This window comes from Rhamphochromis longiceps, linkage group LG15, assembly GCF_057381845.1.
Source record: "Rhamphochromis longiceps isolate RC_006_pf linkage group LG15, R_longiceps_female_GT1.1, whole genome shotgun sequence".
Lineage (NCBI taxonomy): Eukaryota > Metazoa > Chordata > Actinopteri > Cichliformes > Cichlidae > Rhamphochromis > Rhamphochromis longiceps.
In genome coordinates this window covers 31,712,316-31,852,053 of record NC_140571.1, presented here as the reverse complement: position 1 = coordinate 31,852,053, position 139,738 = coordinate 31,712,316, and the positions used below count along the sequence as shown (strand labels likewise).

Genomic DNA, 139,738 nt, shown 5'->3' with positions numbered 1-139,738 from the left:
GATAAGATGCTTTATGCTGAATTAGATTTTTCCTGGCTACCATCACAGACTTCTCACATTTTCAGTTTGAGTAATTTGTATATGAAACACAGTCTTCATTGTTATTTATTTGCTTGCTGTTTGTTTTTTTTTGACTGATTATTTGTAGCTGAGCCAAATTTTGACAGTTTTCTTTTCTAGTATTTCACTATCTTCAATGCCACTGTGGGCTGTAGTGGGAGATACATTGCACTCAGGAGAAACTTTATCAGCCTTACAAATTCGGAACCATATTGCATTTTTCTACTTGCATTGAGATGAATGAGATGTTTTACCAGCAGATGGAGCCAATTCTGTTCCTACTGGGGGCAAAGGCAGATTTTACATATCTCAGTATTTCAAAATCTCCACTTTTCTTTGATAACTGATAGTATTTATTCTTTATTTTTTTTAAGACAAGGACACATACCATCATTACTCTGAACCCTTCTGTGAAGGTACAGTGAGTTGAAAACTCATGTATTATATATTTTCAAATGAAGAAGTATTTCTGAATGCAGCTATTTTGTACAGAAAAGCTAAGCCACAGGAATACACCATCTCTTTTTTTTTTGTTTCCTCTGCAGTCTGTTCACTATTTAAAGGAAAAAGGAGACTGCTGGACAAAGAAGACAATATTGAGGAAGGAGTGAAACAACTGGATGAGTGCAAAACCTTTCATTAATGGTGCCCTGGTCAGAGAATAAAACCTTTACCATTGCATTGAAAAAAATGAATAATTCTAATGAGTAAATGCTTTCAATAAAAGCAAACAGTTTATAACAGCTGACATGATTGACTGATTGATTCAATTTATTTATACAGCACCAAATCACAACAACAGTCACCTCAAGGTGCTTTTTATTGTAAGGTAGACCCTACAATAATACATACAGAGAAAAACCCAACAATCCTATGAGCCCCCATGAGCAAGCACTTTGGCAGCAGTGGGAAGGAAAAACTCCCTTTTTACAGGAAGAAACCTCCGGCAAAAGCAGGCTCAGGGAGGGGCGGCCATCTGCCACGACTGGTAGGGGTAAGAGGAGGAAGACAGGATAAAAGACATGCTGTGGAAGAGAGCCAGAGATTAATAACAAGTATGATTCAGTGCAGAGAGGTCTATTAACACATAGTGAGTGAGAAAGGTGACTGAAGAAGAAATACTCAATGTATCATGGCCATTATTACAGTATAACTAAGGAAGGATACAGGGTCACCTGATCCAGCCCTAACTATATGCTTTATCAAAAAGAAAATTTTTAAGCCAATATAAGAGAAATATGCTCTTTCTTTCTAGTCCCTGTCAGTACTCTTGCTGCAGCATTTTGGATTAACTGAAGGCTTTTCAGCGAGTTTTTAGGACATCCTGATAATAATGAATTACAGTAGTCCAGCCGAGAAGTAATAAACGCATGAACTAGTTTTTCAGCATCACTCTGAGACAGGATATTTCTAATTTTAGAGATATTGAGCAAGTGTAAGAAAGGAGTCCTACATTGTTTAATATGTGCACTGAAGGACATATCCTGGACAAAAATGACTCCAAGGTTCCTCACAGTGTTACTGGAGGCCAAAGCAATGCCATTCAGAGTAAGAATGTAGCTGGTCTAGCACCTGATCTAGCACTTAACACTCACTGACTGCTTTGTTAGATGCACTTTACTGTCAGGTTTGGCACAAGCAGGACCCAAATGCATGACTTTCTGTATGAACACAATGCATTTACAGCTAAAATTACAACAAAGGTGCCAGTAATCCACAGTGCACATGTTTCTCTGTGTGTCAGTTCCCAATTCCTGTGCAGTGATTTTCCTCTGTGGTGAATGTTCCGCCTCCTTCAGTGTCTATGTACATTAGTGCCCAGCTCCCTCCACACGTTTCCGCAATCCTCCTGGAAACAAGAGACGCTACAGTAAGTACATTCCCAAGACAACCACCCGACAAACACTTTCACCTCACGAGCAGGAGACCTGACTGTGTTCATCATACAAGGACATGTAAATGGAGAGTCCTCTTCACACACCAAGGTCAGTTATGCTGTTCCACAGGGTTTGGTGCTAGGACCAATTCTGTTTACATTATACATGTTTCCCCAAGGCAGTATCATTAGAAGACATAGCATACATTTTCACTGCTATGCAGATGACACCCAGCTCTATCTATCCATGAATCCAGATAACACACACAAATTAGTTAAACTGCAGGAATGTCTTAAAGACATAAAGACCTGGATGGCCGCTAACTTTCTGCTTCTTAATTCAGATAAAACTGAGGTTATTGTACTCGGCCCTGAAAATCTTAGAAATATGGTATCTAACCAGATTCTTAATCTGGATGGCATCACCTTGGCCTCCAGTAACGCTGTGAGGAACCTTGGAGTCATTTTTGACCAGGATATTGTTATGTTTACATACACTGCTAAGATGGTGAAGGGTTGCTTTACAAGGGGGACTGAATATGAACATATACTCAGTTACCAGTAGGGGGCTCTGTGACTAATAGTGATAGAAGGATAGAAGAAGAGAAGTGTATTGTGATATGTTTTGGATGGCTAACTACTGCTGAATACACATTCCATTATAAACCAAGTCGTCTCCGTTCTTCTGTCGAAACACCACAAATTGGCGACGAGGATGAGTATTGCAGTATTGCACTATTGCAGGCCAGGTGGAAGCAGCAGTCAAAAACGCTACTCTACTCTCCACACCCGGCTCGTTTCCGACCGCGCCTGTTCAGACAGTCAATGTGGCAAATTCCCACTCTCACCAGAGGAGAGGACCTCGCCCTGCTAAAGGCTGCACTCCAGACCAACGCAAACGGGGAGGTTCAAAGCAGCAGCAGCGGAAGTGCTTCAGGTGTGGTTCTCACAAGCACTTAGCTAATGATAAAAACTGCCCGGCTGCTTCTTCAAAATGCAACAACTGCGGGAAAAAGGGACATTTTGCCAAGGTATGTAAGTCGTCAGTCAGTGAAGTGAGAGAAGTAGTGGTTCCAGAATTGGCAGTACTGTGCGTACAAGATGCTAAAATGATGGCAGCTATTCAAGATAAGCTTACCTGCACTGTCGACATTGAAACTGTACAAGGTGGTTCTAAGACGGTAGAGCTGATAGTAGACACTGGAGCTTCTGTGTCTATTCTGCCAGAAACTATCTACAGACAGTATTTTGCAGACTGTTCACTGGTGCGACCTAAAGTCAAACTAGTTACTTATGCTAAAGATGAGTTAGCTGTGATGGGTTGTCTGCCTGCATCAGTTGCACTGCATGCACAGAATGAAAAAGTTCCTGCTTCCTTCTACATTGTCAAAGCTGGTTCCCCGCTATTAGGCCTCGATCTCATTAGAGCACTGAACGTCTGCATCGTCGGAGGCAAAGTGGACCGCATTCAGGATGAAACTGCAGATGAGCCGGATTCTACTAACCGGAAGTCTGCTGTATACAATGTTGATCCTATTCCACCAGCTCAGCTTGGGTGTGTTAAAGGGTTCATCCATAAAGTACAGGTAAACAACAATGTGCAGCCTGTACGTCAAAAGCTGAGACACCTGCCATTAAGTGTACGTACAGAGGTATCAGCAGAACTCTCTCGCTTACTCAAAGCTGGCATAATTGAAAGGATTGATGCAGCTGAGTGGGTGAGTCCTCTGGTCGTGGCCCGGAAGCGCAAAAGGGAGTTGAGACTGTGTGTTGACCTTCGTGAACCCAATAAAAGCATCATTACTGACTGCCATCCTCTTCCTCACATGGAGGATCTGTTTTCTGAGTTGGCGGGTGCCACTCACTACAGCCAGATTGACCTGAGCTCAGCATACCACCAATTACCTTTGCATCCGGAGAGCCGCAAGCTGATTGCTTTCATCACTCATGAGGGACTGTTCCAGTTCACACGTGTTCCATTTGGCCTAGCATCAGCACCTTCGGCTTTCCAGAAAATGATGCAAACGGTCCTGAAAGATCTGCCTGGTGTTCGCAACTACTTGGATGACATCATCGTCTACAGAACATCAAAGGAGGTGCATGATACACGCCTGCAAGCTGTTCTCCAACGTCTCAGAGACGTCGGCCTGCAGATTAATACTGGGAAAAGTTCCTTCTGCCAGTCACACATCACATTCCTGGGCCATGTAATCTCAAAGGAAGGCCTACGTCCAAGCCAACATCACCTTACTGCTATTGCTGAGGCTTCTACTCCAAAGGATATGGCTGCATTGCGCTCATTCCTGGGTTTGTCATCCTGGTTCCGTAAATTTATTCCAGATTATGCTACACTGGTGGAGCCACTGCGACAGTTGCTGAAAACAGACATGAAAGTTGAACTCCAGTGGAACGAGGCAGCACATGAGAGCTTCAGTAACCTGAAAAAACTCCGTCTGGAAAGTCCCGCACTTGCCGTCTATGACCCTGACTTACCTGCTTTTATCACCACAGACGCATCAGACTACGGGCTAGGCGCTGTGTTGACACAGTTACATCCAGATTAAGTGGAGCGGGTTGTGGCGTTCGCCTCCCGAACACTGTCTCCTGCTGAATGAAAGTACTCCACTACAGAAAAGGAGGTGTTAGTCTGTGTCTGGGCGGTGGAAAGATGGCGTACATATGTATGGGGCCGCAGATTCACGCTTCGCACTCACCACCAAGCTCTTACTACCCTTCTCAGCACCAAAGGTATGAACAGAGCTGGCATGAGAATCGCACGATGGTCTGCAAGGTTGATGTGTTTTCAGTACGATGTGCAGTACCGTCCTGGGGCCCGTTCTTCGTACGTCGCTTACTACATCCAAGCTCAAATAACACATCCAAGACCAAATCATCGCGCTAAACGTGAGCTCGCTAATCTGGTTCTCCGAACACACCTGCTGTTGACGATTAGTACAGCTGGATGAAGTAATGTGAGATCACTGGGTGTCGTAAAAAGGGCTACGCATCGATAGTAGAAACATTGATCGGCAACCCTCTGATTGGTCTGCGAAAATGTCGAAGGAGAGCGCTCAGTATTTTTCGGCAGCAGAGCAAGAACTCTTGAGTGAGGGATTTCAGGAGTTTCAGAGTTTAATCAGAACGCAAGGGAACACTGCAAAGGCTGCAAAAGCAAGGAGAGAGGGCTGGCAGAAAGTTGCTGACAATAAATGCGAGGTCCCTGCGAGAAAAGGTAATATGCCTCGCACACGAAGGTCACCAGGGCATAGTTCGCACAAAGCAGCGGCTCAGAGAGCTTTACTGGTGGCCATGCATGGATACTCAAGTCCATGCGATTATGTCATCGTGCTCTGTCTGTCAATCGTGTGACAAAACGGCCAAAACTGCTCCTGCTCCCCTACAGCCGGTTCAGTTTCCAGATGGTCCCTTTCAGCATGTGGCCGTTGACATTGTTGGACCTTTTGACCGTGGGTCGCAGGACTGCAGGTTTGCTATCACACTGGTCGATTACTTCAGCAAATGGCCAGAAGTAGCCTTTACTTCATCAGCTACTACAGACACTGTTATTAGGTTCTTGTCTTCAGTTTTTGCACGGGAGGGAAACCCTTGTGAGCTTACGACAGATAATGGACAACAATTCACTTCATCTGCTTTTGCTGATTTCCTGAAGGAAAGGGGCATCAAGCACATTAGAACAAGTGTGTATCACCCTCAAGCAAACGGGTGTGTTGAAAGATTCAACAGAGTACTGAAGGACTGTGTTCAGGCTGCACAGGTGTCCCAGAAGCCGTGGAAGCCCGCCGTAACAGAATGCTACAGCTCATGCAACAACTGGAGCAGCTCCGTTTCAGTATCTCAGAGGGAGACCAATGAGAACAAAGCTAAATGTCCTGCCATTTCCCAAAGACACAGGACAGTATGACCAATGCAGGGCCAGAGTCTTTCACCAGCAATGTAAGAGTAAACGCTACACTGATGCTAAGAGGGGGGCAAAACCTCCCCAGCTTGTGGTCGGTGACAGGGTGCGGATACGTAAGCCTTTCCGAGTGGGGAAGGGAGAGAGACAGTTCACTGATCCACTGTCAGTGCAGCAACAGACTGGACTGAGCACCTTCATCTTGAGTGATGGAAAGAGATGGAATGCAGCCGGTCTCTCACTCTGCCGAGCAGAGAATGCTGAGCCGTTGCAGGCTGGTGAAGAGGTTGAAAACAACACAAGAGAAACTCCTAATGTTCCTAACAGACCGAGACAGTTACCAGCTTGGACCAAGGATTACGTAATGAAATGAGTTTAAAAAAAAAGTGGGAAATAACACGCTTGAGCTGTTGGATGCTAATGTTAAGTTCCATACTGCTAGTTCTGAGGTCCAAGTATAATAGATGATTGATTTACTGTGATTTATTTGTGAAGTTTTGTGACTTAAGGTTGTTACGTTACTACAGTAACCTTAACTGTACAAGTATTCATTATAAAGGACGATTTAGGCACCATAACAAGATGGGTATAGACCACAGGTATAGTTCAAACACCCAGTAATGTTATAAGTGAAATAGGTTCAGCAAGCAGTATTGAAAATGCTGTCTGGTTGCAAAGTTTACTACTGATAATGTTATGTGCAAATAGTAATGTTACCATGCTAAGTAAGTAATACTGAGGTAGTAGAATTCTGTGAGAATGAGGAGAGATGTTATGTTTACATACACTGCTAAGATGGTGAAGGGTTGCTTTACAAGGGGGACTGAATATGAACATATACTCAGTTACCAGTAGGGGGCTCTGTGACTAATAGTGATAGAAGGATAGAAGAAGAGAAGGGTATTGTGATATGTTTTGGATGGCTAACTACTGCTGAATACACATTCCATTATAAACCAAGTCTTCTCCGTTCTTCTGTCGAAACACCACAGATATGTCCTTCAACTCACATATTAAACAAATACGTAAGACTGCTTTCTTCCATTTGCGCAACATCTCTAAAGTTAGAAATATCCTGTCTCAGAGTGACGCTGAAAAACTAGTTCATGCATTTATTCCTTCCAGGCTGGACTACTGCAATTCATTATTATCAGGATGTCCAAAAAACTCGCTGAAAAGCCTTTAGTTAATCCAAAATGCTGCAGCAAGAGTATTGACAGGGACTAGAAAGAGAGAGCATATTTCTCCTGTTTTGGCTTCCCTTCACTGGCTTCCTGTTAAATCCAGAATTGAATTCAAAATCCTGCTCCTCACATACAAGGTCTTAAATAATCAGGCCCCATCTTATCTTAATGACCTTGTAGTACCAAATCACCCTATTAGAGCACTTTGCTCTCGCACTGCAGGCCTACTTGTTGATCCTAGGGCAGGGGTCGGCAACCTGCGGCTCTTTAGTCCTTATAGTGGTTTGGGAAAATAAATTAGAAGTATTTAGCTGAAGTGTATTTTATTTATGTTAGTTCTTTTTTAAAAAACAAACCAAACTTGTAGTTCTAAATTGGAAGATTGTGATATTGAAATATAAAAATAAAATTATATTTTATTATTTTTTCATTGCTCAAAATAAGCGTCACGCACGTGGAAGCTGGTATACCCGCCGAAACGCCGTGCATTTATTGAGTCTTTCAACCCCAGGTAGGCCAATTATGGATCTTCGGAGCCACATTATGTCCGCAGGTATTCTCCAACATGAACTATGTTAAAAACAAACACCGCTCACGCCTCACAGATGACAGCTTACAGTCCTGCATTAAGATGAAAGTGACTTCGTACAGCCCCGATTTGCAGACGATGTGTGCACATCGAGGTTCAGGAGCAGAAGTCCCATTGTAAACATATCACGGCAGACCCTACGATGTTTGCATGAACATGCTTTTCAGCATCTCTTTATTGACCACTTTTCACACACGGTTGCTGTACGCATGCAGCCGGCTGTAGCTTTTCAGCTCACAGCCAGACATATACCAACAACAGCATAGATAGCACAGACGTTAAGGCGGGGAGGCGTGATTGCGGGTGCCACTCAGGTGCGTCCGCCTCACCTGCAGCGTCACTGCAGACGACGCCCCGCTACACACATTAACCTGGTATAATACATATTTAGGCAGAATTTTGCAAATATCTGTTTTTCATTTTTTAGCAGCATAGTGCTTTTTTCCCCAATTATTTTTAAAAGTCAGGTCAAGGCTCCAAAAGCCCAAAGGCGATATAAGGGTGGCGTTTCTGTTTGCTACATGGATCATTTTAGTTCAGGTTGGTGTCTGTCCTTTTGTTATATTTCTTTAAGAGTTCAAAATGTGTTAATTACATAAATAAAATGTAATTTTCTCTGTAGCACTTCATGGATTTTATAAGCAACACACCTTAGTTGTTCACACAAAGCATAAAGGTAAAAAACAATATATACAGTGTTATCTTCATTTTAGATGTCAAAAAGGATTTGCAGCTCCCAGTGTTTTCTTTTGCATGGAAACCAGGTCCAAATGGCTCTTTGGGTCTTAAAGGTTGCTGACCCCTGTCTTGGGGTATTTAAAAGTAGAATGGGAGGGAGAGCCTTCAGTTTTCTGTGGAACGAGCTTCCTGTTTGGATTCGGGAGACAGACACTATCTCTACTTTCAATATTAGGCTTAAAACTTTCCTTTTTGCTAAAGCATATAGTTAGGGCTGGACCAGATGACCCTGGATCCTCCCTTAGTTATGCTGCACTAGACGTAGGCTGCCGGGGATTCCCATGACGCATTGAGTTTTTCCTTTCCAATCACCTTTCTCACTCACTATGAGTTAATAGACCTCTCTGCATTGAATCATATCTGTTATTAATCTCTGTCTCTCTTCCACACCATGTCTTTCATCCTGTTTTCCTTCTCTCACCCCAACCGGTCGCAGCAGATGGCCGCCCTTCCCTGAGGCTGGTTCAGCTGGAGGTTTCTTCCTGTTAAAAGGGATTTTTTCCATCCCACTGTCGCCAAAGTGCTTGCTCATGGGGGTCATATGATTGTTGGGTTTTTCTCTGTATCTACTGTACAATATAAAGCGCATTGAGGCGACTTTTGTTGTGATTTGGCGCTATATAAATAAAATTGAACTGAATTGAATATTCTGGAGAAATATTTTGGACCTGGCATGTAAGTAGGCTGAGGTGTTTAAATGCTACACTTCCACCAGTAGCCTTAAGTAATGATAAGGCAGAATGGATCCACACTTTTGTATTGTTTACACCAAATCTGACTCCTTAGTTCAGAGGAGTGTCACCCAGTGTGGTCTTCTGTTGCTGTACAGATGATAAATGATCTTATTCTTATATAGCGCTTTTCTACTCTCCCAGAATACTCAAAGCACTGTATACAACATGCCTCATTCACCCATCTACGTCTAAACACAAGTGCAAACTAACACTTCATACACATTCACACTCCGATGAACGCGTGGGTTAGTATGTTGCTCAAGGATATTTGACATGCAGACCGGGGAAGCCAAGGATCGAACCACCAACCTTCCAATTAGTAGGTGATCTGTAGGTGATCGGATGACCACCTGAGCCACAGATGTTCTTCTTGATGTAATCAGATTAGAAAATGGTCAAAACATCTTCCCAAAGGGCACATCCATGTTTCTTTCTCTTTTTACTCTCATAAGTGTTGTGAAAATTTGGACTGATTCCCCAGCTACTCCAGTCTTTTTAATGGAAGTATCTTTGAACAACACAATAAACCATGAGTTTTGCTCAATGACTCCACAATAGTATGAGTGTCTGTGTAAATGTTAGACAACACACAGATACAGAAAAAAGTGCTAAATGTATGTGTGGTTGGGTGAATAGGGCTTCAAAGGATAGAGCCTTTCTGAGTACTAGTCCATTTACCATATAAAAATAATCTGTAAACACAGAAATTTGAATTTTTATATTTAACAATTCAGAGTTCAATTCATATTAATAATAACGTATACTTTATTAATCCCGTAGGAAATGAGCCCTCTGCATTTAACCCATTCACTCAGTGAAGCAGTGGGCAGCCACCAATCCAGCGCTAGGGGAGCAGTGTGCAGAGACTGTAGCTTGTCCAAGGGTACCTCAACAATTTGGCTTTTTTTAAAAATATGTTTACACATTCAAGGAGTTTTTCCATATTTATTATATATAACAAATAATGTTTTTAGAACAACAGCAATAATATAAAAAATAGAAGCCACTGAGTCATTATGAAACACAAAACTCTATATGCTCTTTGAATAGATTTGACCACACAGTAGTTAATTATTTTATCTATTTGAGTTATTTACAAATATTGTTTCCCAAAACAATTAACAAAAAAAACATAATATTATGTGTATTCGAAATAACTTTAATTAAAAATGAAACACTGATATAATATAATATCATCAAATCAGTAATACACAAATGATAATATAAATATTGTGTAATTGTTCTTTTTGTATGCTTTTGTAATGTCCACCCACTTTCTCGCTACCTCCATGCACTTGTATTTTTAGTTAATTATTAGACAAAAGGAAAACATAGAAAAATAGTTATAGATACATATAGACTGATATAAATGGGGTGTTTTGTATATGTTTTTAGATACTAGAATATAAAAGTGATTACATAGCTCATTAATCGGGAAATTTGTCAGCATTATTGACCTACTTGCAGTTTCGCTTAGCCCAAAGAGGCTCTTTGTCTCTGCCTTAGCTCATTGTAATTCATTTTAAATGATCAGCTTTATATTCATTTAAGCCAGTTCAATACCATTCAAGTCTCTCCTTTAATAATATATGGTCACAGCAATAACCAGGACCGAGGCACCCTATGCTGGCTATATGCTGGCTATTTCACTGATCTGAACAGACCAATGTTGTGATAATGATTTAATCAATTTGCCCCAAGGCCCCTCAGGCCAGCAGAATAAAGCAGAATTACTGTTTCAATATCACACACCCTGCTGCTGGTACATCTTCTGTATATCTTAGATGATATGTAAGCAGCTTTTTTTAAATTTATTTTTAAACTTTTGTGCTACTTTCTATGAACCAACCTTTCTTCACACAGTAAGCTATCCGGTTGTTCAGTCAGACGTCACGGATGACGTTGCAGGTATTTCCGGGTCTAAGTGCTCCTCAAGAAACAACGATGGCGGAGCCAGTGACTTTGTTCACGATTACCTCCTTCTTTAGCGAAGTACCAATTAGGGTTAAAAAGGGTCTTAATTCCTTCAACTCTAGTAAAGTGGTCAGTGTAACCGTTCTCCCAGGCGGAATTATAAAGGGAAGTGTCCAGGCATCCATGAAAAAGAAGATTTACAATGTTGAGGTGAGCTAGGAGTAAGCTAGCTAGCCGACGATTAAACATGAGATATTCTGTATTCTGATGTATTTCATAAAGCACACACACGTACAGCAATGCTATAACAGTGGAAGTAAACGAAGATGAAAATCTACATAACATGGAGGTTTTGGAGAGTTAGTAATGTTAGCCTAGTACCAGTTATATTAGCCTAGTTAACCTAGTACCAGTACACAGAGCAGCGCTGCAAGTGTTTGTTAGAATGTTTAGGGTAAGCATTAACTTTCTTTCAATGTAGGTGCATGTTGAGGGTCAGTCAGTCAGGTTCAGCTCCTGTGAGTGCCCGATTGGCAATGATAAGTGCCTTCATATGGCGGCATTGTTGATTTGGGTGGAGAAGAATGTGTCTCGCACTGACGTGGAATGTGTGTGGAAGAGGGTAAAATCATGCAAAGCAGAAGAAATTACTGCCAAGAGAGTGTCTGTGATGACACCCTCAACAACACAAGGTCAGTTATTTATTTAAAATTTGTCCTTTGAATTAATTATAATAATTATTTTCTTAACTTTTTAAAAAGCATTATGTTTTATATGCTAAAATTATTATTTATACAGATTACTAAAAGTTTTTTTTTTTCAGCTGGAATCGAAAGACCTGTCTCCCAGGAGGACAAGGAATGGGCAGTGGCATCCCTATCGAAATTGCAACGTTTTACTGGGATGGGTTGGATTTTGAGTCCTGAATGCTCTCAGGTACTTTGATATTTACTTTAACATGTGGTATAAATTGTACATGTATGTAAACTCTTGTAAACTACATACAGCAGACTGTTTGCTTCCACTGTCCCCACTTTATTTTTTACATGTATTTTATATACTCTGTACCTGACTTTGTCTATTCTGTGGTCAAAATTTCTTGGTTCCATTAAAACCTTTAAAATCCTTTTGCTTTAAATCTAGGCTAAACCAGCCAAGACATTTGATGAAGTGCTGAGGAACCTGGGATTTCCCCAAGCAGAAGACAAGGCTCGTTATCTCTTGGCATCACTGGCTGTGTCTGACGAAGAGAAGAAACAGATTGAGGAAGCAACAGTTGGGCAAACGAAGAATGCATTGTGGTAAGAAAGTGCTTTGAAATTTATTCTGTTAAGTGTTAAGTAGGAAATTTTAGTTAACTGTGTCTCTTAATTTGTGTTTCTTTATAAAAGGTCAGCATATCGCAAGAAGAGAATCACAGCCAGCAACTTCGGTTTGGTCCTGAGTGCAGTCCAGCGGCGCTCATACCCCCCTTCCTTATTTAAGACTCTGCTTGGACAGTACAACCTGACAGAAGGATCTAAAGTAAGTTGTTAGTAAAAAGGGTCTGTGCATCTAAGAATTCCTTTATGACTAAGTTGTATTTTCATCCCCAAAGGCATGTGATTGGGGGATCCTTCATGAGCCAAAGGCCAAGCAGTTGTACACTGACTGTACTGGTGCAGCTATCAAGGAGAGGGGACTGTTTTTATCTAACAGTGGCCTGCTTGGTGGTTCTCCAGATGGGACTGTCTCTAATGAGTGCATCATTGAGGTGAAATGCCCATGGTCAGCCAGAGCCAAAACTGTATTGGAGGCTGCAGAAAGTAAGGACTTTTTCCTACAGCTGGATGAGGCAAGTGGTTCCCTGGTATTAAAAAAGAATCACAACTACTGGCATCAGATCCAGGGCAACCTCTATCTCACAGGGGCGAAAAGCTGTCACTTTATTGTTTGGACTCCATGTGACTTTTTCATCTTGCATGTGGATAGAGAACAAACTTGGGCTGTTAACATTGAAGCGTTGGAAACGTTCTACCGGGAAGTTTTTTTTACCCCATATTTTATCGCAGCTTTGAATTCATATCAGCATGAGTAATTTATCAGTCCAAATGTTTATAGTTAATTTTAAAACTATTTGGAAATTGTACATTTTTTGTCATTGTAACTTTGTAAATATATTCAGATAAATTCTTAAATTATATTAATTTTTGATTTGAAAAAATAAAATGTTTTGGACAAACTGTTCCTGAAAATAAAGAGTAACACATGTATCTGGTATTCTTCATTTTAATTGAAAATGCATAGCAAGAAAACTAGGCAGTAATCAGGAAGCTGGAATGGAATGAAAAATGTAACAAGCCATTGATAAAAACAGAGTAAAACATTATACGAATCACAAATGAGACCATTCTCAATTTGAAACTATGCAACTAAGTTGTTTTTATGTTGTAACATCCTGAGTATACACACAAAACAATCCAGAACACTTAGGAGTTATAAATAATAAAAGTAAACTTATTCAACAGTTGTATTTTCTGGTCCACAAGTAGTTAGAAAATGACACAATGTACTTTTACCTCTGAACTCGCACAGGTATAATTTATTCAATTTCACGGAGAATAGGTGTTTGTAAATTTGTAAGACACACACATGCTTTCAAGATCTTATTAATATTTTTTTTTAACTGATGTGGGATGTGATGCAAAATTGAGAAAAGTTTCAGTCTTTGAATGGAACGCTCTACATGTATTCTTGCACAGGAAATCTTCCTGTTGTTGTTCACTTCCTCCTGTGTGAATTGTCCGTTGGTGAGGAAGGACGGAATGTTCAGTGAGACCCCTTCTGGTAGGATGTCCCGAATTGTGAAGCCCTTATCTGCAATGACCATGTCACCTGGTTGTAGATGTTGCAGTACTCCACAGTCAGCTGTTATGGCCTTATCTGAGGCACTTCCACCGTACAAGTTGCTTACAAAGGTTATTACACCATTAGGAGCCACACCAATTAGAGCCTTTAGTGTGGTCCGTCCTTTGTACTGGCTGTACAAATGACTTTGTGTGTCAAGTCTCTCTGTGTTACAAACAGAAACTTCCGTGCAGTCAAGCACAATCCTGCAGTTAGGAAATGGTTGGAAGCAATCTGGCAGCGATGTTTGATTCTTGGCTCTCGAGGGAATGTTGTTTTCCAGCATGCCAACATACAAAATGTCATACAGTGCACTAACAATTGTTGTAAAAATATTAGTTACTGTGCCTCTGCTGCAGTTAAACCTTATTGAAAGGTCTTCATGACCAAAATTAAGTTTGAGCTTGATCAGGGTTAGAAATAACTGGTCAATTAGGGGCATCATTTGGACAGTCCAATCAGAATGATATTTAAGATCAAATCTGGAAAGAAGCGCTTCTAAAAACAGGACAGAAGCAGCATCGGGCAATCCAGTATAGTACTGGACCCTTTCAGGATTGTCAGATATTTGACTGAATGAGAAAGTCTGCTTCTGCTTCTCTACTTGTTTTTTAAGTTTTTCATTCTCTATTCTTAGCATGTCATTCTGAATCTCTAGCACCAGAAGACTTTGGGAAGAACTTGTGGAACTTGCAGTATCTGTCTGTGTAGCTGCATTGTTGGAATGATGTGGCTCATCTGATATTTCACTTTGATTTTCACCAATAGCTGGGACCTGCTCTTTTTTCTTCTTTTTTCTAACAGGGTTGTGGTCATCTGGGAACTGAAAAGACTTCCCGTCGTTCCATGCAAATCTTGTTGGCCCCGCAGCTTTTCCTTGAGGGAAGTGCCAACTGCAGACTCTTGAGTTGCAGTTTGGGGTGAAGTTTTCACGTCTGTGGAAGTGTTTAAAAAGACAGAGAGAAATTTCAGATCATACGCTAGCCCTCCATTAGTCATGATTAATACAAAAAAAAAAAAATAGAGATAAATAATAGAGAGAAGCTTCTTTCATCCAGATGAGAGAAGCTTCAAGAAACTTAAAACTTAAAGAAGTCCAGATGCTTTTCTTACACATCGTTGTACTAATTTGCTTTTAAGCTTACCAGAAAGATAAGTACTGGCAACCTTTGCTAGCTATTTGTTGGTTAGGTCTTTATTTTGGTAATTAACTGGCACATAGGCTGGGGATTGTAATGTATTTTCTTACATAGACATCGCTTTTTGGACGTAATTTTTATTCCTCTGAGCGTCGAAAGCTAACTAAGGTTCATATATATAGCGAAGTGACCCTTAGCTCTCAATCTTTGCTTGGAGAAATAAAAATGACTTCAAAAATGCAACAACGTCTTTGTATTAAAAAAAAACACAATAAAATCCATTGTCTATATAAGTACAATTACTGGTAAAAGCCAGTTTGTCTTTTAGTAGCGGGTTTTAATTGTTCATCACTAGCTATATTAGCTAACTAAAGTAAGAGCCCACTAGCTCTTATCTTACAAATTTATTCATTCACTTACGAGTTGTAACATACCTTATCAACTTCAGCCACTTCCTCTTCTCTCTCTTTTCACAAGGAAACCGGTAAAATGACAGATTAGACTGTTGTTTTGAGCCAGATTGGTTAAAACAACCAGGAACACAGCATTGTGTCATATTGAACACAGGAGCGTTTAGACCCGGAAGTAGGATTCGTCGGATTCGTCGCGTCATCACTGAACAACCGGATGATTGTGGATACCTGCTAATGAAGGAGTCTGATTACCACCAGAGGGGTGAACTGTTGTGCACACTACAGTTAAATACAGTTCAACCACAGACTGCATATAAGGTGCAAGGATAAGTGTCCGAGTGCGAAATGCGACCAAACCAAAGACATGTCCACCGTTGCCAAATGGAGAAAAAACCCCCACAAAGAGCAAGAAACAGAAAATACCCTGGCCATGACAGATACCTTGTGTACTGTTAGGGTTGAAAATGTTTGATTTCTCTTACTAAAATAAGTGGTTATAATCATTTTCATACATTTACTGCAAATGTGCTCATAATGAGTTGGCACTCAGTCTTCTGAAGGTTATAAGCTTCGTTCAGCGTGACTGTCCGGACTGATATATTGTAAGAAATGACTTAGAGTGCAGAGGGGTAATTGCAAACACGCTTACACACATAGATAATAATTAGAATAAGTCTCTGGGTCAGAGAGTTCCGAATATGATATTCTAAACCAACTTTGAATCACTAGAAGAACAATGGATAATAACATAAGATTATCAAGGCTAGGCAGAGGGGAGTTTTGCTTTTCTGTCTCTTACAGAGGAGGGAGCGAATACCAGATGAGGTCATGGAGATAGGAGGATCCTTCGGAGCAGACACCAAGACTGCCACGTCTGTGCGGGAAGAAGATAGCTGTTATAATCTGTTTTTCTCTCACTATATAATGTTGTACAGCCCACTTGAGGGTCATCCTTTTTGTGAAACATGCTGCAGGTTCACATAGAGGTCCACAGCGCTGTGTAAACTTGTAATTTCAACTGCCAAAAGCAAATACATTTTTAAAAGACAAACCTGTCTTCTGAGATTCCTTCCAAAAATTCTGAACATAACAGTATCCACAGACTCTCACAGCACTGTAAACCCAAAGAAGTTAGCAAAAGTTTGAAAAAATTTATGCAGCCAAGATCCTTAAGTTTTTGAAGTTGATGAACTTAAAAGCTAAAACCTATAAGAACGTCAATATTTTGATTAGATTACAATTTGATTACAAAGACTGGGCACGTTGAGTCACACGTCCTAGCCTCCTGGCCTTAACACAAACTATGTGAAAGTGATATGTTTTTTTTTTTATTTATTATTAGTTTTATTTGATTTTTTAAAAGTTTTTTTAAATAAAAATCTAGAAATGGGGAAAACAAATAGAAACGCACAATGTATCGCCAACTGCTGCCTCAACTTGACCGGTAAGAGTCAAAACAAAGCAAACACACTTAAACACCCAAAACACACACAAAAAATACAGATACTGTTGTAAAGACCCACCTTTTAGCACATCCCAGCACACCCACTCACTTCACCAGATGCACCTTGTTTAGTTCTCTCACCTTTGATTGGGTGTGGTGCTTGTCCTTAATTGCACTCACCTGTCACACATTATATAAGGACTGCATTCACTTTTGGCTCACTCTTTCTTCACTCCCACACGGGGCGGCAGCAGAGGTGAGGTTCTTTTTTGGTTTTTTTATTTTATGTATTGTTTAAGGTAATGAGTAACTTAAATCTCTGTTTTCTTTCAGCATTGGCAGTCCATGTGTGTCTTTCCTTCCTTTCTTCTTTGCTTTATTGATTTGAGAATAAAGGGAGAACCCTGTGAATGATTAGATGACTGCTTATTCTTATTCTAATCGGATGAGCCCATGATGCTGATTACTTAAACCCTGAGCCTTCCTTCCTTCATAACAGATACAAAAATCAACAATCTTCCTATAGTGTATGTGGATGGCTATTAACATCTTTGTGGTGACCAAAAATTTGAATTTACTATAGTTGTGGAGACCAGCAGCCCTTGTGGGGACCAAAATCCTGGTCCCCACGAGTTTGAAGGCATTTTTGAGTCTCAAAATGTGGTTTTAGTGTCGGGGTTGCAATCTGGTTATGGTTAGGATTAAGGTAAGGGTCAGGGTTAGGCACAAAGAGAACCAGGACAACCATGCCGTCTGCAGCTTCTATGAGTACTAAAGACGTGAGGCCACACATCTCAGTGACATGTGCGTGCCCATGCCAGCAGGACAAGAAGGGAGCCCTCATATGGGTGACCCTTTGTGTGAGTAAGGTGTTGTATGAGGGAGAGGGCAGGGACCGGTAAGACCGGAAGGTAGAGGACTACCCCCAGAAGGACAGATCCGGCCAACGACTGGCTCAGGAGCATCCCCATTCCTCACACCCTGCCATGGGGCACTCATGATACTCATGACAGATTCCCCCCTCAAGGGTTGCCTCTTGGCGACAGATCACACTGACCTGTGAGGAGATTAGCCAAGGGTCAGGAATGAAGGATTGTACACTCATCCCCCCTCCCCCTCCAAACGCCTTCTATGCTTATTCCTCTCCGATGCTGACGGTGGATCAAGGAGACCAGCGCTTATGCTGCAGGCCCGGATGCACCCTTTACCCGTCCCTGTTGCTTGTCATGTGTTTCTTTGGTGTATTAAGAGTTTTTTCATGTGCTATGTGCAGAGGTGTTTTTTTCTGTTCTTAAACTGATCTCCCTGGGGGGGAGGAGTTATTTTTTTCTCCTTATCTTTGCTCATGTTGTGATTTTTCCATGTTATACCCCTCTGACCTGTCTTTCCCATGTGATGTTTGTGTAATGAATGTATGGTCGGAAGGGTAAGACAGCGCTGGCACAGCTGGCAGCCTTAACCCAATTTCCCTCGGGATGAATAAAGTATGATCAATCAATCAACTATATGAGACTGCTGTTTGTTGATTACAATACAACGTTTAACACAATAGTGTTGAAACTTCTGCAATCCGGCAGAAGGTTCCGCACCATCCAGGCAAGGACAGAGAGACTCAAGAGGGGCTTCTATCCCCAAGCCATCCGCATGGGTGCTGGAACACGCTGGTGGGGAACGCCGGTGGGGGTTCCCCACCAGCGTGTTCCAGTGTCGGCTGGGACCAAATCTGAGTTTCCAGATTCTCAATCACCTGCATCCTGCGCTCGATCTGGTTTCTGTGCTACCTCTGTGTGACCAGCTCGGCCACCATTTGGGCCAGCTCCTTCCCTGGCTGGTCCCGTCATGGTTCCGCCATTGTGCCTCTGGGGTTTCGGCACCAATGTGGCAGTAAGGATGGAACAGACCACAATTCAATGCTTTTTAACATCTTTATTCCAGGTTGCTTGTTCGAACACTCCTGGCTGCAGCTTTCCAGCTTGCAGCCACATGTACACAACAACAACAACAACAACATTCAGGATCTTGGGTCCGTTCTTCGTACCTCGCTAAGTAAGTTAGCTGGATTTGATTGACGATTTCGCGTGATCTTGGATCGTTCGGTTCTCCGAAGCTCATCCGGGACTTGCTGTCATAGCAACAGATCCGTAAGCGTAAACCTGCTTGGGAGCAGGCTTACTTTATGTAAACAGGATTAGATCGCGGCCACTCTGGTATGTCCGCTTCATTTATACGAAAGCAACAGCGATATTCTTCCACTGTTTTTCCATAAATAAATATTATCAATGTAACTAAAGATAATGCAGTACTTGATCCTTTTATTGATTTCATACAGATACATACAGGTCATTTCCTAAAAAAAGGGAAATGTACTATTAATCATTCTATTTCATGTATTTGATTATTTCAGATGTAATTCATATTTTAGAGTAGTAATAGTAAATTACTTCATGTAATCAAGATGAGAGACCACGGCTATAAAAGCGAAGGTGGATTTTGGGAAGTCTGTCGCAGCCATGTCCTGTCCGTATACGCGAGCCACCCATTGCGGAAGGTGCAAGATTGATAAGGAGAGTTTTCAGAATTCAGCGTATATTGCGGGATAGACAGGATCCTTTAGCTCAGCGCAACAGTGTGCTCATAGAGAGATATCGATTTTCCCGTGAGGGTATTATTTACTTAACCAACTTGTTGACGAGGGGGTGCAGGACCACCACCTGTCTTTTTTTGCTCTGCCCTTTTCTTGGTTGCTGTTATAAACAAACAGATTATTTCAGGGTCTCTTTTCAAGAGACTAAAAGCAATATAAGTGATAAATATTACCATTCTGTAGAATATTCTTATATTTCACTTTTACTTGTTCCCATGTTCTAGTGGGTCCTGTTGTGGTTCTAATGTGAAAGAGGATATAATATAATATAATGTAATATAATAAATTTACCCTACCGCCTACTGGTGATGGCCAGTGGGGCCGATGGCAGCCTGGCTTCTGTCAGTCTGCCCCAGGGCAGCTGTGGCTACAACTGTAGCTGCCTCCACCAGTGTGTGAATGTGAGAGTGAATGAATAGTGGCATTGTAAAGCGCTTTGGGTGCCTTGAGAAGCGTTATATGCCAGCCCTCTCTCCTTGCTTTTGCAGCCTTTGCAGTGTTCCCTTGCGTTTTAATTAAACTCTGAAACTCCTGAAATCCCTCAATCAAGAGTTCTTGCTCTGCTGCCGTAAAATACTGAGCGCTCTCCTTCGACATTTTCGCCGACCAATCAAAGGGTTGCCGATCAATGTTTCTACTATCGATGCGTAGCCCCTGTTAAGCCACCCAGTGATCTCACATTACTTCATCCAGCTATACTAATCGTCAACAACAGGTGTGTTCGGAGAACCGGAATAGCGAGCTCAAAGTTAGCGCGATGATTTGATCTTGGATGTGTCATTTGATCTTGGAGGTACGAGGAACGGACCCCTTGTTTGCTCTCATAGGCAGGGAAGGCGTCACGAGCTGATGCAGCTCAGGAGTGTCAGCCGTCCCCGCAGCTGCACCACGAACCATGCCCGCCACACCCGTCTACCATGATATTTGCGGTTTTTCAAAACTGGTATGCAGAATGGTTTGCTCTGTATCGCTGATTTCTCAAAGGTAATCTTTTGAGGTTCTTGTCTGGGCATCACTTTGTTCTTAATAAATGTCAGAACATCAAATGTCTTTCATTGTCATTTTCTATGAAAATGTCAACAGGTGGACAAAGAATACACAAGACTCGTTTGAGTTTTGGACGAAATGCATTCTGGGATATTTGCCTGGGTTTGGCTACAGTAGCTAGTGAGCTGATTGGAGGCCAAAACAGCCAATCAGAATTTTTACATCCAAGTCTGTGATTGGTTGGTTTTGTGGCACAAATATTACGCTGTACAGAGAGTTGTCTGTGAAGGTTCTCAGTCATCCAGGTCATCGTAGTCAAAGGAGCTTGCAAAGAAAAGCGTCTGGACTTCTTTAAGTTGCTTGAAGACGTTTCTCCTCTCATCCGAGAAGCTTCTTCAGTTCTAAGGTCAAATGGTGGAGCCACCTCCACAGGACAAGACTCAGCAGTCCATCTGCATCTTAAGGATAAAGGACACTCTTTCGAGGATGCCAATGTTCACATTTTGGACAGAGAGGACAGATGGTTTGAAAGAGGAGTGAAAGAAGCCATCTATGTCCACTGTGAGCGACCATCTTTGAACAGAGGCGGGGGTTTACGACACCAACTCTCTGCCATCTATAATCCAGTTTTGAGATCCCTTCCCAGACGCCTTAACGCCCACTCACATCCTGGGCCATCTGACCTCAGGAATTCGCATGATAAGGTGGGGCCAGGTTTCACAATGAACACACCCGAAACTCTGGCTGATTGGGACCCACACCCAGTTTCACACCTTGGCTCAGGCGATTAGAGGATCATCAGGGGGTCCTTTTGTCCCTCTGTGGGGGGTTTCTCCCACTAGGTTTATATCTGGGACTCTCCACCATTTGACCTTAGAACTGAAGAAGCTTCTCGGATGAGAGGTGAAACGTCTTCAAGCAACTTAAAGAAGTCCAGACACTTTTCTTTGCAAGCTCCTTTGACTGTACAGAGAGTTGAACGCGCAGGGGCCGAGATGTTGAGAGCGCGAGCAACACATTGTGAGCAGGTCCGCAGAGATCTGAGCATGAGCAAATGCAAAAACTGAGCGAGAGGCGCTGTTATTTTGTGTGTATATGGATAATATCAAACACTGAAATACATTTTTTGCATGCAGCAGTGAATTTTGTTCACTCAAATTTAGCTTCTCTTCGCTCAAAATAAATTTCTCCTCAAAATGCAACACTTGTACTTGCAAATCTTTTTATGTGCGCTCAAATTTTTTTTTTTTTACGTGTGCTCAGAAAAGTGGCACAAAAATAACAACATACATTTGAAGAAGTTCACCAACAGTTTTAATACTTGGAATTCAGGTGACCCTGAATGCTCCCTTAGTTATGCTGCAATAGGCATAGGCTGCTGGGGGATTCCCATGATGCATTGAGTTTTTCCTTTTCAGTCACCTTTCTCACTATGACCTATAGACCTCTCTGCATTGAATCGTACTTGTTATTAATCTCTGTCTCTCTTCCACAGCATGTCTTCTATCTACCAAAGTGCTTGCTCATAGGGGGTCATTTGATTGTTGGGTTTTACTTTGTATGTATTATTGTAGGGTCTATCTTACAATATAAAGCAGCTTGAGGCAACTGTTGTTGTGATTTGGTTTCTGTCACAAACCAGAAAATGGGACATATATTTTTTATATTTTTAGTCACCCATTAGCAACAGCAGGAAGACACACATTAAATGCTTGCAAATATCAAACAAATCCAAGGATTTGTATATAATTAGAGAGGGACACCAGATCAGAGGTAATCAAGTAGAGAGCCCAGGCTTTCTCAATAAGCCAAAATTCAAACACCTTGTTGCTCATCCTTTCATAGCACACCAGTGGAAATGCGAGGAAATCCAGCTGGATATTATACGTACTAATGTTGATTTCAGTGGCTTTCCAGGATCTGACACCAATTTTTGATAATATGTGATTATTCTGAGAGGGTCAATATTAAGCTGTTTAGCTTGAAAAAGAAAAAGTTTTTTTTTCATCATGAGTGTTATTATTACCCTGAAAAAAAGCCTATGTGCCACCTTTTTGGACTCAAAGAAATAGACTGCATAAATATGATTTGCATATGACCTTTTAAGTGTAAAAATCACCCACGAGAGGGTTAGACAAGGAAAAAAATCAAAGAGTAGGATCTAGGTTTTTAAAACAGGTAGTGGATGGAGGAGAAAGCTTAAACATCAGCTGAAGAAACTTTACATGGAAGAATGCATTTTAGCAGGAAGTCCACACTTACAGTATATGGGCAAGAATTTTACCCCTACATATGGCTATTGTTCCAATGCAAGAACTATTATCACAAATAATAGCATTTGTGGCCTAATGGTGGATATAAAAAGTGGTATTCACTATGAGGAAATTGATATGCAAATTATAGTGTTGTGTAGCAAATCAGCTTGCTGTCATGTTTCGGCTGTGTACAGGCAGGAGAAGGACCCAAACACAAAACTCACGACAACAAAATTAAACTCAAAAAGCTGCTTTATTGCAGAATGGCATGGAAAACTGAACTAAACTGGGACATGGATAAACTGACACGCAAGGAAACACAGCCATGAGGGAGACTACAACACTGATAAAGAGAAACACAGGGCTTGTGGAGGAACGCCCTCCCGGATCTGAACCCGAGCGGTGTTTTGTTATTGGACTTCTGCTGTGCAAACCATAGTTTGGCCAAAACGAACACCATGGTTGAACATAAGAGTGTCCATAAGTGCACGTGGCACCAGGACATTCTAGGCCACAGGTCGATGATTGATTTTGTAATCGTATCACCAGACCTGAGGCCATATGTTTTGGACACTCAGGTAAAGAGAGGGGCTGAGCTGTCAACTGAACACCACCTGGTGTTGAGTTGGATCAGGTGGTGAGGGAGGATACTGGACAGACCTGGCGCACCCAAACGTACAGTGAGGGTGTGCTGGGAACATCTAGCAGAGGCCCCGGTCTGCGAGATCTTCAACGCACATCTCCGGCAGAGCTTCAACAGCATTCCGAGGGAGACTGAGGACACTGAGTCCAAAACGACCATGATCAGAAATTGCCGAAGCCACTGCACAGAGCTGCGGCCGCACGGTAGTTGGTGCCTGTCGTGGTGGTAACCCTCGAACCAAATGGTGACTCCCGAGGCAGCTAATAGGTACCGTCAGGCCAAGCGGAATGCGGCGCAAACTCGGGTGTGGGAGGAGTAGGGATGGGTATCGTTTAGGTTTTATCCGATACCGGTGCCAAATTGGTACTTTTGAAACGGTGCTGGTGCTCAAACGGTGCTCAAACCGGTGCTTAAAGAATGGAGAACACAAAATTGGTCCAAAAACCTCTCATGTTCAGCTGTTTTTTTGTAAAAAGATAACAATGTTAGCCTTTTCTGCAGCTATGGGGCATATATGGTATCACTCTTGGCTAGAAGCAGTGCTTAAACAATGGAAAAAACACAAACTTTGTCCAAAAACCTCTCATGTTTAACTGTTTTCCACTTTTTCTTTGGTCATTTTAGCCTTTTTGGCCAGGGTGAAGGGAGTATCTGCCATCAAACAAGAAGACAGCCGCATGTAGCTATGATGATGTTTGCTAGTTCACCTTACATGCATTAATGTAATAACGTGGTTAGCCTACTCAACGTAAATCACACAAGAACAACATTAAGCTACTCACGCAGAGAAGAACGGCTGCTGCTGCCATCAAATACGGCGCATTTCTCGGCTTTTAAAAAAACGCTATGCGTCGCCAGGTGTTTCATGAGATTCGAGGTGTTACCTCCTTTGACAGTATCACAGTATCAGCTTAAAGCACTTGTTGCAGGCTGCTGAGTTTGCATATTTTGCTGTGAAGTACAGCCAGACTTTTAACCGCTTGGCCTTGGACATTTTTAATCTGTAGCTCTGCGCTAACAGAACGTATGTACCTGGCCCCGCCTACTATCCTCGGAAATGTAAAACGATTGGCTAAAAGTGTATCACAGCTCAGGAAAAAAAAGCACCGAAATAAAGCACCGAAATGTGCGCTGCTTTTCGGTCTGGTTACTACCGTTTATGTCAGAACCGGTGCCATCATGGCACCGGACACCGGTACCCATCCCTAGGGAGGAGTTCGGAGAGGCCATGGAAAAAGACTTTCGGACTGCTTCGAAGAGATTCTGGCAAACCGTCAGGTGACTCAGGAGGGGAAAGCAGTGTTCTACCTGCACTGTTTATAGTGCGGGTGGAGTGTTGCTGACTTCGACTGAGAAAATCGTCAGGCGGTGGAAGGAATACTTCGAGGACCTCCTCAATCCCACTGTCACGTCTTCCGTGGCGGAAGCAGAGTCTGGGGATTGTAACTCAGCGAACAGATTAATTTGGAAAGCCCAATATGCACATTTGGTATTTATAATACAACAGGCTGTGCTTACCTTTTTATATTTGGACCGGTCCTCTGTTCGCCTCGCCTCGTGATCTCACCGCAGGCCAAATCTGCCCCTCCTCAGCACACCAAAGATCCCGGTCACGGCACCAAGTTGTTGAAATCTCCCAATTCTTTTAATCTTTGGGCTGAAGGAAGGACAATGTATAAATGCTCAATCAACAATCATTTATTTCCATACAATTCAACACTTAAGAGCATTAGAACGTCCGGACGGGAGAGATGCTGACAGAGGGTTAGCCGCATTTCTCAACATGGTGGAGGGTTACTCAAGCTTTTATAGCCTTTAGTGGCCCCCACCTAGTAATAAAAGCCTAAACATTCACATTCTTTTTCTGTCACGGCGCCTAAGTTATGACCTCGGCTCCCTGTCTTTCTGCTCTCTGTAAAGGTGGGGGTATGGAATGTGGTCTGTCTCCCCTGTCCTAGACACAGAGTCTCCTGCATACAACCTTTCTTTTCATGATTCAGCCGTAAAACATGTCAAGAACACAGTGTGAGACATTCACAGCAGATCAAGGATACAGAGTGATGCACGCTTATCTAATGAACTACAAAATGAATATGTTCTTTTAACCCAAAAGTATAATGAGAACTAAGCTACATACATCGCACACAATCTAGACTAAAGGAAATTATATGTCCTACAGCTGTTATCATAATTCAACTACTTTAACTACAGATATAAGATAACATATGATAACAGAATAATCTCACAGGATGAAGGGGATGATCTGCCAATCTCTGGGGGCGAGGTCACAGATGCAGTAAAACAACACCTTGGTGGCAGAGCCCCTGGGGTGGATGAGGTCCGCCCCGTGTTCCTGAAGGCTCCGGATGTTGTAGGGCTGTCTTGGTTGACACTCTGCAATGTTGCTTGGAGATCAGGGACAGTACCCCTGGACTGGCAGACCGGGGTGGTGGTCCCCATCTTTAAGAAAGGGGACCGAAGGGTGTGTTTCAACTACAGGGAAATCACACTCCTCAGCCTCCCTGGGAAAGTCTATGCCAGGGTTCTGGAGAGGAGAGTTCGTCCATTAGTCGAACCTCAGATACAGGAGGAACAATCCGGTTTTCGTCCTGGTAGTGGAACCCTGGACCAGCTCTTTATCCTCTCAAGGATACTCGAGGGCGCATGGGAGTTTGCCCAACCAGTCTACGTGTGTTTTGTGGACTCGGAGAAGACATTCAACCGTGTCCCTCGGAGGGTCCTGTGGGAGGTGCTCTGGGAGTATGGGGTGTCTGGCCCATTGCTACGGGCCATTCAGTCCTTATACGACCGTTGCAAGAGTTTGGTCTGCATAGCCGGCAGTAAGTCAGACTCATTCCTGGTGGGTGATGGGCTGCCCTTTGTCACCGATTCTGTTCATAATTTTTATGGACAGAATTGCTAGGCATAGCCAAGTGCCAGAATGCTTTCACTTCGGTGGTCTCAGGATCTCATCTCATTTCGCAGATGATGTGGTCCTGTTGGCTTCATCCGGTGATCGCCTCCAGCTTGCCTTGGAACGGTTTGCAGCCGAGTGTGAAGCGGTGGGATTGAGAATCAGCACCTCCAAATTTGAGGCCATAGTCCTCAACCGGAAAAGGGTTGAGTGCCCACTCCGGGTCAGGGACAAGACCCTGCCCCAAGTGGAGGAGTTTGGGGGTCTTGTTCACGAGTGATGGGAGAAGGGAGCGGGAGATCGACAGACGGATTGGTGCAGCAGCTGCAGTGATGCGGATGCTGTACCAGTCTGTTGTGGTGAAGAGAGAGCGGAGTGTAAAAGCGAAGCTCTGAATTTACTGGTCAATCTACGTCCCTACCCTCACCTATGGCCAGGAGCTGTGGGTAGTGACCGAAAGAACGAGATCGTGAATACAAGCGGTGGAAATGGGTTTCCTCCAAAGGGTAGCTGGCCTCTCCCTTAGAGGTAGGGTGAGAAGCTCGGCCTTTCTGGAGGGGCTCAGTGTAGAGCCAGTTGAGGTGGTTTGAGCATCTGACAAGCATGCCCCCTGGGCGCCTCCTGGGCGAGGTTTTCCGGGCATGTTCCACCGGGAGGAGGCCCCGGGCAGACCCAGGACCTGCTGGAGAGATATCTCTCCAGCAGGTGCCTTGGTGTTCCCCCGGATAAGCTGGAGGAGGTGGCTGGGGAGAGGAGGTCTGGGCTTCTCTGCTTGGGCTGCTGCCCCCGCGAACCGTGCCCGGATAAGCGGGGAAGAAGAAAATGGATGGATAGATGGATGGATAGTCAGTGATTAGTCATAAAAGGTGATTATATACCAGCCAAAAATTTGGACACACCTTTTCATTAAGTATACAGGATCCTGAGGTCACAATGTGAGACGTCCCCTAGGGTGGTCGAGAATGACCGAGCTAAGATCCTGTGAGACTTCCAGATACAGATGGACAAAATGGTGATGGCTAACAAACAAGTAGAGGAATCGACAAGCAGAGGAAGGCGGCCGTAGTGACAGATGTAGCTATACTGAGTGACAGTAACATCAGGAAGAAGGAACACGAGCGGGAGAAGAAGAACTCGAGAAGATGTGGAGGGGCACTCTGTGCAATGACCCCCAAGCTAAAGGCATATATAGACAAGTGGCTTCAGCAGATCCCAGGAACAACATCCAACATCTCTGGCCAGAACAGTGCGGTCCTAGGAACAGCAAAGATACTGCGCAGGACCCTCAAGCTCCTAGGCCTCTGGTAGAGGACCTGAGCTTGAAGGATAAATGGAGGAGAGGTCAGAGATCAAATGTGACATGATATTTAAATCTTTATACAGTTATTTCTATATGTTGACAGTACACACACACTCGAATCATACTTTTAACTTATAAGGCTTTTTGTCAATTTTAAACCAATAAATCACTAATTTCTCTTTGAGGACCTTAAACTAAATTTTAATGCATTGTTAACATGATTCCATAGGGCTGGGTCATCACATCATAGAGTTAACATGCTAATGATAAGTTTCAGAGTAGGGTTATCCTGACACCCACCTCTTTATGCAAAGTCTGGACCCATGGGTAAAGCTAAATTGAAATTTTGATCAATATAATGGTCAAATTAACATAAGAGACTTGGTGGGAGAAAAAGTTAAAATATATCATCATTTCTAAAAAAAGAAAAAAAGACATTTTCCTGTGATTTCTTTCAGTGGGGCTCCCTCTTGATACCGGTTCTGTTTAAATCAGGAAGAATCCGGAAGCAGCTATTTATACAGTTTTATCCTAAAGACAAATTTGTGCCTAGCTGTCCAACGAAGCAAATGTTCATTATTGCTTTCAACCTTTTTCCCCAGGTTAATTTTCATCCTCACCACCAGATGGCAGTCTTTAATTTCTTTGCTTTCACAGTTGATGGATTTATCATAACATTTTTTATCTTATCAAGCTTCCTGTCAGCTATGTCCTGTGGGAACTGTCCAGCATACAAGATATAGAGACAACCTGCCAGTTGATACTAAAGATGCAGATACAGATAGTGGATAATATAATGTACTCCTGCTAGAGGCATGTATTGCAGAAAAGCCTATGAAGGATTCCACACTGCTCTGTGTTAAAGATGAATCACTGATCAAAAGAATGTCGTTTGAGCCTGGAGTTGTTCATCCTCTTTGGCTCTTTGTCTGCAAGCAGAAACTGTGGGGCTGTGACATCTGACACCCAAGATGGACTTTTGTGTTTTTTTCCCTTTCAGTTTATTCATTACTTTGCCTTTTTGGGAAAGAAATAAGCTTAGAAGCTAAAAAAAAAAAAAAAAAGAGATATTTAGAGAGGGAAAGCACGTTGTGCAAGACAACGTACCTTCAGTGTAATTTATATAAACACAGTAATATTTTATTTTAACTGGCCCACTGTTTTCATGTGAAAACCAATTATTGCCCAGTTAGGTGGTTGTGATTAATTAAAATTTAATTTAGTACTAATTACACAGAAAACTGACACAATCATGAGTCAAAAACATCCATCAGCTACATCTCCACTGAACCAGTAGAGTCAATTCTGCATGGAATCCCCTGCAGCCTCCTTTATGGTTGAATTCTCAGTCTCTCTGTATGCACAGCCACAGAGTTATGCAAACAGACATCAATTCAGGATGAAAGTGCACTTACTTGGGCAGTACAGCTGCAGACTAAAGTCCATTGGATGAATGACTGTAGAGACAGGCAAAGGAGACACACTCATAGACATGTATAGATTCAAGATGTCTTGAGTCTGGAGTGTTGACATTACCAAGTATTTGTGTGGATCTGCTTCTCCCCTGTGCAAACAATGTGTTAAGATGGTTCGTGTTTTTTGCCAGACTTTAATGAGCACTCAAATAAATGCAGACCTCACAATTATTGTAACACAAAGCATCAGCATGCACTTAACTATCTAAGTTAAGGGAGGTGCAACAACAAAAATGGCAACACTAGGTTTTGTGTTGGAGCCATCGCTGGTAATGATTCAGACCTCAGAGGGTTAAAAAGTTCATAAATATTTCTTATGGGACAATAAAAAGAAATTTGCCAGAGTGAGTCGAACCTGCAGATGTATATCCACATGTCCCCTAACGCTACAACATCCTGTTTTTGTACCGGGTAATTCCTGTGGTTTTACTAGTGGCATCTCTGTATCGCTTCTGTATCACCTGCAGCATTGCTGTTTGTATACAATGTGACAGACTATAGAGAACCCGATTAGGGACCTGGCAAACAGAAAGCAATGATCTTGTGAAGCATCACCTGAGTGAGCAAGCAAGCCTTGCTGCAAAGTCACAGCAATGCTCCCTCCAGCAGAGAGAAATATGCAGAGACGGGCGTTGTAATTTTTTGCACTTGACCGAATATCTGTCAGTGTGGCTTTATTTGTTCAGAGTGTGTTTCTCAATGAGTGTTGACTGCAATGTTTCTGAGCCTTTGGGATTGTAGCAGCAAAGAAAAGATGTACCAGAGTGTCTTTCTCAGTGTGGCAGTTAGCATCAGGGCAAATCTGTGCAGGGCAGAGCCTTGCTGCATCAGCAGTTTGCTCAAAGAAGACACAGAGAGAAAACTCTACTGAGGTTATGTGTCTCCAGAGTAGCCATTTACAGTTACAATTACTCTCTTGTCCCCTCGATATTCTGCTCTAATTGTGCCACATCTGCTTCCAAACCTTTCACATCCCCCATGCTTACCTGTATTATTCATTATCTCAGAGTTTCCTGTCATGACATCAGAAACCTCTTACTGCCACCAAAAAAGAGAAGAAAGGCACTGAATGTAAGGTCCACTTTAGAGCAGCTTGTAATCTCTCCGAGAGTTCACCTTGATGTAAATATGCACCTAATCAATAAACGGCATTAAAGCAGTAACAATAGGCTTGGCATCCTGCCCCCTTAAAGGCACACTGGGGAATTTGGTTCATTTATTTAAGTGGTCTTTGCAGCCAGTCCTTTTTTTTAGCGAAGTACTTTTAAAAAAAGCTTATATTGTCTTTTCCTTTCCAAGTATCTTTTGCTGTTTGTCCCCCCAGCCCACCTCACCACCCCCCACCACTGCTATCCCACAGCACACAGCCTGTTTCTGACTAATTTGTTCAGGCCAGTATCTTTTCTGTAGGCGAGGGCCACTGGTGCATGTTTGACTTTGACTCACCTTTCTAATTCAACTCAGTTTCTTTGTGAAGTGCTGTCAGGGTTGTTTATTCTGCTTCTGAGACTGCAACACTGAGCTAAAGGGCAAAAGGACACCAGCCACTCAGGACCTATCTTGCTAATAAAGACAGATTAGTCAAGCAACAGTGTTCACACATAAAACACGAAAACACACAGTGTCATGGTCCATGTGCCTCCCCGGCCAGCCCAGTGTGGCCACAAGTGTTTGTTGTTTTGCTCTCTCTGCTCTCCTTGCCTTGCTCTCTCTCTCTTGCCTGTCTGCCTGGGCCAGGGGTCAGCGACCTTTAAGACCCAAAGAGCCATTTGGACCTGGTTTCCATGCAAAAGAAAACACTGGCAGCTGCAAATCCGCAGGTTGCCAACCCCTGGCCTGGGCGGAGCTCAGATTGGGCTCCCGCCTTTGGCCTACGCACCTGCAGCTGATCACCGGTGATTTGCAGTTGATCGCTGGCTGTGCTTAAGGCAGGGGCTCTGAGCTACTCGTTGCTGGAATATTAAGTAACTCTTGTTAGTACTGCCTGGCTCTATAACGATTCTGTTGTTCCCGTGCTTGCCTCGGATTAATCCTCGTCTCTGTAAATAGGTTTATCTGGATCTACCCTCTTTGTGACCCCTGGACCCCGTGAGTGAGAGTGGATCTGCTTGTGTGGAGATTGTTTGGACGAGGAGCGGAGCGAGTATGAAGGCGTGTGTTTCCCCAACTTGTTGAACCCCGAGACCCTGATGTTTCCCCCCCTTCACGTGTATATAGCGCACCAGTGTGATTGATAAAGAACTGTTTGAACCCTGCTTTCTCAGTCTGCGCCTGAGTCCGTTCCACTGCCGTGACACACAGGAAGATACCAACCTCCCCATTTAAGCAGCATGTTTTTTTTTTATTATTAATCATCTATTACTATCTATTTTTAATCTAATTATCTATAACATTTACTCATTGACCGATGTTGCAGTTAAGTGTGTCATCAAAGACTGAAAAATCTGACTACAATTATAATGCTATGGCTAACTAGTTAAAAAAAGTATTTTTACATTATTAGCAAACTGAGTTCTCCATTTTGTATCATATTAAAAAAGAAAAAACATAAAAATACTGGACTTCTCTAACAATTAATCATAAGAATAAACGACTAAAACACTAAAGTATGACATTTTTTTCTGACCTTGACTTTAAAAATAATGCAGACAACAAAAAAGACGCAGGCTACTCATAGACAAAAGCTTTTTTAATGAAAATCTTTTTTGTCAAGTAAAAAAAGTTCATCATATGCATACTATTTATAGAGTCAACAGCAGGCAGTAGAAAAGGAGTTTACATTTAAAATATTCAGAGCATTCAAAAGCATATGTCTTCTAATAAATTGAAACTGAGACATTCCCGTACATTGTCCTCTTACTAACGGTTGTAGTTTTAGCTGGTCTGATCAGTGTTGTTCAGCTCCTCAGCTACAAGAGACACGTGTACAGTATGCAAGCCTGGGCTCAAAGTCTATCCAAAATCCTTCTGTTCATGTCCAGAGCATTTTAAAATCGGCTGTCAGTGCCAGAGCTGGGCTGCAAATGTGGTGTGTGCGCTCCATCAGTTAGTGTGAAAGACTTTTGGAAAAGGATTCAGGATAATATTTTGGCCCGGGTAATATCATTTTGACATACCACAAAAAAGCTAAAAAAAATTAAAAGTTTGTCTGTCTATTTTTAGTCACAGCTGACATGGCTAACTAGAGTTTTGTCGACAGCGGAACACCTATATGTCTGCATTTATGGAAGACTACTTGTTCCTTTTTCTGCTGCCGGGAAGGTTTGTGTTATTTCACATCTGAGAGGTAAGCTGCATTTAAGTCACACAAGTCACGGAAAACACGCAAGCTGATATAATGTACATAGTTTAATGCTTACTGGGTAACGTGTTCAAAGAACATTTACTTCTATCAGAGACTCGAAACATGTGTGCAAAGGTCACTGAGACTCCTTTCTAAATGTCCTAGGCAAAATTTTAGATTCATTTGGTTCAGCTCGAAACTCTGTATATAGCAGACCTCCAAATTTACCTACCAGCCACTCCAACAACCGGTCTATCAAAACTAAGTCAGCCAGATTTTTGAAAGCAGATATTTCCTTTGTAATTCCCTCTTTCATGCTAAAGAGTAACCTAGCAAAACAAGTTTTTAAACAGAAACACAGTTATTTTATCCAAACACCTTGCCTATAGCACCTGATTCATAATGTGTGCTGCTTTTTTAGAGTGGCCCTATTATGCTTTATCTTTATTTTTCTGTCACGTGCGCATTAAAGACATGGTCCGTGTGAGAATACCAGCCTGAACCAAAAACCCAGACTTATCTAAATACTCTAAATCTAAATGCTGTCAAACAGAGATGATTTGTTCACATGGTCATCTGAGGCATGAGGACAGAAGCCCTACATATATGTGTTTCAAAACTCCAATCAGATTAAGGTAAGTAATTAAGTTATCTTGTACAGAGGATGAACTGAGGACAGATTAAAGCATAAAATACATAATTATTTTGAACTGTGAATTGTGCAAATCTATTCTAGCAGAGTTCAAGAGTAAAAACCAAGGCCAGAATTTTTCCCCCAAAACTCTTTGGGATTGCAGTCATCATGGAGGGTTAAAACAGCTTTGACTTCCACTGTTGGTGTGTGTCAGCAGCGCCACAGACCAGGTTCCATAGGCACTAATGCTCGGGTAACATAACAGGACATTTCAAGGAGCATTCATTTATGTTAAAAAAAAACAAAACACAAAAACCTCACAGTCTTTTTCTACAAGAGAAACACTTTTATCAGTCTGTCAGTTGTTAACAACTTTGCACAGTGATAGTCACAAACTGCAGCCAACCCCAAACACACCAAAACACTAATTCATTTCACAGTGCAGTCACTTATTCCAGCAGACTTTCTGTCTCTGTTGTGTCAAACATATATTCATCTATAGGAGAAAGGAGAGAGTGAAGGGACACACTACACAGCAAACAGTGGTGTTAACAGGATTACTGATAATGTTTTTTCTTTGTATATTTGGAGTGTATAGGGACAACAGCATGTATAAAACCTAATGAATGAATTAATCATTGACGCGACTGGTCAGCAGCATGGCTGAAGATATTATATTAATGATGACACAGATACATACAGAGGAAGACTGGTGGTGGTGTTAAAAGAAGACACACAGGAGGAGAGGGTGAGAAAGTGCAAAAGAGAGAGGGAGAAGAGGAGGTGAGAAAGAGAGGAGGTGGGGTGAAAGTGGAAGCGGGAGAAGGTGTGGATGGGAGAGGAAGCAGGAATAATCCGTAGGAGAATCACGACAGGATTAAAACTAGGTGTGAGCCAAAAATAACCCCAGCCAAGGCAGCTTGGCGCAACAACGCTGCAATGGAGCACAACACGACAGCAGCCACTCCTACTGCCAGCCTCTGTCAGCTCAGGAAGTAAAATGGGAGGGGATTACAAAATGCTACTGTGATGTTGCCGTATACAGTAAAAACCCCAGTATCAATTGACATAAGGCCTAGATTTTCTCTTCAGCCTGTATATAACAGACATTTAGAAGAAAAACTGTCCCTCTAACTGAAGCCTCACGTCCCAATGCAAAAAAAAAAGTAATTTAATGAGCCTTAAAAGGGCACTCCAGCAGTTTGATATATCGAGGTCAATAAGTAGCATTCTGCTGCCTTTGACATATCTTTGCAAAGATCCAACCTATTTTTGGTAGAATTTGTGAAATAACCACCTGTGAGGTCTAAGTCATCATCAATGACAGCTCTAACTGTCTTACTTAATGTAATACTTAATGACTTAGTATAAATAACTTTTGATGAACTAATTATTACATTCTTTGTCTTCTGACTGCCAAGACTGGCTTAGGGTTACCACTGATGACTAACTTAGACATCACAGTGTTAACAAATTACTATTCAATCTACTGAAAGATGTTAATGAATTGAGGTTTCCTGGGGTCCTATACCCTCAGTGGCTCCAGTGGTGGTTAGGTCCACAGAGCAAAATAAACAAGAAAATTCTGCTACTAGATTCATCAGGCAGCAACACAATGGTGTTTTGCTAATATGAGCGTGACAGCACGTGAACAGTGGTAATGGCTGATTATCTAAAGCTATCTAACCATCTAGTGTGGAGTTTGATAGATGATAATACACATATGTACTGAAACATTTGTTGATCACCTAAAGTCATTAATATAGTTTTACTGGAAATGATATGAGTCCTATGACTGAAGACCTGGTGGCATGATCCTTTGATGGTGCTAGAGAGCCACTCACGTCAGTAGGGTACATCCTTAATGGAACTGGACTGCTTCAACACAACATTAGTAATCTATTCGATAGCTAAGGTATTTCTGTTTGGCCCAAAGTGGTGCTTCAAATCACTGAATGAAAAGATAATTCCTTGCAGCTCTTTGATAGTTTAACTACCCTTAATTTTGTATTAAGGGACCGAGTACAGCCAATACAGAGAAGAACCATTCAATTATAGAAAAGTTAATCTAAAACACAAAAATTGTGGGAAGTACGAAGGAACAGAGAGCCTGCACAAAACACGGAGAACATGAAAAAAATCCCAGGTTGGCCAATGGGTTTGAATCCTAAACCTTCTTGCTTCACCACCATGTCACTGAAGTAAAACCCCAATCTAATTCTGAGATAAAATTAATAAATTATTTAGTGTCATGCCATCTGAGAGTGAACATAAAGTTTTTGGTTGCAAGTTCAGAGATTTAAGTCACCTGAGTGCTTTGTCCCATACCTTTTCTCCTTTCGATGAAATGGAACACTATTTATGTGACTATTCTGACGCCTTGTTGTAATACCATTTTCTTTTCAGGAAAGAGTACTTACAAAGATCTGTGTTCGCAAGATAGAATCAGTTTCCTCTGAAGCAAGAAAAATCTGCATTTGTCACCGCAGGCAGGAACTTTTGAAGCTCTGTGAGTAAACTAAGCCGGTAAGTCTCATTACACCAGCAAAGCACTCAAAGGGAACATTTTTCAAAGCACTGCAATCACCCTGGATTCATATAACATTTCCCTTCACCGGAAACCTTCCCATCATTCCTGCTGCACAAATCTTCTCAAATTCAAATAAGAGCTTACCTCCTGTTTTGCCTGCATCCGTTTTTTTTCTCTACCTCTTCCTCCCTCAAACATCTTCCTCATTCCTGCTTCTGCTCTTTTCCTCCCTTGATTTCTTTCTCTGTTGCTGCAGTCAAATGAAGTTAAATCTTCCAGCTGCTTGGCAAGAGGCATAAATTAGCAAAAGAGAATTAAAGCTCTGCCAACACCTAGCAAGGCAACAAGAAAAACAAGCAACATAAGGCTAGAGCTTGTAACTTCCTGGTCTTTTTTAAGGAATGCACCCAAAATGTAAAGCCATGCAAAGCTGTACACTGATCTAATATCTGGGTGATGTTAGCATTTACATAAAATAGAAAATGTTTAGCAGTGACTCCAGGTGGTGGCAAGGGGATTGTGCCCATTCTTACAGCCTTTTTGGGCACAAACGTGTATTTTTGTCTCTTACTTTTATTGTTGTATGTCCGATGTATGAAAGGTCAATAAGAACGAAAAGCACTTTAAAATCTACTTGACAGCATTGTCATCTCATCACAGTGTATCTTTACTACACCTGGTTCTAAAGATGTATGAAATGCAGTCACAATCTAAGAAAAATACTCCACATTAACAATATCAACATCTGCACTTGAATATTGAAAAATATATGTAAGGCAATGACACCCCCTATGTAAAAAGCACAGATTTACATCACTAACAGGCGCTTAACAACACTTAAAAGAGAACACCACCCAGTTTAAGAAAAAACATCATACTCTGATAGCATAAATTGAAAGCCATCACTGATGATAAGGAAACCATGATATTGTTATGTTACCTCACATACTATGCGTATTTCTAAAGCCAAATAACACATTCTTCTTCTTACAAATTAGTCAAGCTAATGTTTCCTGATCAAAGCTTTCTGTATAGCTGAAGTTACCAGTTTAATAACTTGAAAAATTGTTCATAAGCTACTTTTTTAGCTTTTAGCTTTTAGTTTTTACATTTATTCTGTTATTGTAACTCACAGAGTTTTGTTTAAACAGTTAGTTTGTTACTGCAAGTCTTACACAGTAGTTTAATGTAGATCTAGCTGCACACAAAAAAATCTAAAATAGTCTTTGATTTGAAGAAGATCTGATTCTGCTAACATCATGACTGCATAGCCCACATCAATCTAAAGAATATATGCCTTCTTAATCTAAGTGGTGTCATCTTTTAAGACACAGTAGTCTTAGACTTTGGTAAAAACTAACCAGAATCCTCTGCTTACACATTTATATTAACTCTAACAATCAGCCAAATGTATGCATTATTCTACTCAATATTGGTCCTTGTTCTAGACATTTTAAGCAAGTTATACACCCTCAGCTGACAGCACTGTATGGATGTGGACAGAGAAACAGTAGCAAAAAATAGCTTTCTGATAGATAGATAGACAGAGAGAGAGAGAGGGAGAGAGAGATACTTCACAAAAAGAAACTTAAGGGGCCCCAATTTACCCAAATAACCTCACTTTCATTTGATTTCCTGCAAAATGTTGAAGTTTAACATAAAATATGAAACTTGTAATTACCAGGTTTGATGAACGGGGCCAACAACACCCTATTCTTATGACTTAGTTACTTGACGTACAAGATCAATGACTTGCAGTAAAATTAGAATTTTTTTCCTCTGAGGCTGTGGTTGAAACAGATTTGCCATGTAGATTATTCAGCAAGCAAAGTGGTGATTGCATAATTTTATTGCCCTGTATTGTGGAAATATTGTGCTGTCCCTGGTTATAGAAACTGAAAATGTGCTGGTGCATGGTCAAGGGATTCCATGAGACTTACAGTAGACTCATCTACCTGCCTAAATACTGACTCTTAAAATAATCAAAGATTTTTGTCAAATACTTTTTTCTTTTTGAATTGCTTTTGTGCATCATACTCCTCTAACATAAAGTGTTTGAGGTTAATTTGTCATATTGATATTTTCCTGTAATGTCACAGTATCACGTAAATGACAACATGGACAAAAGCACACATATAGCACAAGGTTATAGAAAAGCACTGATGCGAATATTAGAAAATACACAACACTCCTGCATTTTAAATAATATTACAAATTAATTATATATACGCAGGCACATGTGCTCAGATCAAAAAGTGAATAAACACATAGTGTGCACTATCTTTAAGAGCATATCCTGTGTGAGTTTATTAATAAGAGACCAAGACTAGCAAAGTTCTGTATCTTTTCTAATCAAACTCAATGCAAACCAAAATTATAAAAAGCAATCCATATATTGTATCCAAGCACTAATTCATTTATTTCTTCTGTGCCACTGAGCGCCACCAATGTCCAGAAACTATCAACAACTTGAATGAGCCACACAATAACCCTTTGAGGTTCAAGCCATCATCAACTTGTCCTCCAAGCCTGGGAGTTAGGGAACAAGCTAATATTTGAATCAGACAGTTTTTAGTTTCTTGTTGTTCCTTTGATAGCCAAGTTTGAGAGAACAATTTTTTGAAAGAACAAAAATGGCATTCTGATAGTATAGATTTAGGGTGATCACTGATGATGGCTTAGACTTCAGAATGCTGACCTTCTACATCCACAAAGCTGTTGACAATCTGTTTACAAGTAAGATTATACCTAGGTTCACATCTACCCCTTAAATGGAATATTTCAAGACCCTATCTTGGGCATATAGAGCTCTCATACCAGAATAAGGGAATTTATTTGAACTGTAACATCAACTAAAATGGAACCTAACCCCAAGTGGTCAGCCTGTGACCCATTTATGATTAGGGCTGGGGTTGGCTTTTTTTTTTCCATCTAGCATATATTTAATTTATATATATATATTTAAAATTTGGTCTATTCAGCATTTTGCTAAAACAAAACCCAAACCCAGCCCTAAATATTTACAGGTCATTATTTTGCATTTCGTAAATGGGGCTGTATATATGAGAATGTGCCCAGATAGTGTAAGAACATCAGAGACTGTTGCTTTGGTGTTTTCAAAGGATTTTTTACATTATCAAAATAACGCAGGGCTCCTCTCAGGTTTCCTTCTTCAAAAACGAAACTATTAAGATACAGCATTCAACTGGAAAGACTCTACATGTTGTCATAGAAGATTCATTTCTATTTGTTTTAGTATCCCTTTTGAGCAGACTTTAGCTGAAACAGATGGCACTAGGTATTAAAGTCATTACAAAAAAGCCAAAAAGCGTTGAATGTGGATATGATGCAAACAACAGCTCGTCAGGCAGTGATGGCAGGTTCCATACAGTAAGAGGACACTAATAATTAGGACCAAAGTTCCAGAAGAGTTAAGCTAGATATTTATATTTTTGCTGCTAAGCTTGACTTGTCATATAGCAAACTATAATAGATGTTCATCACAACATTATTCCCAATATTCTGTAAATTTCTAATCTAGGTTTTCTGTTCAAAGTAATCATTACAAAGCTTGATAGATTGTTCAGAAGACTGACAAAGGGCTGTTTAAGGTTCAATTTCCTTAAATGTGAGTACCAAGTAAAGATTATAATGGAGTCAAGACACATAAACAATAAATGGTGGCCACAGTTTCCCATATAAAAACGTGAATCATCAACATTGACACTGCAGTTTGCAAGAAACACGATCTAGTATACTGGTAACATTCCACTGTTTATTACTGGCCTACTGTGTTCAACATTCCCCCCCCCCCCCCCCCCCCCCTTTTTTTTTATTTTTTTTATTTGCTTGTTTTAAGAAAATTTGTCATTAAAAATCTTTCTATAGTATATTTGTTTTCTTAGAAAATATAGAAAAGAGTAATTTACAGCTATATTACACAAATATCCTCTGGCTTTTGTTTTGAAACAAGTATGACACATTTTGTTCTTTTGCAGCACATGGTGTTACAGAGTATGCATCCAAACAACAAACGTAAGTCACTACAGTGTAGCAAAATAATAGAAAAAAGAAAAAAATACATAGTCTTCATAGAGAGAAATTAAATACATGCATACATACAATACAGTGCCATGCAAACACAGTCCAGTCTGGGAAGTAAATTGTTTAGGATTTGCATTTCTTTCCCATTTCATTTGCATTTCTGTCAACGTTTCATGCCTTCTTGCTATACATACACACCATGGCTTTTACATAAGACTGCAGCTGCTGCAGCAAGTAGCTTGTATAAAACTCATCATTTCTTAGTAGGGCCTGGTTGATGAAAGTGAAACTACACCAATTTTCAAATAGCAGAAACTTTAAATAATCCATTCATGGTAAATTAATACAGGCTGAAGTCTCCTTTCCACAATTGTCTATCATTCGTTCACTGATTTACACATTAAGTCATTTTAATAGTGTTTTTGAGAACGAGCCATTCATCACACAGATGTATGCACTCATTTTGCGAACATATGCACATATTTCACACTGACATTTGGTCCAAATGAACATTCTTACCTCCCCACCCCCAAGCTGCCCGATTATTTCTTGATGGCAGCACAAAGGGATGAAACAGCAGTGTCCCCTCAATGACAGCCCTGTAAGAAGCAGCTCGTCCCCTAAGAAGGTATTGGCCTTTAATCAGCCACATCTGCTCACATATGGGGTCTCTCTATCACATGCCACCAGCTAAGACCTGCCTGCTAGAGGTCAGAGTGTGATTGGTATCTTTGAGGGCAGCTGACCTTGGGTGTGTTTGTTTTGGGGCTGCAACAGAGATCCTTATCGGGCCTTGGCACACGTAGATAATTCTGTTTACCTTCTGGGGGAGACGGGAGCCATTTTTGCACTTCAAAAAGTGAATTTTGAAAAGGGTATTTGCAGAGGACAACTCAAGTTTTTGATGGAATTTTATTTTGAAGGATTAGATCCAAATGCACTGATACTATATTGACAAGACCAGCTTTAACCCTGCAGGTGGCAGTAATGGTCTTCACCCTCACTTTTACAGTGTTGTTGTCACTTCCCATGCTAACTGTTGCCCACTATTTTCTGTAACCTTGATGGAATAACTCATTAACGATTTCTTTAACTTGACCTCTGAATAACTCTTGCTTTCCTGATTTCTGTTTTCCTACTTGTGCAACAAAAGCTAGATTCCTTTGTCTTCTTTTCACACTGATACTATACTTTACAGCCTGTGCTATAATTCACATCACAACCTGAGCAACATCAACCAGCAATCCTTTAAATAAGCTCAAATAACTTGTGACTTCATGTAAATGTTCAATCTTGCCAATACTTTTGTTCTGTACACTGTTTGGCACCACTGCTGTACTGACTCATATTCAGACCTTCCAATTTCAGTAACAGTAAGCTTTTGGGGACAGTCACACACTTTTTTTTGGGAACATTTTCTGGTAGGAAGTTCGACGTTTCAAGCCACGGAAACACTCTTTACTTTTGGTTTTGCTGCTTGGGTTCAAAAGCAGTTTAGGATTTAGTTAAGTCATACTCTAAGAATCAGGCTTACTGCCTTCTCAAAGACTCCTGCATGACTGTCACTTATCACTTCCTCTTCATATGCTGCAGCCCACTGCAGTTCCTTCTGCTGTTGCCTAAGACCTGATACAACCTCTGAATTAAAGCAGAAATATTTGCTTCCCGCTTATATAAACCTTGACAGTTCTAATCACACACTGCAATGTGCAAGATAATTCTTCATAATGGACACAGTGTATGCCATCTGCCCAGTTCAGCTGTTCGGTTATTTATAATGATACAGAAAAGCATGCAGTGTGCTTTCAGCCCACTGTTTCTCTCTTTCCACGCAATTTGGCTTTGTTTCTTTTCACCTTTATCAAGGTGTGAGGAGTAATGTGTGTGCACAGTCATTGTTTGCACAGTTTTAATTTGTACACTCTTTATCGCTCTTGCTGCTTTTGCCAACTTGTTTGAATGTCCTTGGCTTAATAGACTGCTATGATCCTCACTCATTTTGAGAAGAGGGCTGCAGGAGACAAACACATAATTACTAATATTTAAATGGAATAACATACTGTGTGTTCAAGATTTACTTACAGATTGAGCAAGCATGTGTTCTGCTAGCTAACTTGTTTCTATATACCAAAGAGTTGGAAAAGAGCCTTAGAACCATGACCGTGTTGCAGTTTGTGCAAATGAGATACACTGTCCAGACTGAAGGACTACACAACTGACCAGTAGGGCTGTACTCGATTCTGGCCAGCTTAGCTGCTATTGGCTAGGAGTGATGACCTCTCACTCCTCAGGGGTAATGTCATATTCCCCTGCACCTCAAGAGGTACCTCAGCATCCAGCACTACTATTGACTGCTATCCTTACAAACTGTTCAGACGTTTGTCACGTGATCCGGATTCTCCCTGACTTCAATGCACTCTATCTCCTCCCTTTCCCTTTCCCTTTCTCTTTCCCGCTCCCTCTCCCGCTCTTTCCGCTTGGCCCGTTTCTTTTTCTTGTGCCTCTTTTTGGACGGCGGGAAGAAGGTCAGGAAGACAGGCAAAATGACAAAGCAGTGCAGCACAGTGCAGCCCGCAGTGAGGAGGGAGCACTTGAACAGTGTGTAGGTCAGATTGGAAGGCACAAACACCAGGGGCATGATCCCAATCACAAAGCAAGATGTGTTCTGCAGGATGGCAGCCCCGTGCTCCTCCAGTGCCAACTTGATGCACTGCGTCCTAGTGTGCTCGGTGGCCAGCACAAAAGTGTACAGGTGTGGTGCACAGTGATCCATGGCGAAGTTGAGGGTATAAATAAGGCACAGGATTGAGATGCTGTCCATGCCGACATTCCAGAGAGTCATCAAACCCAAGACACCCAGCTCCACGGATGTAACTGTGAGGATGAGCCAAAAGTTTCCCAATGGGTTGATGACCAGGAAGAAAGTGAGGATGAGGATGGTGAGTACGCTGAAGCCTGAGGTCAGAATGGGGGAGATGACAGAGGAGCTATACCGGTCCATGAACACAAACGTTGGATTGAAGGCAATGAATTTGATGCTGTTGATCAGCATCAAGGGCCGAAGCTTTTCCAAAAGCTCCACCACCTCCTCACGTTTCTTCTCAGTGGTTCGTGCTACCAAGTACATCCTTGAAGCAATGATGTCATACTCGTCAGTCTCGCTGTTCTTGGAAAATATGATATCCTCTGTGAAGTGCTGGTACTCTGGGCTACGCAAGAAGGAACCTTTAAGGATGGTGATGAAGTCGTTCTTAGTTGATGCACTCACATTCACTACCCGCAAGTAGTGGAAAAAGTTGTCCATCCAGGAGATCTTGTTGAAACCGTGACTCAAAGTCTTCAAGTGCTCCTGCACTGTGGAGTTCCAGTACTCAATGGGTTCATAAATATAAAATCCAATCACTGGACTGTAGTTACTAAAGTACTTCTGCTGAGTTAGAGCGTACGAAACACTTGGAGAGTTACTCGCCAACAGGTTCACAATATTTGATCCATCACTGATTTGTAAACATCCCATGAATGAGAAAGAAGCATAAATAAGATAGAGAATGACCACAAATGGTTTGACATAGGTGTTGGTAATCCATTCTGTGTAGTGCTCTCGCAGAAAGTGTTGGATGAAGTGATTCTGGTATGGTACACTGTCATGGTGTGTGGACAGGTCATGGCCATCACTCATCATGGTTTTAAACCATGTGGGCTGGCGGTCCAGGTACTCCACTGAGGGGATTTTACAGCAGAAAACACTGTGGTAGCGGTTCTGCTCAAGCTGTCCAGCAAACACCAGGCAGGAGCCATAGAAAGAGAAAACATAGAAGTAGTTGACCAGGATGGCCACACACATGCTCTGGCAGAAGATTTTCACTGACTCGATGTTAGTAAAAGGGCTAGCTCCCATGCCAAACGTTATGATGTAGAGTGAACTGGTCATAGTGTAGCACACCATCACGTCGGCAAACGCGTCTGCAACTCGCTCCTTGAAGGGGAGGTTTTCCCTGGTTCTCCTCCAGCCCGCCAAGAGCTCAAACACCCCTTTGGTTCCATGACCTAGAAGCAAGAAAGAGAAATGTGTAAATTCTAATATGTACATGCTACCAAAGCAGGCTACGACTACTCTACTTGCATTATATAAAGATTTTAAAAGTACCTTTTTTTTTTTTTTTTTACCTCTAAGCAATGTGGTTAATGGTGTAATTTGTGTGATTAGACCGAATTGAAAAACAACAAACCCACAACAAAAATTTAATTTGAAGAACTAAAAATATTGCAGAAATAATACATACACCGAAATGATTACATCAGTTTATTTATTTATCTGTGTTTCTGTGAAACCTTGACAGCAAGTAAGATTTGTGACAGATTAAGAGCTTTTGAAAGTATGCATTAATATTTTTCATTCAAGTTCTGTTTGATGTGAACCAAAGAACAATCCAATCAAGGTGACCTTGAAAATTCTCACAATGTACTGGTACTTCTAGCATGGGACTTGTTGAATGTTCACGTATGTGTTTTTTCCCCAACAACCACCAATGCAAAATCCAACTTCATAGATAAAAAGATAAACAACAAAAGACAGTTATCGCAATCATTGTTAATTTTTGCACACACAAAAGCTATATATGGATGCATCTGCTTTGGATGTAATGACTTGACAGAATATTCACAAAGCTTTTATTTAAACATTTTCAGACACTAAACCAGGGGTCTAGGATGGAAGGACTTTAAATCTTTAAAATCTTTAAATATGCAATGAGGTACTTGGAACTTGGTTATATACACATGCATTGGACAGACGTCTGCAGTTGTCATCATTTTTCTGTATTTCTTCCTTAAAAATGTCAGTGTTTGAAAAAGCCAAATAAGAGCAATTGACAATAATCCCTAAACTCAGTATTAAAATAATGTACAGGCGCCAGCCTTCGAATAGATGAAGCTATGGTATCAATTTGAAAACTCTGTGTTGCCCCCTTTTTCGAAAACCTCAAACTCGATATTTTTAGTAGTACTATTGTATCAATTTCAAAATTCTACGTCACCTCATTCTGAAATGACGTAGGATTACATACACAAACTTGGGTGTCCACGCCGGCCTCGTGAAAGAGAGAGAGAGAGAGACCATGATTATTAGTACACTCTTATTTTGGCAAACCAGAATAAAAGTTCAAATTCAAATCTGAATATGGTAATCGCTCTTCCATCTCTCTTCATTTATGAGATAGAGTTTTACACCATCCTCTTTACCACACATCACTAAACAGCATCCACATATGTCTGCAGCAGGCCCATTCATGTGAGTCAAATCTGTGGGATTTTCACCAGTCAAAAATACAGCCATGAATGCACAACCTTCAAAGGCATGAGAAAAGCCACAGTGCAAAACCTCCCACGCTGGAACACCCGCCCGCCCACCCACGCATGCTGTTCATTTATTTGTAAGATGCTGGAGCTGGAATGCTACAAGCAAATGTGTTATGAATTTCTGAACATGAGAATCAACTTAGTGTTTTTCCAGCATGAAAATATCTCAGCATACTGCATTTAGCCTATTCGTACATTTCTGTGCCAACATTGGCATTAAAATGTCTCTCTCACATGTAGCAGGTGGATATAGAAGTAAGAAAAATTGCCACCCTTGACAGCATTATACATTTTCCCGTGTTTGACACACTGGAAAAATAAAAGTTAATTAACTATAAAGGATTAGTCCTATGTAATGAGTTGGCTAGATGGCTCTTCCTGCTTTTAGTATTATTAAGCCGTACAGCAAGTCAATTAGTTAGTGTCAGCTGGTTTAGAGGTGGAGAGAGAGAGCAAATTTACTCCCTTGGTTTTTACAGCATTAAACTGAGGGAGTCCACATACGTTACCCCTCACCAGTTACCAAATAGGATGTTAAATACTGTGTCATTTTCTAGACGTGATTGGAAAAGCTCTGGGATTCATTACGGTGACTGATTGCTGGCAGGTGGAAGTGGATAAAAATAATGAGCCCATCTGGTAAAGCGTCCCTGGTTAGTAGCAGTACTAACATTGAAAGAGAACATTTCTAACCAAGATATTTTCATGACTGCACAAATTTGCATTTTTGTTTTGAACAATCTTTGCTGGTGGATCATTTTATTTTATCAGAAAAAAAAGCAGAGAACAAAACTGTCATATGAGTAAGAGAGAGAGAGAATATGTAGAACGCACTGTAAGTACCTAACAGTAAATTTATTCTTATTTAAAATCAGGGATCCATATCTTCAGCTTTATTTGACAGATAAAGTGAAGAGAGGATAGGAAAGCAGGGGCAGACATGCAGCAAAGGGCCGCAGGTCGGACTATGAACCCAGGCCGGCCACTCTCGGCCATATGGCATGTGGTCGCATGCTCAACGCACTGAGCTGAACTGGTGCCCCAGACCTTCCTTTTAACACACTGTATATCTAGAATCATCTGTTCAATCTAATGTCAATTCCAATGTACATTACACACATATGATTAAACCTTTATTTCCAAATCAGCACAACAAGACAAAATCCATCTACAGTTTACGAGTAAACAACAATAGCATCAACACCAAAAATCTTGGTTTCAGTCCCATATTTTATCTCATGCTAAACCAACATGGTCAAACACCAGCAGCTGTCTGCTTAAAATAACAGTCTAAAAAGCATGTGGTGTTCTGATGTAGTGCACACTGGTAAGACTCTTCAAACAGTTCAGATTTAAGAAGCATTAAGAAAGTAAGTTTGGCAGTGTTATGATCAAGGCTGCTTTCTAGTAAGAGTATAATTCATTTTATCACTGACAAACACTTGGGAGGCTTCACACCTGTCTCTGTGAAAATGCCTTTGTCTTTGAAAGCTTGTGCTGCTCCAATGTGAGAAGAATCCCAATTAGAAGGTAGAAATGATGTAGCAGAGTGCATGGAAAGATCAAAAACAGTGACATGCTCGCTGAGGTAATGGGTGTTCACAGCCATGTCAAACCAAGTCAGACACTTCATGTGGCGTGAACAGGGATGTACTGGTTTCACCTGAAAACTGTCCAGTCCATTGAAATCGTACGTCTCCAAGCGTATCAATTCTTCTCATAAATGTTCTGATAACAGTTGCACAGCACAAAACTATGATGTCAAACTCATGACATTTGACTTTGAACATCTGGGTGAATGCAAGCCTTTTTATCTACTCTTTTTCTACACTGACTTTATCTCAGAGGTGATAAAACATTTGCATTGATGAATACCTCCGAAGACCTGCTTTTTTAACACAACGAAAATTGATCAGGATTTATTGAGGAACTTGTAAAACTCCTAGCAGCTACTGGCTTAGCAGAGACTTGTATTGGGTTGAGGCCTTTGAAAAAAAGTATTTTTCTGACTCACGTTTTCTTCAGCCGTTTACACAGACACCATAATTTCACGTGACAAATTTGCAGCAATTATTTTCTCGATATTCCTGATTTTGCAAGCAAATAAACAGGTGTGACCAATCAGACACCCTTCATTTGGCAACAAGTGCACTCATAGCTCAATACTTTACTGAATATACAATGATAGGGAAACAATAAAATAATCCTGTTTGTACCTCAGACACATCACTAAACGCTGCTCAGGGTCAATCCTTTCTCTGCCTCTTCAGATGTGGTCCCAACTCTGCCAACAAGAGCTCAAACTGCCCAACTGACAAAAAAAATGAGCTAGAGATATTTCAATATCTCTAAAGGCAGCTACAGCTCCCTTTTCCCCCCGTAGTTTATGTTTTGGGAATATATTTTCGCAAAATACTTCTGATGTGTATATACTTTAAACGACAAGTTTTCATTTGAAAAATTCAAAATTTCATGTCATTTTTTCTGCCGTGTGCTCAGTGTGTAAAGGCATTTAGAGTTAAAGTTGTTTTTTGTTAAAGCCACATGCTAGCAAGACTCATTTACAAAGTAAAAGATGTTACATTTCAAATCTGTTTTTTTGCATGCATGTGTCCTGTTGCTTCTTTTGGTTTGTTTCTGAAAGTAAAACTACAATAAGGGGGGGGGGGGGGGGGGGGAACTGTATTTTAATGGTTTTTTAATGGTTCTTTAATTGTGAGTCCTCTGTAACTACGACTCGTCACCATGTCAAACCATATTATGCCTCCATTCACTCAATAAATTCTATCTATTCCAAAATTTTCCCATTTGCTTTCTCAAAAACATCAGTTTAGAGTTTGGACCTAAGTGGTCATCACCACTGATGACTTAGACTTAGACCTCAGAGAGTTAAAAACAAAACAAAGCAAAAAAGTCTTGAGGATCAGTGGGGAAAAAATAATTAATCTAACTGATTTGTATGAAGCAATATTCACACTATCACTACATTCCCTTTTGCTTCTCTCTCTTTTTGTTTAGGGTTTGGAGGTATAGCTATAGGATTGGGTTAGTCATTACTCATTCCAATTTCATGAACAACGAGCCCATGTCTTCGGACTGTGAGAGAAAATCCAAGATGCCATTCAGAAAACTTCCCCAGCCAGCCACTGTTTTCAAACTCCAAACTTTCTTTTTTGTGGTTAGAGATTTTCTATGAGCAGGCAGCGGGGGGAATTTATTCAATGAGTGTAGAAGCAGGAGGGAGAATAGCACATGGCTGGAAGCATGACTGTCGCTCAATGCTAATCATCTTTGAAGGAAACTGACAATTCTCTCACTGTCTCGATGGTGAATTATGCAAAATTGAATGTCCAAATTTTAATGTGTGCATCCCTGCTAATACAAATGGATGACAAAGGCTGATTGGTGAGAGGTAACACATCAGCAGAGGAACTCTGACGGCCCGGTACCAAACGACTCACGGACCGGTATTGGTCCATGTCCCGGGGGTGGGGGACCGCTGCTCTACACAATAACACTGTGACTCCCATCTTTTTAGAGCTATGACTGCAAGTCTGCAGAAAAGACCACACTCTCATTTGCTGTTTGCTCTCGCCATCTTCACCCACACACAAACACACCTACACACAGACGAACTACAGAACAAGCACGCCAAATAGAAATGGCAAAAAAAAGTGACTCTGGCTTTTTTCATCTCCCTCTTTTCTCAGAGTCTGCAGGTGGTTTAACATACATTTGGTAACTACAGTGAAGAACTTCAGTACTTGGTTCTTATGCAGTATCTGAACAGCTAAGTATACTGACTGAAAGTGGAGAATAACAGCTTCTTAGAACCAATTTCAACCAGCAAAGGCAATTAACTTTCGGAGTTCTAAATGATTATAGGTGGTAACCCTAACCCCAACTGTTCCCTATACAACCCTATATTATGAAATAGAGCATAATGGACGTCTTTGGAAAAAAATTAGAATTTTTTTTTTAGTCAGTTAGCACAGCAGTCCCCAACCTTTTTTGCGCCACAGACCAGTTTATGCCCGACAATATTTTCACGGACCGGCCTTTAAGGTGTCGCGGATAAATACAACAGAATAAAACTAGTACCGGTACCGAAAAAAAGAAGATTTATTCATAACACATGTGAAAAGACCCAGGAAAACCGAGTTAACGATAAAAACGATAACAAAATAATGCTGAAAACCGATAAAAACCCTGAAAACCATACATTTCACACCTGAGCCTCAACTCTCGCGGCCCAAACGATTCACAGACCGGTACCGGTCCGAGGCCCGGGGGTTGGGGACCGCTGAGTTAGCATGATTATTTTCCTGTTCCTAATTGGAATGACTTGGAAAAACAGTGTATCAAAATCTAAATTTAAATATTTGGATTGCCTGGGGTTAGATTAAAGGAAGGGATGGTCACTGATGACAACTTAGACCTTTGGGATAGTGGGGTTACCAATGAGGTTAATCCTAGATCCCTTGTTAGTTTATATCTACCTAGATGCAATTTTTTTTAATGGGGAAACAGACAGCAACAAGAAGTACTCATAAAGGCACCCCACTCAGGCAGTTTTAAAGGAATAGTATTGTGTTTTGTATATATTCATTTTGTTTTCTTAGATTTCAAATATGACATGATGTGTGGACGCAAACTATAATCTAATATTTAGAATCCTCCATATACCAATATAATTACCTAAATGGCAGCAGAATTTTAATCATAGTTTTTAAAATAGCACATTTTATGAAAATGTGACCTTATGTGACCTTAAAGAAAAGGTCAGCAGTTTAAAGTAATGTCCATCCATCTATCTATTCTCTTCCGCTTAACCTTATCAGGGTCGTGGGAGGGCCAGAGCCTATCCAAGCTACCACAGGGTGAAAGGCATGGTACATCCTGGACAGATCACCAGTCCATCGCAGGGCTAACACGGACAACCATTCCACATTTATCATTCCCTATTAGTCTATATGATGTCAATACAAACACTGGTAGTAAGTTTGAAAATTCCTCTATATAGTACTGTCACTTTGACCTTCAGATCAACCTGTTGACCTTGAAGAGTGAAAGTCAAGAGTGAAATCATATTTTAATTCTTCACGCAATACTTTCTATATGATCACAGTACACACCAAACTTGTAAGAATCACAGTTTCTAAGTTATAAGGCTTTATGTTGATTCTATAAAAAATAATTAAGTTGACCTTGAAGATCTTGGTGGATATAAACCAAAATTTAATGAATGATTAAAATACTACAGTCCACACTCCTATAAAGTGTTATCATAATTCATTGTGTTCATAGACAGAAAACATGACATGCATACACGAACGCAAATCCTACAAAAAACATAATTCCCTTGGCCGGCATAACTAAAGGTGGGTGTGTATTTGTCCTCAGTCATTGCACAGATGTACTGGTGTGCAGTACCTGCAATATTTTCTAATGTCTAGTCTATTTAAAAGAGAAGCATGTTATATTGTAGATTTTTGATTCTGAGCACTAGTGTGACATTCAGATCACTAAAGCATTGCAGTCTTCTTTTGTTTCAATTAAGGCAAATCACGAAAATCAGGTCATAATCTTATTTTTTGTAGAACCAAAAGAGGTCAGGCAAGCTTTTATCTGCTGTAAGCTGGTACTTACACTCATGACCTTCCTGTCTCTAGCACTGGCTGTTTCGTTCAGGCCGGTTTCTGGTCACAATTACTAATTTGTGATGTGATCATCTTTAATAATTTGTTTTGACAACAGTGATCAACTTTTGCACTGAGACAGCAGCTTCGACACATCTATACACCCTCTGAACACTTGCATGTACTCACCTTTTACCTTTCTGTCTAATGTGGTACAGCCTGTGCTGCCTGCCAACCACTACAGCAGTTAGTCAGGAATCAGAGAGGGATAAAGAGAGGGCAACAGATGAGAAGCTGTAGCTCAGAATAAAAGGATGAAGAGGTGAGTGGTGTTGTATCTCAAGCCTCTCCCAGGCTCCAGGTACAATCCTTAATGGATTGTAAGAGGGCAGTTTGTCACCAGCTGTCCAGCAGGCTATTTTCTGCTGAAAAGGGAGGCGTAAGGGTAAAAAATAACAGTCCTATTGTCCCACAGTCTGACCATTGGTCTCCTATAATGAAGGTCTCGGCTGCATTTGCCCTCTCCTCCTCTGGCCCATACCAAAAAGCTATCGAGTAATTACACCAAATTACTGCTCTAAAACTTCTGGGGCACACACACTTCCAAAACACATCCATCACATACTGAGAGAGCATGCCAGCTGCTCCCGCCCACCGTGGATTCTCCCAATCAGGATGACTGTTAAACGTACTGGCTTATCACGCAGGTGGAGATGACAGAGGAGCCAATATCACAAGGAGGAGGTCTCAGACAAGAAAAGTGACCCAAACTCAATAAAAACGGATGAGCGGAATGAAAGTGAGGACGAACACTGGGGAACCCAGGGGCAATCTTCACATCCAAATCAATATCTAGGTGATGACAATAGCAATAAACACCACTTTGCTTTTTTTGCAAGCAACAGGTAAATTTCTCCCAAGTTTAACCTCTATAGTACCTGCTTGGCTAATTGCAACTGGTTGCCCATGCTGTGTTTTACTTAGATGTGAGCTCAACCCTGTTCAAATGAAAAAAGTGAAAATATTCCTGGAGCGTTCTGCAAATCTTTGATGTGGTAAAAAAAAAAAAAAAATCCTGTAAATGCTTATTGTTGAGTGGCATCTTAGGGCTTTAAGAACAACAAAACCAAAAACACAAAAACACTCGAGATAGGTACACGCAGTAAACTGTTATGATGTGGGAATGCTGGACTGCATCTGCCGGGTGTCAGGAGTAGTGTCATGGACGAGAGAAGGAGGACCCAATCGCTGGACTCACAGGCAGGTAGGTGAAGGTGGATGTTTATTGCCGAAGGAGTGAGCAAACAGTACAGAGGGAGGAAATGGCTGGCTGGCTGGCTGGCTGGCTGGCTGAATGAATGAATGAATGAACAAAGGACTGGCTGGCTAACTGAACATACAGACGACACTAACATCAGACGTACATCAATGACACGACAAGGATCGGATGGAACTGAGGACTTAAATACACGCTGGGTGATGAATGATTAGAAACCGGTGAGTACGCAGCTGAACTTAGTCTGACTAATGATACATGGAAATAACTGGAACACAATACGCAGGCGGTATGCTGGCACAGAAAACACAGATGTGAAAATAAACTGAACATGACAAAACAGAAAACACTGGGTCAACGACCCAGGAACCCTGACAGTACCCCCCCCTCCAAAGGCCGGCACCCGACGGCCAAAAGAAAAAAAAAACAGAACAGGGCGGGCGGAGGGGGCCCAGGACGGAGGGACGGAGTCCACACAGAGCCAGTTCAGGCGGGCGGCCACGCGGCCAGTGGCTGAGCCCATACAGTTCAGGTGGGCGGCCACGCGGCCAGTGGCTGAGCCCATACAGTTCAGGTGGGCGGCCACGCGGCCGGCAGATACGCTGAAGTCAATCCGGTGGGCGGCAGCGAGGAAGACGGCGGCGGCCACTGAGCCGGTGCGGTGGTCGACCATGCCGGTGACGAGGAGAAGGCGGCCAAGGAGCAGCTGCAGAAGGCGGCGCGGGAGCCGGCGGAGACTGAGGAGCAGCTGTAGGGCCAGGAAAAGCAGAAGCCGAAGCTGAATCTGAGGCCGGACCAGGCGAAGCAGAGGCCGAGGCAGAGTCTGAGGCCGGACCAGGCGAAGCAGAGGCCGAGGCAGAGTCTGAGGCCGGACCAGGCGAAGCAGAAGCAGAGGCTGGACCAGGCGTAGCAGAAGCAGAGGCTGGACCAGGCGAGGCAGAAGCAGAGGCTGGACCAGGCGAGGCACAGGCTGAAGCTGGACCAGGCGAAGCAGAAGCAGAGCTAGGTGACAGCGAGGCAGCCGCAGGTGGTGGCTGGACGGGCTCCTCGGGCCCTCCAGCTGACGTGGTAGGAGGCTGGACGGGCCCCTCGGACCCTCCAGCTGACGTGGCGGGAGGCTGAGCGGGCCCCTCGGACCCTCCAGCGGAGACGGGAGGCTGAACGGGCCCCTCGGGCCCTCCAGCGGAGACGGGAGGCTGAACGGGCTCCTCGGGCCCTCCAGCTGACGAGGCATGAGGCTGGTGCGGTTCTCCTGAACACCCAGCTGACGAGGAAGGTTGCTGGACGGGCTCCTCGGGCCCTCCAGCTGACGAGGCATGAGGCTGGACGGGCTCCTCGGGCCCTCCAGCGAAAACGATCTCAGAACCAGTGGGCACTGGAGCCCCTGGCACACACAGGACAGAACCAGCAGGTGCGGGGACCTCTGGCAGGGAAGTGGCCGGGCCAGCGGGTGCGGAAACCCCTGGCTGAGGAGCGGCCGGGCCAGCGGGTGCGGAAACCCCTGGCTGAGAAGCAGGGTAGCTCACAGCTGGCTCTGGGTGCTGTGGCTGCAGGTCCGGGAACTGAACAGGATGGTGGACGGGCGACTGGACTACTGACTGGAGGACAGGAGGCGACTGGACTACTGACTGGAGGACAGGAGCAGACTGGACTACTGACTGGAGGACAGGAGCAGACTGGACTACAGGGGACTGGAGGACAGGAGCGGACTGGACTACAGGGGACTGGAGGGCAGGAGCGGACTGGACTACAGGGGACTGGAGGGCAGGAGCGGACTGGACTACAGGGGACTGGAGTGGAAGCTGAACAGCAGGTGAGGGAACTGACTGGAGTGGAGATGCTAAGGGATGAACAGAGGTAGGCGAGGCTGACGACGGAGCTGAGGTTGGCGTGGCTAATGGTTGAGCTACAGACTGAGCTAGTGATGGAGATAAGGCTACAGCTTGGGCTAGTAAGGCTGGTGCCTGGGCAGGGGACAGTTCAGCTAATCTAAATAGGGATAGTGCGAGGGCGTGAAAGGCTGGGTCAGGAGGTGGATGAAGTGGTGAGGTAGCAGGTGAACTGGTTAGCTCTTCCAAGCCGCTAGGGAGTTCTGGCTGGGTTCTGGCTGCCCTCAGCCTGGGCGCTGGGACAGGCACGGGAGGTGGCTGGACACCAGTCACCCCCACCCGAGAAACAGGAGCGGGCGTGGAGGTAGACTGGGTCGCAGCTGCCCTCCTCCTGGGAGCTGGCACTGGAGTGGGTGTAGCCTGACTGACGGGAGTGGAGATAACGACCGGGTGTGTGATACTGGCAGGTTTCTCTGGGATAGTTCTGGTCCTCCTGCCACCACTATTTACAGTCTTTGACTGAACAGTTTTTGGGGGAGCAGAGCAGAAAAATTCGTCCCAGTCTACGTCCTCGTCTAGGAGGGAGACTCCCCATGAATCAGAGATAAGTCTATTAGTTATTTGAGGTGAAGAATCAAATGAGGAGGGTTTAAAACAGTCACTAGAACTCACCACCGGGAGTAGCTGAAAATAGTCCTTGTTATGGCGGCGTGTGCGCCGCTTTTTCCGGGAAGAGGAAGCGGGTGGGGTACACAGCCGAGCCTCTGGCGCGGGAGCCTCCATTGAGCCGAGGTGGTAGGCGGAGCCGCTGTGCCATGGCGAGGGTGAAGGTCCGGTGAGTAAAACGGCTGGCGGGCGAGCGAGGAGCGGAGCGGCGGGAGAACGAGCGGCCGAAGCTTGGCCTGTGACGCCCAATCTCCGCGGCGAATGCTCCGGTGCAGGTGAGGCAGCAGGTGGGGGAACGCGGCGTCTCCGAGGCCCGCCCAGAGCCAGGCGAGTCCCCTCGAAGACGTGCTCTCTCTCCGCGAAGAGCCGCTGTTTTCCCCGAAGCCCCTCCGTCCAGCGAAGGAGCGCTGCCTCCTGCCGCTCGAAAAGTTCAGAGTCCGCTGGGTCCACAACGCGTGGTCGTGTCATTCTGTCAGGAGTAGTGTCGTGGACGAGAGAAGGAGGACCCAATCGCTGGACTCACAGGCAGGTAGGTGAAGGTGGATGTTTATTGCCGAAGGAGTGAGCAAACAGTACAGAGGGAGGAAATGGCTGGCTGGCTGGCTGGCTGGCTGGCTGAATGAATGAATGAATGAACAAAGGACTGGCTGGCTAACTGAACATACAGACGACACTAACATCAGACGTACATCAATGACACGACAAGGATCGGATGGAACTGAGGACTTAAATACACGCTGGGTGATGAATGATTAGAAACCGGTGAGTACGCAGCTGAACTTAGTCTGACTAATGATACATGGAAATAACTGGAACACAATACGCAGGCGGTATGCTGGCACAGAAAACACAGATGTGAAAATAAACTGAACATGACAAAACAGAAAACACTGGGTTAACGACCCAGGAACCCTGACACCGGGGATGCAATAAGGAGACACGAATAACACTTTTGGATTGGCTACTTTCAAACCTCATGCCCCCAAATACACATGTATTTCACCACCCTGAGCCATGTTTTCCTCTAAAAAAAAAGCAGTTTCTGTGAAATTGCGAAAGTTTTCCTGAACAATTATTTGGTTTCAAATGCAAGCCAGTCGCATTTGACTCCATCCACTCATTTTTTCCCCCACTTATCCAGTTCACGGTCAGTAGGATGCTGTAGCCTAGTGTTTCCTAACCACTGTGCCGTGGCACCCCAATGATCAGCTGTGCCGTGGAAGATTTTCTGGTTCCACCTGATTAGTACTCTAAGCCAGGGGTGCCCCATCCCAGTCCTCAAGAGCTACCGTCCTGCAGCTTTTAGACGCATCCTTCTTCTGACACACCTGAATCAACTGAATGGCTTGTTATCAGGCCTTTGCCAAACTTGATGGCATGCTGAAGAGGTAATCACACCATTTGATTCAGCTGTGTTGGAGTAGGGATGCATCTAAAAGCTGCAGGATAGTAGATCTCGAGGACTGGGATTGGGCACCCCTGCTCTAAGCTATCAACGTGAGTAATGAGAAGAACAATTACATTCTTTTCCACTAGAGGGCAGTACAATTACCCACTCTAATTAAATGGGTTTCCAACTGGCAGTAAAACAGAAGAAGACGAAGAAGAATTTACATAATAGTCATGCTGTGAGACGAGGCAGCACTTAATAGCAATAGATAAATATCTGAAAAGAACAAGCAGTCAGTGTGATTTGCGTCCTGGAGAAAATTCCAACCCAGATAAAGGCCCTAGCATGAGTAATGGTGAGCAAAAAGCTAAAAAGGTATACTGGGGACTAGGGATGGGTACCGGTGTCCGGTGCCATCATGGCACCAGTTCTGACATAAACGGCAGTAACCAGACCGAAAAGCAGCGCACATTTCGGTGCTTTATTTCGGTGCTTTTTTTTCCTGAGCTGTGATACACTTCTAGCCAATCATTTTACGTTTCCGAGGATAGTAGGCGGGTCCAGGTACGTACGTTCTTTTAGAGCAGAGCTACAGATTAAAAATGCCCATGGCGAAGCGGTCAAAAGTCTGGCTGTACTTCACAGCAAAAGATGCAAACTCAGCAGCCTGCAACAAGTGCTTTAAGCTGATACTGTCAAAGGAGGTAACACCTCAAATCTGATGAAACACCTGGCGACGCATAGCGTTTTTTTAAAAAGCCGAAAAATGCGCCGTATTTGATAGCTTGCTGTGAGACCTCACACCGAGCACATCTGCTGCGGGTGTGGTGCCTGTTATCGGACCCGGAGTTAGCAACATCCCCTAAGGTCAACTAGCAAACATCATCATAGTTACATGCGGTTGTCTTCTTGTTTGATGGCAGATACTCCCTCCACCCTGGCCAAAAAGGCTAAAATGACCAAAGAAAAAGAGGGAAACAGCTGAACATGAGAGGTTTTTGGACAAAGTTTGTGTTTTTTCCATTGTTTAAGCACTGCTTCCAGCCAAGAGTGATACCATATATGCCCCATAGCTGCAGAAAAGGCTAACATTGTTATATTTTTACAAAAAAACAGCTGAACATGAGAGGTTTTTGGACCAATTTTGTGTTCTCCATTCTTTAAGCACCGGTTTGAGCACCGTTTGAGCACCGGCACCGTTTCAAAAGTACCGATTTGGCACCGGTATCAGATAAAACCTAAACGATACCCATCCCTACTGGGGACAAACCGAACCAACCTATGCCTGGTGCGCAGGGGGAAATTATCAATATGCTTTTTTGTGACATTTTTGTTTGGTGGTATTTTTCAAATGTGAAAATCGGTGCTCCAAAAGTTGGGCAAACAGTGCTATAACATATCCCAGCACTTATCAAGGTGAGATGCAGGGTATATTGTATGTGGTTTTTCTTATATTTGTACCTATATTTCCAATCCTGTAGTGTATAATTGGGACACAACATTACCATCTTTATTCAACTCTCTCATTTGTGTGACTGTGAATAGTGAGGACGGTTGGGGGTTGAGAGCCACGTTTAAAGATACAAGTCAATAAGCAGGTGTGTTTAAAGGTAGGGGGTAATTTTTAATTGCAATATTCAGCAGGAAGTGGAGTCTTGAAAGGACCCCGCATAACTGTTCTAAATATAGCATCAAAGAGCCATAAGATTGTTGATCTATTAAAAATGCACAGAGGGAAAAAAGTCTAATTTTTTCACATCAAAGATGAACGAGTGATGGGATTTGTTTTTTCTTGTGTTATTTTAGGAATGGTACTCAAACATGGGTGTTTCTGACAAATAATCACTTCAGACATTTTCAGAAACATTAAAGCACTTTCTTCAATTTATGAATCCCAAAAGTTCATTTTCACTTTGCCAGATTAACAATTCAGCACAACACCAACAAAACCATACACTTGCTGTGATTACATCACAAACCTTTCTGAAAGAGTCAACGTGAAGCAAAATTCAAAGGATTTCTTCTTGCAAGCAGTGACTGCATCACTCAGACTGGTTATAATGATATACAGTCATCTCATTAAATTTTTTAGAATCTAATAACAATCCAACAGCACAGTCGTCTTCTTAGGAAAACATGCTGACATCAGGTAAGTGGTGATCAATCTAGGGTTAGAGCTTTACAGAATTTTTACCTGGTGTAACACTGAAATGACAATGACTTCCAACCCTGGATGAGACTTTTTTTTACCCAACTGTATTTATTTTCATGCAAACACAACATAAAAGAAATGGTCAGATGCAGATATTCATGCACATAGATGCAAGGAGCTCACTCACACACAGTGAAGTGCCTATTCTCATTGGCTTCAACAAATACAGGCTGTCAAACACATATACATATAAAATATACATGCACAGATGCATTTTGCAGCAGCCAAGCAGCAGGAACACACTGAGAAGGAGAGGGCTTTGAAAATGCAAAAGACCAAATTTGCCATTTCACACCTCAGGGCAGCTCAGGAGGATGTGTTTAAAGCAGTGCCATACTCCTACTATGATTTCAGGACACTGATTGTCCTGAACTGTAGTAACGTAGCTATTTAAACACTCAGTTCTACATAACAGGAAAACGAGGTGAGAAACTGTGTAAACTTTCTCATTACACGGGACAGTGTCATCCTAAGTTCAGAATGGGCTGGGTATTTTTTAAAATACAGCTTCATATTTTTTATTTATTTTATTATTTCCATATTAAGGCCTGTCAATGTTCAAGGATTAAGTCTCTGCCATATTTGTAATGTCATAAACTTGAACAAGTCAATTTACATTGGCTTGGCTTTACCTAATGGCAGAGTCTGACTGATTTTTTGGTCCATCGCAGGAGGGACCAGGGCTGGACTGGGACAAAAAAATCAGCCCGGGCATTTTGACTAGAGACCAGCCAACCAGGTATTATAGGAAAAACCATAAAGCCTTTGAATGAAAACAAACGTCGTTGTGACAGTGATGTACACTGTCTTGTTGGTATATATGTATCAATCTAATAAACTTAAACCTACACCATCCTCCCTATTCTGGTATTCTAAACAGTACTTAGCCGAAACCCAAAGACTGCTTGGTTGAGTTAACTTCCTGAACTATCTACAACATATGGTGGAAACCTGAAATTAAGACAGAGAAGACTAGAGGTGAGACATGATCATTACTGAATATTAAAAATAATAAATGACAGATTTAGTGGTATTTTCATAAACTATTTATTTACCACATCAATAAACAGCATGGCAGGGCAAAATATTTTTTCTAACATGGCAACCTTTTAAAAGTGAAAGGAGACAGAAAGACGGGTGAGAAAGAATAAAACTTAACTGACTTTTTGATGGCATTTTACACAAAGTACTAGTACAGTATCTAGAAAATGTGGGAAAATACTGGCATCATGTACAGTACTTTCTTCTGAAGAAATTATGTTGGGACCCTGAAAAAAACTTATTATGTACAATAATGGATTTCTATAAATTTGACATCAGATGAAAACTTTGGTTGTAAGATTCGGATAATTATTTGTTAAAAGCTAGAAATTTTAAATGAGAATAAGAAAGAAAAGTATTTCTTTGTGCTCGGTAAACTGTGTTTTGCTGTTTTTGTCTCGCTAACCCTGTCTACTTACCTCTGCAGCTTCACAGTGGATTGGATCTTGCTGCCTGTAACCACTCAACTCCCCGTCGCTGGCCTGCTACTATTCTCGGCGCTATTCACCTGCCTGCCTCCCTGCCCTACACTTCACAGTGAGTGTACACGAACTGGTTTTAGCCTCTAGTGATGGGATTTCCGGCTCTTTTTAGAGATCCGGCTCTTTCGGTTCAGCTCACTAAAAAGAGCCGCTGCTTGTTGAGAGTAAAAGCGATACGCACTTTCATGTCTTTTTTCTAAAACAAAAAGTCGCTAAATATAGCGACTAAGTCGCTAAATTGGCAACACTGTGTTGTTGTCCCTGGCTCTCTTTCTCTCCCTCTGGCTCTGTTCCTGTGCTACTGAGTGTAACTACCCCCCCCCCCCCCCCTCTGCCCAGCGTAAAGCACAAGGCTGCGTGCTGAGTGAAGCAGAAAAAAGTGCGAGAGAGAGAGGCTGAGAGAAAGAGAAAAAAATATATAACCCACGCAACAGCTCGCAATAAGGAGCCGGCTCGCGTCGTTCACGTCAAAGAGCCGGCTCTAAGAGCCATTTCGTTCGCGAACGACCCATCACTATTAGCCTCACTCGGACCATTAATCCCCTCCTGTCATGTTCGGAGGCAATAAGACGCAGGGTTCTCAAGCACGAACCACTTTTTATTCAATTGTAGCAGCAGTGTCCGTCGCTACATCAATTTCTGGAAAAACACATATACCACCGGTCTCCTGGCGACCTCTAGTGGCTGCCCTCATGGTAGCCTTACTAGGACAACATAAACAGATTTCACAACATCTCCCCTTTTAACAAAGGTACTTTAAACATAAAACAGTGTTGTCAGAACGCAGGACATCACGGGGATAGACTACCCTCAGTCCTGATAAGGGATTATTCTGCCCTTAGAACATAGAAAGGAGATAGTCCTCAGTCTCTGAATCTGAGAGGTACTTTAATTTCCCACCCCCTGGAAGTCACTCTCACAGGTGTGGTAGGGCGGAGAGGAGACCCCGGGACAGGGATTGGCGACGTCTGCCTTACTGGTGGTTCTTGGGAAGCAGCCGCCCCTTTAGTGGGGGCGGCACACCCACCAGTGTGTGAATGTGTGTGTGAATGGGTGGATGACAGGTTGTGTAAAGCGCTTTGGGGTCCTTAGGGACTAGAAAAGCGCTATACAAATACAGGCCATTTACCATTTTTACCATTTAGTTGGAGTAGTCGGTGTAGCTGGAACAGTGCTCTGCTGCTGCTCCTCAGGATCAGCGGTGCCTGGGACAGGCTGAAGGTGTCGTCTGTTGCGGCGAGTCACGTTCCCATTCGCCATCTCCACTAAGTAGGATCTCGGCTCCTTAGACTTACTGATGACCTTGGCTGGAGTCGTCCACCCCTTTTCCCCGTCAAGCTTCACTACAACATCCTGGCCTGGGAGAAGCTCAGGAAGTGGACGAGCTGAATGTCTGCGGTTGTAGAAGAATCTGTAAGAGTCCTTAGCTGCAGCATCTCTTTGGCACACTGTGTCCCTATTGACTGGACTGGGCAGCAATGTCTTTTCGAGTACTGGGACGGTGGTGCGGATTTGACGTCCTGTCATAAGTTGAGCTGGGCTTGCACCGGTTGCTGCAATTGGTGTAGAGCGGTAACTCATTAAGGCTAAGCAGGGGTCAGGCTGTTTGAGAATGTACTTGGCCGTTTGGACAGCTCTTTCAGCAGCTCCATTTGACTGGGGGTAATGAGGGCTCGACGTAGTGTGGGTGAAGCCATAACTCAGTTTGAAGTCTTGGAACTCTGATGACGTGAACTGCGTCCCATTATCACTGACCAGTTCTAACGGGATGCCCCATCTAACGAACATGTGTTTAAGCTTGTTAATGACCTGTCTGCTGGTTGTTGTAGTGAGGGAAGCAATCTCAATGTCTCTTGAAAAATAGTCAACAACGACAAGAAAGTTCTTACCTTCAAGCTCGCAAAGATCAATCTTTTGCCAGGGGCCATTGGGCAGAGGAGTAGTCACGAGAGGTTCCCGTCGCTGTGTAGGCTTGTGCTTTCTGCAAAAGTTGCATGACCTCACCTTATGTGTTATTTGAAGTCCAATGTTGGGCCACCACCCTGTTGATCTTGCGCGCTCTCTACATTTAGTTAGTCCTTGGTGGCCTTCATGTAATTGGTCAAGGACACTGGGTCTAAGTGTCGTGGGAATTACGATGCGATCGTGGTAGAGCACTAGACCATCTGATTCTGAAAGGTGGCTTCTGGCTGCATAAAAGCCTTGGAGTGGTGAGCTCTTTGCCATTCTCCGAGGCCACCCTTGTCTGATGAAGATGATTGCTTTTTGAAGCTCTGGGTCCCTCTGTGTAGCTCTACGAATTTCCTCCAACTTATGTGACTTGATAGGTTTGCTTGTCACTACGTTGCTCACATATGCCTTGACATGGCTGTCTGTCTCGGACGGGTAGCATCCGTGCAGTGGATGTCTGGAGAGTGCGTCCGCCACCACTAACTGTTTACCGGGAACATGCTCAGCAGTGACATTGAATCGCATCAGTCGCATCAGCAATCTCTGACATCTCAGTGGCGTTTTATCAAGGTCGTATGAGTTGATCAAAGGCACCAAGGGCTTATGGTCAGTTTGTAGACGTACATGACCCATGCCTTGGATGTAGCGGGTAAAACGTTTGCAGGCCCAGACAGATGCTAAACACTCTTTTTCGATCTGCGAATATCTTTTCTCTGCGTCTGTGAGCGTGCGAGAACAAAAGGCAACAGGCCGTAACTCCCCGTCATTGTCCTGTAACAGTGCAGCACCCAGGCCATAGCTGCTGGCATCCGCACTGACAACTGTTGGTCGGCCTGCATCATAATAACAAAGTGCTGGTGCAGCCACGAGCATTGCTTTTGCTTTGTTGAATGCTTGCTCCTGAGGCTCACCCCACACCCATACAGTCTCTTTTTTGAGTAGATTGGAGAGGGGGTGCAGCACTGTGGACAGGCCTGGCAGGAATTTTCCAACATAGTTTATTAATCCGAGTACCTGCCTGAGTTGTTCTACATTGGTGGGGCTGGGCATCCTGGCAATAGCCTCCACCTTGCCACCATCAGGTTTCACACCATCCGCACTGATGATGTGACCGAAGAACTGTAGTTCATTCTTTCCAAAGTGGCACTTGGACCTGTTGAGCTTAAGTCCTGATGCTTTGATTGTCTGTAATACTGCACCTAAGCGTTGGTCATGTTCCTCTTTGTTAGCCCCGAAAACCAATATGTCGTCCATCACGACGACAGTCCCCTCTAGGCCCTTGAGCAAGGTGCTCATGAGCCGCTGGAAGATCTCGGGTGCTGAAGTTATGCCAAATGGCAGGCGTCTGAAGCAAAACCTGCCCATGGGAGTTATGAACGTGGTTAGTTTTTGGCAGCTGGGATCCAGTGGTATTTGCCAGAACCCACTGGAGGCATCCAAAGTGGAGAAAACTTTAGCCCTTGCTAACTTAGGAGTTATGTCATCCAATGTGGGCAAGATGTACCGTTCACGCTTTACTCCCTTATTCAGACGTTTTAAGTCCACACACACCCTGACCTCATCCTTGTTGCGCTTTGGAGCAGGCACCATTGGTGCACACCAGTCTGTTGGCTCGGTGACTTCCTCAATGATGCCAAGTTTGAGCATGCGCTTTATTTCCTTTTCCACTTTTGGGAGGAGAGGAAAAGGCACCCGGCGTGGGGTGGTTACACTGTACGGCACTGCATCTTCGGTCAGCTCGATTTTTACAGGTTCACAGTTCAGCAGGCCAATTTCTCCGAACACATCCTCTGTTAAGTCACTACTGATTTTGTTAACTCTAGTGACTAATCCCATGCGCTTTGCCGCTGTCTTCCCCAGTAGGTTACTTGCATATTGCCCTTTTATAACTGTAATCCAGTACTGGTACTTTTGGCCTTTGTACTCTGTAGTAGCAAGGAATTTACCCATGCACTTGACTTTTCCACCAGGGCTGTACACAGTTGGCTTACACTGGATAAGTTTGGGTCTCTGCTGTAGCTTATTAAGGGTCGTTTCTGTCATAACAGTGGTGTCTGCGCCTGTATCAATTTTGAAATCAACTGGACTGCCATTTACCAATAGCTCAATGTCCCAGTTGCCATCTGAGCCTGACTCCTCAATGACTGTTGTTTTTGGCTCAATTACTGCTCCCAGGAAAAGCTCCCCTATGAAGAATGAATCCTCATCTGAGTCCTCTACAGCCTCAGCCCTGACCTCTTTTAGCATTTTGGTTTTGCATACAACTTCAAAGTGTCCCAACTTATTGCACTTTCTGCATCTTTTATTGCGGGCTGGGCAGTTTTCTCTTTTGTCATGCACCCTGTTGCATCTTTGGCATTTTGGTTTACTCTCACCATGTTGTTGCTCACGTACCTGATGAGGTTGGTAGTAACTCCTTCTCATGCTGTTATAATGCCTCTGTTTCACCTCATTCACCGTGTTTTCCACTCGGTCTGCACTTTGCTGTTTGACTTGTTCGCTCTGGCGTGCTTGTTGAATGGCTCTATCCAAAGTTAAGTCCGCCTCGAGCTGGAGTTTTTGTGAAACATCTTTGTCAATTAATCCAATGACGATACGATCCCGGATCTGCTCGTCTTTACTGCCGCCGAACTCGCAGTGCTGCGCGAGCTCGTACAGGCTCCGCACGAAAGCCTCGACCGTCTCCCCGGCCCTCTGGCTCCGTTTGTGAAAACAGGTGCGGTCGTGGATAACGTTTCTCTTTGGGACAAAGTGCTCATCGAACTTTTGTATAACCAGATCATACTCAAACTGCGGACTTGGCCTGGCCTCCGTAGCAGCAGGAAACACAAACGAGCCATATATTGGTTCGGCATCTCTCCCCATGGAGTAAAGAAGTGAGTTCACCTGCACTTCGCCGCTCTCCATCCCTAGCTTGGACGCCACTCGAAAACGGGAGAATCTCTGCCGCCATATCGGCCACTCTGCCGGCTGTGTAAAGTCGAACGGCTCCGGAGGTCCAAATTTAGCCATTTCTTTGTGTAACTCGGCGTGAAGTCCTCAATTCTGACACCATGTCATGTTCGGAGGCAATAAGACGCAGGGTTCTCAAGCACGAACCACTTTTTATTCAATTGTAGCAGCAGTGTCCGTCGCTACATCAATTTCTGGAAAAACACATATACCACCGGTCTCCTAGCGACCTCTAGTGGCTGCCCTCATGGTAGCCTTACTAGGACAACATAAACAGATTTCACAACACCTCCTAGCCTCGCCGTCAACCCAGACAAGTAAGACTATGTATTTTGTTGCCACCAATTCTTGCACTGCTGCGTGGGGCACGCATTGACTCTACACTCCTTTCATTACAGTGACTCAGAGAAACCCTGTGACCCTGTACCTTGTATGCCTGCTCCGGAAAATCCCAAATAACGTGCCCAGCCCGATAAAGAGACTATTTCCTTTTGGCTTTGCTGCTGCACACGCAGTGTGATTCCTGTTTATTTGGTTAAACAATTATTTTGGAGATGGTCTAGCCTAGACTTGTTTACTTTCTCAGCATTCCTGGTAAAAGCTTATCTGCTAGCCCTTGCTAATCACAGTGTGTTTATAGCTTCTTAGTACCATAATCAGAAACTTTATGTTAGTAGGTAGCCAATGTTCAGAGGTTTGTTTTCCCTCTCGCACTTAGTTCACGATTAACATTTTGGTTTCTTGTGCCATTTTTGAGTGCCAAATAAATTGCTAGTTTGCACTATACCTCCATGTGGTGTCTGCATTTGAGTCCACTTACCTGTGTCTGGCCGCCCGGTCGTGACATTAGCACAACGAAAATAAATTCCACCTAAACTTGGTTTATATCTGACCCAGAGACTGCAGGTCATAACTTCTTACCTGAAGCTCATTTCATCTCTCTCTCTCTCTCTCTATATATATATATATATATATAAAAAACACCCAGCACGCCCCTGCGGGCGGTTTATCCTTCAAGCTCGGGTCCTCTACCAGAGGCCTGGGAGCTTGAGGGTCCTGCGCAGTATCTTAGCTGTTCCCAGGACTGCGCTCTTCTGGACAGAGATCTCCGATGTTGTTCCCGGGATCTGCTGGAGCCACTCGCCTAGCTTGGGAGTCACCGCACCTAGTGCTCCGATTACCACGGGGACCACCGTTACCTTCACCCTCCACATCCTCTCGAGCTCTTCTCTGAGCCCTTGGTAATTCTCCAGCTTCTCGTGTTCCTTCTTCCTGATATTGCTGTCATTCGGAACCGCTACATCGATCACTACGGCCGTCTTCTTCTGTTTGTCTACCACCACTATGTCCGGTTGGTTAGCCACCACCATTTTGTCCGTCTGTATCTGGAAGTCCCACAGGATCTTAGCTCGGTCATTCTCCACCACCCTTGGGGGCATCTCCCATTTTGACCTCGGGACTTCCAGGTTATACTCGGCACAGATGTTCCTGTACACTATGCCGGCCACTTGGTTATGGCGTTCCATGTATGCCTTGCCTGCTAGCATCTTGCACCCTGCTGTTATGTGCTGGATTGTCTCTGGGGCATCTTTACACAGCCTGCACCTGGGGTCTTGCCTGGTGTGATAGACCCCAGCCTCTATGGATCTTGTACTCAGAGCTTGTTCTTGTGCTGCCATGATTAGTGCCTCTGTGCTGTCTTTCAGTCCAGCTTTGTCCAGCCACTGGTAGGATTTCTGGATATCAGCCACCTCCTCTATCTGCCGGTGGTACATACCGTGCAGGGGCCTGTCCTTCCATGATGTTTCCTCGTCTCCCTCCTCTTTCTTGGGTTTCTGCTGCCTGAGGTATTCACTGAGCACTCGGTCAGTTGGGGCCATCTTCCCAATGTATTCTTGGATGTTCGTTGTCTCATCCTGGACTGTGGTGCTGACACTCACCAGTCCCCGGCCCCCTTCCTTCCGCTTAGCGTACAGCCTCAGGGTGCTGGACTTGGGGTGAAACCCTCCATGCATGGTAAGGAGCTTTCTTGTCTTTATGTCAGTGGCTTCTATCTCCTCCTTTGGCCAGCCTATTACCCCAGCAGGGTACCTGATCACGGGCAGGGCGTACGTGTTGATGGCCCGGATCTTGTTCTTACCATTCAGCTGACTCCTCAGGACTTGCCTGACCCTCTGCAGGTACTTGGTGGTTGCAGCTTTTCTAGCGGCCTCTTCATGGTTCCCATTCGCCTGCGGGATCCCCAGGTACTTGTAACTGTCCTCTATGTCTGCAATGTTGCCTTCTGGTAGTTCAATCCCCTCAGTTCTGACTACCTTCCCTCTCTTTGTTACCATCCGACTACACTTCTCCAGTCCGAACGACATTCCAATGTCATTGCAGTATAGCCTGGTAGTGTGGATCAGTTAATCGATGTCTCGTTCACTCTTGGCATACAGCTTGATGTCATCCATGTACAGGAGGTGGCTGACAACTGCTCCGTTCCGTAGTCGGTATCCGTAGCCAGTCTTGTTAATGATCTCACTGAGGGGGTTCAGGCCTATGCAGAACAGCAGTGGGGACAGAGCATCTCCTTGGTAGATCCCGCACTTGATGGTGACTTGTGCTATGGGCTTGGAGTTGGCCTCTAGTGTTGTACGCCACATCCCCATTGAGTTCCTGATGAAGGCTCTTAGGGTCCCATTGATCTTGTACAATTCTAGGCATTCCAGTATCCAGCTGTGGGGCACTGACTCATAGGCCTTCTTGTAATCAATCCAGGCAGTGCACAGGTTGGTCAGTCTGGTCTTGCAGTCTCGGCTGATTGTTCTGTCTACCAGTAGCTGGTGTTTTGCGCCTCTGGTATTCTTGCCAATTCCTTTCTGTGTCCCGCTCATGTATTGACCCATGTGCCTGTTCATCTTAGCCGATATGATGCCTGACAGGAGCTTCCATGTAGTACTGAGGCAGGTTATTGGTCGGTAGTTGGAGGGGACCGGTCCCTTCTTGGGGTCCTTGGGGATCAGGACCGTCCGGCCTTCGGTTAGCCATTCCGGGTGTCTCTCGTTAACTAGCAGCTGGTTCATTTGTGCTGCCAGACGCTCGTGGAGTGCAGTCAGCTTCTTCAGCCAGTAGGCGTGAACCATGTCGGGCCCTGGTGCTGTCCAACTCTTCATACTGGAGACCCTTTCTTGGATATCTGCCACTGTGATGGTTACTGGACCCTGTTCAGGGAGGTCGCTGTGGTCTGCCCTCAGATCCTCTAGCCACTGAGCATTGCCGTTATGGGTTGCATCCTTCTCCCATATGCTCTTCCAGTATTGCTCCGTCTCCAGCCTTGGTGGTGCTGTTCTCTTATTGCACGCATGTTTATAAAAGGATATTCCACATGCACATATCACTTCACATGACAAGTGTTGTTTGTGTGTTTCTAGGTCTGCTATTTCCTAAACGACATTACCCTGACAGTGATGTGAAGATCAATACTATTTGACGTCAAAAGGAGCAGCTGCACCATAACATCTCTCTTTAAATCTGCACAAACACGCTGTTACACATATTCAGCTCCCTTTAGTCATTCAGACCCCTGGAAATCTGTTCCAACCGAATTTTAACTTACTTACAACAAATGTCTCTGAAAACATCTCAAGCTGTTTTGCATAGTGACAGAATTTACAAAATTCAACATATTGAAGAACTTGTCATTTTATTTAAGAAGAAAAACTGCTTGATATATAGTTTGTTCTTTTTTCGTGTGTCTTGTCCATAACCTATTTCACAGTTGGCCTATTTTGTGTATACAAAGCATTTTTTCAAAGAAGCCGAGTAGATATGATGTATTGTATAGAGGGAGAGAAACGCTGCAGTCACGAACTGTATTATTCTTTTTGCTGTCTACTTCAACTTAACACTCACTGCTACCATTGCAGTCAGTTTTAGCTGCAGGAAACATGGAGGCTTCTTACACTGTAAATGCAGTAAGGTGTAAAATTTCACACAGCCAATTAGAGGCACACCAAGAGGCTCGTGGTTCTGAATACTGAGAGATGATGTTATGAGAACGGGAAGCAATCAGTTGAAAACCTAAAGATAAGTATTAAAGATAAATCCAAGGAAAAGACAAGGAATATACACAACTCCAAGTAGAAATTTCTTTTCCCCAAAGCAAGATCCAATTATGCTAGAAACATATAAAGAAGTATATTATATACACTCCAAATGGCTCGCTCTCCCAGAAACAGTGTATTTTTCCATTAAGTCATATCATCATGGAGGAGTATTAATTGATGTGCAGAAGTGGTTTATGACTCCTTTGTGCAGGCTTTAATAACGACCTTGAAGCTGTCATGCTACCACCATTCCAGAGGTACTCATGGCAATAACATCCACAGATCGATCATCAGTCATCCAGCCCTACTTATAGAAACAGGCAAGAATTCCTAGAAGGCTTTTCACCATCAGCAGAGACGGCCATAGCGCGTGACTGGCTGCGAATGTTAAGTGTCACTATCCATCTTGCCCTCACAGGATAAGAAAATATCAGTCCATAAAAGCATCAAGGTCCAGAAAGAGAAAGCTCCAACCACCTTGTAAATCATGCAGCGGCGCTGACAGGAACATCACTGCCTGGATTGATGAGGATTGAGAGCATGGTTAAGAACTTTTCATGAAAAAAATTTAATAACCAGTATTTCTGTATTTCCTGTAAAATAGTCAGATGTCTATTCTTATTAATGTACAGAATTCACCTGCTTGCAGCTACTACTGCACATTCACCCAATGTACATACTATGTATACTGTATATATATATATATATATATATATATATATATATATATATATATATATATATATATATATATATTCCTCTACAGACCCCCCCCCCCCCCCCCTATTTTTGCACATGTCGTGGAGCGTGTCAGGCTACATTTCACTGTGTGTTATACTTGTATAACTATGCATGTGACAAATAAAGAACCTTGAACCTTGAACCTTGAACTTCACCCACTCATGTGCTCTGGACGAGCTTGCAAAAGCAGCTCACCAGTTTGACAACCAGATAACTTTCAGGTAAACGCATTATATCCATTATTGTATACATATTCTGAGAGGAAGCAGATGGACAATCAACAATATTCAACATTTGGACACCACGGCTCCAGCTGCTAGGCCCAAGGCTGGAGCCCACCAAAACAACTCCCTGATAACGACTGTGTGATGACTATTCTTCCCGTCCCATGAAGGCCACCTGGGTTGGCTGGCAGACTGTTTACTTAGCCTGATAGAGCGAAGGACACTGTCTCCGCTGAACTATGGACACGCACACACATACACTTACACTGATAGGCACTCACTCATCCCCCCTCCCTTTCCAACGCCTTCGATGCTTGTTTCCGGCGAGGGAACACGGCGGGTCTGTGTGCCGCGCTGGAATGATAGCGCTGTGCAGGGTGGCTGCTGTGTTTCTTCGGATTACTCCTCACCCCCCACCCACCCCTGTGGCTTGTCATGTCTTCACAATGTTGTGCTGTGGACATTATGTGCTTTTTTATGCAAAGGAGTTTTTTTGTTTCCTGTTCTCATGCTGTCCTACCATGGAAGCACAGCATGAGTAGGGGTCTCTTTTTTCCTCTTGTACTTCCCCACTGTAATGTACATTTCAATGTTTTTCTCTGATTCTACCAATCTCCGACCTGTATCCCCATGTAATGTTTGTGCTATATGTGTAAGGTCGGGGGGGGGGGGGGGGGTCCCATTTCACTGCAGGGCAACCTGCATGTGACGAATAAAGCTTTGATTGACATATTGGCAGATGGAAAGACCACAGGCTAGACATGACATGACAGTTCCCCATAGGCGAAGCCAGAATATACTGATATTCCTTACATGGGACCTTATAGGTCAGAAACTAGAATTTCTTTATTGTCAGTTTAAGATCACAAAATAAGAACCTCAGCAGCAAACTTTAAAATTATAATCTGATGGATTTGTGGACACTTTTTAAAACTTATTTATCAGGTTAAAATAATGTAATTAGCAAGGTAATCCTAATACTATACCCATAAACAAAACTGGAAATAGATACGAGGTAGTGAAGCCATTACTGAACTGCCTTAGATCTGTATTTCTGTGCCCAGTAGGGGAAGACTACTCTGATTGTATAAAAGTCGAGGGAAAACATGACCCTTCAGCTTCTTTGCTCTATGACCTTAGTAAACACTTGTTGGGATTATGAGATCAGTTGCTACTTTAAAGTCAGAATGAAAAGAACATGATGTTAAATTTGTAAATTTTGTACAAATTAGAGGAAAAAAGTAGATAAAACATGGTAGACTTTATAGTATCAGTCTATAGCTTTTGAGCACATGAATTATCGCTCAGTTTCTAAGTCAAAAACTTCAGTCAAGACAGCAACGGTGAAAACAGCTGGCAAGCAGCCAACCTTGTTCTGTTGAAGGTAATAACACCAGCCCATTAGCACTGAAGCTCACCAATCAATACTTTCCATTTAATTCAGGCAACTATCTTTAATTGCTGAATTTTAAAGAGTCATCTCAGCTGTTTGGAGTGTAAAATCTGAATCTACACGAGCTTCAGGAAATCAGGACGCTACCAGCACAGCTTTTGTGCTGATGTTAATGCCAGAAGAGGTTTAAAAGTCTATAATTACTGAGTAACACCTTATGATTCCTAAACTGGAACTGTATCATTATGTTATTTTAAATGCTAACACCATTAACCAGTTATGTTGTTTGAGCAGTAGCAGAGGTAGCACCGCTCACCCTACAGACAATTAAAAGCATAAATATTTTAAAAAAAAAGCTACACTTCAAGGCTCAAGGTTCAAGGTTCTTTATTTGTCACATGTATAGTTATACAAGTGTAACACACAGTGAAATGTAGCCTGACACGCTCCTCGACATGTGCAAAAATTGGGGGAGGAACATTATATATATATATATATATATATATATATATATATATATATATATATATATATATATATATGACTCCCAAGCTAGGCGAGTGGCTCCAGCAGATCCCGGGAACAACATCGGAGATCTCTGTCCAGAAGAGTGCAGTCCTGGGAACAGCTAAGATACTGCGCAGGACCCTCAAGCTCCCAGGCCTCTGGTAGAGGACCCGAGCTTGAAGGATAAACCGCCCGCAGGGGCGTGCTGGGTGTTTTTTATATATATATATGTGTGTGTGTGTGTGTATATATATATATATATATATATATACACATTGGGTGAATGTGCAGTAGTAGCAGCAAGCAGGTGAATTCTGTACATTAATATGAATAGACATCTGACTATTTTACAGGATAGACAATATAAACATATTTAAAATTAAAGGAATTTGGAATGTACATTGTGCCTTGGTTTAAAGTGTCTGGAAGAGAGTCCTGTCTCAGACAATTATAGATGATGTGAGAGGGCGGGTGTGTGTGTTTAGGGCCCGGATGGCTTGGGGATAGAGGCTCCTCTCTCTGTCCTTGCCTGGATGATGCGGAACCTTCTACCAGATTGCAGAAGTTGGAACAGTTTGTTGCCAGGATGGGACGGGTCCTTCAGTATCTGCGCTGCTCTAGTCCGGCATCTCGTGGTGTAGGTGTCCTGAAGCGGGGGGAGAGCAATCCTGCAGCAGCGTTCTGCTGTACGGATCACTCTCTGGAGAGCTTTTTGGTCCTTCACACAGCTGGTCCCGAACCACGATGTCATGTTCTGTGTGAGGATGCTCTCCACAGCGCCTGTATAGAAAATCCTGAGGATCTTTGGAGAGACCCTGAACTTCCTCAGTTGTTGTAGGTGATACAGGCGCTGCCTAGCCTTTTTGGTCTGGACCTGAATGTGGGCAGCCCATGTCAGGTCTGAGGAGATGTGGACACCAAGATACTTGAAGGACTGCACCCTCTCCACTGGAGCTCCATTGATGATAATGGGCTTGTAGTCTCTGTGCTGACCCCTTCTGAAGTCCACCACCAGCTCCTTGGTCTTGCCGATGTTCAGCTGGAGGTGGTTGTCCTGGCACCATGATGCCAGATTCTTCACTTCATCCATGTAAGCCATCTCATCGTTGTTGGAGATGGCACCCAACACCACTGTGTCGTCAGCAAACTTCCCAATGGTGTTGGAGCCATGGGTGGCCACACAGTCTGAAGTGTAGAGGGAGTAGAGCAGGGGCGAGAGGACACATCCCTGAGGTGCTCCTGTGTTGATGGTGATGCTGTTTAAGACGCATCTACCCACCCTCACCACCTGAGTTCTGCCAGTGAGGAAGTCCAACACCCATGCACACAGACGGCTGTTAAGTCCCAGATCCCTCAGCTTTGTGAACAGTCTGCAGGGCACTATTGTGTTAAACGCTGAACTGTAATCAACAAACAGCATTCGCACATAGTTACCCTGTTTCTTGTCCACGTGGCTGAGAGTGGTGTGTAGTGGTGTGTACACGGTTGTAATATTCCTCTTACCTTCTTGGACAGCCATGGCTTATGTTGTTGTGCCTACAAAAGAACCACTTGCTTGTTTAACATTCTAAATGTAAGGTCTCCTTTCACTCCCACTATTTTCTATTCCATTCTATGATGCCTCTTACGCTGACTGAACTTACGCAGGAACTGTTAAACAAGTAGATCCCACATAAACACTGTGTCCATGAGAGGAAAAACAAAGATCTCACAGCTGAAGTTAGTACCGACTCCAACTTCACAGTTGGTCTCCATAGTATACAGAGTAAGACCTCATTGCTATCTGGATTTTAGTATTAGAGTTTAGTATTGTGACTGGTCTCGCTGGTTTTGAGATTTCTCGGTTGACCTAAAAGGAACACATTCTTCCAACATACTTCCATTATGACTCATACAAGGCTGATGAATACAGACTGGCATTGTGGAGCTTCATCATGCACCAGAGAAACAAACAATAGCAGCCTGTTGTATTAACTAAATAAAATGCAGGTCTGGATGGTCGATATCCTGAATTTATATAAACCTGTCAGCAAGAGAAAGGAAAAAAGTGCCAGCACTACCTCTGCAACGTCCCAGCATGTATGTTTCATGAGTGCTGTTCTGCTTTCTTTTCTCTCCTCCTGCCTGTTTTTACACTTCTAACAGCCATCACATATCCAGAGAGAGAAGAAAGTGACAAGCTCAACTCAGCAGTAATTGGCCAGCTCGCATATGACACGGCAGATAGGCACAAGGGAGACAGACAAGAGGAGAGGGTGCTCCATATTAAACAAAGGTCCAAAGACATCTGACGGTACCTGCCCTGTGCAAATCTGCTTCCACTACATGATTCAAAGGCCACAGATGACATTAGTTAGACATTTGAGAGAGAATAATGGATTAATTTTACTACAGTGTGAAGGGAGGCTTTGATGAAACAGATAAAGAGAAACCATGACACAGCTTTACACTTAACAAGCCAATACAACTTTAGAGAGGAGCGACATCTCTTTTGTATTATTTGGATAGGATGGGACTTTTTTGAAACTATTTCAAAAATCATTTACTTTGTTCTCTGCTACATTTATGTGAAATTCAGCTGTTGTCTTCATAGTCTTGTGTTATAATCATTGGGCCTTTTGTGCTAATTTTATACCATGTTATTTTACCAGTGTTACAGTACTACATTTCCAAAGAAAGTGCTGCCCTTGTTACACGCGTCTTGTACTACAAATTATGTCACCTTAAATTCCTTTATGTAGTTTTTAGTTGACCTTAACCATCATTCTCTCAAACCTTAGCGTTTTCTAGCCCTGATAAGTTTCCAAATTGCATTACTATGTGTAACTGCTACGTTTCACAATGAAGATTGGTGCCTCATCATGCATAGCATTCTGCCTTTATAGTAGGTCAGAGATCAATTTCCATCCCATCAGACAGATGAAGAGATTTTTGGCTTTTATGCAGGAATGGCTTTCATCTGGCCACTCTACCAGCACAAAGAGAGAGAAGTTTTGGTCATTCGCAGACAATTAGAGAGTTTTCTGGGAGCTCTATTACCACATGGACCACACACTGTTTCTCTGTAGATGCATGTGTAACCACATGTGTAAATCCTGTATGTAAATCATATATGCTTTCTGGTTCTTCAAAAGTTTTTGACTGCAAAAGGGGATATCTCATTTTGATTTCAGTTGGGCCCTCATATTAAGCCCCTAATGTGCCTAGCGATTTTCCTTACTGAGGAGTTGGCAACACTGATTCCTCTCTGCATTTAACCTATTCACTCTGTGAAGCAGTGGGCAGCCATTGGACGCCACGGGAGCAGTGTGTAGATGGCTGTCCCTCCATGAGCCTGGTTCTACTGGAGGTTTTTTCCTGTGAAAACAGAGTTTTTCCTTCCCACTGTCGCCAGAGTGCTTACACACAGGGCTCACTTGATTGTTGGGTTTTTCTCTGTATGTATTATTGTAGGGTCTACCTTACAATATAAGATACTCTTGTTTTGATTTGACGCTGTATAAATAAAATTGAATTAACTAAAATATGTCCACAGGGGGTGCTACACTGGCATGACACATTTGGTATCAGTTTCTATTACAGTTATCAGTGTCTGTCCTGATGTGGCACTGATATAGTGATAGGGGTGTGCCTCAGTCAGAACCTCCCAAAAGGAGGGTGGACATCTGCTACCTCTGAGGTCCTGTCACATGAAATTACAGACTTCATCAACTCCTCTCCATCTCCTTCTTCTGTCTCCACCTCCTGCCTCTTCCTCTTCATCTTCCATTCTCCTCTTCCCCTCTCTCCTCCCTCCTAAAATTCAGTCTCTGTCCTACCTTTCTGCAGAGTAAAAGAGGAAAAGGAAAGAGACAAAAATAGAATGTGATTTATTGGAAAGAAAAAAGGGAGCTTTTTCTTTCCAATAAATCAGTCTTTTTTTTTCTCTTTGATTTTTTTTAGCTTCTTTCACACCTCTAGCCCTTCATCTCCTCTCCTGTCCTTCTCCTCTGCCTCTAGGTCATAAGGAGGGAGCTGAGCCAGTCTCTTGTTCCTGAGTCTTACTTAAACTTAAGTTATGTCAGCTGGCATGCAGCCAAGCTCTACCAAAGCTCTGGGGATCTGGTGACCTTAGTAATACATAGAGAAGAAAGATATACTGTAGAGTAAATAGACAAGGTATATTTAAAGAACGAAAGGGAGACAGATAAGGAAAGAGAGGATATGATGGAGGAAAATGTGGAAAATGTACATTTAATGTATGTTTGAATGTGACACATGTTATTAAGCTTGTAATCCTGAAAACTACCTTAAATAAGTTCTCAGTCAGTTCTTATTTTGCCAGCCTTCATTTTAACCTCCACACATCTAGACCACCTCCCACCTAGGGGTGGGCGGTATAAACGGTATACGGTAGAAACTATATAAATTTGGCCAACGGTAGAGATTTTGACTATATTGTTCTACCGCAATAGTGCATGTTGATAGCGCATATCATCAGGCTGCGCCTGTTTTGGTCGAAAGCATTGCAGCGTATGTAAACAACATCATCTGCAAATTATGCCGGGCGACAGTAATAGCAAAGAGACAAAGCATTTTTGGAATATGGGGAAATCCAAAAACTGCACTTCCTCCACTTCTGTACCATTGATTCTTTAATGCTGAATTCTCTCGCAGCTGCTTTATTCCCATGTTGTTGCAGCATATTAACGACTAACCTCATATTGTGGATGGATTATCTCAGTTGTTCTCCTAACTGAAGTTTGGTCCATTTATAGCATCCTGCCATGCAAGTGCATTTGTCCCTAACCACCAGAAACCCTCACGTTAACTTTTATTGAGTGGAAAAAAGTTAGCGTCCATCCTTCAGCTTCAATGCGCTAATGTTATGCTAACATAGCTGTTTTTCTAGCGATCACGTAGGACATCATTACATACCAGCTAGTCCAACTTCAGTAACCCTACAAAAGTCACTGCTGTTTAGTTTTCTGTCGTCATTTATGTTTGAAGTGATAGCAGAGCTGTATGGTTTAATTTTTTCAGAAATCTCTCAGTCAGAACATGGCATATCATGTTTAGGTGGAAACTAGCAAGCTAACTTCCTGCTAACTTCTAACAAAGTTGAATTTACAGGGAGTGCAGAATTATTAGGCAAGTTGTATTTTTGAGGAATAATCTTATTATTGAACAACAACCATGTTCTCAATGAACCCAAAAAACTCATTAATATCAAAGCTGAATGTTTTTGGAAGTAGTTTTTAGTTTGTTTTTAGTTTTAGCTATTTTAGGGGGATATCTGTGTGTGCAGGTGACTATTACTGTGCATAATTATTAGGCAACTTAACAAAAAACAAATATATACCCATTTCAATTATTTATTTTTACCAGTGAAACCAATATAACATCTCCACTAGGGCTGGGTATCGTCACTGATTTCTAGAATCGATTCAATTCCGATTCACAAGGTCCCGAATCGATTCGATCCACGATTCAATTTAATTCGATTCGATTCGATTTGAATCTGGGAAATTTTGACAGTCAGAAATATTATAATTCAGATCAGTACATTTACATATTTTTGTATCTATTAAAAGGAAGCTGACACACGCAAGACTTTATCAGAGGTGTGAGCATCACAGCAGAGGCCTTTGTGTCAAAGTAGCTGAAGATAAAACACAGAAAAACATGAAGGTGATTTTCCTGGCCTGGGATTTTATAAAAATAATCTGCAGTACATCAAAAACGAAAGAAAACCATTAATCAACACATGAACATTACCTCTGAAGTTACAGCGGTTTTATTAGAGACACGGCTAAGCGTTTTGCATTTTGCTTAATTTTAAAAAATTAAAATTTGTTCAATATTGAACGGCAGAAATTAGGTTTACTTTTCGGAAGTAAGTAAAAGGGAAAAAAAAACGTCGTCCGACAGCGCTGTAAACAACGGTAGACTTGTGCGTAACAAGCAAGCGAATAATGCAGAAAAGAGAGAGAGAGAGAGAGCTGTGCATGAAGTGTGATTTGTTTTTGTTTTTTATCCTGAAAAGTCAGCAAAAGTCAGAGGGAATTCATGACGATGTTTATGTGAAGCGTAGTTTGGATCTTCTTTTGCTGCTGGTTCGGTCAATATTGTTTGGAGAGAGATAAAACTAACAGCCATATGATCAGTGCAAAAAGGGCATAAACAAAAAGCGCGGACCCGCGGATCAGAATCAGCGAGCTGTCGGCTTTCAGCCCCGACCGTCAGCTGAGAAAGGCGACATCTCACTGATTCTGATCCGCGGGTCCGCGCTGTGTGTTTACGTCTTTGTGCAGAAGCCGTGTACCTGCTCTCATTTACTGTGTTAGCTGTTTGGTGGTTGTTGAAATTTTGTGATCTTTCACCTGAGATTCTGGCATTTCGGGCAAAATAAATTAATATTAAAAAATCGATTCAGGATTTTAATGAATCGATTTTACGTTATCCAAGCCAGAATCTATTTTAATCGATAAATCGATTATAAAAACCCACCCCTAATCTCCACATTCACAAATATACATTTCTGACATTCAAAAACAAAACAAAAACAAATCAGCAACCAATATAGCCACCTTTCTTTGCAAGGACACTCAAAAGCCTGCCATCCATGGATTCTGTCAGTGTTTGGATCTGTTCACCATCAACATTGCATGCAGCAGCAACCACAGCCTCCCAGACACTGTTCTGGGAGGCTGTGTTAAATGTGTACTGTTTTCCCTCCTTGTAAATCTCACATTTGTTGATGGACCACAGGTTCTCAATGGGGTTCAGATCAGGTGAACAAGGTGGGCATGTCATTAGTTTTTCTTCTTTTATACCCTTTCTTGCCAGCCACGCTGTGGAGTACTTGGACGCGTGTGATGGAGCATTGTTTCTGCATGAAAATCGTGTTTTTCTTGAAGGATGCTGTTAGGTTTTGTATTGTTGATTGTCATTTATGCTTAGAAATATCTACTTATATATGCTTAGAGTTTTATAATTAGTTGTAGATTGGTAGAGGTTTGATCCTTAATAGTCTGCAAACTTTGTGTGCATTAGAGAGCACTCTGGGAGCACGAGAGAGGTCGTACCTTGTCTTATTGTTTTACAGTAGGATTAACGTAGCTACGTCTGTTCTAGTCTAAGTACTTTTTGTTTAGATGAACTGCTGGACTTCCTCACCATGTTATCTAGGGTGAACAATCTAGGGTGAGGGGGAGACTACCCTCTTCCTGACCAAGGATGTTTGCTTTTGTGCTTTCATGTTATATGACCCTTTGATCAGCAGTACCCCACACACACACACACACACACACACACACACACACACACACACACACACACACACACACACACACACACACACAGAGTATTCTTTGTTCACATGTATACCTATGTAAGATGCTATATGTTAATGACCCTATGCATATTCATGTAACCACAATAAAAGGAGTGCTATGGGGAACCTGGCTGAGAGTCTGATGGAGGTCAAGTGGTGGAACAACACTTGGCTCCAGGCAGGTCTCCCTCATGCATGAGTAACAAGAAGAACTTTGCCTACTTCGTGTCTTGCTTGCTGTGTAATTATATTGCCTTCAACGTTCCAGCGAATAGGTTCAAGCTACAAACCTATCAGATGCAGACTTCTTCCTGTACCACTGCTTGAAGAAGGTGTCTTCCAGAAACTGGCAGTAGGACTGGGAGTTGAGCTTGACTCCATCCTCAACCCGAAAAGGCCCCACAAGCTCATCTTTGATGATACCAGCCCAAACCAGTACTCCACCTCCACCTTGCTGGCGTCTGAGTCGGACTGGAGCTCTCTGCCCTTTACCAATTCAGCCACGGGCCCATCCATCTGGCCCATCAAGACTCACTCTCATTTCATCAGTCCATAAAACCTTAGAAAAATCAGTCTTGAGATATTTCTTGGCCCAGTCTTGACGTTTCAGCTTGTGTGTCTTGTTCAGTGGTGGTCGTCTTTCAGCCTTTCTTGCCTTGGCCATGTCTCTGAGTATTGCACACCTTGTGCTTTTGGGCACTCCAGTGATGTTGCAGCTCTGAAATATGGCCAAACTGGTGGCAAGTGGCATCTTGGCAGCTGCACGCTTGACTTTTCTCAGTTCATGGGCAGTTATTTTGTGCCTTGGTTTTTCCACACGCTTCTTGCGACCCTGTTGAGTATTTTGAATGAAATGCTTGATTGTTCGATGATCACGCTTCAGAAGCTTTGCAATTTTGAGACTGCTGCATCCCTCTGCAAGGTATCTCACTATTTTTGACTTTTCTGAGCCTGTCAAGTCCTTCTTTTGACCCATTTTGCCAAAGGAAAGGACGTTGCCTAATAATTATGCACACCTGATATAGGGTGTTGATGTCATTAGACCCCTTCTCATTACAGAGATGCACATCACCTAATATGCTTAATTGGTAGTAGGCTTTCGAGCCTATGCAGCTTGGAGTAAGACAACATGCATGAAGAGGATGATGTGGACAAAATACTCATTTGCCTAATAATTCTGCACTCCCTGTAATAAATTCTGTTTTCATGGATGCCTGGATGTTAAACTTAATTGTTACACCTGGTAAAGCAGCAATGCTTATTATTTTAATAGAGATGAAAGAATTTAGACAGTTTATAACTCTCAGTTATGCCGCAGTGTTCGTTTGATTTTGGGGCCTGAAGCAGACGGAGTTTTGGACCCAGATTACTCTGCAAGGCTTCTGACTACGGCAGCCGTAATGCTCTGGCAATCCATCCTTCACAGTGTTGCCAACTTAGCGACTTTGTCGCTATATTTAGCGAGTTTTCAGACCCCCTTAGCGACTTTTTTTCTAAAAAGTGACTAGCGACAAATCTGGCGACTTTTTCTGGTATTATTGGAGACTTATTTATGACAACTTTTTGAGGGCAGGAGACGTTCACACCCATGCGTCCAAACTGCAAATGAATCGCGTATAAGCGAAGCCGCTGCTTCCGCACTGACTGTAACGCAGTCAGTTTTTCTTTTACTGTGATTCTGTTTTGTGGATCACAATGTTTAAAACTACTGGGGTGATCGTGGCTCAAGAGTTGGGAGTTCGCCTTGTAATCGGAAGGTTGCCGGTTCGAGCCCCAGCTTGGACAGTCTCGGTCGTTGTGTCCTTGGGCAAGACACTTCACCCGTTGCCTACTGGTGGTGGTCAGAGGGCCCGGTGGCGCCAGTGTCCGGCAGCCTCGCCTCTGTCAGTGCGCCCCAGGGTGGCTGTGGCTACATTGTAGCTTGCCATCACCAGTGTGTGAATGTGTGTGTGAATGGGTGGATGACAGGTTGTGTAAAGCGCTTTGGGGTCCTTAGGGACTAGAAAAGTGCTATACAAATACAGGCCATTTACCATTTACTTATAAACACACACACACAAAGTAACTCCACCAGAGCGTCTATTTTGGGTCACTTATGCCGGTCCAAGCCCGGGTAAAGGAGCAGGGTTGGAATTGTGACATTAAAAAACAATAATTGCTAAAAGAAATTAAATTTATAGTTCTAAATAAATTCTAAATGCATTTACAATGTTTTTTACTCATTTCTTGTCTCTTCCACTATTTTATTTCTCTCTCCAACAACATAGGTTGCAATTACATTAGCATGACCAATTATGCAAATTAGGCAATGACGTCATTTAGCGAATTCTAGCGACTTTTAGGACAACCAATAGCGATTTTCCTTACTGAGGAGTTGGCAACACTGATCCTTCATAGCTTACTAAAGTTGTACTAAAACATTTTTTGACAGATTTCTGCGCGCCTTGTACTACATAAAATCGGTTCGAGGTCAGAATTCATACATAAGGATGCTGATGACCCTGATACATGCTTCAAATTATACAGTGATATGGATTTTAGGCCATATTGCCCAGCCCTACTCCTACCTTTACAAACCAAAAAGAATCTTTCTTCTTTGCCACATCATCCAAAACTGATAACCAATTTGGCATCAAGAATACCTGAAAATGCACATCTCACTGCTAGCATGTTGCTGATTCAGCAGGTTTTCTACTGGCAAACACTGTTGAGTTATTGTAATCACACTACATTTTTCAATAACACAGCAACCCATTACTGAACTAAATTCATTACTAAAATTACACTTACATTTCTATCATTAATCATGTTACAAAGTTTCTTTAGTTATCTGCACACCAACGCAAAGCTAGCCAAAAATGAGTGATGATAAAGCTAAGTGTATACCCAACAGCCAGCAGCCAGAGTGAACTTCAACAGGTAACAGACTGATTAGAAGTCAGGCCACAGCCTCCAATTCTACCTGTTCATATTTCTAAAGTAGAGTCAGTGTGGCAATCGCTTTGAAGTCTCTTTGTGCTGGTTTTCATCTTTGCTTGGTGTTGTCGACTTTGTGTTCATAGGTAAGTTTGAAAACAAAGATCATATGTGTGTCTTCATAAGGATAGGGATTTGTGTTGGTGTGTGGGACTGTAGCTTAAGGTTTATACTGATAACTGGTTATTAAGAAACAATGTGATTCAGGTCATTTTTTGAAGTAATATTTATGTTAATTTGCAATGTTCAGTACCTGCATTTTTAGTTGTCAATGTCAAGGATTAAAATACTGATATTGTATTGTACTGCTTTCTATTTTTCTAATAAAATTGAAAGGATTGAACAGGGGAAAAAAAAATCTTATGACACTTTATGCAATCGAGGCATATTCTGTAATTTTCTAAAAAAACAAAAAATAACAAACAAATAAAAAATACAAAACAAAAACAAGCCTGCTGGAGGGGAAAATTCTCCTCTACAACATGTAACTTACGATACCATGAAATACTGAGTAAATGTTTTTCTTAGATTAGATCTTAGATTTACATTGCATTAACATTTTACTGCATTGGCATCCTATACTATAGTTTGTTATTTGAAAGATGTATATGGCCTTAGCTAACAGGAACAGCAAGCTAGTATGTTAGCAAACTGTTTGATTTTTGTAGGGTTTTTTTGTAAAAAAAATAAAAATAAAAGGAAATACATTTTTGATTTTCAGTTAGAATGTTAGAATGTTTTTTGTCTCATTGCTAAGACTCTGGAACACAATTTTTAAAATAAAGACATAATCCCATAGGATAGAGTCATCACCAAGGATGACTTGGACCTCATGGGCATAACTTATTGGTAGTGAGTCTCATCACACAAAAGCTTTAAGGCGTTAATTAGTCTTGTGCTACCAGATAAGGATGCACCTTCACAGTATTTCAGTGAACTTGCTTTGCCCTCTAGTTTGGATGGGACTTCAGTGTGATCTCTACAGAGAAAAGAGTAAATGTCTTTTTTTTTTTTTTTTTACTGTACACGGTGGTATGTATACATTTGCAAACAATAACTCATTCACTTAAAAATAAAAACCCACAACATCACTGCAGTAGAAACTCGTGAATTTTGATGACCTGGGCATTCATGATTCAGACAAAAAATTTTTAAAAAACACAAAAAGGAGTTCCTGCAGTGAATCAAGACTATCAAATGACTGAAATGTGCCATAAGTTAAACATAACTTTGAATTCAAATTTAGATTTTAATTATATTGGACGTGACTTCATGGTAAATTCTGGTTTGGATTTTGATGGAGTTCAACCTGAAATTCTGTTCAGTAAGGATAGGATTGCCTTGAGAAAGGTTGTGGTGATAAAGATCAGCCAAACAAACACATATCATGCTTATTACTTTGCAGCAGTGTTGCCCATCACAATTTGCAAACCACAATCAACTCACTATCAGTGTGAACCTAAGATAAGCATTTTTACCCAAACAACTGTATACACACACACACATGAACACACATTTTCTGTTATGACCCATATTGCCACTCACCCATTGCAAAGAATGGTATCCCCAGTAGTGTAGAGTTGAACTTCCCATCTGATATGAAGAAGATCCCTGCAGCCGTCACATTGGCAATGCAGATGGTCAGCACACCCAGGAGTCCCAGGAAAGGTTTCCCCCTTAGGCAGTCCCGCATAGAGCTGGAGATGGTGGCGGCCAGGAGCACCAGCACCAGACTGACCAACACCTCACCCTTGGCCAGCAGGCCCGTCTGGTGGAAGTCCCGCCACAGACTGAAGGATGTGAGTGACTGGATGTGGATCTGGTCTGCTGCATGGGGGACCTCGGCTGTGGACAGTCGACTGGCCAGGGCACAGAACTCATTCTCCCAGCGCTCTGCAATAGCATCCTGCACCACGGGTCCATGATTTCGGAGGTAGTATGTGATTTGGACAGCACGAGCAAACTTGACCTGCTGGTCACGGCTGTTGGGTGAGAAGGACACACCGCCCAGCTGGTGCCCGATGAAGGCCACACGGCCATCCTGCACAGAATTCAGAGGTATTAGATATTAGCTGCAATTAAAGTAGCATACCATGGAAGGCACAGGAGTCCAGTAACTTCAAAGCAAATGTCCTGCTTCTCACTATACGTTCTTTGATACCAGCTTTCATTTTTGTTCTATTTGCTTTACTTTTTAATATGAACCCACCTCACAGCTGCGGACAGGACTGATGCTGCTCTGTACTAATTTTTTCATTAATCAGATTGTACAGCACAAACAAGACGTCACAGTGACAAGAGCATGGAGGTAAGTCCAAGAAGAATTGCACAGGAGGAATTCAATAAGCCTGCTGGAACAATAAAAGTGAGTAAGCATTAGTCTATCACACAGAAGTCAGATTATAATAGAAGCCTGTTGGTTGTTGTTACACAACCATTCATTATTAAGTTGAAAGTATTGGCAGAACTACTGATGTATAAGGTGCCAAATGATACAGCAGTGCAGCCCAGCAAAGGCAAGGGATGACCAAATAATGCTACATGCTATAAGGGTCTGATGCAAACAGAAGCATGAAAAATATGCATCAATCTCTTGGCTTCACCCAGGTAAAAGGTGACTCGTTGAGAAAAATTTAACTGTTCCAAATGAGAAATAAAAAGATGTGTCACTGGGTAATGGGGTTTCCACAATTACCTTAAACCTGTTCCTGTTATATTAGCCATTACTGCGCCACAGACTACATCAAAAAAAAGTTATAATGCCACTGGTACATTATAACTTTTTTTCTTTTCAGGAATGGCTGCTGAAGGCATCCTGAGGTAGGTCAAAGTTATCACACCAGTGATGATGTCAAGCAAACTAAAAACGAAATTAAAAGCAATTCTGAAAAAAAGGCAATGACAACAAAATTCATTAATAGAACATTAAGATTAATTATTTTAATTATTTAATTATTCATAAGTGGAAAACATTTAACACAGCTATTAATCTTCCCAGAAGAGGGTGTTCTGGCATTTTCACCCCAAGGTAAGATTGTGCAATGATCAAAGAAAAAGCACAAAAATAAATAGAATAAAGGAAATGAATCAAAAGTTACTTTTCAGATGTTAAACTTCACTGTTAACCTCCTAAGACCCAAACTCTTTCATGGCATGCATTTTTAATTTCTCTTTGCTATTTGGGCTGATTGGACCTGATGAATGTAAAAACAAAGAATTGCGTGATTTTATTTTTTTTACCTGATTTTATTTTTGAGAAAAAACGAGATCCACATAAGAGGACATTCACTGTAAATTTTGACAGAACAGTGGCAGTATAACATCCTCGTAAATGGATATCAGGCCCTCCCATATGGAAAAGATATATATAAAACTTATAAAGTTTGTATCTGTCTTGTGTGAAACCTGTATGAAAAGCATACAAAAGTGAAAACAGATATAAGATCCCTTGAAAAATTATATAAATGAAACTTGTATGTTTTGGATACTTACTAAAACAATATATGAAAGTAATGAGAAAGTGGCCACTTTCATGAGTAAATCATATAAGCCTTGTATGATTCACTATATGAAGTAGGCCACATCTTATGCAAGTCTTTTATAAGTTTTTACTATTTCTTTTCCATATGGGCTTGTAGAGCAAAATTGACTATTTTGGTCTAGACAACCCAAAATGTGATATCCACATATGTGGACGCCAGGTCCTAGGAGATTAAAGAACAGTTAGAAAAAGACTGAACAAGTAGAGTCTGTTTGGAAGGGTCTGAAAGGTCCTTTCTTTAAACAGAGCACGGCAGCACAACTTAGCTAACATGTTTCATTACTTGAGGCAAAAACATACTGCTGCATAGAACCAGGCTGTGAAAGACAAAAAACTAGCAGCCTCACTGGTTACACGTGCTACTGACACTCTAGATGACACGAAGAAAAAATGCTGGATGGACAATAATAATGCAGTTAAATGGTGGAAAAGCAGAAAATAGAAAATATTTTTCAGTTGTATTCTGTCATAATATTGTCGGCTCAGAGTTACTAGATACAGTATTTACTTTAGTTATAATTAAACCAAAGTTTTACACACACTCATGTTATCCATCTACATTTTTTATTTAAAACTAATATTGCGACTAATATTGCACTACAATGGGACCTTATTTCAATGGAAATTCAAATTCAAATGAGGAAATCTGTCCTCAGTGACAGTAGATGTTTGGGAAAGATGGATCGAAAATAGTCTTCATTTACTTGCACTTATAAAGGCTATAAACTCGAGTCCATGAAATGTTCACAATTTTTTTCTCTATATCATCAGAAATATTGTTATTGCAGATTTTCTTGAAATATCTTCCTCCAATTTTGAGACTATACTGCCCACCCTGTTTCTGGATTTTGGTTTAGTTTTTGAAAAACAACACAACAATTACATAGTAAAATATTTCATGTTATTCTTCAGCTGATGTTCTCTTTAAATTGTTTTAGAACCAGATAATTTCTCATTTTACCCTGATACATAAAAGAGGGTGGGCTTTCTTTTTTATATGAGGATCCTGCATTGAAAGTATATATGAAAGACATAAAAAAAATAGTATAGTTTTTGTTGTTCATCATTTATTTCCCTTGCCTGGTTTAGATTTTTAGGTAATGTGTCCAAATATGTGTATTTATTGTGACTGTATGGTAAAGTCATTAAACTAATAATGCACACATTATAGCTATAAGCTTATGCCTCAAAAGTAATTATACAATTATTTAAAGCTGCAGCGCAAATATTGTATTGGTCTATTTAATCACTAAATCAAGACACGCACCAGTGAAACTGTGAAACTCCTGCCTGGTTTCCGCAACCAGAACAGTTTCAGTTTTAATTTGCAGCTTATTGTAGATGTGCTTTATCTTGTCACAAACACAATAATCCAGCACAATCAAATAGTCGCAATGTACTGTTTCACAGCAGGGAGCTTGATAAAAATCTGAGGCTTCTAGATAAATAAATCCCTGCAATTGTTTGCTTCATTTTCAGTAAACAATTTACTTCAGTGTGAGGAGAAAGGAGTTATTCCACTCTGGGATTATGTGAACAGCAGAATAAACTGGTGGTGGACACTGCATTTTGAAGTCACATGATTGAGCTCATCCATAACTCAAAAGTCAGGTTTTCTGTCAGAGTCTGAGACTTTTATTACTGTCTGCTTCAAATCGATCCATTTATAAGAGCGAGATCTGCATGTTATTTTTGAGCTTTATCATTCTTCGAAAACAATCCCAACTCGGTGCTTCAGATTTGTCATTTCGTGACAGTGTACGAACATGTTTATGTAATGTAATCACATTACATTGCTGAGGGAGCTCAAAAAGCTTTTGCTCCAATTTCACTTGTGTAATTTCGCAAAGCTCAAATTACTCTATCACACTCACTTCTTGGTTTCACTAAAGCATTTCAAATGAATCTCAACAGTCACAGCACACTTATGTATAAATATCTGCACTGAGCCAATACATGCTCAGAGTGTGTGCAGTCTTAAACATGCGTGCCTTTGAAGCTTTAAAGAAAGTGAGTAATGAGACATAATCGGGGCAACAATTTCTGTGCCTGCAGAATTGTCAGCTTTGTTCTCTATTCTTTTTTGTGGCAGTCCTTATAAGACAAAATATACTTGCGTATGAGAGTGAGGCCAGGTGAGCACAGAGAGACAAAAAAGGAACTGTGTGTGATAAATGTGCTGAGTGATGTGTGAAAGAGGGAGGTGACACCTCACTGCTGTCTGAGGTGAGATGGAGGTGGTGATGGTGGAAGAGGTGGAGAAAGAGCTTTCCTGGTCCAACCCCTACTAGTATTTGAGTTTTCTTTAAAATACCTAATTTTTCACTATGTTCAATAAGTCCACATTAGGTTCAAACCAACACATTATTAAATAAGCAAAAGGTAAAAAAAAAAATGTGTAAGAAGACCTACAGTAAGAATCAGGAAGGTTTGAATTTTCAAACATATGCTACAACCATTATGCTAGCCCAGGTTTGTTATTAGCCACCTGTTACGTTGGGATAGTTTTACATAAATGATAAATACAGCCTAAAGGAGTTAATAGAACTAAAGACTTGTATTCTAAAAGACTCAGACAGATGAGATTTCTGAAAACCATCTACCTTCAGTTGTTCTGCTTACATCAGCTTGTAGCTTATGTCTCTCACAGCTTATGTGTTAGGTGATATAGTAATCACTCACCACTCTCTCGCTTTTCCCTCTTACTGGTGCAGTGAGAGCTACACCTTGTCCTACACCACACACCTATTCTGGTATTAAAAGTAAAGGTGGCTAGTACTCTGTTAGCTCCCCAGCAGCACAGTCTCTAACAACGTTTGTTGTGAAAATCCAGCTTTGCATTATGTTCTGCCAAGGGTATAACCCCCACACCCCACTCACAAATTTTGTGATAGAGCGAATGTTTTAAATATTTGATTGCAGAATAAAATGCAGAATATTTGTTGGCAAACCTAATTGTAGCTGGTTTGGCACTGACCGGGTGGATTTTAAGATAGTAACCTAAACCAAATCCTACACCTAAGACAGGTAGTTGATAGGTTTGTTTAGCACAAACCCCTCGCTGGAACAATTAGAAACAATTCTACTACAATGGCAAAAAGCACTGGACACCAGGCAGAGCTCTTTGTGTGATCTCGTGCACGAGGGAGAGAACTGTGACGAGCGCTGCTCCTGACGCTCGAACCCCAGTCACTCTCAGTTAGCTCCCCCGTAGCACTGCTCTTTGTTGTGGTTACATGAATATGCATAGGTTCATTAACATATGACATCTTACATAGGCATACACGTGAACAAAGAGTACCATCTGTGTGTATGTGTAGGTATGCGTGTGTGTTTTTGTGTGTGTGTCAAGATGTGACCCTGTGAACGACTCCCCAGAGCTGGTGCCAGGAGTCTAGCGGTCCACCTAAACAAAGGGCTCTTATAATTAAACAGATACAGAGTAGGTGTCCTCCTATACCATAAATCAGTAAGAGAAGGTACGACCTCTCTCATGACCTTAGGGTGTGTGTGCATGCCAGAACCCTCTGGAAGGCACACTACTAAGGATCAGACAGCCTATCAATATGCAATCGATTATATATACTCATATAAGCATATATGAGTATATATTTCTAAACATACATCACAATCCAACAATATAAACCTAACAGTAGTCATTATTGAAATTAAAGTGATTGGACGTGCAAAAAGATGTCCAAGTCAAAATTACTGAGGAGTAGAAAGTAAAACCTGACCCAAACATGTTTTCACTCATAGTGACCTTCTGAGGTGAAACATACGACTGGATTTAGACTTCTGTGGGAACTCTGAATTCTAACTTACGATGTAACCAGAAAACCTTCTTAACCCTACACCACAACCTTCCACGCCATTCAAGTTGTTGCAGACTGCATCAACCTGACGTGTAGTTCCATAAACAAACCAAACCATATTCCTGGATCCTAAACCTGTGTTTTGGAGGTCCTACGGTATATTTCTTGTCATGGTTTGCTTTTGTCTGTTGAAAAGCTCATCTTGCTAGTTTGGGGTTTCTTTAACTCTTGCTCTTTACTGTGTCTTTGCAATAAGAGTTAAAGAAACTTTTGCCATTTTAGCTAAGAACAGCTAAGATGGCTGTTCTTAGCTAAGAACAGCTAAGATGGCAAAAGTCTTCATTTCTGTACAGAAGTTGACTGCTGAAACACTTTTAACCCCATTCAGCTCAACCCCCACAACCACCAATGGGGTTCCCATTGGTGCAAATGAACACTTAAAACTCAGGGATGCTACAGTTATTCATAATAAAATTTAACAGTCATATAAATTACAAGAGTTTTCTGGTAGAAAACAGCAAAACAGGAATGTTTGCAGATATGGTAAAAGGCTATCAGGGAAAGCAGACTGCTTATAATTATGTACAAGACTTTTCAGATTTCATCACTATACAATACTGAGCTTAATATTATATCCCCAGCCTGTAATGTGCTAGCTCCTACGTTAATGTCACCCAATGTAATGTGGCTATCACGAAAACTAACAGTTAAATGGTAAATGTCTAAGCTGAAAGGTTAACATTAATTATATTTTTATTACTTAAATGTTGCTCAAACTTAGGTTAGTATAGTTTCTAAAACAAAACTAGAACTAGAGGTTAAGTCAAATTAAAATAAAAACTATACTTCTACAATATTTTTGAAACTAACTGAAACAATTTTGTCCACTTCTAAAACTAACCAAAATGAAATACAAATGTAGAGGAAGTATCCCTAGTTTTGGTATCTGTTAGCTATGTAAAACTAAATAAACATTACAACTTCTCTATTAGTGAGTCACTGATAGACTTTTTTGAGTCTGAATGCTTATAAGACTGCGAGTCCACTGTTTCCAAAAAGTTGTGTTTTTATTGTAACACATGCACTAATTTTCATAAATCTTGCCTGTCACTAAAAAAGAAATGAATAAAACGTACACTGAAAAAAACTTAAACTAAATTAAAACTAAACATTTTCAAATGATAAAAAATAATAATCTGAAATAAAAAAAATCTACTGTGGAAACTAAAGTGACATAAAAACAGAATGTCAAGACAAATTAAAAGCTAATTAGAAAATAAAAAATTATAATAACTGTGGTTTAAATGGGAGCTCTACTGACCTTCATATGATACCGTCATCATAATAATCATTATGAACATTAACTACTTCAGTGAGAGGAGGAGCTGTGTTTCCGTCTGTCCACAGTAGTGCTGTGTTAAGTTGTGTATAAGCTCAAGGAGGCAAAAACAGACCTGTCTGTAATTATATTCTTTGAAATGAGTGCCTAAATCAATATTATTTATTCATGGCTCAAGAGTTGGGTGTTCGTCTCGTAACCGGAAGGTTGCCAGTTCGAGCCCTGGCTCGGACAGTCTCAGTCGTTGTGTCCTTGAGCAAGACACTTGACCTACCGCCTACTGGTGATGGCCAGAGGGGCCGATGGCGCAATATGGCAGCCTTGCTTCTGTCAGTCTGTCCCAGGGCAGCTGTGGCTACTACTGTAGCTTGCCTCCACCAGTGTGTGAATGTGAGAGTGAATGAATAGTAGAATTGTAAAGCGCTTTGAGGGCCCCGAAAAGTGCTATATAAATGCAATCCATTATTATTATTTTAATCTTAATTAATAGCTTAGTATCAGTTTTCTAGGCAACCCTATACTGATATATGTATATGTAATGCAGTGGTTTATACATTCAAGGTTCAAGGTTCAAGGTTCAAGGTTCAGGATTGCTCTCCCCCCGCTTCAGGACACCTACACCAGGAGATGCCGGACTAGAGCAGCGCAGATACTGAAGGACCCGTCCCATCCAGGCAACAAACTGTTCCAACTTCTGCAATCTGGTAGAAGGTTCCGCATCTTCCGGGCAAGGACAGAGAGACTCAAGAGGAGCTTCTATCCCCAAGCCATCCGTGCCCTAAACACACACACCCGCCCTCTCACATCATCTATAATTGACTGAGACAGGACTCTCTTCCAGACACTCTAAACCAAGGCACAATGTACATTTCAATTCCTTTAATTTTAAATATGTTTATATTGTCTATCCTGTAAAATAGTCAGATGTCTATTCATATTAATGTACAGAATTCACCTGCTTGCTGCTACTACTGCACATTCACCCAGTGTATATACTATATGTATGTATATATATATATAGTGTTCTTCCTCTACACCCCCCCCCCCCCAATTTTTGCACATGTCGAGGAGCGTGTCAGGCTACATTTCACTGTGTGTTATACTTGTATAACTATGCATGTGACAAATAAAGAACCTTGAACCTTGAACCTTTATTTATACTATTTTTTACATGTTCCTATGATATAATGAAAAATCATAAGGATTTCATAAGTTAGTTATTTTTCACATAATTTTAAAAAGGTCCATCCATTCATTCATTCACTTCCGCTTATCCTTTTCAGGGTCGCGGGGGGCGCTGGAGCCTATCCCAGCTGTCATAGGGCGAGAGGCGGGGTACACCCTGGACAGGTCGCCAGTCTGTCGCAGGGCCAACACACAGGGACAGACAACCATTCACACCTAGTTATCTAATTAACCTATCCCCACAAGTTGCATGTCTTTGGACAGTGGGAGGAAGCCGGAGAACATGCAAACTCCACACAGAAAGACCCCGGCCTGATGGTGGAATTGAACTCAGGACCTTCTTGCTGTGCGGCAACAGTGCTAACCGCCGTGCTGCTAGGAAGAAGTCAGTATTTGCTCAAACATTACAAGCTAATATTCATTTTATAAAATGTATTCTTCATTTTATACATAAGCTGTTATAACAACAGATTGCATTATTGAAAAGGCCCATTAAAGATAATGGGCCTTTTCAATAATGGCCCATTATTGAAAAGGCCATTATTATTATTTCTTATCTATTATTTATTTATTTTGATAATGAATTTGGGGAAATATTGTATGGGAATTGACAGTTTTATAATTAAATACCAAGGTCATTTTTCAAGTACAAAATACTGATTTATTGAGGCAGTGATTTTATTGTGTGCATAATTCAAAAACATTAACCATGTAAACCCTTGAGCAAAAGATAATTTCTCTAAGAGTTGTGAAATCTGTTACTGTCATTACTGCTCCATGCTTCTTATCCAATAAACAAGTGTTAACCTATAATTACTAATGAGCTGGAGAGCAGCAGTTAATATCTGTATGACCTTGGACAAAATTTAGTTTTAGGTACACCCAAGTATTTGGGTAATGGTGTATTGCTTAAGGTTAGGGGTTAAATAGAAAAGTATGTATTTCAAGGGATGTCACTGGAACTAATACTTACAATACTTGTCAAACTTTTTTTTTCTTTACCACAGGCACATAGGAAGCATATATGCCAAGGCTACAATATGCTGACAGGTGTTCTAGTTTAGGCTAAAAAAGAAGAATGATGCCCACAAGCACAGCAAACATGAAAGATGGCATCTAGTGCGGCTGTTCTGAAGCAGATTAACAATTCAAACTGAACTACCAGGATTCGGTTCTCTCCAAAAACCCGTTCTCAATTCCCATCCCTAGTTCCTTCTAGCCTTCCCAACATCTTAATCTGTCCTGTCAACAAAATAGAATTTTAACATTTTAAATTAGTAGAATGTTATGTACAAGTTTCTAATCAAGCAGTTTATGTTTAACTACATGGGAAAATCATTTTTTTAAATATTAGAATAAGTACTGAGAGTGTAATTCTACTGACATTATTATAGACAACTTAAGTATCATGAACATTTCTCCTGTTGTTTCAGTGGCTACATTTCTACATTTTTTTCATAATATTTTGTGTTTTTATTTAGAAAATTCAAATATAGCAGACAGATTAAAATAGCAACATCTATTTTAAGCTTTTTCTCCTGGGAATAAAACTTGGCAAAAAGTTTTTTTCATAGGTTATTTCTGTATACAAGTATGTACAGAAATAACCCTGGTTGTAACATCAAAGAGTAGGATAAGGCATTAGAAGTCCGAAAAATTAATTAGCCCAGACAGCTCGTCACACTGGCAAACAGCAAGGGGGAGGATTCAGGAACACGGAGAGTGCAGAGTGACTGACACAGTGCAGGGAGAGCTGGAGGTCACATAAACCTTCAAGACGGTAATATTGTAGTTCGATATTTTAGTTCGAGAGAGTGATGGGAGACTGAAAATATATTACATTAAATTCATTATATTATAAGAAATTATAAGAAAACTTGGAAACTTGTATGTAATTTACATATTCTTTTCACCTAAAAACAAGACTGAAGACAAGGCTGGACGATGGTATGGTGAATTTTCAAGATGAGAAAATTTGATAATTGACACTGAATTTGGTTTTGTTTTGTTGTTCCTATCAAAAGTCAAATAGTTGAAGACGCTCTCTAAAGAAAGTATTTTATGATACTGAAGAAAGCTGAAATCTTTCAAATGCTGTGTACTTTCTAGTGTTAGCACAAAGTGAAAAAATTCAGCACAGTTCAGGAGGGCATGAAGTCAAGTTCAACCACAATCCCAGCAGATTATCTTATCTCAGTGCCCAGCCCACATAGTAGAGTAAGCCAACATTCTGCAGATCCAATTGGCCATATAGAGCACACTATCTATTTGAGCTGTTTTAACTTGCTCAAAGTTGTTGTGTAGTTGTTGTTCTGCAAACTGCTTTGCAACCCATCTCAGTTCGTAAAATTTCTTCCCTCCAAGATATTCCACACTCAGTGGTTGTAAGTGATGTTAAGGCAAAGTAGAAATGTTTAGGAGCCACGGTAATTCCACCAAAGTCAAAGTCAAAGTCAAACTAAACTTTAATGTCATCTCTGCTATATCCATTGCAGCATACAGAGAGATGAGGCGACAAGTCTCCGGTTACATCAGTTTAAAAAAAAGCTAATAAATAGATATAAAAAGAGAGGAAAATAAATATACACTTAAGTCTTAGGGGATCAAGAGAAGTTACAATTAGAATTTACAATTTACAGTTTGGAGTGGTTTAAAGTGACCAGTGTAGCAGCTTATAAAATGGAGTAAAACAAAATTGTCCATAGAGCAGCATGTCTTACAGAGGCAGTGGTATGTAAAGTGCAAAAGAGTTGGTTAACAGTTTGTGTGGGTGTGTGTGGTGGGGGGGAGGTCTGGTAGTGAGTTCAGGAGTCTGATGGCTTGTGGGAAAAACATATTCCACAGTCTGGAGGATCGGGCCCCAATGCTGCGATAGCGTCTGCTGGATGGAAGGAGAGAAAAGAGTCCATGTGAGGGGTGTGAGGGGTCAAGCATGATGCCAGAGGCCTTATTATTATATCAGCGGTTGTGGTAGATGTCCTTTAGCAAACGGAGAGATTTCCGATGATCTTGGCAGCTACTTTAACAATTCGTTGTAGTTTGCTGAGATCGCCAAAATTGCAGTTGCCGAACCACACGGAGATGCAGCTGGTCAGAACGCTCTCTATGGTGCCCCTGTAGAATGTGGTGAGAATGGGAGGAGAGAGGTTGGCCCGTTTCAGGCGTCTCAGGAAGTGGAGGCGCTGCTGGGCCTTTTTGATGATGGTGGAGGTGTTGGTGGTCCAGGTGAGGTCGTCTGAGATGTGAACTCTCAGGAACTTGATGCTGTTAATGGTCTCTACCATGGAACCGCGCATGCTGAGTGTGGGTGGACCGAGTCAACGATCATCTCCTTGGTTTTTCTCCACATTCAGTGACACGTTGTTCTTGCAGCACCTGGACGCCAGCTGTTGAATCTCATCTCTGTATGGTGACTTGTCGTTGCTGCTGATGAGTCCAACCACAGTTGTGTTTTCAGCGAACTTGATGATGTGGTTAGAGCTGTGTAGTGTGGTGCAGTCGTGTGTCAGGAGGGTGAATAAAAGTGGGCTGAGAACACAGCCCTGAGGAGCTCCTGTGCTAAGCCTGATGGTGCTGGTGATGTTGTCGCAGATTCGGACGGACCGAGGCCTCTCTGACAGGAAATCTAGTATCCAGTTTCAAACAGAGGTGCTGAGTCCCAACTTGCTGAGTTTGTCAAACAGTTTTTGGGGTACTGAGGATTTCTTTGGCACCATGATGATGGTGGTGAACTTGAAGCACGCTGGGACGATCATCTGGCTCAGTGAAGACTTGAAGATGTCTGTGAAGACATCAGCCAGCTGATCAGCGTAGTCTCGCAGCACACGACCTGGGATGTTGTCTGGTCCAGCAGCTTTCCGTGGGTTGACCTTGGTGAAAATTCTCCTCACGTCGGCTGCAGGCAGAGAGATGGTCTGGTCAGTGGTGGGGGGCATGGCTTTCTTCACTTGCGTGTTGTTCAGTGCATCAAACCGTGTGTAGAACTTGTTCAGCTCCCCAGGAAGTGTGGTATCTCCATCACAGCACAACACTCCAACACACCAAACAGTAGGGTGGCAGAGTGCTGAGATTGGTAGTGTATAAAAGTTGCCAGAGCTCAGTTCAGTTATTAACAGTTCCAAACCTCTTCTGTCATTAACAGCAGCACAAAAACTGTGTGCCAGAAGCTTCACAGCATGGGACTTTAATGGCTGAGGATCTCCTTGAGGTGTAATGTGTAGGTGCCCCAGTACTTTTGTCCATATAAGGTATAAACTTGCAGCTATAGGAATGTACAAAAACATTAAATTACTGTTTTACTGAAGCTGTACCCCACGTTAACACGTTCACATGTTTATATTAAGTGGCACAGCACGATGGCAAGGTAGGAAATGGCACTGAAAAAAAATGTATGTAATAAAGAATGTAATAAACTACCTCACTCTGAAGTGGCAAATGACAGTGAAATGACTCATTCTAATTTAGTGGCTCTTCAGTACTACCATTTATTTTCTTTTAGCATTACATTGATCATTTATGTAGAGCAGTAGCTGTCATTCAGAAAACAGCCTCAAAAGATCTTTTTTTTCTATTTACTTTTGTGCAACAGCAGATTCTTGTGGCTGTAGGAACTATAATAGGAAAAAGATGAAGGCCAGCAAAGGGAAAAACATGGGGTAGAGGGATTGAACATCCAAAAATCAGCCTCCAGGGCTAAAAACTGAAGCCAGTGCAGTTCCTAAAGTGTCCTCTTGAGTCTAACTGAAAAAGACAGTCAACCCCCATAGACTGCCAAATTTTAAGTTCATGGGGATTGGAAAACTTTAAAGCAGAAAACAAACAGCCTGATACTAAAATTTGTTATAGCTTGTTTTTCTCTTCCATTTTTTTAGACTTAAAACAACTTGTATTAATCGTATTAAGACTTGAAGAATTATGGATTATTAGAAACATGGTTACTTTGAATCTGTGGTGGGTTCTGAAACATCTGGCTGCAGCTGTTTGCTTATGTGTCACCCCTGCTAATTGAAGTGAACCTTGACTTTTTGACTGTGTGCCTCTTGTTGGTGCCTTTTGAATCATTTTGGATGCAGTTATCTGAAGAATTGCTTCATGTATTATTATTTGTTGTAACAGCCTGTCAGTGTTTCAGTTTTTGGTGAATGAAATTCCAACTACTTTATTTGTATATGACAAAACAATAGTTAGCAGGAATCAGTGTCTGCATGAGGTTTATGGTGACATATTGCTAATATGACGTGTTGCTTTATGTGATATTTAGCACTTGCCTATGTCAATCTACAACACAAATTCTAATACAGCAAAGCAATGAGATCAAATTATGATGATCTTCAATGCCAAAATGATGTCTTTTTTAAAGTACCACATCGGCAGGTACATGGTTTTCCACCTTCTAAAAGAGTGCTTTATCATTCTTTTTGGGAAATGACATGACACTGAATAAAACGGCTCAATGAAGAGAAAACACAAATTCTAAAACCACGCTGGGCTACAACTTGACATCCAAAAGAAGAATACACTGTCTGTCTATCTAACTGAATATTAGGAGCCAAACAGTCTGTAACAGCGCGATGGATGGCCTCATCACTGTGCTCAGACACTGATGCTGCTCGGATGGCTCTGCTGTGGCAGCTCTTGGAGGAAGTTACAACCCACCATCCTGGAATCCAAGCATGTGATACTCTGAATTTGTGTTCATGTCAGTCTGAGCCCACTGTACATGTGCTGCAGATAGAGAAAGTGTAAAGTGGCCTGTACATCACAATGAAATTAACTAGTGGTGTATAAAATGGATATTAGAGTGACTATTTCTGTGTGCCAAAAAGTGATCGTCTGCCAGAAAGTGATTCCCGTCCGCTGGAGCGTGCGCAGCTGCTTAAAGCTGTAGTGCCCAGATTACTTATGTAGACAGCTACTTCCGTGCAACTGATATAAGATGTGGTAAGCTGAACACAGCTTCAACCGTCTGTTTGTTGAAAAATATTAACGCAACCGCACTACATTTTCTTGTTAGTAATGGTAACGGCGTTGTAATGATAGAAAGAGTAATTAGTTAGATTACTTGCCGTTAGTAAAGCCGTTACTTGTAACGCCGTTATTCCCATCACTGGTTAACGGTAGTTGACAAAGACCTGTGGTTCTATGGGAAACTGATCCTCAACTTCTTTGCTGTCCTACCTCTGTAAATACTCTTCTGGTTAGATTTCAGGCCTAGTCACTTTTTCAAGCCACGCTGAACACAATAGTAAGTACATTTTGTAAATTATGGATAACATTAGTGTCCAGCAGGACAGTAAAGCAGCATATGCTTTACCTACTGTAAGCAACAAACTTTGGAGCTGACACGAAACACGAAACTCTAGTTCTTCTACTAGCTACTTGGCTGGCTCCAACAGGAAGTCAATCCTCATAGACTCTGGTATATACTCGTAGCACTTCAAGTTAGGTAGTCAAAGCAGTCTATGCCCACTGCGCAAAGTGACTTGGAGTGACATCTTTTATAAATTGTTTTTGGATGTACAATTTTGGTCCACTGAAGGAATTGTTTATGAATGTTATGTTGCCGTCTGTCTGACCTCTGTGTTACAGGCTACCTATAATCCAAACGTGGCCATTGTGGATGTCTTATTAATATCAAACAACTTAGACATCATTTTTATACTGCTTCTATAGTATCTGCAGTCTAATGTTTCCAGAGGGTGGAGGGCATGTTTTCTGTACAGAGATCAGCAGACATCTTGGAGATGTCTGCTGATCTAATCTTTAGAGAAAGTAGGGTATTTTGTCAACACCATCAGATGTCAACACCATCAGGATTTTTGTCTGACGGTGTTGACCCTTTTTCTAATGATGTTGACAAATGTCACAAAAGTGTGCTATTCACCATTTATATTAAGTTATTTTTTACTAATATTTCAGTCATATTACTTCTTGTGTATTTTACTGATATTTCTGCTTCACGGATGTGTCAAATATTATCAAATTTGCCTTATCTTGAATCTCATTGTGTATGTATACATTATTAATCCTGTAGGAAAATGCTTAGTCCTCTGCATTTAACCCATTCACTCAGTGATGCAGTGGGCAGCTACCAATCCAGGATAGCCTCTGTTTGTTGGATTTGAACGCCCAACCTTTCGATCATGTGGCATCTACTGAGCTAGCTGTCCCCCGAGAGCTATTCTTTAAGTGATGATGTATGAATCCTGCTTCCAGGCCCAAACTACTCTGTGTTTGTTAAGCCTGTTGTGCTGTTAAAATGTTTTAATGCTTTTTATCTTGTTCTATTACATCTGAACAAGCCCCTAAAAACAGCCAGTGATCACTGTCAGCCTAACCATCGGAAACCCTCACGTTAACTTTTATCAAGTGGAAAAAAGTTAGCATTCATCCTCCAGCTTCACTGTGTTTATGTTATGCTAACACAGCTGTGTCGCTAGCGATCACGTAGCACATCACTATATACCAGCTAGCCCAACTTCAGTAACCTGACAATAGTCACTGCTGTTTAGTTTTCTGTCTCCATTTATGTTGGAAGTGGTAGCAGAGCTGGTATATCATGTTCAGGTGGAAACAAGCAATCTAACTTTAACTTTAAATTTCATATATTCTGTTTTCATGGATGCCTGGATGTTACACCTGCTAGTGCAGCCACACTGATCATTTTATTAAAGATGAAAGAATTTAGACAGTTTGTGACTCTCAGTGATGCCGCAGAGTTCCTTTGCTTTGGGATCTGCAGCAGAGTTTGGACCTGGAAATGGCTAATGACATCAAACTTAATGGCTGGATAGCATTTCTATTGCTTAATGCATAATTGTGTTGTGAATATTCATCCTTAATCTGTGAAAAAGCACAAGGTTCAGAAGAATTATAGTAATTAAAAAAATGGTACATTTCAGGCTAGAATAGCAAAGGGGAACCTGTCAGCAGAGGAACGAAAGAGAAGGAACAGGGATGATCAAAAAAGAAAGAGAGAAAAAAATAACAGCCAGCCTGAGTTGAAGAAAGAGTTTCTCATAAAGGAAAGGGAAAGATGGAGAAATAGAGTGAAAGAGGGAAAAATAAAGAACACCAGTGATCTGAAAGGAAGAGAAAAAAGTCAGAAGAGAAGGTTTTGGAAACAAGCACAGAGAGTCTAAAGGAGAGAAAGTCCAGCAAGGTCTAAACACACAACCACAGAGAACTTTAGGAATCAAGGAGTAGTACACAGCAAAATCCGAAGTGTTGATGTGAGTTAAAATTACTGGTGTTAAAAATTTCGAGTTGAAAAGTGTTGGTTTGAGAGTTACAGTAACACTAACGGTGCTGAAAAAGCTCTGTAGCCGGAGTTATTTCAAAGAGTCAATACTATAACACTCATTTGGAGTTGATTTCCACATCCGGGTTTTTCGCGCTCATGGGCATGAGGAGTCCGCCAGAAGTTTGCTGTCAAGATCGAGGAGGTTGTTCAGGTAAGAACTATACAACAAGACCTATGTTATTTTATCATTATTAAATATTGTAACTAACTAGCCTATAACATTATTTATCAGAAGCATGCAATATTTTCCTAATGTGGAGTGTATTCATCTGCGGTAAGAGATGGGATTCGTTAGCTTAGGTAGCTAAACTATCCTCTATAACAAGTTAATATTGCAGCGAAAATAAATGCGTGCTCAATATAATTCTCAATTCTAGTTAGTTCTAATGTCATAAGAGAAATGCTTTCCAGTGTTCAATGCTTATTAAATGAAACGAGGGAGGAGTTAGCTATCCTCTGGATATGTTAAATGTAATGTTAAAATTTGAATTTGTGGTAGCCTAGCTGGCAGCTAAGACAAATGCGTTTAGCCCACTGCTTTTAAGGGAAGCGAACATTCGCCTCAGAAATATCCTATTTAAAAGTGAACTAAACAATCACATAGAGACGTTCAAGTCAAGTTTTGGAAAGCGTCAAGATAGGCTAATTACACGTGCTACCAGCGAGTTTAGCAGTAGCCTAGCCTACAAATCTTTGAAGTGGCAGGGGGTTATGGAATTCTGTTAGATGTTAGTGACCAAGCAAGGCGCGCTGCGTTTGTGCATGGATTGCTTGCTAACGGTTAGGATATATCATACATGTTGTAGTAGGCCTAATCTAAGGGAACATTTTCCCCTTTTCTACAGTTTTAGTGAAATAGGCTACCATCCAGTGTTTAAGACAAAGCGGTATAACGACTGAGGGTCGTTGACGTCGCCTCCACTGATAATCCTAGCATGTCGTGTCACAAAACAACCACCACAAAGTAGCAACTAGCCAGACGGCTGTGCATGTGTCAGAAACTCCCGATATAAATGTAAGACTTGCACTCATTAATTTACAGTATAAGGGATATTTGTTGTCATAAGTGAAAGCGTGATGAAGGCAGGTGTGCGTTCAACAGGAAATTTTATGTGGATTATCATCCTGACATGGTTTAAACAGAGATGCTTTTCCCCAAGTAGGCTACAGCGATTTACTCGCAACATAGCAGAACTAAGTATCTAGCCTGCGTGCAGACGAGAAGATCGCCGTTGTCGTCTTATAAACATGTGGATGGGTGGATAATTCATTGGATGCTATTTCTGTGTACCCAAGTTCAGCTATTTTAGTGCGCAGGGGGAAGCCAAATTATGTTCCTGAGGTTGAAGTGGTCTGTCACCCCTTCACAGATCATCACACAATGTATAGCCTAATATTTTCTTAAAGTTGTCCGGATTTGTTGCCACTTAAGCTATGGTTTAAATATATGGTAAAAAATATTCTGTGCCCCCTTCTCTCCACCAGGTGCTGTTGTAAGACATGTTGCTGAAAGTGAAATACCTCAATGTAAAGAAGTACATTAAATTGCACGCAGGATTCACTTATCTAGAATTCATCAGTGAAGGTAAGATAACCTGGCAGAACAAAATTTGTTGCACATGTATCAGTTCATCATGTTTGCATCTCATCTATTTAAAAAACGAATTAAATGTTAACACATTTTATTTTAATGTGTGACATTAAAAACAGTACAGAGCAGTAGGCCTAGGCCTATATTGTTGCTGCAGACTTGTCTAATTTAACCATTTTAAAGACAGGTAAAACAGCTGTTAATAAATATTAGCTAAATAAAAAAGTCAAAATTAGTTTTTAAAAAAGTTTTTCAGGCGTTTTAGGTGACATTATGCTTATCTTTTTGTAAAGCCAAAACCAAGTTTGGACTTCCGGATGCTGCTGACCTTGATATTTTCGATGAAACTGACACAGCTGTCGAAGAAGACATTTTTCTGGAGTTACTGGAGGCCCAACCAGACCTATGCCTGACAATACGTGAAAAGATTTCAGATGAAGGTAAATGTTATCATAACTTAAATTTTCATAGTATAGCCCACTCAATGTAGAGCCAAGTTCTTTTGCTCTTGATGCAGATGACATTGACCTGTCTTCATGCAATATACATGACAGTGGACAGGGCTGGGTCATATTTGTATAGAATGTTGTCTGAACATGAACATTGAAATTGTGTTATTAATGGCATTGTGGAGTAGCCTAAAGAAAGTTAACCAAATCATCTCTCCCAAAGATTTTTGTCCTTTAGCTCATTCCACACCATCCTCCTCGGATACATTATCTTCCCTCACGGACACTATATCACTTTCATCAAGTGACAGTGACCTCAGGGAAAAGGGCATTCCTGCAGGCCGCAGTAGATCCAGCAAAGACAGTTCTGCACCAAATGTTTCTGTGTCAGAGGCTGCAAAAGAGGTAATTGAGAACAGAAAATGTCTTTTGTATTTTTGAGTTGACACCATTTATACTGTAGATTGTTATACAAATTGAAATTCAAAACATGGTGGTTCCCAACTTGCCCTGTATGAAAAAATGTTAGTAGAAGTTAGTGCTTCTTGCTAGATATGTCTTTCACAGGTTTGTTGACATTCCTCTAAACTTTCACCTTTACTGACAAACAAGTTTTTATTGTTATTATTTTCCCTTTTATATGAGCAGATGGTTAAAAATGCCTTGACTAGGAAACCTGGTGGAGAGGAAATTCTTGAAGAATACAATGCCGAAAATTCACTGAGCCACCGCACCCGGCGGCAGCTTGTTAACATATTGGCAAGTGATATGACTGAGAGACATGGGTAAGAGTAATAGTACCTAATAAAAAAGTAAAGATGGGCCATATGGAATATTCTTGTAATGTATACTGCAGTAAAGACACATACTTCTGATTTAACATTGTCAATTGTATTTCCTCTATAGCAGAATTCCCTCCCGTAAGCAAAAGGAGAAATATGCCCTTGGAATAATTACACTCTTTCCCTCATTGAAGGATCCATTTTCTCCAAACGGCTATGTAAGTCATGCAGTGATTGTAAAACAGCACATTATTTAGTTTTCATCATGGAATAATTACATCAGCTAAATGATTTAAAAGAGAAATCTTAATTCCTATTTCGTAATAACTATTGTCATAAAACTGTATTGAAATTGTGGATGTTGTTTAACATGTATTGCACCTGTTACATGATAATAGTCCTTGGGTTTCTTTTTGCTGAATCTGCAAAGTCTGTAAGATCGCATTTGATGTTTATTTTTCATCTATGTTTAAATGTGACAGGAGCATTTCTACGACGGAGTGAAAGGCACTGGATATGTAGCGTCCAGGTCTACAACCAAACGGCCAGTGAAGGAAGTCCCAGTGCATCAAGAACAAGGGCCTAAGCGCAGAAGATTAGCAACCACATTGCCTCAGCAACTTGATGGAGATGCCTGCAAGGAGGCCATCTCATTTCTTGTTCACTCTCCTGATGAAGCAAGTGTATTTCAGAAGATGAAAATGACGTTCCAACATCGCCAGGATCTGGTGCATGATCCACAAAGAACTGCAGATGTCTTCAAAACATTTCCATGCTTTTTGGATGTCAAAGGACTAGTAAGTCAAATCACTTGATATTTTCAACTGTTAATCCTTTTTTTTTTGTTTTGCTGATGTGGATGGCAACAGTAACAGATGTGATCATTGGTCATCCCAGTCAGGCTATATCCCATATTGGTCAAAATCACATTGCAATGTAAACAATGTTGAGCACTGTCTTTATGTCCTGTGTGTATGATGAACAGGTCAATCAAGACTTCCTGCTGCTGTTTGGTGCTGAAACAGCCACCAAGTTGCTTGAGAAGTGGGACATGTCATTCAAGCCAAAGGTTATTAAAGAAGCCAAACAGCTGACTCAGTCAACTGACCTGTGTCGTTTGATAAAAGCTGCTGAGAAACCAACAGAGAGTGATGCAAATGGTAGGCGTCGCACCATGCTTGTTTGATTTTAATAATATTTATTTTTACCTGTCATTTTGAAATTGTTTTATAAATTCAACCATACACAGACTGGGACAGTGACATGGCCTCTCTGCTGCTACTCCTTCAACTTTTGCCACCCACAGCTGGACGAAAGAGGAGAACCAAAATAAGTCCAACTGATGCAGCACACAAAATGGTGCACTTTCACAAGGTAAATATGTTGTCTCACTTTTTAAAATCCTACAAAACACTTTTTCAGTTTTTGCACTTTTTAGTTTTCCTCTCCATGAAGTATGTGTCTTAGTATTTTGTAATAAGTTAGCAAGGCACATAATGTCAAACTGAATGAATGGTTCATACTCAGCAAGTATAAGCTAGGCCTATATGTCAATATCTCATTTGTTTTTAGTCATGCTGCAGCATTGATGAACACTTGCAAGCAAGAGATGGTAAACAACCATACATCCTCGCTGTTGGTCGAACCCAGAACAGCATTGACACCTTCTACATCGCAGTGGACAAACAGCTCATCCCCTGCCAAGCCACCAGCTCACTCAGTGCTTTTGATGAACTTTTCAAATCCCACTACGTGTTCAACTTATCTTACGACGAGTCACTGGTTCATCTCTACAGTTTTGTGCAGACCACCATATTCAACATTGATGCCACCTCAACAGATGAGTCACCACGTGTTCGTGAGTTGCGTGCCAAAATGTTGAATGAGAACCATGTTTAAATGTTTTATCTGTCAAACTCTGCATAGCACCAGTCAGGCTTTGATAAGTCATTTGCGACTAGGTCACAGTTTTTATCCAAGCACCAAATTTAAGTTGGCTTGTTCACAAGATGGTTGCAGCCGTCAGTTCACTACATATTCTGGTTTAAAAAAACATTTAAATAGTGTTCATGATGAAGATTGTTGTCAAAGTGGTGATGCAGAACCCTCAGAGTCATTTCAAGCTGATTTTGACAGATTACAAGATACAGACATAGCAGTTGCAGGAACAAGTGTTACTCAGAGCCTAGAGGTTGGGTGTTCTGAAAACAATGGGTCAGGTCAAAGAATTAAAAAAAATTCTGAAGCAATTTGCACTAAAATTATTGGTAAACTCAATGGTAGTGGTTTGGCAAATAGTTTTGTGTCATCACTTGTTTGTGATTTGGAAGATTTTGCAGATGGACTGCACTGTGAGTTTAAACATAAAGTACTGAACGTTGTGCCAACAGAAAATCCTGTTAGATCTCCAGTGGAAAAATGTCTTGAGACTTTTGACAATCCAGTTGAGAAGTTCGACACTGAAGCTAAAAGAAAGTCATATTTCCGTGAAAAATGGGGAATTGTGGATCCAGTGGAAAAGACTTTAGGAATACGCTATGATACAAGGTTAAATAAAAAATCAGGCACTTATGACCAGGTACCAGTAAAAGACACTTTTGTGTACATTCCAATTTTGGAAACAATCAAATTTATATGTCGCAATTCTTATATTTGCGAGCTGCTTGCTAAACTATGTGTATCAAAAGAAGACAGATATGAAGACTTTTGTGATGGGAGTTACTATAAGTCTCATCCATTGTTTTCAAAACCACAGACTTCTTTGCAAATTCAGCTTTATTATGATGACTTTGAGACTGCTAATCCACTTGGTTCCAAACGTGGTGTTCACAAAGTTGGTGCAATCTATTTTGTCCTCAGAAATCTGCCTCCAAAGTTAAATTCTGCATTGATGAACATTCATTTGGTTGCATTGTTTCATGCAGAAGATGTGAAAAAATACGGCTTTGATCCTATTTTACAGCCTCTGATTGATGACATAAAGTTTTTGGAGAGCCATGGCATTGATTTACCCTTCTCATCTGAAAAGGTCCATGGCACTATATGTCAGATAACTGGGGACAACTTGGGGATGCACTCAATTTTGGGTTTTGTTGAGTCTTTCAGTGGACGTTACTTTTGTCGTTTGTGTTTAATTGCAAAACAGGATGCACAGAGTGTGTATACTGAGGATGATCCAAAGATCATCTTACGAGGGAAAGAACTTTTTGAAATGTACTGCAGTGAGTTGCAATCTGATCCTCAAAAGCTACATGTGTTTGGCTTAAGAAAGAATTCTACACTGAACACTCTTCAATTCTTTCATGTTTGCCAGAACTTTTCCTTGGACATTATGCATGATATTCTCGAAGGGGTAGCACAATATGAGATAAAGTTACTGTTGGACTATCTGTCAGACAATTTTCTGCCGAAACCTGCTCTTTTGTCACGGATCTATGCTTTTGACTATGGCTACTTGGAGACCAAAAATCGTCCAACAAGGGTGAACTTAGACAGTAGTGGTAATAGTATAGGTCTTAACTCCATTCAGACTCTTTGTCTGATAAGAAACATTCCTTTAATTTTTGGTGATATTGTGCCAGAAGGAAATCAGAACTGGACTATGCTATTGCTATTGTTGCAAATAATTAACATCATATTCTCTCCATCTGTTACACATGGCATGACTGTGCTTCTAAAACATTTAACAATGGAACATCATGACTTGTTCAAATTGTTGTATCCAGGTAGGAACATGATTCCCAAACACCACTTTATGTTGCACTACCCAACTTGCATCAGAAAAATTGGGCCATTATTGCATGTATGGAGCATGAGAGGTGAGGCTAAACATAGGGTGTTCAAAGACACCCTTAAGAACTTTAAGAACATCACAGTGTCACTTGCCAAAAAACATCAAACATCCATAGCATACAAGTGGGAGACATGTCCTTTAAGCCATGTTGAGTATGGGCCCTTGAAATCATTTGATGTTGATAGTGAGGAAAATAGTGAAATGATCTCCCTAGGCTTGCCTGCTGTTGCAGAAGAGGCTTTCTCTGCTAATTGGGTTAACATTAATGGGACTGAGTACAGAACAGGATTGGTCATTTGTTGTGGTTCTGAACATGAGATGCCGGTGTTTTGCAGAATAAAAACAATAGTTTTGGTCAATAGTCACACCTACTTCATAGTTAAGAAGCTTGTGGTTGAAAATTTCAGTGAACATTGCCATGCTTATAAAGTGTTTGAAACGGATGAAAAATATGTTGTTAAAGCAGACTGTATTGAAATATACAAGCCCTTTGATTTGCAAAGTGCTTATGGTGATGATGATGGTCTGTACATTGTGCCATTATTTTTGTTGTGAACGTATGCTGTATGGTGCTTGGAATTTAATATTTATTAAAATGCTTATGTGACCAATTTTATGTTTTCTCCTTTTATCCTGTAAAGGGACTTAACAAGGATTTTCACTGAATGTAGCACAGTAGTCATACAGTAATTGCACTTTAATGCATTTTTGTATTCAGACAATTAATACAGACTAGTATTTAAAAGCTCATATATGTCACTTTAAAGTGCCAAAATAACACTGTAAAAGTTACAGAATAACACTCTAAGTGAAAACAGTCAACACAATCCAGTGTGAAAATAAACACTTAAAAGTGTCATAAATAACACCATAGTTGTTGTGTAGTAACACCCTCAGTGAAAAGAGTTAACCCAAGCCAGTGTAAAAGTGAACACTTATCAGTGTCCTAAAACAACACTATAAATGTTAGGTAGTTACACTCTGAGTGAAGACACTTCACACCATACAGAGTGAAATTCTAACACTATGGGTGTTATATTTTTAACACTACAATGGAGTTAAAATAATAACACTTTGCAAAGTGTTACTTTAACTCTAAACCAGTGAGAATTATATAAACACTGGAAAAGTGTTAACTTTAACACTATAGGAGTTGAATTAACACTGGAGATTTTGCTGTGTAGGTAGCTGGTGAACTATTAAGATGTAGAACTTGACATGTGCAAAAACAGAATTGTTATGATGTGTCTTGTGATATTACAAAGGTTGTTAAGGTTTAATTGTCATTTTGAAAGAAATAATATCTTGTTTTCTACTAGTGTGTCACCACCGTCAGATTTGTGTCACCACCGTCAGCACCTTGTCAACTCCATAATATGGAGTTTTTGTTTATTTTTCTCTTTTGGAGAACCATATAGTTTCCTCCCTCATGATCTTCCAATAAAAATACGTAATTTTCTCAATAAATGTGTAATTTGCATGTTGCTTAATATGATTGTTTCTTATACAGATTAAATACAAGCTTCTGAAAATATGTATGACTGTAACTCTAATAATAAAAAGCCAAAACAATCTTACTTTTAAATGTGGTATAATTACTTTGAAAACATATGTGCATAAACAATAGAACAGAGAAGCTGCTAATAGTCAAAATAGCTGAAACAACTTAATTTAAAATATATATTTTTGCATTTCTTTGTGTCTGACGGTGTTGACAAAAACCTTGCACTTCTCCAGCAAAAACATAAATTATTAAAAAATGTTACACCTGGGAGATTGTACCAAAACATGGTGAGACAGCCAAAACTTTGTGTAACAATTATATGCAAATATGTTTTTGAAAAATCAAAAATTATATTTTAGAAAATTAAAACCTGTTTTGTCCCTAATCTCAGGAATCACAGATATGACAGATTTAACCTCGTTACAAACAATTAAATTGTTTAATTGAAGCAGATAAACCAGTTAAAAAAACAGGAATATGTAAAATAACAAAAAAAGGTACTGAATAAATCAATAGACTAACACATAATAGATTAATAGATTGTGTTTGTTTATAAATAATTTGTATTCATGCATATCATGTTGATAACACAATACTGATATTTGTAAATAAAAAAATATAACATTTACTAACAATGTAAATTTCTTGCACCTGCCATAGACATCCCCATGACCTCCAAAAGAATTGCCCAGTTGTAAAGTTCAAATGCTGAACGTCTTATTCACGTCCAAGATAGGCCATGGTTGGACGTCCAAATTGTGAACCTAGTTTGGACGCCATATAGATGTCCAGAATTGATCATGGACCAACAGACCCAATATGCACATCTATTCGAAGTCCAATATTTAGGGAGATAGACCTCTCCACCATGTTTGTGCTGTTATAGAGATTTTTATTGGAAATACCTGACAAATACTCAAAGCCAAAGTTTGCAGTTTTAATGAGTGAAATTTCAGAATTAGTCTATTATTTAGTGTTAATTAGCATTTTCTATGTCTGTGCATCGCGGTAGTTATGTTTATTGATATGGCTTGCTAACAAAGCTAGCATTAGCTGATTAGCATGGTTGTGGCCATAATACTAATGCTGACTTGACATTACCAGTTTCAAAACACTAAGATGTCACTAATGTTGACAACCAAAACGCTCAGCTTGAATGTTTACAACAAGTCATTTGCTAACTAATAGATGATGTCAGAGTGATCTGTCCATTTTTTATATCCAGTCTATACTTTGAACCCACAATGCACTCCACTGCCTGCCTTGTGGAGTGACAATACTGCAAAGTGTGCTAATCTCTATCAACAACAAATGGAAATGAATATTCCTTATTGAAAATCATGCAAGAGTGCAGCAGATTTACAGCTCATATATATGTGAGCCTTCTGAGCTCCAATATACCTTAATGTCTACATGTTGCATCTAGAATTCTTTTTTTATGTTGTGGTGGGTGGCCTGTAATAAATACAGCTGCAGATCCAGTACAGGTGAAGCTACAGGCAACCAAGATGGGATACCTGTAAGGCCATAGCTACTGTGGCCAATGATTGTGCAGCCAGGAGGGAGACACTGCATCAAAAAAAAAAGTCATATAGTCAGGATATCCCTGTGTGTGTGTGTGTGTGTGTGTGTGTGTGTGTGTGTGTGTGTGTGTGTGTGTGTGTGTGTGTGAAGGTGGAGGAGCAGATCAGGGCAAGCGGCATGCAGCCAATCAATTCACCTGCACCAAAAAGGGAGGGTGAAAACTGAAAAGCCGGCTGTGTGTGTGTTATGGAGAGGCTTCCCCTTCGCTGGCTGATATATGAGGCACTGTGCAGCCCCAAATTACAGTCTGGTATACAAGTGTTTTCTGTTCATTCAGAAATTATAGCAAGCTCCGAGGGCCAGCCTCAGAGCTTCACATGCTGACTGCTGGGGCTGCTGCTCTGATGGAGATGGGTTTGGGGAGCGTGTATGCGCACGTGAAGGGCCTGGCTGAGAGGGAGAAAGAGAGAGAAAAAAAACCCTCACCTTTAATGTTGTGTTCGGATAACTAATGGGCACCTTGTGGAAAGTGCTGTTGGAAAGCACAGCCTGCCTGATGTCTTCGAAGATGGTGATGATATCATCCAGTAGGCAGCGCTTGTCCCTGTGGCTCAAGACGCAGAGGTGCGCGAACGTGAAATTGAATCCCTTGTAATTGACGCGCAGATCCAACACTTGCTTGTGGACCTGCAGGACCTGATCGGCCAGCTCCAGGATGTTCCCCCCGGACTTGGCGAGCAGGATCAGCCTGCCATATCTGCCCGGGGTGTGCAAATCCGAGTACAGCTTGTGCTTTGACTGGTCGATTTGAAACAAGCTGTTAGCGAGACTCCGCTCGATCTTGGCGAGGCTGTGAGTCGGGGCGACCAGTACCTCCAGGTCCGTCTCCGGCTTGAATCGGCTCAGCACTGTAGATCCGAAAATGATGGTGAGCACCGCAGGGACGGTGAGGAAGAAAACGGGATGTCTGCTAACGAATAAGCCCAGCCAGTAGAACGAAGCCTTGAGCCCTCTGTGTATCACTTGCCGCAGCATCCTCCACAAAATCCAGCTTGCAGATGCCCCGTGTCCTCCGATGAAGCACATGTGACATCAGACTCCGTTCCCCGGCTTAGTACAATTCGTAAGAGAATTACACCAGGCTACAACACCATGCACACACTCTTACATGCACACACGCTTACACACTCTCACACACACGCACTCGCACACCTGGAAAACAGCACTGCAGCAATTCGCGGCAAGGCGGGCTAACGCGCGCGCGCGCACGCACATACACGCACGCATACTCAGACAGTCACAAAATCATAGTGCGTGAGCCGAACGAGACGAGTCCACGATGTCTGATCTCAAGCCATTCCGCCTGCGTGTGATGGAGAGAATGCTGCGAGTCTCCTGCTCTGCACCGGCTGCAGTAGCAGCGACGAGCCGCGGCAGTGGGATGTGCATGTGTGTGTGAGTATGTGTGTGTATGCCTTCTGTCTGCCTCTACAGCTCTCACACCAGCGGTGGCGCCTGATTTATGTACTTAACTGTAACCATGTGGCGGGGTTGAAGAGGAAGGATGGATGTGGAGGGAGGGAGGAGAGGGGTGACCCGTGGTTATTTTTGGGAACCGGGGAGGCAACATGATAGTTGTAAAATGCTCCCGCAGGTGGCTGAATGACCAGCAGCACTTGGAGAAATGAGTCAGTGTTAGCTTCATGAATGGGGAAAACCCAACTTGTGCAGTGCTTCACGCTGAGTGGTTTGTGCAGGCCAGGCATGGTGGTGTAAATGGATCATTCAGCACAGACCTCCCTGATGTTTTTTTTTAAAGTATGTCTTTGTAAGTTGTCCAGTTATTCACGTTCATATTGCCAAAATCCTCGACAATTTAAATGGACATTTGAGAAGTGCATAAAGATATTTCTTGATATATCTTTATATTTGGATGGACACTAACATGGACTGCAGTTCTCAGAAATGACCTTGATTCATCCTTTTCTTAGAATTGGTATAGACATGCTAAAGGGAGCAAAGGTCCAACAAGACCAAATGGCAGGTTGTCTTGGTAAATTAATTGGTTCCTGTGTAGGGCTTTTCTACTCCACTGAAGCACTCTTTAAACAACATGCCTCATTCACAAAAGCACTTTTTTCTATGCCTAAGTGCTTTATATTTAACATTCACACACAGTTACAATCGATGGTTTAGTATCTTGCCAAAGGATGCTTTGGCATGCATCCTGGAGCAACAGCCAGGAATTAAACCACCAACCTTCCAACCAGCCAATAACCTGCGCTAGTTCCTGCCATCTCAGATCTTAGGGCGACAGTTATCTCTCAAGGACTTAATATTGTAGATGCTGGTGCATCAAGACATCTGTGCCAAAGGAAACCATGTGTATAATCATGAGACGCAGGTGCCATGGCATTATTTTTTTTGGCGCAGTATTAGAACTCGTCACAGCAAATTTCAATGAATGCACCTGCTCTTCAGTGGCGCAATCCCAATCTGCAAACTCACAGAATCTGAGGTTCATTCCTGCCAAATGTATGGGGCCTGTCCTACTCTCAAGTCTTCAAGTGCATATGGGCACTCATGAGTCAGCATATACTGCAAACCTTCCCTTAGTACTTGTCCAGAGATCTTAGTGACATTAGTTATTTTTCAATATATCCTGCCCCCCACAAAATGTACACAAACCAGAAAAGGATTATATAGTTTACCAGCACCAACTGGCACTTAGACTACAAAAATGGGAAAATTAATATGAAGTGGTTTTTTTTTTTTTATTCAAACAAACATGAATCTTTGAGATCTAGTAACAGGAACCTGAGTAGAGTTGTGATCGTGGATGTGATCGTTGCTATTCTCTCCATATAAAACACAGTCACACAAAAGGCTGTTTATTAACAAAAGAATATATATACTAATAGGAGGCTGTTGATTATGACTCTTAGCATATGATGTCTACTTCTGTAACAGCAAACCCATAGCATAGAGTTCATGTGCATGGTGGTGTGGTGGTTAGTGCAGTTGCCTTATTTCAAGAAGGTCCTGGGTTTGAATCCGCATCTGACTGGGGCTTTTCTGTGTGATATTCACATGTTCTCCACATCTCCACATACAGCGTAGTAGCGTAGGCTCCACTTCCCCCTCCCCCACCTAGTATTCCTGAATTGGAGAAGATTAATTAACTGATTGATGGACAGTGTGAAGAATAGTAACACTATGTCTGTGGAGCAGATGACATCTGTGGTAATTTAGAACACCTTTTACTTAAGCTTATGTCCATAGACACACTGGAACAATTCCAAATTGGGTTCTATACCCCCCACTCAATGACAAGTGTGACTTTGTGTGGAGTCTGACTTGCTGGTAAAGGAGTCTCTTAATGTAGATGTACAGTAGTAAGCTTTAAGACACCCATTAATATAGCAGAAAGAGGAACTTCTGATCAGCATATGTAACATGGGCTACAATAGGTGTAGACCTGTTTGTGAGAGTACTTTGTAATCCAGTTCTAATCAGGACGTTTGTTTCAGAGAAGGCTGGATAATTTCTGTCCATTTGTGGGAACAGCACTAGCTAGTGGTGTTCTGTCAGGACAAGAAAGGCTTGACAAATCTAAAAATAGATATTACAGTTTTTGCCCGTTGCCTGAACACATTTTGCAAAACTTTGCTCATTGTGCCAAAACCCTAAACACAAGTAAACATGACACAACACTGGGAAATATACCATTCACATCTGCACCAAATTGAAACTCTACTCTCAAAACCTAAACTCTGCTATCAAAACCTAACATTCCTTTGTCAAAATGTAACTCTGTTGACAAAATGACACATACTTGCATCATATGCAAACACCTACAGAGCAGGGGGAACACACTAGTCTACTTTATATAAAGCACTGCAGTCTTTGATTTCCATTGTTCATTCAGAAGGCATATTTTCAGGAGACACATTTGCAAACAACCAAAAAAGCAAATAGGCCTACTCAATATTGTACATTGCAGTACCATGAATTCAGATAAAGCAAAAAAAAAACAAAAAAAAAAACAACCCATAATACAGTAATAGAAAAAACACTATACTGTAAACAAAAAATCATGACAATTGTGCATACGTGGGCTCATGGATCCCGCCGTCTGTTGGGGTCTGGCCACAGGACCTCATCAACATCGCAAGCAATGTCTTCTCCCGCTAGGCACCGGGGAAAATATCCTCTTCCATGTCAAAACCATCCATGGATTGCTGTCACCTGAATGTCGCCGCAGGCCTGTTCCATTGCCTGCAGAAGAGGCATGCAGGCATGTAGTTGGCGGTCATATACACGCCATCTCCAAGCCAAAAAAAATTCCTCTATAGGGTTTAAAAATGGTGAGTAAGGGGGCAAGCATACCACTTCAAGTTGACTGTGGTTGGAGAACCAGGCCTGGACCAGAGCAGCCCGATGGAAACTGACATTATCCCATATCACCACAAACCTGGGCTGATCTGGTCTATTCTGTACAACTATATCATGGAGATCTAGAAATGTGAGTATATGTTGGCTATTGTATGGACCTAGTTTTGCATGATGATGCAGAAGCCGTCGAAGGCTTATGGCGGCACACAATGTGATATTTCCCCCGCGCTGCCCTGGAACGTGCACAATTGCCCTTTGGCCAATTACATTACGACCCCGTCGTCTTGTTTTGCACAGGTCGAATCCAGCTTCATCAATGAAAATGAATTCATGAGGCTGTGCAGCTCCAACCATGGCCAAGATTCTCTGTAAAAAAAAAAAAAAAAAAAAAAAAAAAAGAGAGAACATATTACTGTACTACAGTGCTACACATACAGAACCCTCACCCCATCACACGGGTACCTGTGTAGCTCTCAGAATGTATTCATGTGGTACTGATATGGTACATATTCAGCTCGAAGTCCTTTGACCCTGTCACTGTTCCTCTCAAATGGTACTCTGTAGAGTTGCTTCATGGTGATGCTGTGTTTTCCCAAGATGCGTCTGATGGTGGTGATGCTCACATGGTTTATGTTGTTGAACACTTGCCTGTCTGCAAGTATTTTCCGTCGTAGCTGGTGGAGACGGATGGCATTGTCTGCCCTCACTAGGTCCACAACGGCAAGTTCCTGCTGTTGTGTGAACAGGCATTGCCGTCCTCCCCCAGAAGGTCTTCGAGTCATTCTAGAGAAATACAACGACATATTGTCATCGGTTTGCTTATTTTTCTTACAGTACTTTACTGTATGTACTGTGTCATCCACTGTACAACACTGTACTTCAATATAAGGAATCAGCCACTTTGGCTGCAAAAGGAGCATTAGCACCCCGTACACTTGATATGGTAATGTGATATACTGTAGAACAGTGCTATAAAACCATCTGAGTAGAGCAGAAGGTATGGAGGTGAAGACATACCTGTTTTCTAGTCGGAATGTTCGTATTACAGATGCCACTGTGAAGCGGCTTAGATGTGGGTGGACTCTCTGCCCAGCTTCCCTCATAGTCAGGCCATGGTTGATGACATGGTCCACCAAAGTTGCTCTTATTTCATCAGAAATATGGGTCCGTGCATGGCCTCTTCGGCCTCCTCCTCCTCTTCCTCCTCCTCCTCTACCTCTTCCTCTTCCTCTTGCTCTCCCTCCATCCATGCTTGCAAAGTTCTTGAAATGGCTACGCTGAGGGCTTTTTGTAGTTGGCTAATTGGTGTTCGGTTTTGCAAGTAAGTGCCTTCAGGTGTGTATTTGAGTGGTTGCAATTACCCGATGTGTTTTGTATTTTGGATACATGTGTTTTCCGAATGGCACCCTGAAATTTCATTTTGTGAGCGAAGTGTCTTATGTATGAAATGGAGTGTAGCATGCAGGACCATGTGTGTTGCATAAAGGAGTAGGTGTGTTGCATAATTGGAACTGGGGTGCAAAGCAGCGCTTTTGTTTAAGGTAGGGGTACATGTGTTTGAGGTATGGTAACAAAAGCTTCAACTTGTGTTACTTTAGTCTAGGCATGGGTTCATGGTGTTCAAGCAACGGGCAAAAACTGTAAATGATACACGGCGGTCCCTGCCCGTTAGACCAGCACGAATCTCTGCAAACGTTTGAAGAAAAATATCTCCTTAGAATTTTGGGGCATTTCAAAAATATTTTCATAGTAGAAACTATTGTTGAGGACTTGAGAAGAACAACCTAGCCTATTGTGACACACTATCAGCTCATCCATAGTAGCCCTCAGAAAAGACCTTCATCTAATCACAAAAAGAGCTCATAGCTGAGTCAGAAAGAAATGGGGCACAAGACATATTTGTATCATATCATATGTGTTGCCCTTTGAGGCAAGGTCTTTTCAAATTTAGCCACTCTGTGTCATCCCATTGGAGATATAGTGCATTATGTTAATGCTGTTGTATGCATCAGTAAAGCAGGAATTCCCTTGTGTACCCACAGCATACATGCTTTATGACTTACTGGCCTAAGTGGGTGGGGAAAATACCATGTACGTATTCTTTTCTCCTTCCAAAGCAGTAAATTCTCCCCTGTGGAAGGGCTTAATTAAAGGCCACACATTGACCACATTCCATTTAGCCTGTGACTGGATGCCAAGCAATTACCATTTAAAAACAAAGTCTCTGGTTATTTGGGAGAGCATCGGTACTGGTAAATCTTTGTTATGTGTTGCAGAGTGGGTTACAGTGAGTTTTATTAATCTATTGACACATCAGGGATTATATCTCTCTTTTTTCTATTTCCAAGATTGCAAAAAAAATCTTTTCTTCTGAAGAGTACCTTCATTTACATATTCGGCATTTGGTTAGGGCTCCTTTACAGTGAATAACTGCATCTATATTGTATTAAAATGATGAGCTTCTGGCACTGCTGAGCTGTTATTGAAGCCCAGGTTGTTTCTGATCTTCCTCTAAAAAAAGTCCTGGTTGATGCTATGCTGACTTGATAAAACACTGTGGGCCAACAAATAATCATCATAGTCATCACAGACTACAGAACCTTCACACTGAACTTCAAAGCCTCTCCGTTCTTCCTCCAGACAAAAGGAGCCGAGTTACAAAAGAAATGTAAAATTCACTTTCATGTGAAACCAGGACTTTGGACCCCGGTACAACAATCCAATCCTTTTTCTCCATAGCCTATGTAAGATGCTTCTGTCGTTATCTATGCTTCCAGAGTGGTTTGATATCAGGAATGTGACAGTTCTACCCCACTTCCTGAAGATGTGTGTAGGTGCATGATATGATATTGTCGTGTTGGAGTTGTTCCCAGATCATCATACTAAATGTTGTTCCAGGATCAACATTGCAAGTGACCAATCAGAATGTTGTGACGTCATACTTTTGCGACTTCAGGAAAAAACGCCGTAAAACCAAAGACTGTACTTAACACTTAGAGTCCCCCGAGAGCAGCAGTGCCCTGCCTTCTACCTTTCTACCTTTAAAACCCGCCTTCCAGCCAAATAGCTGGTAGGCTTTTAGCTAGGCTTTAGATTCAGCCAAGTGGAAGCTAAATTGTCTAGTCATTCATATGTAAATTAGGTTGTTATCTGGGAATTCTGGAGGGGAGTGGGGGTGTGTGAATGAGCGGGTGGGGGAGCTGCTAAAAGCTGTGAACTTCCTTTTGTGTTCGTCTTGATGCATTCTCAATCATCCAGGGAAATAAATCTCCAAAAGTCACCAACTTGGAGTGTTTCAGTTTGCCATCTTAGGGAGAAATCAACACACATGGGTGTATTTCCTTTGTTGCTGAGATTTATTGATAAAAACAGTACAAAAAACCAACCATTTGTACACATATTGTACAAATGGTTTTAAAGGTAGAAAAGCCAAATGGCTGCTCTCGGGGGACTCTAAGTTTAAGCTGCGAGAAACCGCTTCTGTCTGCCGATCAACGGACCCTAACCCTAAACCTAACCATAACCCTTTAATAAACAGTAAGCAGAATTGATATTGTCCTTGCAACATTGGAATTTCATAAATGCACGAATGGCTTGGCGCGCAAAAGAATAACGTCACAACAATGTGATTGGTCACTTGCGATGTTGAACCTGGAACAACATTTTCATGATGATCTGGTAACAACACCAACACGACGATATCAGATCATATACGGGCGATCGTGGCTCAAGAGTCGGGAGTTCGCCTTGTAATCGGAAGGTTGCCGGTTCGAGCTTCGGCTTGGACAGTCTCGGTCGTTGTGTCCTTGGGCAAGACACTTCACCCGTTGCCTACTGGTGGTGGTCAGAGGGCCCGGTGGCGCCAGTGTCCGGCAGCCTCGCCTCTGTCAGTGCGCCCCAGGGTGGCTGTGGCTACAATGTAGCTTGCCATCACCAGTGTGTGAATGCGTGTGTGAATGGGTGGATGACTGGATATGTAAAGCGCTTTGGGGTCCTTAGGTACTAGTAAAGCGCTATATAAATACAGGCCATTTACCATTCATGTGTAGGTAGTCACTCTTAAAGCACTGACACTAGTCACTAAAGCCCTTGTAAAGCTCTCCCAAGTTCTTGAACCAACTTTTCCAAACAAACATCCAAAAATTTCAAAAACAAAGTAAGCAGCAATGATCAAAAGGTCAAGTGGATAAAAACCTTTATTAAATTACGTACATGTTAAAAAAGTTCCATATTTTTCATCAGCCATCCAATGCACAAATGAGAGGCAGTAGTAGCTACAGTCATTTATAACCTTGTCTAGCAGTAACTGAGACATAACATGAGGTTCGAGTCCTCCACGCCAGCCACTCCTAGGGAAAGCCCAGCAGCACTGAACAAAACTACTGAGCAGCAGTTTTTTTTGGCTTCAAAGGGGAGCAATGCCAAAAGAACAAAACAATTTCTAATGATCCCTGTTTTCCCTAACAGAAAATAAAAGGCAAAGAAATGACAGTTCTTTAAACTAGGCTTCTAACCAACAAACAAAAAAGGCTTCTCACTACTACCGAACTGCTACAAGGTGTTCCATATGTAGAGTGGTATTTACGGATCACTATTTACAAAGACTATCTACAAAATGCTTTCATGTAATAAGAAATATATCTGGAGTACAACTCAGCTTTCAAAATTCCCTTCTATTCAGGCTTTACACACAAACACTGAATGCTACTAACAAATGTCTGGCTCTGTGTTGGCTGCTTTGTTGGGTGTTGCATGTATTTTGTCCTGTCTCAGAGCGTTCTCACTCCCGAGGTGTAACATGTCGACGTTTTGTCACGTCCCGCGGCGTTCCTGAGGAATGTTGTGGAGTGGAATGAAGCTAGGAGTTAGAGTCTCCTTACCGTTTGGAACGGTAGTCTGCGCTTTTTTGGTCAGGAGAAGTTGGACTTCGGGCGTGTAACTTTAACTTAAAACTTCGGGGTAAGCCTTGGCTGGGAAACGCCAAAAAATAGAGCTTCAGGCAAAGTTTGGGTTGGTTGACGCTTTTAAATTGAGTTGTTAGGGACTTTAGAGATGAGGCCAGAAACTGTTGGACAGATACTGGTTAATTGATTACAAAAAAGTTGGACTTTTTCGGTGGGACCGTTAACTTAAATTTGTCGAAATTGTGTAGGCGCTAAAGCTGACAGATCTGGCAGTAGTTGTAAATATAAGACGTCTTTGTAATATAAAGTGAGAGGAGGCTGTGTGTCGAGTCAGTAATGCACTGACTGTCTGCTGCTATTTTTAGACGGTGTGTGTGAGTGTGAAAATGCAAATGAGTAAGTAGTGAACTGTTTAAACCACAGTTGGTTTTACAAATACTGCTGCAAACATTGTTGAGTGTGTGTTTAAGATGCCATTTATGTTTATTAGAGGACTATAAATAAAGTTTTGAGTTGCCGTAGTGGATGTATAGTAATTGACTGAGTTTGGATGTAGATATATAAATATATTGAGTGCACTGTATATATTTAAGACTAACACATTACTTTCAGTAGTAACTTTTCTCCAGCATTAGTTGCTGGTGTGGTTTATTTTTTCAATTTCTTGTGTGTGCGGTGAGAATTAATGGAGGTTTCAATTTTTCGTTTGTTTGTTTTTGACTTGCTCTTTCTGATTATGACAAGCATGTCTAAAATACTCTTAGGAAAGTGTGTTTTGAGTTATATTCCTCAACTCTGGTCACAGTTTAAGTGTGAATGCGGTGACTAGAAGGTTTTGAATGAGGAATAAAGGTGTGAGAGGTATTTCTTTGGTGATGTAAAGTAGGATGTTTTAAAGTTTGAAAGTGTTTTTAATTTGAGAGAGGCATGAGTGATGTTATAAGAGTTTGAGTTTCTTTTTCTTTCAGTTCAAGAACGCATAAGTACATACACTTGGTACACCCGTTTACTCTTTGACTTTATTAAAACAGACGGTGTATTTGAGTCTGAATTTCAGTAATTGTATGTTGATATGGTAATTTAGTTTATGTTAGGTGAAGGAGATCTCTGCGTCTTGCAGGATTGAAAGTGAGCACGTTGAAGGTTGTGATGTGAATGCTGTGAGTACTCGATTTGAATGATTCTGTGTGATTTGAACAAAATAATAAATAACTAATAATAATAACTCATAGGCGAGTGTGTGAACAGAGGAAGTCTGCAGAGTGTGTGTGCGTGAAATAAGGGTGTATTGTTTTTACATCAAGATTTAGTAGAACTAAAGTAGAACGTTACAAACAGATAAAAAAAAAGTAAAATGAAGAGAGAAAATAACTGACAATCACATTAATGAATAGAAAACATACATACACAAAGTGCCATATGTGAAATTATTCGAGGAAAGAATCAGAAGCGAGATAGTTTAATATAAGATGCAATGAAGGAAGCAGCTTACACTCCTTTAATTTCCAGAGCCAGTGTGTTCCCTGCCCTGCCCACTTGGGCCCCGTATCAGGCGAGTATGGAAGGCTGGATAGCCCATGACGGGTAAGATCCCACCTCGAAACCCTGGGACAACCTAAGGCAGGCACAGTCACGATTACTCGGCCTCACTCAGTCCCTGTGAGCTCAGACTCACTGGTGAGATGAAGTGAAGAAGACGGGACCTCACGGGTAAAGCCGCTGGGCTGAGGCAGAGGGGGAGAGTGGCAAGTGGAGCCCTGACTTCTGGCTGAGGAGCAGGAATGCTGTTAATAAGGTGGGAACTTAAAATTTGGGTTAGCAAATTTGGGAAAGAGAACTGACGGCTTAAGTGGAGAATTGTGCAGGAGTCGGACACACTGCAAAAGCAACATATGCAAATTCACATACACAAACAGAAAATGCATTAACCTTAAAAAGACAAGACAAGCTCATGGAGATTAATGCATAGACACTGATTAAACCTGGCTTAGAACACAAGATATGCAATGAAGATCAGCTTGCTACTTATATGAGTGGTAGAATGGTGTGACTGGTTAATAGAATACATTTGAGTTTGTAGTTGAGGAATAACTCAAAGAAGCTATATGACAAAGGGAGTTATGAAAATAAAAGTGATTAAAGTAGTTTTAAACAGAGTGACTTAGGAGTGTTCTCTCGTACTGAGTGATCAAAACCAGTGATCACTGTAGAAAGAAATAAAATGATTTAATAAGGTGGTAATGTTTAAACATATGTTTCTGTTGTTACAGCAACTCATTGAGAGATGACTCAGTATGCAAATTAGCTGGAGTGAGTGGTGACGGAGGAACTTCCTGTGTGTGTGTGTGTGTGTGTGTGTGACTGAGGAAGTGACTTTCAGAAGAGGAAGCATAGCAGAGAAGAGAAGTGCAGATTTGGGTAGGAAATTTATAGTTTAGTGATATGTTGTTGTAAGGGGGGTTATGTTTTATGCTGAATTGAAGTATGTTAAAGTGCATAAAGGGGGTGATTTTTGTGGGCAAATTGTGTGGTTTTAATGAGACTTTCGGTGTATTGAGGAGGTGAAATTATGTGGTGGCAAAACTTGTGTGTTTAAGGTTGTTGAGGTTGTTGGGGTGATGGGTTGATTCTGTCAGTTAGGTTAGGGTTGTGGTTGTTTTTGTTTTTAATAGAGGGAGTTTTAGGAAACATGGACATGTCTAAGAATTGGCCCATTATTTTTAACAGTGCACTTAAAGAAAACCTGCCAGGTGATTTTGTTTTGTGTTTTGTGAGCTAATGATCAGCTCTATTTTTTCTCATTTCTGTTCTAAGCAGGCCTGCAACAGCGCTGACAAATTCTCGGGGAGAGCAAATGTAAGGGGGGCTTTCCAGATTACAACTGGCTAAGGAGAAAGCTACCTGTGATCAGGTCTAAGTCCCTGTAAAAAGGATTGTGGCGATTCAATCCAGTCCAAAAGCATAAAGAAATATTTTCCTATGGAAAATAAAAAATGAGCTCATTTTGCCGAGGGTGGAGAATCTGATCTGAAGCTCCACTATTAGCAAATATATGGTGTGACTGAATGTGAATGTGTGTGACTGGATGAAGGTGGGGGAATGAATAAATGTGGACAAACAATTGGCTTCTACCAGAGAAAATTTCTGTTTTGTTGACTGGGGTTAGATTATGGGATTATAGTATATTGTTGGGAGAATGCCAAATGTTAAAGGAGAAACATTTTCGGTTATGACTCAGTTACCATTAATTGGAGGAACACATGACTGATAATTGTTCTGTTTTAAGTTTATTTTTATGACATAGATTGGAACATGAGTGGGGAAAACTGAGCATTTTAAGTTTTGTATAGTATTGTGGATGTATAGTATTTTTGACACATGAAATGTGTCAAAAATAAAAGGGGGAATTTAGGGTTTAATAATTTAGGATTATTTCAGGACTTTTTGGGGTTTTTTGGTCATTTGGGTATGGTAAAACTGAAACTGTTATTTTTATGTTAAGGTTAAAGGATTAAAGAACTGAATCCTGTTTAGAAGACACAATGCCAGTGTTTCAAAGCTGTGAATAAATTTTAGGGGGAAAATTAGTGAGGGTTGAAGGAGGAGAACAGGTTTGATTTCTTTTGATTTCTAGAAGAAGTGGTTATAATGTAGGCTTACACATACAGATATTACATAGATTTATTTTTAGGATAAATGGGAGAGCTTATAAATAGAAATAATTACACGCTTACAGACACAGAGTCCAGAAACACACATGACAGTATTGATTCCAGGCAAAAGGCCTCAAATTCATTTAGCTTTTAACTGAACTTAAAGAAGGACCAAAGAGGAAGGAAAGCATATATTTTGGTTAAGTCTGATAAACTAAAATTAGAAGGTATTGTTACATTAAAAGGAGCAAAATGAAACAAAAAGGCTATACCAAAAACAGGTTATAACATAGGAAATGTGAGGTTAAAATGAAGTTAGTGTTAACACACAGGAGTTGTTTCTAGGCAGCATTTAACTATGATGAAATGTATACAGGAGTAATTGCTTATATGCTTAAACTTAATTGATTAAAGTGGTTGTTTTCTTTTGGAGCTTTTAGTAGAATAGGCGCTTATAATGATTTTCTTGTTAAAAAGGTGACTTAAGATTAGAGTGGGGGCACTTGCAGCAGCGACAGTTTGTGTGTACAGGATGTTGATGATCAGATAAGGGAAAATAGAGCAAGCAACCGGACGTGAAAGCAGCGCTTAAAGAGTTTCAAAGTGATGAGTAACGTTGAAGAATATATATAAATACAAGTCAATAAGTTAAGAACATAATTAGGATCAGGCTTTTGATTACAGATAGGATAAGTTAGGGAGGTGCAGGAAAAGGTGTTTTGTTTCCTTTGCAGAAGATCTCGACGACCACAGGGAGGTCCGAGACCACAAGAGAGGGACCGAGAAAACCAAAGCTTACACATGGAGTGTTCTCGAAGGGGAGCTGGTGTTTATTACTGGACCAATTAGATGACATGAGGTTGTCTGATTTGCTGAGCAAGGACACAATGTATTGCGACCTCTGGTGTTCCAGAGGTCGAGAGAGGGAGTGTGGAGCAGGGAAATTATTTTACTGCTATTGTTAAATAATCATCATTATTACCATTGCATTAATAATATAATCTGTAGTTTATATTGCATTCAGAGGTTGAACAGTGTGTCTTTCAGAAAAGGCTAAAAGTCACAGGCTGACAGGAAACAGGCTTGCAGAGAGTTTGCAGAAGTGAAACCAGTCTTAGGTTATTTTGAGCAGCAGGCCAGACGAGGCCATTTGAATTACTAGGTTATTCAAATTGATCATTGCTTTAACAATGTAACAGATAGCTTTAAGAAGGCTTTAAGGTTTTATGCATACAGGTATTAAATTAACTTTGTATTCCAGGTGCAGTTATAACTATTTTATACATATTGCATATCTGTGCTTATTTGAGTTGATGTTCAGGTTCATTAATGGTCTAAAGCTTCACTAGTGAGAGTGTCTAGATGATCCATGCTGAGGGAAAACTAGAACATAGAAGGAATTGCAATACATGCTTACACAACAGTTCATTTTAATATCTTTTATATGTTCATATTCTTGTATTAAGCTTTTAGTAGGGGTTCTTGATTAAAACATTTATTTAGTAGATGACACATACATAGTTTCAGTTCGGTTATTACATATCTGAGGGTGGCTTCTGTCTCTCTGTCTGGTTAGAGGTCAGGAGCTAGTCGGCGAGGTGAAACAGGGTGCAATTGTGGTTAGCACACAGACACACACACACTCAGTTAGAGAGAATCATTTATAGGTAAAAGTTTTAATCATGTTTTGCTTGGGGTTGCAAAAAGAGCAGTTTGTCGCAGAACTGCTGCTGAGGTGCCAAGATGACAAGCGAGCAACCGGCAGTGACAGGAAGCACCTGTTATGAAGATAAAAGACAATTGTTCTTTTAAATTGTGTCAAAAGTCGTTGTGGTTTTGATATTGACGTATGTGTATATATCCTGTCTGTGACGCATGAAGGGGCGTCAGTAAATCAAGCCCTGACGGTATAAAATCTGTGTATGCTTTGAGGAAGTCGAAGACCACTTGCTGTCTGCGCACAGAGTGTTCTTCCCACACGTGTGTATTCATTAAAAATCATTGTTTGACCAAGAGCTTCTGGACCAAGGGTGGTTTGTACTCTCCTTCCTCAATTTTTGAACCTTAACAATGTGAAAGGACCTTCGGCGTTCTTATGGTACGTGGCGGGTTATGGCTGGAATCCAGTGCAATGACGCTCCCGCGGTAATAGGCGTTCCAGCCCTGTATTCCAGCCCTGTATTCCAGCCCTAAACCTAACCTTATCCCTAGCCCTGACCATAACCTTATTCCTGACCTTAACCAGGACTTTAATGATGTTAAATAGCGTGTTTCTAAGCTCTCATTTAGGAACGTGGTGGGTAGCCGAAAACGTAATATGGTGACGATTTGTCACCTAGCGTAAAATGTTACGCTTTGGGAGTGAGAACGGGTTGCCTGTCTCCCTCTCCCTACCCCAAAGATGGCGGTAGGAGTTCTTCCTGTTAAAATTGAGTTTTTCCTTCCCATTGTCACAAAGTATTTTCTAATAGGGGGTCATCTGATTGTTGGGGTTTTCTCTCTATTATTGTAGGGTCTTTACCGTACAATAAATATAAGGTGACTGTTGATGTGATTTGGTGCTATATAAATAAAACTGAATTGAATTGAAGACGAGGCAAGGAGAGGGCGAGGTGGATGTCTTGAGGCTAAAAGACTGCTATCCATCCAACCAATCAATCCACATTCAGGAACTTTTTCAAACCAGCCAATCAGCAGTCCCACTTGTCTCAATCAGTGTTGCCAACTCCTCAGTAAGGAAAATCACTATTGGCTGTCCTAAAAGTCTCTAGAAGTCGCTAAATGACGTCATCGCCTAATTTGCGTAATTAGTCATGCCTATGTAATTGTAACAGATGCTGTAGGAGAGAGAAATAACATCATGGAAGAGACATAAAGTGAGTAAAAACACCCTAAAAGCATTTAGAATACACTTAGAACTACAAATAAAATTTCTTTTAGCAATTATTGCTTTTGTAATGTCACAATTCCAACCCTCCTCCTTTATCCGGACTTGCGACCAGCAAAAGTGACCAGAAATAGGCACTCTAGTGGAGTTTTGTGTGTGTGTGTGTGTGTGTGTGTGTGTGTGTGTGTGTGTGTGTGTGTGTGTGTGTGCGTAGTTTTATACCTTGTGATCCATAAAAAGTAATAGTAAAAGAGCAGTAAAAGCAGCGGCTTCGCTCATGCGTGATTCATTTGCAGTTTGTATGCGTAGGGGTGAATATCTCCTGCTCAGACATCAGCTGGGGGCGACTGCTGCATGAGGACTACCTGCCGCCTGTGAGCGCTTTGGCACGACTGACCCACATTTATTAGGGTGTGACACGAACTTGTGGACAGGTAACAAAACCAATTCAGTTGAGGAATATTCCTGTGTTTTACTGTCCAGCTAAGTGATCTCCTGCCTTTTATTCACAGAGTACCGAGCTGCTGCTTTGCCAGGTGGATTTCTGGCTGCGGGCAAAGGACCCGACACATCAGTGTGTTTTAATTTGTTTTAAACTGGTATTTATATGTGTAAAAACCACAACCAATACAACCTTCGTTCGAACAAAATCATTCAATTGATTGTCCCAAAAATCAGAACAGAATTGGGGAAAAGGGCTTTTAAATACGCTGCCCCTGCTTCCTGGAATAATCTGCAGAAGGAACTGAAATTATCAGAATTGGTTACCTTGGGAGAGTTTAAGTCTGTCTTAAAGGAACGATAGAACAGCTCTTTTACTCAGTGTGATTGTTTTTAATGTACTCTTAATTTGATCTGTTATTGTATATTTTACACATGTTTGTATGGGATATTGTATTTGTTTTAAATGTTATATACCTATGTGGTATGTGACTTTTGTTGCTATGATGCCAGGTCTCTCTTGTAAATGAGATTTTTAATCTCAATGAGATTTTTACCTGGATAAATAAAGGATTAATAAAAGTAAGTCGACAGACTGACTGCTGCAGCTGTCGATTGTTTTGTTTTTTTGTTTTAATTTTTTCTGTATCAGTAGGCACCACAGATATTGATTCTTTTAGTATTTTAACCCCTTTTTAATATATATATTGTCGCGAACGGTGAAGGCGCTGCAGGGAAAACAAATCCTTTTTTTGTCTTGCCGCTTTTGCATGCACAGCGGTGGGCCTGAGTGAAGACGGCACTGAAGATTTTGGGGGTTTTTTTCTATAGTGTTTTGCCCATTTGGGGTCATGTGTGAGTTGCCCTCCCTTTTTAACCTGTGTGCTATGTCGATTTGTTCTTAAACGGTTCCCCGCAGCGCTTGTCCTGTCTCACGGGCAATCATACAGTTTTATCATTTTTAATAAGGTAAAGCTTTTTAATTGTTTTTAGGTGCCGCTGTTACACTGTTACTTTTATTTTGTATTAAAGATTAAACTCTTCCTAACTGACTGTGCGCCTACGGCTTTGTCCTATTTTAAATAGGTACCTACCACGGGTCACAAATAGAGTAAGAGCGATACATGTGTTCATGTCAAAAAGTCATCATTAGTCTCCAACAACACCAGAAAAAGTCGCCAGATTTGTCACTAGTTGCTTTTTAGAAAAGAAGGCGCTAAGGGGGTCTGAAAACTTGCTAAATATAGTAACAAAGTTGCTAAATTGGCAACACTGGTCACAACAGCCAACACATACACAAGAGTTTTTGAAGTGAGGAGAAAGAGCTACACACACTCACTAACATTCTAAAGGGAGGAGCCAGAAAATATAAAGAAACATGGCACATGACAAATGTGTCTTTCATCTCCCCCAATTTGTAGGATGGGTCGGGTGTATCCTTCGTGGCCCAACCTATCCCAGAATTCATAGTGCAGCCCAGCCAATTCCAGTTTCCAGCAATGGCGGCAGCTACTTAGTTTAATATTCCTCATACTACTCTTTCTGGGTCACCAGATATTTTCAGGCGAGACTGTAGATGTGTAAATTTCAAATATCTGCTCGGTTTATCAAGAGATCACATATTTGCAAAAGTGTTTCGTAGACGTCTGTTACCCACCAGTTTGAAGCTGACCAGGAGGTCGAGGCTCACTAGAGCCGGCGAGAACACTGGACACCCGGCACATCGTTTCCAGATCCCCGCGGTTTTTCGCTACTCAGGTTAAACATGATATATAAGTCACTTAGATAACTTAAAATTTTTCTTTTTTGGCTTTTGTCAGTGTTTTATTTGTTCCTGAGTAAATTGGTTTGGCTGAGAGTACAGCTGAATAAACATCAAACGGAAAACTGATTAAACAGAAGTCTGAGATGATTGAGAATTTACGCCAGTGTCCTGTTATATTTTAGATAGCAAAGAGCAGACGGCTGAGTTTATTAAACTCAGTGTACATCTGGCTGAGGATCTTACGTGGTCAGGACACATAAACAAGACAGCGAAGAAGTCGCAACAGCACCTCTTCTTTCTCAGGAGACTGAAAAGATTCGGCATGAGCCCCCGCATCCTCAGGACCTTCTATCGCTGTGCCATTGAGAGCATCCTCACTGGATGCATCACCACCTGGTATGGCAACAGCACCGCTTACAAACGCAAAGCTCTCCAGAGAGTAGTGCAGTGTTCTGAACGGATAATTGGAGATGAGCTTCCCTCCCTCCAGGACATCTACAGGAAGTGGTGCCTGAGGAAAGCGGGGAGGATCAAGGAATCCAGTCACCCCAGCCATAAACTGTTCATACTAGTGGTGTGCGATACTGCATATTTTGGTATCGATCTGATACCAAGTAAATTCGGGCCAGTATCACCGATACCAATACCGATACTTTTCAATAAATAAGGCGGATGCCTAATTGAATTGCTAAATCGCAATTAATTTTCATAACCTTAAGTGTTTTTTGTGATGTTTCCTTTGGTATTATTAATTAGTTAAAACCCAGGACATAATTAGGAGAAATAATTTATTTATAATTAAATAAAAAATGTTTTATTAATGTGGCATCTCGTGGTCTGCCATGCCGCTGCAGGTGAGATGGACTCACCTTCACTGCATCTACAATGATGCCTCGCCGGCTTAAAACTGTGCGCTGCTTGTGCTGTTGTTGTTTTTGGTGTTGTTGTTGCAGCAGGAGGGCTGCAGCCATTGAATGTAGGCTACTGTTACAGCAACCGTGTGGACAGCGCGCGGCTTGGGGTGAGCCAGAGGCTGGCGCGCCAGCAGGACCTGCCAAGCTGGAGACGGAGGTCGAGGTGCACGGGGGTTCTGCCACAGGGCGGCGTGCTGTCCACTTCCGCACGCAGGCTGCATAGTCCTGCGTGCCGGCCGTCTGCCCAGCTGCCCGTGAGCCCCAGCTCACTTCCACGCCTGCTGCGCCCCGCTGTTTCCCATATGGGTGGCCATCAGGCCAGCTCCGGGGCTTCCGCTGGAGGTGCGGGCGACCGCCAGAGTGGACACTTCCACTCTGGCGGGGGCATGGGGCGCTGATGGTCCGGGCCGATTCCCTCGCCTGCTCTCGGGGTGAGGTGAAGCGGGCGAGGGAGGCATGTTCTGCGATGCTGCTGCAGGTTTGGTGGTTGTTACGCCCCTAGTCTAGGCGTGTAGAGACGGACATAAGGTTGACTGTCAAACTTGTTACAGGCACGAAACTTTTGCCGATACGCCCCGGGGTCTAATTCATAAGCCCGCAAAATAGTGGATTTGACAATCTCATAATCCAGACTGTCAGCAATGGAAAAACTCGCACAAACCTCCTGCGCTCTTCTTACTAAGTTGCAGTGCAACAACAGACTCCAGACATCCTTTGGCCGTTTTAAAGTGGTTGCGATGCGCTCAAAAGCAGTGAAATAAGAATCAACCTCTCCCTCCCTAAAAGGAGGTACCAAAACAATCTGCTTGCTAGCGTTAAACTGGTCTACGATGGAAGTGTCAGGGAGTGTACTTACAGGGACGGGAACAGCGTCTTTCGCTCGAGAAGGATCCAGCTCCATAGCTCGTATGCGGAGATGCATGAGCTCGACTTCCTTAGCCTTAGCCTCCAGCTCCACCTCCTTAAAGTGAAGGGCAAGCTTGAGATCTTCCGTCACCAAACCCGCCGCAACCTGGCCAGTCGGGTCAAATTTAGGAGGTTGAACAGCGACGGGAGCTTTCACCCCCGACGTCATCCACCCCTTGGATGGTTTCGGGACGGCCGCAGCAGCTTCCGCCCCCACTGCCGTCTCCAAACTCCCAGACCCACTCGGCGAAGTTTTCTGCCTGCCAAACACTCCCCTGTCCACTAGTTTCTCTATCAAACATTGCTTAATTTCCGCCTTCTTAGAATGCAAGGGAACATCCACATTGAATAAATTAGACACTACTAACAAATCTGCTTTTATGCACCACTGCTTTTGTGCAGCTCTGCCTCCTTTTCGACTACCGGGACATTAGTCGAAAAGGAGCTAACCGGGGCTGTTGCGCAAAATCATTCATGTCAAACGACATCACGAGCAAAGCAAAAAAGAAAAACACAACTCTGCAGACAACTAACCGCATCCACGCACTCCAGAGCCGCAAAACTCGCGCCTACCGCATAGACGAATGAAACTCTCTGTCTTCCCACACCCTCCACGACGTTTCCCCCCCACCGCAAATGCAAAAAGGAAACGAACCAATCACACGAACGAAAAGAGACGAGCCCCCATTTATGTTACACCTCGAGTCTAGGCGTGTAGAGACGCACATAAGGTTGGAGGAGAGAGAGACAAATACCCGCCCTGGTTCCCAAGCCAAACATCCAAAACCAGTTGTTGAGTAAAAAAGGTGATTTTATTGAAGGTAATGAGGCATAGCTCCAGGATGAACCCAGGCGAAAATAATAAACAAAACCAACTAAGTCCCACCAGAGAAAACTAACTAAACCCTAAGAAAGACACAGAACAAACAAATGACAGTACTAACCCTCGCTCCCTAACCCGGAAAACAGGAGAAAACTGTTCCAAAGAAAAAGGCGGCTCGCCCCTTTCGCTTCAGCTTAAGGGTGCCTAAGCACTAAGTCAGCTGTCAAACTGCTCGCTCACTCGCTCCTCTCTCTCTCTCTCCGGTGGGAGCTGTCAGAGCGGCTTTTTGAACACGGTCACGTGTTCCACGGTCCAATCAGCTGCTCACTGCTCTTCATTAGGGGAGGGACCTGCAAAGAGTCCTGTCACTACCCGATCCGTACCGGAAACCCAATCGGTACCCCGCATGCACGAGAGGTGTCTACTTCCGGTCGAAGCATTTTACGATAGTTACAGGTCAGAGTATCTGTTAAGATGTTAAGAATAACAAGTATCTCTTAAAATGTTTCCGATAATGAAACATTTAATATAATGTAGACAAAAACAAAAAAAATAAAAAGATAGCGAAAGATCGGGACTCCCGATCCTAACTGCGCATGTGCAAAGTCGGACTGTACAAATCGGGTCTACCCGATCCGTACCACGCATGTGCAGGGGTTTTCATCTTCTTCTGTTCATTTAATGGCAGTGTACTCCACAGTGTACGAGGATACCGCCACCTGCTGACTGAGCGAATGAACCCTATTGTAAACTGAATTAGCGTCATTACAAACGTGTGTTAAATTTGATTTAGTGATAATCGAGTGTGTTTATGCTTGTCTGTGTGGAGAGGATTGTTGGAATAGTGATGATGATGTCCGCTATCACTGTCAATTGCCAGTAAACACTTCATCTGGCTGCTGAATCTTCACGTGACATATTATAAAGTCTGTATTATTAACTCTGTCATTAGGCACCATTCTTCTTATTTTACGGCACTGTTGTTCAATCGGGGGACGCTCTCTGTTGAGGAGAAAAGCAAAAATTTGTTGCGGATACGGATTATTCATTGTTTAAATGTCCCGGTAGTCAAAAAGGAGGCAGAGCTGCTGAGAAATGCTAGGAGCTAACTGGGCGCTAACCGTATCATTCAAATATAATGAATGTCGCAATGTTGGCAAAGAGAGGAAGTGACGTAAGATTTGCGCATGCGGGGTACCGATCGGGTTTCCGGTACGGATCGGGTAGTGACAGGTCCTAAGCACAGTAAAGAGACACAGAACAAAACACCCCACACAGTGTTCTTATGGCCACAGCCGTAACAGTGGTGGTGATGTGTATGGCTGCCAGCAGGAGAGCTGAAGCCGTTGAATGTACTGTTACAACAACCGTGTGATTATTGTAAGAATAAATGATGCTGCGAAGCATGAAAATGCCATCGGGTCTGCTGTGGTGGCGATCTTTTTTTTTTTAATCTTAAGTGCACGCAAACCAGTAAACAAATTAAAACAAATACTGTTGATGAACTAATACAAAAATTACAATTAAAATTCTCAACAACAAAAAAACCTCAAAAAAATATAATTAATATGTAAACAACTTAACGACCCCCAAAGTGTCTAAGTCACGTGACGTGTCAGTGCAACACCGAAACATAAGAGTGGGTGAGAGGGAGCAAAGTGTGCCTGCTCTCAGCTGACACAGGAGCGGTGAGTCCAGCAACCTGGTTGTTTCGTTTTTGCCGAAAGCACAGCGTTGTAAATGAGCAGAACTCAAAGTAAAGAATTGATATCACCAGGCCGATCGATCCGCCCACCGCTAGTTCAGACTACTTCCATCAGGAAGGGGGTTCTGCAGTATCCGGTCCCGAACCAGCAGACTGAGGCTGTATCCCAATTCAGGGTCTGCAGCCTTAAGGCCGATTACGTCACATCGACATGACGAAGGCTGTCCCAATTCAAAGGCTGCTCAAAATGCGGCCCTCAAATGCGTCCTTCATTTCCCTGAATTTTAAGGACGTGGCGGTGGGTGTGGATAATTTTGCCAAAAAATAACAGCGGATGAGGGGCGCCCGAAGAGTAAACTTTAAGTAAGTACTGAAAATTATGTCACTTATTTATGTGCAAATGTTTAATAACGAAGAACATTAAAACATTACTGTTGGCCACTTGTCGGCAAAGTTATGTGACATTAGTGACGTTTGTACTAACTTGGTTTTAAAGCCTTTACTTTAAAATATACGCCGTTCAATAGCTGAGCTTAATCTTACAAAGAATGATCAAAGCTCATGTAGAAACAAACAAACAAATGAACAAATGATTTTCTCCTTCATTTCTGTCAAACAAAGCTGTATGAAACGTTTCTAGCTGTTAGTATCATGGTTGCTAGGCAACCTGGGCAGCGCAACGGAGGCTAGACCGTCCCATTTCACAAGCCTCGCACTTCCGGCCTTAGCGGTCTTTGAGTACGCGGCCCTCAAGGATCGTTGAGACTGAGAGCCTGAGAGACAGCTTTTTCCATCAGGCCATCAGACTGCTGAACACTTCATAGACACCTCACCTTCACTTACCAGAACTTCAACATTATGCACTCCATACTGTATATAAATGCCACTTGTTTTGCACATGTCCAATTGCCAACCTCTGTATATTTTATTTTATTGTTTATTCTATTTAATTAAAAAAAATATATATATATATGTATATATATATATATATATATATATATATATATATATATCCTATTCATGTAGCCCCTTCCGCCGGGGTTACTTGCGTAGTAGCATTCCAACAACGCCCTGTTTTCGTCTCTTGCCCACCGATGCCTTCTTGTTCCAGTAGCCCACTTTTCGTCAGGGTGCCCTGGTTCCTCAACACCTGACGCGGACCTTGTTGATCCGGGCGATCCTGGGTGTATATATATATATATATATATATATATATATATATATATATATATACACATGTATTGTTGCATTAGGGGTGCAACAATGCATGTATCGGTTTTGAACCGTTCGAGACAGTGCTTTCGGTTCGGTACGCATATGTATCGAACAATACAAAATTTATTTCATCAACTTTTCTTCTGACGATGCTGTCTGTGTTGAGAGCTCAGTGGATCAGCGTTCGACTACTCTGCCTAGGCTACACTGTCAAGCGCAGATCCACTGAGCGCAGTGCAAGCTAGCGAGACAGAAGTTAAGCTCGTTGCAACATGGCAATTGCCTCAACGCTACCCGAAATTGAACCTCCCCCACCCTCATTCAGATCTGGCATTTGGAACTATTTTGGTTTTCATGTGAAGTATGACCCTGATGGTAAGTGTGTCATGGCCAAATGTAAAACAGTATGTCGGATGTGCCACGCAATGCTCAATTACATTGGTGGGAACTAGTGCATTAGTGCAGTTAGCTCGTTAATGTGTTGACGCTGTCCAGTCCCACGCACGGGGGGATCCACGGTAAATCATTAACGGAGATTTGCCACGTTATGGTGTTTACGTCATTTTAACAAGATTAACGCTGACAGCAGTAGTGGGAACACAACGAATATGACTGCACATTTACGCCGACATTATCCTAGTGCAAAGACAAGTGGAAGCAGACAAAAACAACAAGCACGAATGCTACAAACTTTATCCGAGTCATTTAGACAGCCATTAGCACATGATTCTCCTTATGGGGACCTGATATGTTTAATATGCTGCTGAGAATATACCCCAGAAGAAGCGTATAGTATAGCTTTCATTTTGGAAAGAGCCATTTCTCTGTAATAAACTCTCTTTTCCAAAGATGAGTGATTTTTCGATCAGATAGATTTATTTTTTTTATTATTTTGTTGTTTCAGCAACATTAAATTTAAAAACTGTACTTTTGAGTTAAAATATATATTTATAATTTTAATAAATGACAAATTAAAAAGGCATGAACATTTTCTTGTATCGAAAAAATATTGAACCGTGCCACCAAAGTATCGAACCGAACCGTGAATTTTGTGTATCGTTGCACCCCTAAAATATATATATATATATATATTAGATAAACAAACGAGAGACGGGACTTGCGTCAGAAATACCGATCAGCTGATCATTGATCAGTTTCATGATTGAATGAGAGAAGAAGAGGCAGCTGACAGCGTAAAGACACAGAATAACTCCAGCTTTGTGTCTTTTTTCATTCTAGCTGAAGTACGGGACAAACTGAGCTCCTTTTCACGTCAACACGAAACATGTAATATTTTCTCTGAATATGGGACGATTCCGTTTTTTAAAAGGTGGTTGGCAACTCTACTAACTACCCATATGGAAAAGATATATACAGTGGGACAAAAAAGTATTTAGTCAGCCACCGATTGTGCAAGTTCCCCCACTTAAAATGATGACAGAGGTCAGTAATTTGCACCAGAGGTACACTTCAACTGTGAGAGACAGAATGTGAAAAAAAAATCCATGAATTCACATGGTAGGATTTGTAAAGAATTTATTCGTAAATTAGGGTGGAAAATAAGTATTTGGTCACCTCAAACAAGGAAAATCTCTGGCTCTCACAGACCTGTAACGTCTTCTGTAAGAAGCTTTTCTGTCCCCCACTCGTTACCTGTATGAATGGCACCTGTTTGAACTCATCATCTGTATAAAAGACACCTGTCCACAGCCTCAAACAGTCAGACTCCAAACTCCGCCATGGCCAAGACCAAAGAGCTTTCGAAGGACACCAGGAAAAGTATTGTAGACCTGCACCAGACTGGGAAGAGTGAATCTACAATAGGCAAGCAGCTTGGTGTGAAAAATCAACTGTGGGAGCAATCATCAGAAAATGGAAGACATACAAGACCACTGATAATCTCCCTCGATCTGGGGCTCCACGCAAGATCTCATCCCGTGGGGTCAAAATGATCATGAGAACGGTGAGCAAAGATCCCAGAACCACACGGGGGGACCTGGTGAATGACCTGCAGAGAGCTGGGACCAAAGTAACAAAGGTCACCATCAGTAACACACTACAATGGCAGGGAATCAAATCCCGCAGTGCCAGATGTGTTCCGCTGCTGAAGCCAGTGCATGTCCAGGCCCGTCTGAAGTTTGCCAGAGAGCACATGGATACAGCAGAGGATTGGGAGAATGTCATGTGGTCAGATGAAACCAAAGTAGAACTTTTTGGTATAAACTCAACTCGTCGTGTTTGGAGGAAGAAGAATACGGAGTTGCATCCCAAGAACACCATACCTACTGTGAAGCATGGGGGTGGAAACATCATGCTATGGGGCTGTTTTTCTGCCAAGGGGACAGGACGACTGATCCGTGTTAAGGACAGAATGAATGGGGCCATGTATCGTGAGATTTTGAGCCAAAACCTCCTTCCATCAGTGAGAACTTTGAAGATGAAACGAGGCTGGGTCTTCCAACATGACAATGATCCAAAACACACCGCCCGGGCAACAAAGGAGTGGCTCCGTAAGAAGCATTTGAAAGTCCTGGAGTGGCCTAGCCAGTCTCCAGACCTCAACCCCATAGAAAATCGGTGGCGGGAGTTGAAAGTCCGTGTTGCTCGGCGACAGCCCCAAAACATCACTGCTCTCGAGAAGATCTGCATGGAGGAATGGGCCAAAATACCAGCTACTGTGTGTGCAAACCTGGTAAAGACCTATAGTAAATGTTTGACCTCTGTTATTGCCAACAAAGGTTATGTTACAAAGTATTGAGTTGTATTTTTGTTATTGACCAAATACTTATTTTCCACCCTGATTTAAGAATAAATTCTTTACAAATCCTACCATGTGGATTCATGGATTTTTTTTTTCACATTCTGTTACTCACAGTTGAAGTGTACCTCTGGTGCAAATTACTGACCTCTGTCATCATTTTAGGTGGGGGAACTTGCACAATCGGTGGCTGACTAAATACTTTTTTGCCCCACTGTATAAATCTTATAAAGCTTGTATCTGTCTTGTGTGAAACTTGTATGAAAAGCATATAAGAGTGAAAACGGATATAAGATCCCTTGAAAAATTACATAATGAAACTTGTATGTTTTGGATACTTACTAAAACAATGTATGAAAGTAATGAGAAAGTGGCCACTTTCATGAGTAAATCATGTAAGCCTTATATGATTTACTCATGGAAGTGGCCACTTTCATGAGTAATCACATATAAGTTTTTACTATTTCTTTTCCATATGGGTAACCTTATGAATAAAATAAAGTTCACTATCAGTAACGTCATAGCACCCACCCAGCTGTAGAAACTCTGTCATGCTAGCTAGTTCGCAGTACGAGTTATTATAACTGACTGTAAAAAGTAGACTGCAGGTCATAACTTCTTACCTGAAGTTCAGTTCACCTGACACTCAGCCGCCTCTCCTCCTGGTCTCTCCTCCTTGTCTCTCCTCCTCTCCTCCTCCTGCCTCACCTTTCCCTCATCCACCTGGCCTCTTGTGGCAGCTCTGCCATAGCCACCACCAAACAACCGGGTTATTTTTATACATCGGCCAGCATCTGGCCAATCCAAGAGCTTTCATTGTTTATACCGTTACAAAAAAAATAAAATTCATAAAAACGAAAAATCACCATCGGCCCACTGGGCAAATGCCCAGTATGCCCGATGGCCAGTCCAGCTATGGTCATGCCATCAGTTAACCCTTCGTGTGCCAACTGTGGATCGCGTGCCCAGGGTTGCCAACCCCCTAGACTATAAATACACCAAGCGTGAAACTTCACTAGACTTGTGAGTTGCTGACTGACAGATCATTACAGATCATTCCCTCACCTGATCTGTGCTTTGACTTGACTGACCCTCAACTCTATAAAACTCTGAGGAACAAACTAAAATATAAGGTTGCAACCTAACAAAATACCTTCAAAGGGACAATTCAAATGATTAAGGACAATGTGTTTCATTTTCATTCAATTTTGTAAAGGGCTCTGATTGTTATTTTTGTTGTGAAACTGTTAGCTCTTTAAAACTAAAGTCACAGTTAACTGAAGTTCCTGGGTGTTATGATTATGCGCACTCATGTCCAGCTCCTCCCTGAACCCACTCCTGTGTGCTTACACAGGAGTGGGTTAAAACGATGTCATTAAACAATGAAAAAAAATATTTGCAAAATATCTGCATAAATATTTATTTTACCCGGTTAATCTGTGTGGCAGGGCGTGGTCTGCGGTGCTGGTGCAGGGGAGGCGGACGCACCTGAGTGGCATCCGCAATCACGCCTTGTCAGCTTATAGTCTGTGCTCTGTCTGCTGTTGTGTTGGTATGTGTTGGGCTGTGAGCTGGAAAGCTATATGTGTACAGCAACCATTTGTGAAAAGTGGTCAATAAAGAGATGCTGAAAAGCATGTTCATGTGAACATCGTTGGGTTTCCCGTGATATGGTTACAATGGTGTCATGGTCCTGGGTCAAGCGACCCAGTGTTTGAGTTTATGTATCTTTTGTATTTATTTTGTGCCTTAGCTTAGTGCACCTAGTTAATTTCTAGATTACTGTGTAGTCCTGTTTCTTAGTTATGTCATCTCCCCTGTACTAAGTTTCCCTGGTTCATGTGTCATGTCTGTGTGGTTATGTTTGGTTCCTTGTCTAGTCTGTCATGCGTGTTAGGCCTGTTAAGTTGTGTTGTCGTGTCTAAGTCTGCATGTTTCCTGTTTTATTTTGAAAAGGGTCTTGTGTTCTGTGTTCATGTGGTTAGTTTTACTCTTGCCTGTGCATCAGTATGTTTATCCTAGTCAGCTGTTTCCTCATGTGTCTCCACTTCCCCTGATCACCTCATGTGTCTATTTAAGTCCTCTGTTTTCTGAATGTCATTGTCGGGTCGTCTGTTATCCCCACCATAGTCATAGAACTTCGTAGTATTTGTTTCTTAGTGTTTTTTAGTTTGCTTAGGGTTCCTTGTTTAACCCCTGCAATCATCCAAATAAAGGACTGCTTTCTGTTTAAGATACACTATTGGAGCTGGAATTACCGCGGCTGCTGGCACCAGACTTGCCCTCCAATGGATCCTCGTTAAAGGATTTAAAGTGTACTCATTCCAATTACAGGGCCTCGAAAGAGTCCTGTATTGTTATTTTTCGTCACTACCTCCCCGAGTCGGGAGTGGGTAATTTGCGCGCCTGCTGCCTTCCTTGGATGTGGTAGCCGTTTCTCAGGCTCCCTCTCCGGAATCGAACCCTGATTCCCCGTTACCCGTGGTCACCATGGTAGGCACATAAAGTACCATCGAAAGTTGATAGGGCAGACATTCGAATGAGACGTCGCCGCCACGGAGGGCCAGCGATCGGCTAGAGGTTATCTAGAGTCACCAAAGCGGCATGGGTTTTGGGTCTGATAAATGCACGCATACCCGGAGGGTCAGCGCTCGTTTGCATGTATTAGCTCTAGAATTGCCACAGTTATCCAAGTAACGGATGAGCGATCAAAGGAACCATAACTGATTTAATGAGCCATTCGCAGTTTCACTGTACCGGCCGCGTGTACTTAGACCTGCATGGCTTAATCTTTGAGACAAGCATATGCTACTGGCAGGATCAACCAGGTAGCCCCTCAGGCGGCAGCAGCGGCGCGCATGCGCGCGCTCGCTCGCTCGCTCGCTCGGGGCTACTGAGCCCTGTCGACCAGGGCGAGGCTTTCCGGACGCAGGTGTGGACCGGGGCGAGGGTTCGAGAAACCATGTTTGCCAGACGGGGCCCCGTTGCCCTCGCGGGGTGGGCAAACTCTGGGTTTGCCTACCCACTCTGCGACGAGGCCCGCCGTGGTATGACCACCGGGACGGACCGGGCGTCTCTGTCTCGCTACCGAGCGATCGCGACTGGCGGGGGGAAGCGCGGGGAGGACAGGGCGGGGTCCGAGAACCACCACCCCCTCCGACCTTCGCGCTGTAACCCCCGGCCGGCGCTAGAGGCGAGCCTGCGGGCTGGAGGAGCTGACCTCCCGAAGGCGCCGGCGAAGGTGCCGGGCCCGGCGGCAGCCCTCTGATGGCAGGCCACGTTTGCCAGTCGATCGGGGTGGGAGGGAAGGCTGGCAGGCAGGTGGGCCGGAAGAGGAGGCTGCTGTGGCAGCAACTCGCTCTCTCGCGCCGTCCCAGTGCCGTCCGAGCATTGCCGAGGGTGTCTGCTGACTTGCGCATCTTGAGACACCCGTCTCCCATAAATGACGGAGGGCACCTTTGCTACTCATTACCCTTAGACTGCTCAACTGGAGAGGGGAGAAAAAAAGGGCCTGGCCGAGGTGGTGAGTCGGCCTCCTCTCTCCCTTACGGCCGAAAAAGATGCTGCTGTCGAACTGGCCATTACATCCTCCCCTGATCTAGTCCCCCATTAGATCCCCCCCCCCCCCCCCCCGCAGTTACCCTGTACCACATATCTAGCACGGACCTTGACCTCCAGCAGGCCCCGGGGACCCACATTACACCCCCCCCCCCTTCCCCCTGCAGTTACCCTGTACCACATGTCTAGCATGGACCTTGACTTCCAGCAGGCCCCGTGGACCCACATTACCCCCCCGCAGTTACCCTGTACCACATATCTAGCATGGACCTGGACCTCCAGCAGGCCCCGGGGACCCACATTACCCCCCCCCCCCCTCCTGCAGTTACCCTGTACCACATGTCTAGC

At 42.0% G+C, this 139,738-nt stretch overlaps 3 protein-coding genes and 2 pseudogenes across 3 annotated transcripts; 1 reads left to right on the top strand and 4 right to left on the bottom strand.

The window, feature by feature from the left end:
- Positions 1-13,263: 13,263 nt before the first annotated feature.
- LOC146652934 (uncharacterized) lies at positions 13,264-15,649 on the bottom strand. Its single transcript, XM_085383201.1, has 2 exons — positions 15,471-15,649; positions 13,264-14,832 (listed from the first exon to the last, which is right to left on the bottom strand). The coding sequence occupies exons 1-2, from the start codon at positions 15,647-15,649 to the stop codon at positions 13,593-13,595; spliced, it is 1,419 nt and encodes a 472-aa protein (XP_085239327.1). The 3' UTR covers positions 13,264-13,592.
- A 23,868-nt stretch (positions 15,650-39,517) lies between these two features.
- ptchd4 (patched domain containing 4) lies at positions 39,518-110,808 on the bottom strand. The gene is made up of 3 exons (XM_085382338.1): positions 109,953-110,808; positions 83,187-83,682; positions 39,518-43,649 (listed from the first exon to the last, which is right to left on the bottom strand). Exons 1-3 carry the CDS (start codon positions 110,550-110,552, stop codon positions 41,974-41,976), a joined length of 2,772 nt encoding a protein of 923 aa, XP_085238464.1. The 5' UTR covers positions 110,553-110,808; the 3' UTR covers positions 39,518-41,973.
- Positions 99,732-104,544, top strand: LOC146652933 (uncharacterized). The gene is made up of 10 exons (XM_085382452.1): positions 99,732-99,974; positions 101,309-101,408; positions 101,708-101,854; positions 102,087-102,268; positions 102,512-102,648; positions 102,770-102,863; positions 103,128-103,442; positions 103,631-103,805; positions 103,895-104,019; positions 104,218-104,544. Exons 2-10 carry the CDS (start codon positions 101,324-101,326, stop codon positions 104,542-104,544), a joined length of 1,587 nt encoding a protein of 528 aa, XP_085238578.1. The 5' UTR covers positions 99,732-99,974; positions 101,309-101,323.
- A 2,537-nt stretch (positions 110,809-113,345) lies between the features above and the next one.
- LOC146652931 (uncharacterized) lies at positions 113,346-114,643 on the bottom strand (annotated as a pseudogene).
- A 23,388-nt stretch (positions 114,644-138,031) lies between these two features.
- Positions 138,032-138,663, bottom strand: LOC146652930 (18S ribosomal RNA; annotated as a pseudogene; the record flags this gene model as incomplete).
- Between the last annotated feature and the right edge of the window lie 1,075 nt (positions 138,664-139,738).

Excerpts from the sequence above, each read along its gene's own strand:
- ptchd4 (XM_085382338.1), bottom strand. The coding sequence starts at position 110,552 with ATGTGCTTCATCGGAGGACACGGGGCATCTGCAAGCTGGATTTTGTGG. Across the intron at positions 83,683-109,952 it reads ATCCGAACACAACATTAAAG|GATGGCCGTGTGGCCTTCAT; the intron begins GTGAGGGTTTTT and ends AATTCTGTGCAG. Across the intron at positions 43,650-83,186 it reads GATACCATTCTTTGCAATGG|GTCATGGAACCAAAGGGGTG; the intron begins GTGAGTGGCAAT and ends TCTTGCTTCTAG.
- LOC146652933 (XM_085382452.1), top strand. The coding sequence starts at position 101,324 with ATGTTGCTGAAAGTGAAATACCTCAATGTAAAGAAGTACATTAAATTG. Across the intron at positions 102,864-103,127 it reads CATTTTCTCCAAACGGCTAT|GAGCATTTCTACGACGGAGT; the intron begins GTAAGTCATGCA and ends TAAATGTGACAG. Across the intron at positions 103,443-103,630 it reads TTTTGGATGTCAAAGGACTA|GTCAATCAAGACTTCCTGCT; the intron begins GTAAGTCAAATC and ends TATGATGAACAG.
- LOC146652934 (XM_085383201.1), bottom strand. The coding sequence starts at position 15,649 with ATGACGCGACGAATCCGACGAATCCTACTTCCGGGTCTAAACGCTCCT. Across the intron at positions 14,833-15,470 it reads AAGTGGCTGAAGTTGATAAG|ACGTGAAAACTTCACCCCAA; the intron begins GTATGTTACAAC and ends ACACTTCCACAG.